The 121,189-nt window shown below is 31.8% G+C and overlaps 2 protein-coding genes and 1 pseudogene across 2 annotated transcripts; all 3 read right to left on the bottom strand.

Annotated features, from left to right (window-relative positions):
• Nucleotides 1-29,912: 29,912 nt before the first annotated feature.
• On the bottom strand, nucleotides 29,913-30,578 carry LOC123226731. The gene has a single exon (XM_044651263.1). It carries the CDS (start codon nucleotides 30,576-30,578, stop codon nucleotides 29,913-29,915), a length of 666 nt encoding a protein of 221 aa, XP_044507198.1.
• Nucleotides 30,579-35,677: 5,099 nt separating this feature from the next.
• Nucleotides 35,678-38,718, bottom strand: LOC123226730 (aarF domain-containing protein kinase 1-like). The gene is given in 12 exon segments (XM_044651262.1): nucleotides 35,678-35,969; nucleotides 36,054-36,129; nucleotides 36,208-36,265; nucleotides 36,355-36,461; nucleotides 36,464-36,592; nucleotides 36,803-36,937; nucleotides 37,091-37,244; nucleotides 37,331-37,420; nucleotides 37,505-37,591; nucleotides 38,144-38,371; nucleotides 38,452-38,535; nucleotides 38,641-38,718. Coding segments are annotated over 11 exon segments (1,314 nt in total). The 5' UTR covers nucleotides 38,641-38,718; the 3' UTR covers nucleotides 35,678-35,803.
• A 1,826-nt stretch (nucleotides 38,719-40,544) lies between these two features.
• LOC123226729 lies at nucleotides 40,545-101,271 on the bottom strand (annotated as a pseudogene).
• Nucleotides 101,272-121,189: the final 19,918 nt, after the last annotated feature.

Raw genomic sequence — 121,189 nt, 5'->3', positions numbered from 1 at the left:
AAATGAAAACAAGAAAAAAGATACCTATGAATTATGGTGACAGATATGTTATAATAAAGAGTATGGCCCATCATAACTATTAAATATTCCTTTTTCTCTAAAACTTTCTACAACTAAAACAAAATTCTTTTTAAGCATAGAAAAGAAATCCACAAATTCATTATTAATTGAATACTAAACGATTAAATAATATTTTTAATTTAATCCTATAAGTTATATCAAATTAAGTAATTTTACTGTTAACGTTTATTATGGTCAAATAATTGTTACCTGTCCAAGTAGCTTTCCAGCTAATCAAATCAGTTGATGCAGTGGGAATGCATTTAAATGCCTCTCATCTTGTACAATCAGCCTTTTAAAATTTAAAATATTGATTTATACCTCAAAAAATTAATTCTTTTTTTTTTGGAGACTATTCTTTTCAGCAATTCATTTCAATGCATTGTCAGATTTATTTTAATATTAGTTATTTTTTAATTATATTACTATTTTATGTGTATTATACAAATATAGATATCTCAATTATGATATTATCCTATTTGTATAATACAAACTGTGACTGTTTTAATTATTACTCTGTTTAAGTTTTTTATTATATTTATTTTTCCTTTTGTAAAAAGCAAACTATAGTTATATCAATTTTTATAATTGTTTCATATTTGTAAATATAAATTATAATTGTATCTCATTTACAATCTGAAGTTTGTAAACTTATGAATTTAGACCCAAAATCCCTAAAGTTTAGAAAATTATAAAAATATATATTTATATACATATGGGCTCAAAGTCCAAAATTTCATCCAAATATTTATTTGTTTTATAATAATTATATCTCTTTTGCAATATGAAGTTTGCATAAATTAAATATGGATTTGACGTCTAAAATATCATTAGAATTAAAATTTAAAATACTATAATATTTTGAATATTAATATTCTAAATATTAATTCTAAACCCTAAACCCTAAACTCTAAACTATAAATTTTGTAAATATGAGATAATATCTAAACCTGAAGTTTCAAAGATTAATCTCAATATATTATTTACAAAACTATAAGTTCTGTGAGTATGGACAATATTTGAACCTGAAGTTTCTAAAATTTGATAGATATAATTAAATTGACTTTTTTACATGACTCTTTACCTAGAATTTATGAACCTTGAAAAAGTGATTAAATAAAATGTCCCAAAATGACAAATCTAATGCCATTATATTATAGACATCACATTCTTGAATGATTGCAAAGTGAATATGTGGATATAATAATAGATATACTAAATCTATGGAGAAATTTGAAAGATAAATTTAAATATTAGATTTAATAATACTCCTAATAGCTTTGTAATTTAGTACAACTTTGCGATTTTTAGAATTTTTTTCCTAATTAAAGTAATGTGCTCCTGTAATAATAATATCGGAAAAAGAAATTTTAAATTAATGTTATATTTCTTGTTAATGAAAAGCCATCAAACTCGCCTCACAAACAATGCATCATTCATAAAGTGAATGCAACTAGTAGAATTAATTATCATGGGTGTGAGTAAGGTCTTGGATAAGGCAATTTTGACCCAAAGATGAGTATAATAGTAAATCTTACTCATACCATTAAAAGTGGAATAAGATTGAAATGAAATAAAAAATAATGCAAAGTAAACTATAAAATAATCAGTATGGTTGTAAATGTCATTGGTTGCATATATGTAGTATACACAAACATTTGGTTGATCTATATTAAACATCTATAAAAACATAATCGAATTTTTTGATGATTTAGATCATATTGATCTAATAAATCTTGATGTTTCATGACTTCTTTCAAAAATAAAAATATTTGTCACTTGACTAATGACGTGCATGCCCAAAAATTTTCATAATTAAAATCCATAATAAATCCTTATTTTGAAGTTATAAATATTATTTTGTGTTTTATTATCATGTTCTCTATTTCACTATTTTGTGTACGTTATAATTAACGTTATTTTTAAATGGAAGGATATGAACTCCAAAATTGAAACATAAAAACTTCAAAAACTGATGATGGAGATATATGTTTTGGTGGACAGTGCAACAACATACACAATTCTTAAAGAAAAAAAAATTTTCTTAACTTTAGCACTAATTGAAGCTAAAGTAAACATGATTTCAAGATCAATAAATCTTGTTGAAAGCTTCAGAAAAGCCACAATTTTATTGAAAAAAGAGACCAAATTAAGCATAAATAATGTATTATATTCAAGTAGATCCAATCAAAAATCTACTTAAGTTTAAAGATATAAGAAATAATGTTATCACATAGAAACCATGAGTGAAAATGGTGTAGAATTCCTTTGTATAATTGGTAATGCTTCCAAAAAAGACTTATACTAGAAAAATTGTCCATTTTATCATCAGATTGTATTATATAATTATAAAGGCAATTGAAAACTATGCAATATCGAACAAGAAGCTCTCTGATTCAAAATAATTTATGATTTGGCATCATTGTCTAGGCCACTCAGGATCTATAATAATGCGTAGAATTGTTGAAAATTCATATGAACATGCACTAAATAATTATAAGATTTTATTATCTGGTGCAAAATTCTGCATCGTTTATTCACAAGGCAAATTAGTAATCTAAAATTAGGGATGGACTCAAATTGAGTTAAGTTTGAGTTTTAACTTACTTGAGCTTAACTTAGCATAAGAAGAGTTGAACTTGAGCCTAGACATAATCAAGTTCAATGAGTTTTGAAGGATATACGCTCAAGTTAGAGTTCAATGTGTCGAGTGATGTTTACGCTCAACTTGTATGGACTCAATACTATAGATACAAGTTTAACCGTAATCGAGTTTGAGAATTAAAATGCAAATTTAATTAAAGTATCTTCAAATGGAATTCTTTTAATTAATTGAATAACAAATACAAATTGCTCATTACAAAAGCCAAAACATAAAAACATTAATCAATTCTACAATATTTTGGTTTGGAGAATCACAAATACAATGCAGGGAACAAATTAGGACAAAGCATAAGAACGAGCTGAGTGGCAAGCATCATTACAAGTAAACACTATTACCTATCAAATACAAAAGACAAGCTCAATCTCATTCTCCTATTTGCAGTCACAACAAAATTAGCAAAACTAACAAAATCTATTTGCAATCTCTCTAACTTCTATAAGTTTTCAATTCTTTTTATCCCTTTATTGCTTCATCAGAGATTGTATTTCATGCTAAGTGACCAAATTTCAAAGAAACACCTCATTTATTACCTATAGGTGGTTTATGTGTAATGGCTGGCCTAGAGGAGGGGTGACTACTTCCTTTTACAGGCAATGTAACCTCAATTTCACTATAAATCTGCATGAAAATATATGACATAGATAAATAAATAATAAAACTATGTATACATATTTTTTATATATAATTTGGATTCACAAATAATATATTATCATGCGATTAGATGATTTTGAATTAAAGATAAAGTAATACTCAATTAAATGATGACACATCATTTAATTACCCAAATTATGTAAAACATTATGTACATATAACATTGCTCATAAATAAATAAATTAGATTGCCAACCAAGGAAATGAATGATAAGAAGAAGGAATAGACATTTGTACAAAGTAACTGACTAACTTTTCATATTTTTTCATTCAATGCATGATTCTGAATTAACCACATTCATACATAAACATATTTATAGTTTTTATAACTAAAGATTTGCTATAGTACTCTAGAAGAAATACCGAATGTTCTTTCAAAGGCCACGATTTCAATTGCCTTAAGGGAAAGCATTTTGTCCTTGTTTGGATTGTCTTGCCAGTATGGAAGTGTATTAAAATATGACATGATTGAATGTTAGGTACTCTTTACACAACTTTCTTCTAAGTAGATTTCCAACTTTAACTAAACGATCGGTTCTTATTATATCCTCCTCATGTGCTTCTTTAAGCACTACCAAACTTCATTTCTAACTAATTTACCATGGGAAATTCAAGACTTGGATGTTTTGCCTACAAGGTTGACATCCAAATAAATACATAATATTTTAAATAAAGTTTTTAAACAAGTAGTTAATGAAAAATTAGGCTTGATTCAATAAACTGTGTTTGTGATTGTGCGATGCTTTGTTTTTTTGAGGAAACAATGTCCACACGTTCGTTGTATAATGATTATATTGTATTCTATTAACGATAAAAAATGGGAAAAGTCAACTTACCATATCAAACTTTATCATAGAAAAATCACAAAGATAAATAACAAAGTAGAAATAAGTAAATTAGTAATATGTCTAATGAGAACAAAATATGTAAAAATAAAAAAAGCGACAATTCATTTCAGGTTATTTACCTCAAATCCATAGTGCTTGGCAATAGCCATAGACACATTTACCTCTCTTAATACTTATCAAACTTAATCGTTATCCTAGTAATCATGCTTGCCACATATAGATCAAGATCAAATTCTTGTTCTGTAAAAATCTCCTTAATCCTGCTACTATATTGGTTACGTCATTGAAAATCTTCAAAAACTCACAATGACAACTACCTCACCTCACTTGTTTTGGCATTCTTAACACTCTCTTGGATGTTTTTAATAACTTGTTTAATCTCATCAACCTTATCTTCAACCAATAGATTGATAATGTGAGTTGTGAACCTAATGTGTTATGAGATTTCTATCACACAAGAATGTTGTTGGCGATGTGAAATAGAGTCCTCAAACATGGCAATGTATCCAATGGTGGGATATGTTTGCATCTTCGACATTTTTTAATACTAATTGAAGTTAACTTTGTAAGAGAAAAAAGCCAATCACATAGTTTAACACCCATGAATGATCTCACATTGATTTTCTTAAGATTTGGGTATGGCTTTAGACCTTATAACACCTCTACTTCATCTATTCCTTCATTTCCTAGAATCTCTCTATCGTCACTTCTTCACCAATCTAATGTCAGAGACCGAAGAAATTGCTTCCCTTCTAAGTTAGCTGATTTTCTACTTGCCTCAAATTTTAGGTTTTTAATCTTGAGTTTTCCTCTTAAGTTGTTTAGCCCATATAATTCCTTTGTCCCACTATGATTACTTTTTCTGTTGGCTCGTTTAGTTCTTTAGCTTACTATAAATAGTGGTAAAGTCTGAGGATTAGTTAAATGCCTCAGTCTATTTGGTATTCTAGTTAAAGAATTACACTTTTTATTTTAAGATGTCTAAAGTTCACCATTTTTTTTAAATATCCCTTGATAGTTCCATAAGCTTACTACAGTAAGGGAGGTCTAATGTTTCCAAATTTACTAGTTTCGACAATGAATTAAAGAGTAGTTTAATATCTATACTAGAAAAATTAAGATATCACAAATGTTTCAACTCATCAATTAAACTCAAAACTTCCCTATTTGAACTCAATGTTTTTTTTTTTTTTTTTGCTAAGTATATAAGTATTGAATAAAGCAAGGGAACCCGAAAGCCCGAAACAAAAGAAATGGTACAGTCGAAGACACACAACAACCCAAGAACACCAGTCTTTTACTTTCTATGCCGCCAAACAAAAACAAGATTGAAAACAATAGAGAGCACTGCACACAAAGACTAAAGAACAAACCAACCTAAAACACATTTACAACCATAAACAAAAATAACCATATACATCCATTTGCACATGTACAACAAGACAAGATGACAACACCAACCACAAACTCTAAGCCTTCTCAAAATGGAAAGAAAAGCAAAGAGCAACTCCAACAAGAAAATGAAGTTCTCCAACCAAAAAAAAAAGATTCCTATAAATTGAAACTAATAGAAGCAGTTTCCTTAAGGGCAAAATCTAGCAAACATCAATGCAGCTATCGAACTAGTAATAAAAGGGCAACATAGCTTTTGCCTTTAGAATTCTTAATGACAAGGATAACAAGGGGCCAACAAGAATCAGGGAACAAGCAAGAAAGGCTTTCAACATAGCCTTTATCTTAAACAAGACTATCAATAACTCGACCAAGCAAACAAGAGATGGACCAATAGGACGAAAACAAGGGCAAAGAAAGAACCAGCCATAAGAAGCAACAACAAAAAGTTCTTTCATCTTTTTGCTAGACTCTTGGGAAACACACTGCTATGAAACAAAACTAAAACCTAGGGCTCAGCCTTCTTAAACAACCTTGACCATCTCAACATATCTAATGTAAACATGCAAAATAACCCACAAGTTAGATAAACCAGCCACAAACAAGCAATCCAAAGCATTAACATTATAATTCTTCTTTAAAGATACAACTCGACAAACCTCATCTCTTAGCAACTTCTTCATTCCTTCTTGATCTTTTCATATTCTCAAACTCTGCTCCTTTATGGCCATAAACTCTCTTAATGTTGCCTATAATCTGTGCTTTGGAAGAAAATACATTTGAGAAACACCTTTAATTTCTTTCCATCTAAATTGCATACATCATGGTCGCAAGACTCATCTTGCACATCAAATTTGGCAAGTTGTTTTTCCTTTAGGAATGAGTGATCCTTTCCACATAAATGCTTCAAGGTTGACAAATATATCGTTTATGGCACAATTTCAGCAACCCACACCAAATGAATTGGCTAAAAGAGCATTAGAAGAGAATGTCGTTTAATTCTTCTTTCTTTTCATTACAAAGGACACACTTTGCCAAATTAATAACACCATACTGTGTAAGTTTAGATCTCGTGGGAAGTTTTCCCTTCATAGTTATCAAAGAATAAGAAAATGTCTAGGAATATATTTTTTATGCCATACCACCCCACTCCAATAAACCTATTGCCTTTTGGCTCTAATTTCATTCCAAGCTACGTTGATAAAGAACTTACCATCATAGTTAAGGAGCCGCACCAACTTGCCGCTTTCACCTGAAGGCAGAAAATCAATTAGGTTCTTATCCTCTATTAAATTCCAAGACAAAATAGTAGGCCATTCCCAAGCTTTTCCATTGATTATCATCTTCACTTTGCAATTTAAATTCAAACGAGCTTTATAGACAATTCTTTCTCCAAACTTATTAATAATAAAACCAAGGGGATGCCAACAATCCTTCTATAGAAGAGCAACCTTACCATTACGAATCTCCATCTTGATTCTATTATTCATAAACTCCCTAAGCTTCATTAATTTCTTCCAATTCCAAGGGTTAGAATTTTCAACATTTATCTCCCAAAAACTTCTATTCCCAATTCTATTAGTTTTAATCCAATCTACCCAAAGAGAAGTGCTTAAAGGGTTACAAAGGTCTCATATGTGTTTTGAAAAGGTAGCCTTGTTCCATTCCTTGCAGCTAAAAATTCCAAGACCTTCATCATTTTTTGGCTTATATACTTCATTCCAAGGTATTTTGACTTTCCTTTTATTTTGACCAACTTCATCCAAAAAAAAGCTCTCATCATGGATTCAATCTCCTTGATTATCTTAAAAGGAAGCATGAATATAAAGGCCTAATAAATTTGAATGCTAAACAACATGGAGTTGATAAGTACAAGTCTATCAGCATAAAAAAGAAACTTGCTTTTCCAAGAAAGAATTCTTTCTAGAATATGACTGAAAAGAGGTTTGTAATCATTAAAGGAGAGTTTGGAAGAGATCATAATGACACCAAGGTGAGAAAAAGGAAGAATCCCTTCCTCAAAATGTAAGTACCTAGTCATCTCAAGCTTTTTATCCTTAGTAACTCCAGAGAAAAAATATAACCTTTGTTCTCATTAGCCTTCAAACCTGACCACTTAAAAAATTCCTCCAGAGCTTTCTTGACTAAGTCAATAGTTGTAACATTAGCTTTACACAAAATAATGTGATCATCCGTAAAATAAAGGTGAGTGACACCATTCTGATGAAGGCATCATAGAAGCATCGAGCCATCAAGGAGATCTGTTACACATTTTGATTGGGCTAATTACGAGGAGCAGAGCTAAGAAGATACAACAGGCCTTAGTTAGGCTCGTGGAAGGCTTAGAGACTAAAACCAACTCACTCAAGGATGATTGGATGCTTGAAGAAGCCAACCGAGAGGTCATCTTGATTCAGGCTTGAGCTTATGTGCAAACAGAATTTAAATAGCCATAACGTTTGATCCGAAAGGAGTTACAAGGCCTGTAATATATCAATGCGAAGCTCGTTTTGATCTTTATAACAATAACAAGCTTTGCTGGTTGCACCCAATTTAGAGGCCTAATTAAATCTATTTCAAGCTGTATTACGCAGTTTTAGTTTACCCAAATTTAGGGTTTTTGGTTTTTTATGATTTTAATCTTGTTTGTGATCGAGCTCAACTTTATTGAGCCCAATTGACATATTTTCTTTTAAGTTAATTAGTGTTTGGGTAGTTATTTAGGAAATGGGCTTGGGAAGTTTGGAAGTCCATTGGGTTATAGGTAGGTTAGGGTTAAGTTGACATTGTACTATATAAACTCACATTTTTATGATGAATGGATCTTTTGGCCGACTTGAATAATTTTGCTTACTCTTGAACTATCAAACCTTTGAACTTATCAAGCTTTGATCTTATGGCGTTCACCATTATGATTCCAAGGTTCGTTCGATTCCATATCGATTCAGGTCAAGGGTCATTCAGTGACGAAACTGATTTTGTCCTAGGAAAAATATCTTCTTGGCATTGGGTCTTATGTCAAATCATCAAGGTTCATGTCAGTTGGTATCAGAGCCGAGTCAAATCAGGTTTCGTATCTATCTTTTCTTGTGTTTGTGATTTGGGGTTCCTTTTTCTTGAATAGTCGTGCATCTTAAAAATCTTTCAATGTGTTCTTGATTTTGTTTTCTTTGTGAGTCTTAGTTCTTTATTTCCTTGCTTTGTGGTCTAACATTTTGGTGCCCTTTTGTCTGTGAAATTCTTGATTTCTTGTTGAACCCTATTGTAGTCGAATTCTAGGTTGTGTGATTGTCTAATTTGTCTTCTTGATTAATCTAAAAAAAACCAAAAAAACAAATAAAAAACTTGTTTAAGGCCAAAATTAATTTAAATTAGGGGGTGGAGTGATCTTTTGATCTAGATTCAAACAAACCTGTAGGGAGTGAATTTTGGTTAGTTGTGTGGTTTTTCTTGAATTCTTGGGGAACATCTTGTTGTTGCCGAAATTAAAGGGTAGTTCTTGATTGAAATTATTGTTGAATTCATCAAACCCTTAAAAAATTCTTGTTAAAAAAACAAAAAAAAAAAAAAACCCTTTGAATTTGAGAATTTTGAAATTGGGGAGAATAATCTTGGATGAGGATTGCTTTTGTTTCCTATAACCTTAAGGGAAAAAAACTTTGTAATTGCCTAAATTGGGAGATTGAGTTCTTGATTTGTCCTAAAAATCTTAGATTTTCCTTGAAAATTTTGGTACTCCTAAATTGGGAGATTAGACCTTGATTATTTCCTTAATTGCTTTGAATTTCTTATAAGAGAATTTTGTAAGATCTAAGGAATTTAATTTTTTTTCTTTCTTTTCTTATTTGGGCCAAGTAAAAAAAAAAGCAAAAAAATATAAAAAGCAGTAAAAAAGAAGGAATAGAAAAAAAAGAAAAAATTTAAAAAAAAAAGGGAGAGATCAAAGAGATAGTTAGCACACTTACCTTCTTGAATTTTATTTCCTTTATTCTTGTTTTTTTTTTTGAATTTCCTTTCCTTTGATTATTCATTCTTGTAGTTGTGTTTATTTTTTTTTTCGATTCTGAAAATTTTCCTTATTCTTGAATCTTAGCCTTTTTTTTTTAAGTAGTAGGTAATCGTAATATAACTTAGAATGACTGGTAATCGTTTGTCATAAGTACAGTTTTGATTTCCTCTTATAAAAAATTAAGAGTTTCAGATTATAGAGTGTGTGAGAACATTTGAGTGCAAACACGAGCGTGCGAGGATTATTGTTTACAAACACACTTGTTTTCTGAAATTATAACATGATAGAATAAAAAACCCCCAGTGTTATAGAAGATTTGGGTAAAACCAAGGCTTTTACAATGCAAGCGATCCAACAATAGTTTGAGCAACTTTTTTATGTAATGGGGAGTGTTAATGATAGGTTGGATAGATTAGAGCAACAGTAGAGTGATAGAGGGGGAAGTAGTACAACAAAAGGTAGGAGAAAAGCATCGACGGTAAGGGATGAGGATAGGATAGTCACCGACAGTGAGGATGATGAAATAAGTGATAGGTTGAATAATATAAAGAGTAAGGGAGGACATCACAGTCATAGAAACAATATCTATAGAGAGAGTAAAAAGAGTGATAGTAACCTCAATAGCATTAAGATGAAAATTCCACCTTTTCAGGGTAGAAACGATCTAGAGGCATACCTAGATTGGGAGCGAAAGGTAGATTAGGTTTTTGACATACATATGTATTCTAAGGAGAAAAAGGTGAAGTTGGATCTGTAGAATTCACTGATTATGCTAGTATTTGGTGGGACTAGTTACTGAAAAATAGACATAAGAACTTGGGTAGACCTATAAATACTTAGGATGATATGAAGAGTGTAATGAGGTAGTGTTTTGTTCCTAGTCACTATCATAAGGATTTACTTCAGAAGTTACAAGGGCTTACGCAAAGAGACCAAGAGTGTGGAAGACTATCATAAGGAGATGAAGATAACTATGATTAGGGTTAATATAGGGGAAGATAGGGAAAACACTATGGCTAGGTTTTTAAATAGGTTGAATAGGGATATAACAAATATGGTAGAGCTCCAACACTATGTAGAGTTAGAGGATTTGGTCCATATGACAATAAAGGTACAGAGACAACTACAACGAAAAGGTAAAAGGGTGATATGCTTGATGAGTTGCATGGATTATGTATCTTTTCGAAAATTGATTTGAAAAGTGGGTACTATCATGTTAGGATGAAAGAGGATGATGAATCGAAAACTGCAGTTAAAACCAAGCATGAATTATATGAATGGTTGGTAATGTCATTTGGGCTTACTAACCCATCTAGTACATTTATAAGATTAATAGACCATGTTTTACGTGCATTTATAGGCAAGTTTGTAGTCGTCTATTTTTATGATATTCTCATTTATAATCGTAGTTTAGATGAGCATATAGGACTCGTGCATGATGTTTTGCTAGTGCTTAAAAAAGGGAGGTTATTTGATAATCTTAAGAAATGTTCCTTTTGCACTGACCAAGTTATGTTCCTAGGATTTGTGGTTTCATCTAAAGGTATTAAGGTAGATGAGGAGAAGGTTAAGACTATCCGAGATTAGCCAACGCCTACTTTTGTGACTTTTATGACTAAGGTTAGGAATTTTCATGGTTTAGCTAGTTTTCATAGGAGATTTGTATGAGACTTTAGTACACTAGCGGTAACACTAATTGAAGTTATTAAAAAGAATGTAGGATATAGGTGGGGTAAGGAATAAAAACGTGCATTTGCATTAATTAAGGATAAGTTAAGTTTTGCACCTTTACTTGTTTTATCTAATTTTTCTAAACTATTTGAGCTTGAGTGTGATGTTTTAGGTATAGGTATTAGAGTTGTTTTGATGCAGAAAAATAGGCCTATAACGTATTTCAGTAAGAAGCTCAAAGGACCCACTTTAAAGTACCCTACTTATGACAAAGAGTTGTACGCTTTAGTGAGAGCGTTGGAGACGTGGCAGTATTACCTTTGGCCATTGAGTTCATTATCAGGACAGATCATGATTTCCTAAAATATTTAAAGGGACAAGGTAAGTTAAACAAGAGACATGCAAGTTAGGTCGAATACATTGAAACTTTTCCTTATGTCATTCATTACAAAAAGGTAAGGAAAATATTGTGGCAGATGCGTTATCTCGCAGGTATACTCTAATCTCAACTTTAGATACTAAGTTACTTGGTTTTGAGTATATAAAGGATTTGTATGTGAATGGCTCTAACTTTTCCAGTATTTATGAAGCTTGTGAGAAAACTACATTTGGTAAGTTTTATAGGCATGATGGTTATTTATTTTGAGAAAATAGATTATGTGTGCCTATGAGTTCCTTGCGTGAATTACTTGTGAGGGAAACTCATGGGGGTGAATTAATAGGTCATTTTGGTATAGCTAAAACTTTAGATACATTACAAGAGCTTTTTTTTTTTGCCACATATGAAACGAGATATAAAGCGCATTTGTACTCGTTGCATTAAGTGTAAACAGACCAAGTCTAGAGTCTTACCCTATGGTTTATATACACCTTTACCTATTCCTACTACATCTTGGGAGGATATCTCTATAGACTTTGTTTTATGGTTACCTAGGTTTAGGAAAGGTAGTGATTTGGTTTTTGTCGTGGTTGATAGGTTTCCAAAGATGGCACATTTTATTCCATATCATAAAACTGATGATACAACTTACATTGCTAATTTGCTTTTCAAGGAGATCGTGTGTTTGCATGGACTTCCAAGGAGTATTGTATCTAATCGTGATGTAAAGTTCTAAAGCTACTTTTGGAAGGTATTATGGGGTAAGTTAGATACTAAACTACTATTTTCTACAACGTGTCACCCACAGAAGGATGCACAAACAGAGGTAGTCAATAAAATTTTATCTCAGTTATTACATATTGTATTAGAAAAGAACTTAAGAACTTAGAAGGATAGCTTGCCACATGTAGAATTTGCATATAATAGGGTTGTGCATACATCTACTGGTTATTCACCTTTTGAAGTTGTTTATGGTTTTAATCCATTCACACAATTTGATTTGTTACCTTTACCTGTTGAGGAACGTACCAGTTTAAATGGTAAAAGGAAGGCAGAGTTAGTTTAACAGCTTCATGAGAAAGTTAGGCAAAATATTGAGAGGAGAATTGAACAATATACCAAACAAGCTAACAAAGAAAGACACAAGGTGGTCTTCCAACCTGGTGATTGGGTTTGGGTGTACATGTGAAAAGAACAATTTCCATCCCAATGCAAATCAAAGTTACATCCGTGGAGTATTAGTCCATTTCAAGTACTTGAGCAGATCAACGATGATGCCTACAGATTAGATCTTCCAGGTGAGTATAATATAAGTACTACTTTTAATGTTTTTGACCTATCTCCTTTTGATGATGCAGATTTGAGGACAAATCCTTCTCAAAAGGAAGGGAATGATGAAGGCATCATAGAAGCATCGAGCCATCAAGGAGATCCGCTACACATTTTGATTGGGCCAATTACGAGGAGAAGAGCTAAGAAGATGTAACAAGCCTTAGTTGGGCTCATAGAGGGCTTAGAGACTAAAACCAGCTCACTCAAGGATAATTGGATGCTTGAAGGAGCCAACCAAGAGGTCAACTTGATTCAGGCCCGAGCTTATGCACAAATAGACTTTAAATAGCCATAACTTTTGATCCAGGAGTAGTTATGGAGCCTATAATATATCAACGTAAAGCTCATTTTGAGCTTTATAACAACAACCAGTTTATTGGTTGCATCTAATTTGGAGGCCTAATTAAATCTGTTTTAGTCTGTATTATGCAATTTTAGTTTACCCAAATTTAGGGTTTTTAGTTTTCTATGATTTCTTATTGAGCCCAATTGACATATATTCTTTTAAGTTAATTAGTGTTTTGGGTAGTTATTTAGGTAATAGGCTTGAGAAGTTTGGAAGTCCATTGGGTCATGGGTAGTTTAAGGTTAAGTTGGCATTGTAATATATAAACTCACATTTTTGTGATGAATGGATCTTTTGGTCGACTTGCATAATTTTGCTTACTCTTGAACTATCAAACCTTTGAACATATCAAACTTTTGAATCTGACTATCTTGCAAAACTAATTTGCATATGTCTATTCCTTTTACTACACCCCTAGTATTATTGCCTATATAAATCCATCTCATCTCTTTAAAATTCGATGAAATTCCATAAAAACCCCTTTATCATGGGCTACATGGTTTATGGTTCCTAAATCTAGAGTCCATGTAGAATTAGACTTAGTTAATTGTATAGTACTGGAAACTGACGTTTCATCACTTAAAGTAGAATGAGACAATATCTTTTTTGTCTTCGTGCACTCACGGGCGATATAACCTTTATTGCTACAATTGCAACATGTCATCTTGGTTTTGTCTCTTCTTCTAGCATGTTTATCACTCTATATCGTTTTAATTGCTTGTTCTTATAATTTGAGCCTTATGTGACTTTCTTCCTTTTCTTAGACTTGTACCACTTACATTTGAAGCCATAAATAAATCTTGGAACTCAATTTTGCAACGTATGCATGAGTACTTGATCCAGTTACCTCAAAACACTCGTCCTTTAGATTAATGTTATGAGAAATGTCAACAAAAGTCTTTATATTTTTATTATGGGTCATATGCACCTTCATATGTTCCTAACTAGCAAGAAAATATCATATTCCTACATGAACCTATATTTCATTTGTCAAGTTGTGTCTAGTTCACTTCAGCTCCATAACCATATTTGACATGTCTCTCAGATATTATTTCATTGACTTGTTGAGGACCTTTTTCTATATGTCAAATTTGACAATCAACTACCTTAGTTTGAGGATTGTAGTTCCTCCAAACTTTTCTTTCAAAACCATTCTTATAACATATACAGTGGGCATTACTAGTACTCTATACTAGATTATCATTCACAAAACAGGTCAAGATACCACATGTAATGAAATCTTTCTTTTTACATGCGTGACATATGTCATATCATGTTTGTGTAAGACACTATTCGGATATCTACCCCTTAATCAGCTATGGCTCTTCCATAACCTCATTTTACGGCCTTGAAGACATTTTGCCCATCTAGGATGTAATGTATCTTTAAATGTCATACGTTATAATTATCCCTATTCAGTCTCTTGGCCTTATTCAAGTCAATAATTTCTAGAATGGCTTGATTAATTAGATCATAAAGACATATCAAACACAACATTAATTATTGCAATTACATACACATCAATTATCATAATTGCACATTAAAATTTAAAATATTTCACATAAGATACAAAATCAAAAGTTCACCATATTCCTAATTATCTTTCATGACTCAAATGTTTGATATTTTAAAATTCAATCCAATTGCGTTAATATTAATTTTTAGATAAGAATTTCATTAAATCCTACAAATCTCAAAATTCCCACGTTTAACATTTATAATATGTGATACAACAAGTGCAACACAACTATAACTAGGACCATTCCATCATCTTGTACAATTCTTTGAGTTACTTTATTCATAATAAGGTCTCTATGATAGGCCAAATGTCTCACATTTCATTGATTTGGAAATAGCAATAAAGTAGTGGGTTTTTTTTTATATTTATTACTATGCGTCACTTTTTAGCAATTTGTAATGTATCCACATAATCCCAAAAGTTCTTCACATTATTGTCCTGAATAACATCATTTATTACGCGAGTCTAATGGTCCTGCATGAATATAATTAGGCTATATATCATCTCTTTTCCAATTAAGGAATGTGACTTTTTTTTAGTCTAAATCTTTATTATATATATATGTATATGTATATGTATGTATTAGATTGTTAGTTAATCATATCTTATATTATATGTAATGGTACTTAGTTAACAAGCTTGCATGAATTAGAAATATGTGTTTTGAAATACCAATACGTGTTTACATAAGCCGAAATGAGGTATTACTTGCTTTTACTCTTTGTAGGACCCATAGATTTTGTTCAATGCATCGATCTGAGCATAAAATAGTTGTCGCATATTAGAAGGAAGCATTCATACGCTTTGGCACACTTGAAACAATAATCCAGAAGTTATCACGCACCAAAACATGGCCCCACACACCTCCATAAGTTGAAATAGTCTAGTATTACTAGTACTCGTATAATACATTCTTATGACGTATGCAGTTAGGTAACTTGCAACATATTTTTCAACTCAAATTCCAATCTAGATTCATAACTCAAATGCATTATGTTCAAGAGCATGTGTGAGACTTGCATGGGTACCTTTTAGAAGTCATTGACATCTCTGATAAGTAAATTTTCTAGTCTGAATATGGCTTGTCATCTAGCCCAAATATGTATAATATATAGTATTACAATATAGCCTAAACAGGAATCCTAATCCTCTAAAATAAGAAAAATAATAAATAACCAAACTAAAATTCTAATCCTATGAAATAGGAAAATAATAAATAACTAAATTGGAATCCGAATCATATGATATAGGAATAATAATAAATAACAAGTCAAAATCAGACTGAATCATAATTAAATTAAATTAGAATTACATCTGATTAGAATTAGATTAAATAGGAATATGTTTAACACTCCCTTATAATTACAACAGGAGCTCTCAGAGCTACAATCGGAGACAAAAACTAAAAAGTCAATTGTTTTAGAAGAGAGAGAACACGTTAGAGGGAAAGGTTGGGCTTATGTTGGCTCAATCTCATGCGAGCGAAGATAGAAGAAAGATGTTTCCAAAAAGAGAATCACAAACCATTGAAGGCAATGGGGATTGAAAATAAAACCATAGTAGTAGAATTAATAATGATTGAAAAAAGGTTCGAATTAGCCATTAAAAGAAAAAAGAGACAAACAGTAAACAAAAAACTTGGTTCATTTCAAAAATAAAGAAATGATGGGACATCAATAGTATGGGTGAGAAAACGACCAATAATAGAAAGATAAAAGCAGGTGCTCAATAGTGTGAGAGATAAGAGCTGGTGTTTAATTATGTGAGAGATGAGAGTGATTACTCAATCGTGAGAGAGACTAAAGTGAAGGCTCAATTGTGAGAGAGACAAGAACAAAAGCTCAATCATGAAAAAGACGAGAGTAGGGGCTAGGGAAAAAGAAAAATCAGTTTTCAAAACTGAAGGCCAAAAATGGATATTAACCACTCTAATACCATGTAGAATTATGAATTGGGTTATAAATCAAATTAACATTATTGACGAAATATTGTATAATATATAGTATTACAATGTAGTATAAACGAGAATCCTAATCCTATAAAATAGGAAAATGTTGGAAAATAATACCAATTTTGTAAATTATGAAAATAATTAATTACGTACCCAAATTACATCAAATTAATTATTGGATGATCCAAAGCATTCAATAAATTTTTACTTTTATATCCACAACATAGTTTGCTCATTTACTTGCATTTTTTTGAAAAGAGGAACTTTTGTATTTTGGTGTTGGGAGGAGTAATAAACATTAAAAATAAATATGAAATAACAGTAAAGAGTCTAAGGGTATCAAAATAAGGTGAAACTCAAAGTCTCACACAGTGAATGAGCAGGGAGTCATCTTTTCACTATTTTAATTGGTCAACTCATTTATGCACCTATGGTATGAAACATGTGCTATAGTGTGTATTTTCTATAAATGTTATTACATCAACGCTGTAGAGATCTTATTTTAGTCACTACACCTAACACCTTACTTAAGTTCTTGATCATCTTCACACTTACAAATATTAATTAAGAACTCACATCTGATTGTTAAAAGTTATTTAGACAAGGGGAATCCAAAGTCATTATCAATTTTATCTATTCATGACCTCATATTGATTAATCATCAAAGCGACATTTCAATTAATAATTCATTTCTCGAGCAACTTGTCTCCTTTTTTTGCACTCTCTTAGCATTACTTTACTGAAGAAATATGTCCCATCTTTGCACACTTTCTCAACACCAAAGGTGACTACTCATGTGAGTGAGCCAATCTTAAACTTGTGTGACATTATAATTTTATTGAGCTTTCAAATAAAATGATGTGTATACAGTGAAAGAACATGAATTTTGGGATGCAAGTTCAAAAAAAAAAAAGATCTTAAATTCATGGTTTTTAACATTGTGTCACTAGTACAATATATAAGCTTAACAATTTATCAATCACAATTTATGCAATCAGAGATTTAACATATGTAAGATATACATCTCTTAGAGTAAGTTTAGTCAAAGGATCAGTGACCATATGATATGTAGTTTTATATTGTACGCTCACTTTCCTCTTGAAAATGATGTCAATCATAAAATTATGTATAGTGTCGATATGTTTGGTTCTTCTATAAAATTTAGTATCTTTTGTAAAGCTATCCCGACCTGATATGATAGTGAACAACTATTACTCTAACAATATTATTTTGTATACCTAAATTCAATAAGAATCTTCTTAACTAAATAGTTTCTTACGCAATCACTAAACAAGCTATATACTTGGTATTTATTATGGATAAGACTATGTTTCTCTATTTCTTACTGTTTTATGATATGGACCCTTTTATAGTAAGGAAGCATAACTAGAAATGGGTTTGTGTTGGTTTAAATTACCTCCCCAACTGGGGATTTAAAAAGTCAATTAAACACAAATTTGATCTTTGATAATATAAACAATAATCCACAGTACCTTTTAAATATCTTAATCATCTTAAATGGGTTTAGTGTTCTAGTGCTCTTTTTCAAGATTAAACTGATATCGACTAACTAATTCGATAACAAAAACAAATGTTTGAGCATGTACGCACCATAGCATACATAAAGTGTTTGTCGACATTTAAAATAGGGTACTATTGATATTTCTCTTCTTTCATCTTGAGTTCTGGGATATATCTCTTGACTGAATAGTTCACCTTTTGGCAAAGAAGTATCAATGGGTTTACAGTTTACCATGTTGAATCATTTTAGTTACCTTTTGAATATAATGCTCTTATGATAAAATCAAAAGTTTCTTTAAATGATCCCTTTTAATTTTAATTCTTGATATGTAATCTGGCACACTTGTATCCTTCATGTCAAAATTCATAGATAATTAACCTTTAATAGTCATCATACACTTCAAATCATTTTCAGCTATTAACACATTATTTATGTACAAAGATAAAATTACAATTCATCATCAGACTTCGGCACATAGACACAGTAGTCATGTTTAATCATCTTAATGTCATAAGATTTTATAGCCTTGTGAAATTTCAAGTACCACTATCTAGATAACTGTTTGAGGTCAAATATCGATCTTCAAAGTTTACACACTTTGCGTTTTTGACTTGTAATAACAAAATTTATAGATTTTTTTGCATAGGTATCTTTGTCAAGTTTTCTACTAAGAAAAGTTATCTTGACATTCATCTGATGCAACTCTAAATCAAACGTTTCACTATAGCTAGAATCAAACAGATTGAAATGAGTTTTACAACTTGCAAAAACATTTCTTAGTTATTTATACCTTCTTATTGAGTATAGCTTTTTATCACATGATGAAGTTGTATCTATCTATTAAGTTATCCACCTTATGTTTGATTTTGAGAATCCACTTGTTTCCAATAGGTTTTTGACCTAATAATAAATCAACTAAACTACAAATTTGGTTTTTTATCATCTTAGGGAGTGGTTATGAAAACCTCGTTTTCAATTTTAAAATGTCATTTAGGTACTTTTTGATGTCTACTCCTATGTTATGAAGGATCATCACTCTTACTATCTGAAATAGATTAGAACTTAATCTCACTGTTTTTACTAGGTTGAGTTGGATGAGGCAAGCAATTAAGAATTATTACTTCCAAAATAGGTTGAAGCTTAATCTCATCTGCTCCCACTATCTAGAACAAGTATAGATACTACCTTTTGAGACTCAACTAATAGTCGTCAAGATGTACTTATCCCTATTATTCTTCCATCTCATATAAATAAAGACTTATATCAATATCACACCAACTAGGAAAAACATCTTTAATGAATATAGCATCTCTTGATATGATTTAAATTAATATTCTAGTGGAATCCTTCCTAGTGAACACATACCCTTTGGAGTGTTCAACGTATCTTATAAAAATATGTTTCTTTCTCTTGGTCCCAATTTTTCAAACTTATGGGGAAGAGTCATGGATAAACACTGCTAACCTATGAAGTCATAATTAATTTAACTCAGGTTTTCTACTTGTCAATAACTCATAGGGAGTTAAAGTAACTGATTTAATAAACACTCGGTTAAATACCTAGGTAGTAGTTAACACATATCACCCTAAAGTGATGTTAAAGATTTGTCTACGCCACATTTAAATTAACTGTTTCCATTATAATTCAATTTCTCTACTCTGTTACACCATTTTGTTACAGAGTTCTAGGAATTATTAGTTTTATTACTACTCCTTTATCATTACATAATTCCTTGAAGTTTTTAGACAAATTCTCAAAACTTTAGTTACTTCTTAAAACTTTTATCCTTTTGCCTAATTGATTCTCAACCTAATTTATATTGTCTAAAACAATTTATTGCTTCTAACTTATAAGAGATAACGTAGATATGACCAAATCGAGTATACTCATACGTAAGAGGAATGAAATATAAGGCAACATGCCTTGCTTTAGCACTCATAGAACCACATATGACTAAGTATATGAATTACAAAGAATGTTAAGCTCTTTCAGCTTTGTCAAATGGATTTCTAGTAATTTTTCTAAAAGGCAATACTCATATATAGGCAGTTCAAGTTATATGATAGTTCCTAATAAACCTTCATAAGGCAATCTATTCATTCTATCTTGGCCAATGTGTCTTAATTATCATGTCATTTATTTGCATTCACATCCATACCTTTGGAGTAAAAAATAATGAAAAACTGGCATTATCATTATCATAATAAAGGTGTCTAAACCAATAAAAACCATTCAACAACAAACCAAATCCGTAGATGTCAATACTATTATATATATTTTTACCAAGTTCCTAAAGAAAATCCAATTATATTTTAGTTTAAGTAGAACAAGTACTAAGACCGAAAATTCGTCAAACATTTAGAGCTTATAGGACTTTATATAGGTAAAGGATTTGACCACCTTGTAAAACTAATTTACATATGTGTATTCCTCTTACTACATCCTTAGAATTGTTGCCTATATAAATCCATCTTGCCTATTTGAAATTTGATGAAATTCCATAAAAACCCCTTTATCATGGGCTACACAGTTTGTGGTTCCTAAATCTATAGTCCATGTAAAATGAGACTTAATTAATTGTATAGTACTGGAAACTAACGTTTCATCAGTTAAAGTAGAATAAGACAATATCTTTTTTGGCTTCGCGCATTCATAAGCGAAATAACACTTATTGTTATAATTGTGACATGTCATCTTGGTTTTGTCTCTTCTTCGAACATGTTTATCACTCTATATTGTTTTAATTGCTTGTTCTTATACTTTGAGCCTTATACAACCTCCTTCATTTTCTTAGAATTGTACCACTTACGTTTGAAGCCATAAATAACTCTTGGAACTCAACTCTGCAACGTATGTATGAGTACCTAGTCTAACTACCTCAAAGCACTCGTTCTTTAGCTTAATATGGTGAGAAATATCAACAAAAGTCTTTATATTCTTATTATGGGTCACATGCGCGCCTTCATATGTTCCTAAATATCGGAAAAATATCGTATTCCTACATGAATCAGTTGTTCATCTATCAAGTTATGTCTAATGGACGTCGACTTTGTAATCATATTTGACATGTCCCTCAGACATGGTTTTATCGAATTATTGAAGACCTTCTTATATATGTCAAATTTGATAATCAGCTACTTTAGTTTGGGGATTGCAATTTCTCCAAACGTTTCTTTCAAAACCATTCTTATTACATGTGCAGTTGGGTATTACTAGTATTAGTATACTAGATTGTCATTTGTAGAACTAGTTGAGATACCAGATGCAATGAAATCTTTCTTCTTACATGCGTGATTTATGTCTATATCATGTTTGTGTAAGACACTATTCGGGTTTTTACCCCTTAGTCAGCTACAGCTCTTTCATAACCTCGTTTACGAACTTGAAGACATTTTGCTCATCTAACATATAGTGTAACTTTAAATATCATACATTATAATTATCCCTATTCAGTTTCTTGGCCTTATTTAAATTAATAATTTCTAGAATAACTTGTTAATTAGATCATAAAGACATATCAAACACAACATTAATTATTACAATTACATACACATCAATTATCATAATTGTACATTAAAATTTAAAATATCTCACATGAGGCACAAAATCAAAAGTTCACCATGCTCCCAGTCATCTACCATGACTCAAATGTTTGACATTTTAAAATTCAATCTAATTGTGCCAATATTAATTTTGGATGAGAGTTTCATTAAATCTTACAAATCTCAGAATTCTCATATTTAACATTTATAATATGTGATACAACAAATGCAACACAACTATGACTAAGAGTATTTCATCATCTCATACAATTATTTGAGTAACTTTATTCACGATAAGGTCTTTATGATAGGCCAAATGGCTCACATTTCATTGATTTGGAAATAGTAATAAAGTAGTGGATTTTTTTTATATTTATTACTAGACGCAGCTCTTTAGCAAGTTATAATGTATCCACATAATCCCAAAAGTTCTTCACATTCTTGTCTTAACTAATATCATTTATTACGAGAGTCTAATGGTCATGCATGAATATAATTAGGTTATATATCATCTCTTTTCCAATTAAGAGAATTTCACTTACTTTTAAGTTTAAATCTTTATTTTATATATATTAGATTATCAGTTAATCACATCTTATATTATATGTAATGGTCTTTAATCAACAAGCTTGCATGAATTAGAAACATGTGTTTTGAAATACCAATACGTGTTTGTATAAGCCAAAATGAGGTATTACTTGCTTTTATGTTATGTAGGACCCATTGATTTTGTTCCACGCATTGATCTGAGTGTAAAATAGTTGTCACGCATATTGACACACCTGAAGTAGGACCCATTGATATGGAAGGGAGCATTCATGCACATTGACACACCTGAAGTAGGACCCATTGATATGGAAAGGAGCATTCATGCACATTGACACACCTGAAGTAATAATCCATAAGTTGTCACACACCAAAAGATGGTCCCAAGTGCTTTCATGTGTCAAAATAGTGCTCTGATATCAATGTTGGAAAATAAACTCATCAACCCTAGACTCTAATGCCAATGTTGGAAAATAATGCCACTTCTATAAATTATGAAAATAATTAATTATGTTCTCAAATTGCATCGAATTAATTGTTGGATGATCTACAACATATGATGCATTATTACTTTCATATCCATAACACAGTTTGCTTCATGTACTTGCATTTTTGTGAAGAGAGGAGCTCGTTTATTTTGGTGTTGGGAGGAAAGGAAGAACCAAAAAAAAAAGTGTGTAATTCTTTTGCATAGGGAAGGTTGTTTCTACAGTTTTGGGACGTTTAAATATTTCCTCAACTACCAACCATTTTCTCAACTTTGACTAACTACAACCTAGGCAGTTAATTATAAATGAGTCAGGTCATCCTATCATTGGTGGATCCAAATATAATAGAAAAATAATAAATAACTAGACTAAAATCTTAATCCTATGAAATAAAAAAATAACAAATAACTAAACTAGAATTCTAATCTTATGAAATAGGAAAAATAATAAATAGTAAATTAAAATCAGACTTAATCAAAATTAGATTAAATTAGAATCAAATTTGATTAGAATTAGATCAAATAGGAATATATTTAACAAAATTAAGCAAGCAACATACAACCATGTATTCATTCATAGGATTCTAGCCATCAAGAAGCCATCCAAGGGGCCATCATCAAACCAACAATTCATACAAAAAAAAAACACGTACACAACATATACAAGCACACACTATAAATGCATATTTCATCCATAAATATTTAGGATTCAAGCGTTTTTGTTCCAAGGTTTGCAACAAAAGTCCAATGCATAAAGCCAACAAGAATTAACCCCAAACATGCATAAAACAAGGCCAAGAGATTCATGAAATCTGAAAGAAGAAAGTGGCATCCCTATTCACCTAAAATTTGCTCCAACAAACTTGGCGATAGGTTGTCTCTTCAAGATTTTGGTTGTCAGAGAAAGTTCCCTACCTGTCAAATTTCTTCCCTTCAGTTCTCAGACGGTTGCTCTTTGATTTGCTACTTTAATGGGGAAGGAAAAGTGGCGGAATCCACCTTTAAACCTGGTGGTAAGTTGCTTAAATATGCAATACATCCCACCTTATTTAGGGTTTTATTTTTGTTTTTTGTTTTTTTATTTTTTGTCAATACATATTTGGGTGGCCAAATCCAAGCCCCTTTTTATTTTTGACCCAATCAGAATTCTATTTTTGATTTTGATCTAGATTTGACTCACTCAAAAATGAAAATTTAGGAAAATGACACTAGTGCCTTGAGCATAAATAAGGATATTACAAATTCTAATGCATTTATTTTGCGTTCTTTAGAAAAGAAAAGACGAAGAATATGTCTTATTTGTCTATGTAATACAAAGACTCATTCTTTACATTTATACACAAATCAATATTATTACTTCTATATGCAGTCAAACAAATTTAATTTATACTATATATTAAATCAACAATCTTTAATGGAAAAACATGAGTTTTTAAAACATGCTTTGATACCACATGTAAGTCATAATTACATTTATTATAAAGAAACAATTAAACATCAAACTATCATGTGTATGTAAATCACAATTTCATTCATGAAGATAAGTTAACCATCAAATCATTATATCCTGTAAATCTTAAACTTAATGTTTTTTCACATAGTTTAAAGATAGATAAATATATCTTGATCCATTGTATTTTGAAATGTATAAAACATAAAGAGAAATCATGAAGAATTCAAAAGATATTAATTTCTTTCACTTGACTCATTTATTTAATGATGGATAAAAATAACTTAAGTTTTTCTATTTGTAAGTTGTTGCTATTAATGTGTTGTAGTGTTAGTATAGTGTAAAGGGCAGAGAAGGGATCAACTTCTATTTATAAAGTAAATTATGACTTTTCATAAAAAATCACATACTTATAATCAGTTACATCTTTCATTAATCTGACCTATGTGGTTGAATGATCATACTTAGAATTGTGTGTATATTTTTTTAATTTCCTAATAATATGTGAATAATCATATTGAGCTATCAGATCACTTCGGTTTTTCTTCAATTGAGTGTGACATCAAAATGTCCAAACATATCTTTATATAATGTTCTTGAGATAGCATTATCTTATCATTCTTTCTTTTAATTTCACACCGAAAATAACACTCAAAGTTAGAAGCTATAAATCCTTTAATTTTATGTATTATCTAAAGACTAGTACCGAAAATGTGCATATCATCTACATGTATATAAACATATAATCACACATTCATCGTCAACTAGTTTAGAATAAACATATTTATGTATTTCAATAGAAGAAAAACCATCACATAGAAATGCATAATCAAACTTCTCATGCCACTATTTGGGTGTTTGATTTAGGCCATACAAAGAGACTTTTAAGTCCTCCATGACACCACAAAATTATTTTCAAAATTAACTTGTTCATTTTGTTCAATTTGGTACATTAGAGATATATTAATTAAGTTGGAAATTACATTATAATTTTTCTTGAGATTATGCAGTAAAAAATTAAGATTTAGGGGTAAGGGTGCAAAATTTGGTTTGATATTGTAATCGAACTAAAAATGACCAAAATGACATTGTTTTAATGAATTTATATCAAAATTTTTTATGTTCATATGCTTGACGATTCGAATACCCCGAAGCTTAAATTCAAACTCAAGCTAGATAATACAAAATTCTTAGATTCGAGTTTGAGCTCAAACTCGCTAAACTAAGTTTGTTTCAAACTTATTTAAATCGAGTCAATAATTGAATTCGAGTCAACTCGACTCAAATCTATCCTTAAGAAAAGGAATTGTAAATATAGGATATTTTCATATAAAATTTTATCAAATAACTATATTATTACTCAATAGAGTAACCATTTCTCTCTCACTCATTCTTCCTTTTTATAACAGTAGGTCATTACAAAATAAATTATTTTTTTCCATGTAAAACTTGACAAACCAAATAATTCCTTAAACATCCTTGAGCACATTGCATACTAATAGAAGATTTAGCATGCGAGCTAATAAAAAACTCTACAAAAACACTTCCGACAACAAATCGACAAGACAAACATTTCTCTAAGTTGAAACAAGCAAGTAAAACTTTTAACAATGCAATGAGATCAGTTTTATTAGTAAGGTTGCTTTGGCTATTATCACCCAACAATGCTTTGCTGATATATCAGTATATCACTAAATAATTAAACTTGTGAATTCAAACCACCAAACCCAGATGATAAAATAATGACAACTTTCTCTTATTCAATATCATAACTTGACTGAAATGTACACTTATTCAGCTTTTGTGGAAGCAATATAAGATGAGGATATAATTTATACAATGGGAATATGAGATACTCAATTTCAGCGAGTGAGAGGCTTGTCAAAGTCCTTGACTTTACTATACTCCACCGGCAGTGGGATATTGAGCTCTGAACAAACCAACTCCATGATTCTTGCAGTTGTAGCACCATATGACATTTTATTCAATGACACTGCTATAGCAAATCTGTTTTTTATGTCACAGAAACCTGTTGATCCACCCATGCCTGAGTGCCCGAAACCGATAATTGATCCATCAGCAGCTTTATTCCTCTTAAACCTCAGTCCAAATTGCCCATTTGGCAAGGCCAAATGCTCATATTCACCCACACCCAGGAACACATCATGGATTCTAGGGTTATTAAAAATCTTGCCACCCATATTTATGGGCCTAGTGCTATCATCACCACTTGCATCTTTAGCCTTATTATTTGTATTGTTCTCTGAAGTAGAAGGCACATCCTTGTTTTTCTTACCTTTTGGTTTTTTTGACTTCTCTTGTGCAGGAAATTTGGGGATGTGAGGGTGACTGCCAAGTGGTGGATTGGATAAAGGGGAATGTGAGGGTGGAATCTCTCCCCCATTAGCTAGAGTTGTATAGTAGCATGCGACTGCACGAGCTGAGTAATGTAAATTATGTTGGAACTAATTGGCCTAGACTATTTTAATTTCAAAATCAAGAACAAAGAGATAAGAACAGAAGTACTGTATCTTTTATTCTCTCTGCAATTAATAGAAAAATTACAAACTTTATAAAGTAAGAGCCAACACAAATTAAGGAATTAACCAGCCAACTCTTAACAAAAATAACTAATCAAATCAATTTATAATCAACTTATAAATAGCATCTTGCAGATCTCATGGCAATTTGTCTCCATTGCCTTATTTAGCAAGTTTAACAGCTAACAAACTCCCCCTTAAACTTGAAACTTAACCACGTTTGCCAATCATCACCATTTTATCAACCATGCTCAGTCTTCAAATCACATATTCCCAGCTTGCTTCGAAGAACTGAAAAACCTTCTACCTTCAGTGGCTTTGTCAATATGTCAGCTACTTGTTCCTTTGATTGTATGTACACCAATTCAATCTCCCCTGCCTTTATCTGTTCTCGAATGAAATGGAATCGAGTGTCAATGTGTTTAGACCTCTCGTGATGAATTGGATTTTTTGCTAAAGCAATAGCTGACTTGTTGTCTATGAAGAATTTTGTTGGACTACATTGCTGCAACCTCAGTTCTTTTAGAAGCTTTCTTAGCCATACAACATGGCAAGTCCCTGAAGCTGTAGCTATATACTCAGCTTCGCATGATGAAAGAGCAACTATAGGTTGCTTCTTTGAGGTCTAAGTGAATGTTGTATCTCCAAAATAGAATACAAATCCAGTTGTACTTTTCTTATCATCAGGATTACCAGCCCAATCACTGTCACTAAAGCCCCTTAACTCCTTATGACTTTGTTCTGAAGGATACATTAAACCAAATGTTGCAATCCCCTTAATGTAACGAAGAATTCTTTTGCAGCTAGCAAATGAGAACTTTTTGGTTCTTCCATGAATCGACTTACCAGACCAACTACAAACAGAATGTCAGGTCTTGTGCAAGTTAAATATCTAAGACTTCCTACCAAACTCTTAAAGTAAGTAGGATTTACATACCTTCCTTCATCCTCTCTAGTTAGTTTAGTCCCAAACTCTATAAGTGTGTCTATTGAACTACAATCCACCATTCCAAACTTCTCCAAATTTTTTTTAGCATAACCGGTTTGAGATACAGAGACTCCCTTCCTGTTTTGTTTTATTTCCAGTCCAAGAAAATGTGCCATGAGTCCAAGATCAGTCATCTCAAATTCCTTCTCCATTGAGGCTTTAAACTCTTGAATCATTTCAGCATTGTTTCCTGTAAATATTAGATCATCTACATACACACATATTATCAGTATGCCACCATTAGCATCCATTTTTGTGTACAAGGCATGCTCATGTGGGCATTTAGTGAATCCAACTTGTGTAAAGTAGGCATCAATCCTTGCATTCCAAGCCCTTGGAGCTTGTTTCAACCCGTACAATGCTTTTCTGAGCTTGCAGACTTTAATTTTTTCTTTTTTTGCCACAAATCCAGGAGGTTGATGAACATATACTTCTTCTTCGAGGTAGCCATTTAGAAAGGTTGATTTTACATCCATCTGAAATAGCTTCCATCTCTTTTGAGCTGCCACTGCTAACAATAGCCGAATTGTATCAAAGCGAGCCACTGGAGCAAATACCTCATTGTAGTCAATTCCTTGCTTCTGCTTGTATCCCTTCACATCTATGGCCTTTTGGTTCTTGGGTAGATCAACCAACTCCCAGGTTTGATTTCTATGAATGGCTTGAATTTCTTCCTCCATTGCTTTCATCCATTTCTCCTCTTGTGAAGTTTCCTCATACGTCAGAGGATCAAAAACTGCAAATAAACAAAACAGAGAAAAACTGTCATCTGTATCTAATCTCTGTGTATTGTTGTATATGTCCTGAATGCTTTTAGTTCTTCGTGCTAATGGGCTACCACCTTCTACTTCTTGAGCTTCTGTTTGATCACGTCTCCTATTTTGAGTGTTTGAGTCACCTGCTGCTCTTACTTTGGGATAATTGTTCCAAAAGTCTTGTTCTTTTTCTATTTCTATTACAGTTTGTTTTCCTTTCTTTTCTATTTGCTCATCCCAATTCTAGAAATTCTTTTCATCAAAGATAACATCTGCTGACCATATTATTTTCCTATTTACTGGCTCATATAGCTTGTACCCTTTAGCAGCTTCACTATATCAAAGAAATATACACCTCATGCTTTTATCTTCCAACTTCGTTCTCTTTACATCAAGTGTCTTGGCATATGCAGTACATCCAAAAACTCTCAGATGATTGACTTTTGGTTTTCTTTTACTCCATGCCTCCTCAGGTGTTACATCATCTAATCTTTTAGAGGGAAAACGATTTAACAGATAGACTGCACATACCACAGCATCTCCTCAGAACTCCTTCGGCATGTGGCTTTCTTTTAACATACATCGAACCATATTACGGATGGTTCTGTTCTTTCTTTCAGACACTCCATTCTGTTGGGGAGTGTAAGGCATAGTGTGCTAGTGCATTATCTCATACTGTGTACAGAACATCTCAAACTCATTTGAGGTGTATTCTCCTCCATTATCAATTCTCAGCTTCTTTATCTAGGTTCCACTTTACTTCTCAACCATAGTTTTAAACTCTCTGAATTTAGATAACACCTCTCCTTTTTCCTTTAATACATAAGCCCACGTTTTTCCATTATAATCATCTGTAAACGTCAAGATGTATCTATTTTCGCTCATAGAAACAGGGGCTATTGGTCCACAGAGATCTGAATGTACTAGCTTCAATTACTGGGCAGCTCTTCCTGATCCTTTACTTGGAAAGGTGCTTCTTTATTGTTTGCCCATGACACATACTTCACATAACTGTTTTGGTTTCTATATTTTTGGCATCCCAGCTACCATTCCTTTTAATAGATCTAAAGAGTCATAATTTAGATGTCCATATCTTGAGTGCCAAAGGGTTGAGTCGATCTCAATCGAAGCTTTAAGACACTTCAGATTGCATACACTCAAGGATAAAGGAAACATCCTGTTCTTCACCATCTTTACAAGGGCTACGAGATTCTGATTCTTGTCTCGTATTTGAAGTGTTGAATCTTTCATTTGAATCTCTTATCCCTTTTCAAGTAGCTGCCCCATACTTAAGATGTTGTTTTTCATGTCTGGTACGTAATACACTCCTCCAATATATTTGTGCTCTCCATTCTTCAGTTCCAACATAATTTGACCTTTTCCCTTTACTAGTCTTCTAGATAAATCTCCAAATACAATTTCACCTGAGTAGCTTTCATTAAGTTCAGCAAAGCACTCTTTAGATCCACAAATATGGTTCGAGGCGCCTATATCCAAGTACCAGGTGCTAGATTCACTTGCTTTTGAACTGTTGCAGGCCAGTAGCAGAATATCATCTTGCATTTTTTCTTCTTTTTCAACAAAATGTACCCTGTTTTCCTTTCGGTGCCAGCATTCGGATGCATAATGTCTAAATTTCTGACAATTATAACACTTTATCTCTGTTTTGTTACCTCTGCCTCTGCCACTACTTTGTCCTCGACCACATCCCCTTTGATTGTAGTTAGTTTCTACTTCATCTTCTTTGTCTTGTCCATAATTTTGTCTTCCACAACCTCTTCTTTTCCCTCGGCCTCTTCCTCTTCGCCAACTTCTATTACTACTTTCACTTTTGGAATCTCGCATCGTCAACTTAGTCTGCAATGTTTGTTCGACTGGTTGGTCATCTTCTTTAAACCTTTCTTCGTATGCTTGAAGAGAACCCATGAGCTACTCTACTGACATATTTTCCAGATCATTTGATTCCTCAATGGTTATTGCCACCATTTTGTATTTTGGAACCAGGGACCGCAGGACCTTTTCCATGACTCGAGTTTCTTAGATTGTTTCACCATTCTGTCTCATCTGATACACGATTCCAATGACTCACGAGAATTAATCAGCCACTGATTCTGAACCTTCTTGCTTTATTGTCTCAAACTGAGACCTCAGCGTTTGAAGACGAACTTTTTTTACCTTTTCTACGCCTCGAAATGATTTCTTTAGAAGATCCCAGACTTCCTTAAATGTCTCTGCCGAGGCAATGAGCTCAAACATGCTTTCATCTACACCCTGATAAATTGTAAACAGGGTCTTCTTATCCTTCTTCCTCATTCCTTTCATCTCTTTTTTTCTTCTTGAGACATCGTATCTTCAGCTTCAGCATCTGCAGGTTTATCGTATCCATCTTGGACTAACTCCCAGACATCCATTGATCCAAGGAGAGCTCTCATCTGGATGCACCAGATATCATAGTTTTGCTTTGTAAGCTTTGGGGTTTGAAATCCGTTCGTGGCCATCTCCTCCTTCTTTTTTTTTTTCATGGCTTTGATACCAAGTGTTGGAACTAATTGGCCTAGACTATTTTAATTTCAAAATCAAGAACAAGGAGATAAGAACATAAGTACTGTATCTTTTATTCTCTTTGCAATTAATAGAAAAATTACAAACTTTATAAAGTAAGAGCCAACACAAATTAAGGAATTAACCAGCCAACTCTTAACAAAAATAACTAATCAAATCAATTTATAATAAACTTACAAATAGCATCTTGCAGATCTCATGGCAATTTGTCTCCATTGCCTTATTTAGCATGTTTAACAGCTAACAAATTAGAAGAAGGAATGACAGCACGGCAAACGTACAAGATGTTGAAGAAAACTGGTAGGGAGGTGATGGTCTCTGTAACTTTGTCAAGCTGGAACTCAAGGAGTAGAGCAGAATAATAAGATGTGTCTGAGTACTTTATGTGATCATTAGCTGGAACACATGTACCTGTAAGCTTTGTACGAAGTAACATGAGAATATTAAGAAAGTGGAGTTTGACAAGTACCTAGTGGAATTCCAACATACATCTCCCCTTCTATATTTAGAGGTCGAACGAATATTTCTTCAAGAATCTCCTGAAATTTCTTGCCAGATGCTCGCTGTATTATTGAAATTTACTATTTACTATTTCGATTTGTAACTAAAATGAATAATCTGAGTATTTACTATTTCGATTTGTAAGTATGTATCGTTGAGCTTATTGGATTAAATATCAATGTTGATATCCAACTTAAGCTTTTAGGCAGAGTGGTAACTTAACACAATATCATTCCCAAAGGTTGCAAAGTTTAAATCCCAACATTTCAACTAGATTAGAAAAAAAGAAAAACAAAATCCATGTTCTATGAGAGAGAGTCTATTGGATAAATATCAATGTTACCAAGCCCCTCCCTACCTGCTAGCTTAAGATTTTAGATAAAGGGGTATCCTGACACCTAAAATAAAGATTTTTGTTATTTTGCTCATGATGAATGACATGAAATGCACTAGGAACTTAAAATCTTTTTTTTTTGTAATTAATTTTTTCACAAACATGGCAAAGACTCAAACCCAATGCTAAGGTCTATTGCTTGTTCTAGTGTCATAACTCCATTCGAAGCTCATTATTGGTTGGGGTATCCTTCTCTACCTGTGTTGAAGACTCTATGTCCACAGTTTCATCATGTATCTTCGTTAGATTGCGAGCCATGTCAATTTTCCAAACATCATCATCTGTCTTCAGGTTCTAGAGTCAATAAATAAGCTAACTCTCATTTTGAGTTAGTTCATTCAGATGTTTGGGGTCTTTGTCCTATTGTGTCCAAAACTGGATTTAAATATTTTATTACTTTCGTTGATGATTATTCTCGTATGACTTGGCTTTACTTAATGAAAAATCGTTCTAAAGTGTTTTCTCATTTCTGTGCCTTTTATACTGAAATAAAAACACAATTTAATGTTTCTATTCATACCTTACATAATGATAATGTTAAAGAATATTTCTCTGAATCTTTTCAGTCATATTTGATCCAAAATGGCATTCTTAGTCAATCCTTTTGTACTGCCAGACCATTTCAAAATGGAGTAGTTGAGAGGAAAAATAGACACCTGCTTGAAACAGCTCGAGCACGCTTGTTTCAAATACAAGTTCCCAAACAATTTTGGGTTATGCGGTTTCCACATCCTGTTTTTTAATTAACCGTATGCCATCATCAGTTCTCCAAGGTCAAATTCCTTACACTGTTCTTTTTCCAAATAAATCTTTATTTCTTGTTGAACCAAAAATATTTGGTAGTACGTGTTTTGTTCGAGATATTCATTCTATTATCACATAGTTAGATCCCAAGTCTTTAAAATGCGTGTTTCTTGGCTACTCTCGTCTTCAAAAAGGATATAGGTACTTTTGCCCTACCCTAAACAAATATTTAGTATCATCTGATATTACATTTTTGGAAAACATTCCTTTCTTCTCTACTTCTCCTACTTACAATATTCAAAGGAAGGATGATGATTTGTTGGTGTTTACTGGTACCTCATCTCGCCCTCTAGAGGATGTTCCTACATCAATTAGTTCTTCAGAAATTCCTCTACTTGAAGAGTCTACTCTTACCAGACCACCTTTTATGTAGGTGTACTCTAGATGAGAAAAACCTTCGGATACATATCCTGAACCATTCTCTTCATCATCTGATCCAGCTCCTAATGATATTGATCTACCAATTGCTCTTCAAAAAGGTAAAAGATAGTGTACTTATCCTATCTCTTCTTTTGTTTCTTATGGTCACTTATCCCCTATTTCTTGTTCCTTTATTGCATCACTTGATTCTATTTCTATTCCTAACACCACTCATGAAGCTCTATCTCATCCTGGTTAGCATGAGGCTATGATAGAGGAAATGAATGCCTTAGCTGATATTGGTACTTGGGACTTGGTCAATCTACCTGCAAGAAAGAAAGCCATTGGATGTAAATGGGCGTTCACAATTAAGGTTAATCCAGATGGATCAATGGCTCGCCTTAAGGCTCGATTGGTTGCTAAAAGATATGCACAGACTTATGGTGTGGATTATTCTAATACTTTCTCTTCTGTTACTAAGCTGACCTCTGTGCTACCTATAATTGGCCTTTACACCAGCTGGATATCAAGAATGCCTTCTTGCATGGTGACCTTCAAGAGGAAGTTTATATGGAGCAACCACGTAGTTTTGTTGCTCGGGGGAGTATGGAAAGGTTTGTCGGCTTCACAAATCTTTGTATGGTTTGAAACAAAGTCCTCGTGCTTGGTTTGGAAAATTTAGTCAGGCAATTCAAAAGTTCGGCATGATAAAGAGCAAATGTGTTCATTCAGTTTTCTATAGATAGTCTGAAATTGGTAGTATTCTTCTAGTTGTGTATGTTGATATTATTATCATTACTAGACGCAATACTGTGAGAATTTCCTCTCTTAAATCATTTATTCACACTCAGTTTCAAACAAAAGATTTAGGGGGGTTGAAATATTTCTTGGGTATCGAAGTAATAAGAAGCATGAAAGGTATCTTCCTATCTTAGAGGAAATATGTGCTTGACTTATTGACTGAGACAAGAAAATTGGGAGCCAAACCATGTAGCACTCCGATGGTTCCTAATCTACAGCTTACAAAAGATGGTGAATTGTTTGAAGAACTTGAGAAGTATAGAAGATTGGTGGGAAAGTTGAATTATCTTATAGTGACTCATTCTAACATTACATATTTTGTCAGTGTTGTAAGTCAATTCATGTCATCTCCAACAGTCAATCATTGGGTAGCTTTAGAGCAAATTTTATACTACTTGAAGGGTGCTCCTAGACGTGGTATATTGTATGAAAATCATGGTCACACTAATAGTAAATGTTTCTCAGATACAGATTGGACAGGTTCCAAGGTAGATGGAAGATCCACCACTGGTTATTGTGTATTTGTTGGAGGAAATTTGGTATCATGGAAGAGCAAGAAGCAAAGTGTTCTATCTCAATCTAATGCAAAATTAGAATATAGAGTTATGGCTCAGCCCGTGTGTGAAATAATGTGGGTATATCAACTCTTGACTGAAGTAGGTTTTCAAATGTCCTTACCAGCGCAATTATGGTGTGATAATCAAGCTGCTCTTCATATTGCCTCTAATCTTGTGTTTCATGAACGAACTAAACATATTGAGATTGACTGTCATTTCGTTCGAGAGAAGATTTAGCAGAACTTTATTTTTACAAGATATATGAAGACTAGAGAATAGTTAGGGGATATTTTCACTAAGGCTATAAATAGGGTTCGGATTGATTATATTTATAACAAGTTGGGCATGATTAACATCTATGCTCCAACTTAAGGGGGAGTGCTACAGAATCTGTAAATATGTGTATTAGTGTATATAGAGCTTAATTATAGGAATTAATTATGGTAGACGCTGATTATAGGATCTTAATTATAGGAATCAGATATTCCGTTTCCTAATCTAGAATATCTAATGTGTATATATAAACGTATCTTTGTAATAGTAGATATATGAATAAAAATATACTCTGAATTTCAGTTTCTACAGATTTCCAGGATTTAAAGATCTTAGAGATTAGCTTTACTAGCCATTCAACAGACATCTCCACTTTCAGTATTTTGGATGAGTCACATAAATTTCAGACTAAATAAGTGTTATTATTTATAAAGCAATACAGGTAATCAGGTTTGTTATATGCAAAGTCTTGCTTTTACATACAAATCTATTTCCAGCAACATATTAAATGTCACCATACCAAAAAAAAAGTAGCTCAACAACTTATATCATATCTATAACATTTGCAGATACTGGATCATCCAATGTTCTCCAGAGGATAGAGGCATTAATTAGTAATCATTGTTTATTGGTTGTATTTATCATTATTATTATTATTATTATTATTATTATTATTTTTCATCTAATAACTGGTTACACTTTAAATAATTGGAAAAAAAGAAGGCTTCTAAAAAGGTCAATGGGCTCAATCAACTTATTCTCGGTTAACTGAGAATAATACAACACCCCAAGCATGGAAAACTAACAGCCCTAAAGTAGAAGGGAAAGATATAGAAAGTAAACAAAAATAATATTACAAGCTTTGAAAATGAAATAATTGAAAGATACCATTCAGGTTATTAAGCTGTCATGCAAAAATTAAAATTGATGCAGACCTGAATTCCAAGTATTTTGTCCTCATTCCCCAACTGAACTAAGAATTCCCTCAACTTGGCCTCCACTTCAGAATGGGCTGGAGAATCATAAATCCACTGGGGATTTGTTGCTGGTCCCTTGTTCATGTTTCTAAGCAGTTAAATTACACTGTAGTCAGATATATGACAGTAGCAAATGCAATGAAATGACATATCATGTTTAGAATGAACTGACCCTTCTAAAACAGATTCAGCAAATGGTCTCATAATATCCAGATATACAATGCGAACATTCATCATAGATGAAAGACCTGAACAATGTTAGACAGTGAGGTAAAAATGCAAAGTTGGTTAAAAAAATGTAAGCAATTGAGGCCTCTATACCATACCTCTAAGAAGAGTAAGGACTTTTGAAAACATCACAAAATCACCAGGGAAGGCATCAAACTGGAACCGAAGTTGTAAAAATATAAACGTTTATTTTTAATGAATGTCTCAGACAAACATATTGAAAAAGGGAGATGGTATGGCCTTACAGGATCAAAGCGTTTAATTTCTTGTTTAAGACATAAAGGATAAAGAAAAGAAATCACGTGAGAACAAATACCAGGATGAGGATCACCACTGAAAAATCCATCAACAAAATTTGGTGGGCATATGCACGTGTAATTTCTTCCACAATTTTCCGCTTGTCAACACCAGAAGCTTCCAGAGATTCAGAGTCATTTAAACGTATCCCATCCATATACTCCAGCATGAGGACAGATTCAGTTGGCAGTGTTATTTGTTAAAAGAATTTCTTTGGGACAAAAGTTTTCTGCTTCATTAGATATTCTCTAAAATTTTTGTCATAACTTATGATAATAAAAGCATAAACAAACATTCCAGACTTTTCACTCTACAAATTTAAACATAACAGTGAGTCACCTAAACCCCAAAATGCAGACCCAGCACTTTAAATTTGAATCAGTAGAGAAATTCATGCCTGAATAACTTCGGGAACAAGAACATCCACTGTATTGGCAGACTTGTTATCTTCGCATCTGTTTTTGCAGCAAAGATTGGCATACACAGTTCTAGTATTTTCTACAAACACAAAACAAGCATCAATAAGAAAAATAAGTGAGCATGAACAAGAAAATTAATCCATACATTGTAAATGCAAGGACATTCCCTAATTATCTTATCAAAACTCATGCACGTATCACATATTGCAGGAACAAAAAACAGCCGCTTTTTGTTGAAAAAAGAAAAATAGAAAAAAAATCCTCTGCCCATTCAAGGAAAAAATAAGCATACCCTCTTCAAGTTTGAAGTCAAGTTCTTTTGGAGCTTCTCTGCACCACTCGTCTAAAACAGGATTGAAGTTATATACAGGGTCTGCCCAAGCTATCCAGTCGACAATGTATTTTACATCCTTCAGGTCCTATAAAATTAGGCCATACCTAAAAACCATTTATCACCGAAACTTTTACTTAGCATCAAAATTTTATAAACAAAAGCATATAAAACCTCCAAGATAATTGTCTTGATGCCCGGATGTTGAACTTTGACAACCACATCCCGCCCATCAATCAGCTTGGCACGGTGGACTTGTGCAATCTGCATAGCGTAAAACATAAAAATCCCATAATTCAGTGACTGATTCAATTGCTAAAAGGGCCAATTATAGTAGGAGGATCTTACTGATGCTGTTGCCAAAGGAGTTCTGACAAAATCCATGAAGACATCGTCGATGGATTTACTCAACTCTTTTTCTATGGTCTGACGAACCTGTGTAAACAACACTGACCACATTTAAACATTCCAAAAATGTAGGAATATGCACATACCCGACAGGAGTCTTGACAGCGGCCACATGAGGCCTTCAAGGCCACCATACACCCAATTTTCCTCTTTTTATTTTAATTTTAACCTTCTTAAAACCCGATAAATTTGATGATTCTGGTTGGAAAAGGAAAATGATATCGTTTGATATGGGGTGAATGGTGGCCATAGCTGATAAATTTTGAGACTATTTTGGTGAAATTTGGTTGGATCATGGAATGAAACCCTTCGAGGTTTTGGCAAAGCATGTCGTCAGCCCTCTAAAGTTTTTTGGACGAGAGTATTTTATTCATCAATGGCCAAAACACTTACCCCAGTATTCCCCGGCTAATTATTAAAAATTAAAACAAAGGTTTAAGAATTAGACCAAATAATAAACCGTTTTGAGGTTAGACCATTTTGAAGGTAAAGGGTTCTATAATTACTAAGTGCGAAAACAAACAGTTAGATTTCTATAGTATTGTAATACACAAAGTTGACAGGTAGAAGAAGAATCACCTCAAGTAAAGGGCGAGGAGGAAGCGAGTCCTGAAGCTTTTTGAGCTGAGAAATGTACTCCGCTGGAAGCACATCAGCACGTGCTGATAAGTACTGTCCAATTTTCACCCATAGGCCGCTCAACTCTACCATCATATTCACAACCCTCCGAGCATTTCGCTTATGAGCCTTCTCCCATAATTCAGCTCTTTCAGACTTTTTGGTCCATTTCTCTTTCACCTGAACACCCTTTAATAAAAATTAACACCATATTATAAGTCAGTCAAATTTCCATCGACTTGGCATCAAAACAATAAGCGGTAACGAACGAACTTTATCTTGTAGTCCAGGAAAATCTTCAAGGCCATCTTGAGTACTTTCATGCGTCTTCTGTAAATGTTTCCCCATGCCATCTGAAATAATAAAAATTACATACCCATTCAGCATTAAAAAAATTTACTTGAATGCATGTGTAAGAATATAACAAACACGCCCTTCAACACTACAAAGGAAATTACCTGAAGGTCTGATGTTATGTGACGTCGTTTTACAACAGGAGAACTTCTATTGACTTGGTTTGTTCAGTGCTCATCACCTGACCTCTATTATATATGTCATTAACAACCGGCTTCATTGCATTAAGAAAAACTGAGGGCCAATAGTCAGCAAACACATCATCAATTACTTTTTACAGAAAAGAAGTCAACTGATGAGCATATGTAGCGTGGAATGAAGGGGAGAGAATAAGGGTGTTTAATTAATTGGAAGGAGCGGCTTAAAGCTTCAAGCACACACTATAAGTGCATATTTCATCCATAAATATTTAGGATTCAAGCGTTTTTTTTCCAAGGTTTGCAACAAAAATCCAATGCATAAAGCCAACAAGAATTAACCCCAAACATGCATAAAACAAGGCCAAGATTCATGAAATCCGAGAGAAGAAAGTGACGTCCCTACTCACCTAAAATTTGCTCCAACAAAGTTGGCGACAGGTTGGTTCTTCAAGATTTTGGTTGTCAGAGAAAGTTCCCTGCCTGTCAAATTTCTTCCCTTCAGCTGTCAGAAGGTTGCTTTTGACTTGCTACTTTAATGGGGAAGGAAAAGTGGCGGAATCCAGCTTTAAACCTGGTGGGAAGTTGCTTAAATATGCAATACATCCCACCTCATTTAGGGTTTTATTCTTGTTTTTTGTTTTTTTATTTTTTATTTTTTGTCAATACATATTTGGGTGGCCAAATCCAAGCCCCCTCTTATTTTTGACCCAATCAGAATTTTATTTTTTATTTTGACCTAGTCAAAAATGAAAATTTAAGAAAATGACACTAGTGCCTCCAGAACATAACTAAGGATATTACAAATTCTAATGTATTTACATTTACATTTATTATATGCATGTAAATCACAATTTCATTTATGAAGATAAGTTAACCATCAAATCATTATACCCTTAAATTTTAAACCTCATGTTTCGTCACATAGTTTGAAGATAGATAAATATATCTTGATCTATTGTATTTTAAAATGTAAAAAACATAAAGAGAATTCATAATATGTTGATTTCTCTCACTTGACTAATTTATTTAATGATGGATAAAAATAACTTGAGTTTTTCTATTTATAAGTTGTTGCTATTAATGTGTTGTAGTGTTAGTATTGTGTTAAGGGTAGAGAAAGGATCGACTTCTATTTATAAAGTAAATTATGACTTTTTATAAAAAATCACATACTTATAATCAGTTATATTTTTCATTAGTCTAACTAATGGGGTTGAATGATCATACTTAGAATTGTGTATATATTTTCTTAATCTCCTAATAATATGTGAATAATCATATTGAGGTATCAAATAACTTGAGAAAAGAAATTGTAAATAAAGGATATTCTCATATAAAATTTTATCAAATAACTATCTTACTACTCAATAGCATAACCATTTCTCTCTCTCTCTCTCTTCCTTTTTATAACACTAGGTCATTACAAAATAAATTTTTTTTTTTGCCATCTAAAACTTGACAAACCAAATAATTCCTTAAACATCCTTGAGCACATTGCATACTAATAGAAGATTTAGCATGCGAGCTGATAAAAAACTCTACATAAACACTTTCGATAACAAATCAACATGACAAACATTTCTCTAAGTTAGAACATGTAGGTAAAACTTTCAACAATGCAATGAGATCAATTTTGTTAATAAGGTTACTTTGGCTATTATCACCCAATAATGCTTTGCTGATATACCAGTATATCACTAAATAATTAAACTTGTGAATTCCAACCACCAGACCTAGATGATAAAATAATGACAACTTTCTCTTATTCAATATCAAAACTTGACTGAAATGTATACTTATTCAGCTTTTGTGGAAGCAATATAAGATGAGGATATAATTTATACAATGGGAATATGAGATACTCAATTTCAGTGAGTGAGAGGCTTGTCAAAGTCCTTGACTTTACTATACTCCACCGGCAGTGGGCCATTGAGCTCTGAACAAACCAACTTCATGATTCTTGCAGTTGTAGCACCATATGAGATTTATTCAATGACACTGCTATAGCAAACCTGTTTTTTATGTCACAGAAACCTGTTGATCCACCCATGCCTGAGTGCCCGAAACCGATAACGATAATTGATCCATCAGCAGCTTTATTCCTCTTAAAACCCCAGTCCAAATTGCCCATTTGGCAAGGCCAAATGCTCATATTCACCCACACCCAGGAACGCATCATGGATTCTAGGGTTAATAAAAATCTTGCCACCCATATTTATGGGCCTTGTGCTATCATCACCACTAGCATCTTTAGCCTTATTATTTGTATTCTTCTCTGAAGCATAAGGCACATCCTTGTTTATCTTACCTTTTGGTTTTTTTGACTTCTCTTGTGAAGGAGATTTGGGGATGTGAGGGTGACTGCCAAGCGGTGGATTGGATAAAGAGGAATGTGGGGGTGGAATCTCTCCCCCATCTGCTAGAGTTGCATAATAGCGTGCGACTGCACAAGCTGAGCAATGTAAATTAGAAGAAGGAATGACAGCACGGCGAACGTACAAGATGTTGAAGAAAACTGGCAAGGAGGTGATGATCTCTGCAACTTTGCCGAGCTGGAACTCAGGGGGCAGAGTAGAATAATAAGATGTGTTCGAGTACTTTATGCGATCATATTCATCTATTGAAAGAGTTGGAAGTCGAGATTCCACACCTCAATTATTGCACCACACAGCCAACCGAAAGACAGATAGTGATAGACCTGCTTTTGGCCTGGTTTACTTGCAGGTTCTAATGCAGCAATTTTACTCAAACAAACATCCCAGTCAGTATATTGAATGGGATTTTCCTGTCCCATCTCATCTAAAGCATTGTGCAAACCACCAGTATGGTTAAGAACAAGATGGACCTAAAATCCAAAACCAAGTTATGTTCAGTTACCTTCATAAGAATGGCTAACCACAGGGCATGTTTAAAAAGATCATAGGATAAGATTTAAACCTTTATGAGATCTTTTCCATTTGATCCGAATTCAGGCCAAATGTCAGCAACATTATCCTCAAGCTTGAGTTTTCTGCAAGACAAAATGCCAAAATTTGTAAAATTGAAGAACAGCTAAACTAACATTGACAATTGAGATGGCACACTGGTCTCTCATGTACCAAAGTATACATCAATTTGTGAATCGTTATGGATCAATTTGCTGTTTGCAGATTTGTTCCCAGTACAAATCATTGACAAATTCACAGAATATTTTTGGAATTCTATAGGGTATGATAGAATAGTTCGTGAACTAAAGCCATATGATTCCAAACTCGGATTATTTAATTATCTCAAAATACACCAAGCGTGATATAATGGAAGAAGCTCTGAAGTCTACACTATTATTACATGTTTCACTAACTAAAATGATTAATCTGAGTATTTACTATTTCGCTTTGGTTAAGAAGTTCTCAAGTAAATCACCAAAATTTACTTGAGACCAATAAAAAAAGAGGAAAATCACCAAAATTTAAAAAAGGTCATGCAAGTAAATCTCTAACCATGTCAACATTTAACTCTACCGGATCATGTTGAACTAAGTGCTATGTATAACAAAGTCCTTTGACATGCAGTTTAAGTGGACCATCCAAAACATCAGAAAATCTTGCCTTGTAAAAAATAGAAACACTTCTCTAATATGTCTAGAGAGACCTCAACAACATAAATTAGAAACCTGATTATCTGTTGTATATGTGCAGGGAATAGATATTAATGGACATAAAATAACTAGCCAAATAGAATTTTAGCACACCAAAGCATACAGATTTACAAACATAAAGCATAGTACCCATCAGAACATTAATGCACCCTTTGTCAACCAGCCAGTGTAACAATCCTGCTGTAATGCCCTCTGTTACTGAAACAACATTAAAAAGACTATCAGGCTGAACAGGACGAGGATCATATAATGGGTGTCGAATCCACCAAAAATAAAATTTTCTACTCTCTCAATGAAAACTTGTAGATAAGGCAAGTAGATTTTGTTGTTTATCTGAAATCTAACAAAATAAAGCAAGAGGGATTTTGTTGTTTTGAATACTACGAATAAACAAAAATAAATTAATTCAGAATTAAATAATCAAAATAATCAGAAAACTAGATTGAAACAATAATAAGACGAGTTCTAGCCAAATAATTCATGTATGGTTCAATTCAATTGATCATCGATAAACCGGTTATGAAACATCGAAACGCTCGTTGTTCTGCTTTTCCTTAGATGTTGATAATTAAAAAACGTTTTTTAATTACTTCTCTTGTTTTTCAATTAGTTCTAAATACGATCTTAGAATTTAAATTGAAAACAGAATTAAAAATTAGAAAAGCCACCGATTCTAATCAACAAAACACAGACGTTGTTTTTGTTTAAATTAGATTAACCTATTCCACTAACATACAATAATTATTCTACTTTACCAAGCATGCTAGTCGGCCACTTATGATTAAACCATCAAACAATTACGGATTCAATAATTTAATCTAGCAAAGTTGTTTTTAATCCAAAATAAATAAGACGTCTCCTATTTAATTGAACAAGACAACAATAAATAAAATCAGGAATAAATTAAATTTTTAAAAGAAAAGAACGAGTAAAGAAGATCTGACAATCGTTGTAGAACCATGATCCTGATTACTCGACTAAAGAAAAGAGTTAGCCACTCATGCTTATGTTCATGGCTTCACAGAAAATTAAAATAAAAATCCTATCCTAATTGAAGAAGAACCAGCGAAGGGTTGCCGCTGTGTTTCTTTCTGAAAGAAAAAGATGCTAAAAAAAACAAAAAACCTTAAAATAGAGACCAAGTGTCCTTTTTATAGTATCAGGTCTGCTTCAGTCATTGAGAAATTTTTTTTGTGCCAAATATTATCCAAAGGACCTGAACTTCCTCCAATTGTTAATTAAGTCTCAAATTGTGAATTTCTCAATAAATAGCGAGATTCTCTCCTTTCCACAATCAGCCATCTACTATGTATTTTGCCATCATTCTGTCTTGATACGTGACAACTCTAAATTCCTTTTATTTTGCATCTTTTCTCAGAATAATGCAATTAATGCCCAATTTCTTAAAACAAGCAATTAATCGAATAATTAATGAATTAAATATCACAAATCAAGGAAATTAAATGCCGAAAAATATGGAATTTCACACACTAACAAATTCCCCCACACCATTCCTTTGCTTGTCCTCAAGCAAACATCAATCAGTCTCTTCTTCACCCTTTTCCCTCATTTCAGTACATCCTCAAATAACTCAAAGTTAAGATGCATTAGAAACCCAAGTCCAAAACAACAATCAAGAGCACAAGTCTTTATAGCATGAATTTTTGGAAAAACATAAGCATCTCATCAATCTCAACAATCTCATCAAAATCAAATGAAACAAGATTCAACATCCTCACATTGGTTTCACTCTATACTCTCAAAGTGTTTAGGGTTTCATTTAGCTCTCAGATCAAAACATAGCAAGTTATTACCATAAGTTTGCTCATATATCATATCTCCACCACTAATAAATATGAATATGATGCAAAAATCAAAGGGTCTTAAGTAAGGTTGTAATGGGGCTTAGGTGAAGGTAGGAAAAAGAATGGAAATGTAGGTGTAAAGATCAAGGTATGAGTGATTTATTTTGCATGATATTTAAAGAATAACGAAAATAACTCCTTCAACCACACTTTTCTCTTTTTTTTTTTCTTCATTTCAGTGAAACTCATCCCTTCTTCAAAGATTTTTTTTTTATTTATTTGCAAAATGTAAGAATAATTTCACTTCTTTCTATACAATTACGGATACTTCACTTGTCCTATTCAATACATAAGGATTAATATCTTACATCTCTTTCCCCTTTTTTAATTCCTTTTTTTTTTCATTTTTCAATTTTTTTTTTCACTCCTTATATCTACCCAGCAACCCATTTGGTTTTTTATCATGCAATTCACTCTCACAATATCTTGATACAAGGGTTAACAAGATAAAACAAAAGGCTTAAGGGTAAATATTTATGGGTTAAAACAAAGAAAAGGGATTCGGCTCAAAATTAGCTATCTACTAGAAAATATAGCTATGGATGGCTTTTTAAGAGTTTTGAAGTGGTTAATCCTAAATGCCTTTATCATGTTAATGCATGAATTCAAAAAAATATGTGGTCTCGAAATGTATAATAGAGCAAACTCTAGAATAACAAGCCATGTTTGATAAACACTCAACAAAGAAGATAATTAGAGCAAAGTGTAATGAAATGCTATGGGCTCAAAAGCTCACATTGGTGTTCAACTTGTAGCAAACCTTGCACATTTTCATTCAATTCAATCATTAAAATCATTGAGACACTTGAAACATTTGAAGCAAAATCACTAATCATACTTGCCTCTTTCATGCATTCAAACTCGAACCAATAATGCATACTAACTTAGAGCAAACTATAGGACAACTTTCAAGAGAGTCAAAGGTTCCAAAGAGATTGAAAATTATACATTTCCTCCCCCACACCTAATCTTTACATTGTCTTCAATGTAGAAAAATTGAAGCTCACATGTAAAAGAAAGAATGAAAGGAAAGTTAAGAGGACTTCCCTGAATAGGAGTGTTAGTGCAGTGGAGGAGTGATTGAAGTTGTCGGCGTTTGATTTGGGCCTATAGAGATGAAAAGAAATTGAACAGGGAAGAAAAGAGATTAGAAAAATAAAAGAGAAGACACAAAAATGAAATTTACTCTTTTTTTTTTTAAGTTTTTTTAATTATTTTCTTTTGTTTTTTGTTTTTTTGTTTTTAATTTAAATCTTAATTAAAGACACAAAATGAAAAATAAGATCAATTGGGTTGCCTCCCAATAAGTTCCTTTCTTTAACGTCTTTGGCTAGATGCAACCAATTCATCAATTCGGGGGAGCCAAAGATATTTCCTCTACATTGTAGGCCTGAAATCCTTCATAATAAGGTTTTAGACGATATCCATTAACCTTAAAAATTTTATTGGTAGAGGTACTTTGAATTTCAACTGCACCATGAGAAAAGACATTAGTGACAACAAAAGGACCAATCCAACGAGATTGTAATTTTCCCGGAAACAATTTAAGTTTAGAATGATATAGGAGTACTTTTTGTCCAACATGAAAGGTTTTCCTAGAAATCATTTTATCATGGAAAAGTTTAGTCTTTTCTTTATAAATCCGGGAATTTTCATAGGAATCATTTCTGATTTCCTCTAATTCTTGAAGTTGTAACTTCCTATAATTACATGCCTCGTTCAAGTCCGTATTACATTGCTTGATTACCCAATAGGCCTTATGTTCCAATTCAACTGGGAGATGACAAGATTTACCAAATATTAAGCGATAACGAGACATACCTATTGGAGTCTTGTATGCAGTTCTATAAGCCCATAAGGCATCATCCAAGCGGAGGCTTCAATCCTTTCTAATTGGATTTACCGTTTTCTCAAGTATAGACTTAATCTCCTTATTTGAAACTTCAGTTTGTCCACTAGTTTGCGGATGGTATGTGGTAGAGACTCGGTGAGTGACATTGTACTTCTTAAGTAATGCCTCCATGACCCGATTGCAAAAATAGGTTCCACGGTCACTTATAATGGCTCTTAGTATTCCATGCTTGGAAAAAATGCAAGTCTTGACAAATCCTACAACAGTTTTAGCATCATCAACTCTTGTTGCCTTAGTTTCAATCCATTTAGAAACATAATCAACAGTTAAAAGAATATAGGAATTACTAAAAGATAATGGAAAAGGACCCATAAAATCAATTCCCTAAATATCAAAAATTTCACAAACCAAAATTGGGGTTAGTGGCATTTGATCCCTATGCCCTAAATTCCCACTCCTTTGACAATTAGCACAAGACTTACATAACATGTATGCATCTCGAAACAGAGTAGGCCAATATAACCCACATTCTAGAACCTTTCGTGCTATTCTTTTCGGGCCAAAGTGACCCTAACATGCATAAGAGTGGCAAAACTCCAAGATAGATTAGATTTCACTATCATGTACACACCTGCAAATTAATTGGTGAGATCATTGCTTCCATAAACACGGATCATCCCATATATGGTACTTAGAATCACTTTTAATTTTTTCTTTTTGGGCTCTAGTAAGATCATTCGATAATGACTTAGTGACCACATAATTAATAATATCAGTATACCAAGGTGTAATACTATTTAAGTGAAAAAGATTCTCATCTAGAAAACATCTTGGAGAGGCATAAGGTCTTCGTCTATCACCAATCAACTTAGATGATTAGCCACAAAATTTTGGCTCCCTTTCTATCCCGAATCTCCAAATCGAATTCTTGCAACAATAGTATCCATCTAATTAGCCTCGACTTTGATTCCCTCTTAGAAAAAAAATACTTTAGAGTTGCATGATCAGAATAAACAATTGCTTTAGTGCCTAATAAATAAAAGCGAAATTTTTCTAAAACAAAAACTACTGCCAACAATTCTTTTTCAGTTATGGAATAATTTCTTTGAGTATTATCAAGAGTTCTTGAAGCATAATAAATCACACAAGAAATCTTTCCACTTTTCTGGCCTAAAATAGCCCCTATAGCATAATTGCTAGCATCACACATAATCTCAAAAGGTAATTCCCAATTGGGTGGTTGAACAATCAACGTAGAAATTAAGTGCTCCTTCAACTGATTAAAAGCTTTCTTGCACTCTTCATCAAACTTGAATTGGACATCCCTTTGTAGTAATCTTGAAAGCGGTTGGGCAATTTTTGAAAAATCCTTGATAAATCTCCTGTAAAAACCTATATGTCTAAGAAAAGAACGTACTTCCTGAACACAAGTTAGGTAAGGTAAGGATTTAATCAAATCAATTTTTGACTTATCTACCTCTATCCCTTTAGAAGACACTATATGCCCTAATATCAAACCTTGATCAACCATAAAGTGACATTTTTCATAATTTAGCACAAGGTTTGTTTCAATACACCTTTTCAGAATTTTAATCAGATTATTTAGACAAGATTCGAATAAATTACCGTAAACAGTAAAGTCATCCATAAATACCTTTATGATATTCTCCATATAATCTAAAAATATACTAACCATACATCTTTGAAAAGTGGCCGAGGCATTACAAAGTCCAAAAGGCATGCGACTATATGCAAAAGTACCAAAGAGACATGTGAATGTCGTCTTCTCTTAATCCTTAGGAGTAACTGGAATTTGGTTAAAACCTGAATATCTATCAAGACAACAATAGTGAGATTGACTAACTAATCTTTCTAACATTTGATCAATAAAAGGTATAGGGAAGTGATCTTTTCTAGTAAAAGCATTCAATTTTCTATAGTCAATACAAACCCTCCATCCATTTTGAACTCTAATAGGAACATACTCACCATTATCGTTTTTTTGAATAGTGAAACCAGTTTTCTTAGGTACTACCTATACTGAACTTACCCAATCACTATCTGAAATAGGATAGATCATACCGGCATTCAAGAGCTTTATTATTTCTTTTTTCACAACTTCCATCATTGGAGGATTCAACCTTCTTTGAGCTTCCCTCGAAGGCTTAGTGTTCTCCTCCAGCAAGATTCTATGCATACAAAATGATGGGCTCAAACCCTTGATGTCTGCGATGGTCCATCCGATGGCTTCCTATAATCTCTAAGGACTCTAATGAGTTTTTCTTCCTCAAGAAGAGTGAGTTTGTTAGAAATTATCATAGGAAGGGTTTTATTATCTCCCAAATATACATATTTGAGATGGCTTGGCAAAGGCTTAAGTTCCAATTCAAGTGCCTGCATAATTGATAGAAGTAATTTTGAGTTAGATACGGGTAATAAAATATAAGAAACATCATACCTGGTTATTTCGAATGGTTCCAGCTCGTAAACCATATCACTTAATCCGTCATCTACCACAAGCTTTTGCTCAATTCTCTGTAATGTTCTTATGTTAAGTCCTTTATTAAGGACAACCTTCAAATTATCAGAATCTTGCAACTCAAAAATTTGTTGAGTGAGGGAATCAATTACATCAACAACAAAAACTGAATTGACATCACTAGGGAATCTCATGGCTTCATAAATACTTCACCATCAAATTCCATAGTTAAAGTACCAACCGAAACATCGATTTTTGTTTTAGTTGTCTTAAGAAAATGTTTTCCTAGCAAAATTGGGACCGATTTAGATGAGTTATCATCTTCCATGGAAAGCACATAAAAGTCAGTAGGAAAAATCAATTCATTAGCTTGAACAAGAACATCTTCTAACACCCCTTTGGGATATGCATTGGACCTATAAGCTAATTGGATTATTACACCGGTGGGTTTTAAAGGTCCTACATTTAAAGAATGATAAATTGAGCTAGACATGACATTAATAGATGCTCCTAGATCTATCATAGCTTTCTCAACTTTAACATTACCAATCTTGCAAAGGATTGTGAACATACTTGGATCCTTACACTTTTGAGGCAATTTTCTTTGGAGAACAGCTGAAACATTCTCATTGACATGCACTTTTTCATCTCCTTTTAGTTTTCTTTTTGACGTGCATAATTCCTTAAGGAATTTAGCATATCTAGGAACTTGTTTAATAGCTTCTAAAAGGGGAATATTTACCTCAACCTTGCGGAAGACTTTAAAGGTCTCTTGTTCTTGTTGCTCCTTTTTGTTCTTTGTAAGTAGACTTGGGAAAGAAGGTGGAATGGCCACAAAAGGTGGTGTGTACTTCTCTACAGGATAGGACAATTTTTCGACTTCTTTTGGCTCAATTTTGCATTTGATCTCATTTTCTTTTGCGTATTTTGGGATCTTCTTTTCAGGGTCCTTCAACTCTCTACCACTCCACAGGGTGATTGCATTGATATTCTTAGTAAAATTTGTATCTTGCTTTGGATTCACCACAATCTGAGATGGCAATCTACCAGAATTCTGAGTTTCCAATCTTCCCACAACAATAGCCAATTGGCTTACTTGATTTTCTAGATTCTGAATGCTAGCCCTTGTCTCTTGTTGAAATAGTTGTGTATTATTAGTAAGTGCAGTAACAATTTGTTCAAGAGACATACCTTTTGGCTAAGGTAGAGGTGTTGGATTAAACGCTTGAGGAGGGGGTGGCCTATTTTGGTATCCAGGCTATTGGAAGTTATTGTTCTTTTGGCCATAACTGAAATTTGGGTGATCTCTCTATCCCGAATTATAGGTATTCGAGTACGAATCATACCTCTTTTGGTTCTGATAACCCCCTACGACTTTAACATCCTCATGTGTGTCTTCCTGAAGTGTAGGGCATGCATCTGTAGAGTGCTCTATGTTTGAACAGATCCCGTAAGCCTTCACTTGTTGGTGTTTCACTACAAATGTTTCTAACAAGGAGGTGAGTTTATCAAGTCTTTGCTCAAGAGGATTATTATTGTTTACCTCATTAACCCTTCTCACAATTGCATCCTGTCTAATGCCAAATTGCTGAGTATTGGTGGCAATTGTTGAGATCAATATTTTGCTTCTGTTATAGTTTTATTAACCAAACCTCCACCATTTGCTACATTGATCAAATTCCTGTCAGACAACAATAAACATTCATAAAAATATTGAATTAATAGTTGATCAGAAATTTGATGATAGGGACAACTGGCACAAAGTTGATTGAACCTCTCCCAATACTTATAAAGTGTCTCCCCATATATTGCCTAATCCCACATATTTCTTTTCTAATGGAGGTGGCCCTAGAAGTAAGAAAGAATTTTTCTAAGAATTGTCTTTTAAGCTCATCCCAACTATTGATAGAACCTGATGGCAAATAATATAGCCAATCCTTAGCGTTATCAGTTAAAGAGAAAGGGAAAACACGCAGTTTAATTTGCTATTCACTTACCCTTTGTGGTTTCATAGTGGAACAAACAACATGAAATTCTTTCAAGCGTTTATGAGGGTCTTCACCTGATAATCCTCGAAAAATAGGCAATAAATGGATCAAACTTGATTTGAGTTCAAAATTGGCATTGATGTTTCGATAGGTAATGCACAGAGGTTGTTGATTGATGACAGGTATAGCCATCTCCCTCAAAGTAAGCTCTCGTTCGACCATTGCTGCTACTCTCATATTTGTTAAATCCTCTCCTAAATTAATTCCAGAAGATGAAGCAGAAGAACCTTTACTTAATTTAGTTTCCTTACAGAGTTGTCTCGCAATCTTCTCGATTTTGGGATCAACCTGAAGTTCTCCTACAGGGTTCAAACGGGTCATAAAAAAATTAAACAAAATTTTTAAAAAATTTCAGACAAATTATCAACACCAATCCTAGGCAACGATGCCAAAATTTGATGGGTGTCGAATCCATCAGAAATAAAATTTTCTACTCTCTCAATGAAAACTTGTAGATAGGGCAAGTAGGGTCGTATCCACAGAGATTGGATTATTTATCTAAAATCTAACAAAATAAAGCAAGAGGGATTTTGTTGTTTCGAATCCTACGAATAAACAAAAATAAATTAATTCAGAATTAAATAATCAAAGTAATCAGAAAACTAGATTGAAACAATAATAAGATGAGTTCTAACCAAGTAATTTAGGTATGGTTCAATTCAATTGATCTTCAATAAAAAGTTTAATTTTTCCTTTTAAATAAACTGGTTATGAAACATTGAGACGTTCGTTGTTTTGCTTTTCCTTAGGTGTTGGTAATTAAGAAACATTCTTTAATTACTTCTCTTGTTTTTCAATCAATTCTAGATACGATCTTAAAATTTAAATTGAAAACAAAATTAAAAAATAGAAAAGCCACCGATTCTAATCAACAAAACACAGACGCTGTTTTTGTTTAAATTAGATTAACCTATTCCACTAGCATACAATAATTATTCTACTTCACCAAGCATGCTAGTCAGCCACTTATGATTAAACCATCAAACAATTATGGATTCAATAATTTAATCTAGCAAAGTTGTTTTTAATCCAAAATAAATAAGACGTCTCTTATTTAATTGAAAAAGACAACAATAAAATAAATCATAAATAAATTAAATATTTAAAAGAAAAGAACGGGTAAAGAAGATCTCACAATCGTCATAGAACCATGATCTTAATTACTCGACTAAAGAAAAGAGTTAGCCACTCATGCTTATGTTCATGGCTTCACAAAAAATTAAAATAAAAATCCTATCCTAATTGAAGAAGAACTAGTGAAGGGTTGCAGCTGTGTTTCTTTCTGAAAGAAAAGGATGCTAAAAAAAACAAAAAACCCTAAAACAGAGAGCAAGTGTCCTTTTTATAGTGTTAGGTCTGCTTTAGTCATTGAGAAATTTTTTTTGTGCCAAATATCATCCAAAGGACCTAAACTTCCTCCAATTGTTAATTAAGTGTCTAACTGTGAATTTCTCAATAAATAGCAAGATTCTCTCCTTTCCACAATCAGTCATCTCCTATGTATTTTGCTGTCATTCTGTCTTGATATGTGACAACTCTAAATTCCTTTTATTTTGCATCTTTTCTCAGAATAATGTAATTAATGCCCTATTTCCTAAAACAAGCAATTAATCGAATAATTAATGAATTAAATATCACAAATCAAGGAAATTAAATGCCGAAAAATATAGAATTTCACACACTAACATCATATCTACCAAACACTCCAGTAGTAGTATCTATAATCATTTTACCATCGTTGTACGCACAAACCTGAAGACATCATTAATGAAAATCTCATAAAAAATTAAGAATAATTGTGGCTTCAATTCTGCTTTTTCATATTTTGGCATCCAAAAATAGAGAAATAAGCTTATTAATAATCCAACAAACTTTACATATTTTTCTTCAATATTCACTATAAATGCCTATTTCTATTAAACTTTCTCTTGATATCAAAATAGTATAAACATATTATTTATAGCACTCTCCACTTTAATCTTAGAGAGGTAGATTAAGGTTTTGTTCATGTCTACAACAAAAGTAAGTCTCTTAAGGTAACCCATGTTACCAACCACCTAGAAATATAGTGATACAAACCTTATGAAAACCACATCTCAAAATCTAGCTATTGAGATAGGAGAACCTAAGACCATATAAACCCCACACTAGTTGCTTATACTTTCTAAGGTGAGATCTAAGTCTCATACCTTACACTTGTGATCTTAACATACCATCATGTTGTACAGCCTGATGCCCAAGCGGGCTGGCTATGCGTTGGCTCCTTGCTAGTCCTGAGAGAACACTGTAATGACAACATCACTACCTGCGCCACACAATTGCAATTGGAAAATATAGTGATAGCTCTAATACCAAATGATACAAATCTTAGAAGAACCACACTTTAAAATTAGCTATTGAGGTGGGAGAGCCCAAGGTCATATAAACCTCACAGTAGTTGCTCGTACTTTCCACTATGTGATCCAAGTCTTATACCTTGCACTTAGAATCCTAACACATAATTTTGCTTCCCTACTTTGTTTAGCAGCAATATAGGTGATTTTCATGATTTAAAGATCTTGGAGATTAGCTCTACTAGCCATTCAGCAGACATCTCCACTTCTAGTATTTTGGATGAGTCACATAAATTTCAGAGTAAATAAGTGTTATTATTTATAAAGCAATACAGGTAATCAGATTTGTTATATGCAAAGTCCTACATTTACTTACAAATCTATTTCTAGCAACATATTGAATGTCACCATACCAAAAAAAAAAGTAGCTCAACAACTTATATCATATCAACAATATTTGCAGATACCGGATCATCCAATGTTCTCTAGGGGATAGAGGCATTAATTGGTTACACTTTAAATAATTGGAAAAAAATGAAGGCTTCTAAAAAGGTCAATGGGCTCAATCAACTTATTCTCTGTTAACTAAGACTACTACAACACCCCAAGCATGGAAAACTAACAACCCTAGAAGTAGAAAGGAAAGATATAGAAAGTAAACAAAAAAAAATATAACAAGCTTTGAAAATGAAATAATTGGGAAGTGCCATTCAAATTATTAAGCTGTCACGGAAAAATTAAAATTGATGCCGACCTAAATTCCAAGTATTTTGTCCTGATTCCCCAACTGAACTAAAAATTCCTTCAACTTGGCCTCCACTTCAAAATGGGTTGGAGAATCATAAATCCATTGGGGATTTGTTGCTGGTCCCTTGTTCATGTTTCTAAGCAGTTAAATTACACTGTAGTCAGATATATGATAGTAGCAAATGTAATGAAATGACATCAAGTTTAGAATGAAATGACCCTTCTAAAACAGATTCAGAAAATGGTCTCATAATATCCAGATATACAATGTGAACATTCATCATAGATGAAGACCTGAACAATGTTAGACAGTGAGGTAAAAATGCAAAGTTGGTTAAAAAAAGGTAAGCAATTGAGGCCTCTATACCATACCTCTAAGAAGAGTAACGACTTTTGAAAACATCACAAAATCACTAGGGAAGGCATCAAACTGGAACCAAAGTGTTCAACTATGTTATAAAAATATAAACGTTTATTTTTAATGAATGCCTTAGACTAACATACTGAAAAAGAGAGATGGTATGGCCTTACAGGATCAAAGTGTTTAATTTCTTTTTGGGTAAACTGCATCTTTTCCTGTATATGTTTCATGCTTTTTACCTTTTCCTGAGCTATAGCTTCCCTGGTTTTCTGTACACAAGGAGATTAGCTTCATTTAATGTACACAAGGAGAATCCCAGTTGAGAAGAGAATCTCAGAGTAGTGTAAACATACATGAGATTCATCTGCTAGCGTGGACTCACGGAAGAATAGAGTTGTGACCTCCATAGCCTGCTCAGGCATGTCTAGACACAGCTTAAGTCCCATTTCTCTCATGGCAGACAAAAGAGCTACATGGTCTCCCTATGAAAAAGACAAAAATATTGATTTCTTAGTTTGCAAAGAGAAATAGTTTGAAGATATGTCTAAAGCAGAAAGACAAGCTTTAACAAAGGTTAGTCAATTCAAACTCTTAAGGACTCAGATTTAAAATTCTGATAAATAACAAAATTTAAAAAAAGTCATATACAAAGTTGATGAAAAATATTAAAAAAATATGGAAAAAATGATAAATACTTAACAAGCTAAGTACATAAACTAATGAAGGTCTAGCCTCAGGCATTTAATGAAAATAATGCATGTTGAGAGAAAGTAAAAGATTATTGCTAAGAAGAAACAGATAAGAGTCTTTCATGCAAGAGCAATTAACTCATAGACACTCACACAATCAACATATTGCATCATCAGATAATTTTTCAAATTTGTACGAGTTCTTTATAATATTATTTTTAAGAAGAAAAAAAAAACAAAAAATTTGACCCAAACAGCCAAACCTCTACACAAGCCAACAAAAATTTTGCAAGTGCTTGTTTCACAGAGTTTGGTAGTTTCTTCATGAGCCCAAAATCAAAATCAAGCAAAATTGGATGGTAGGGAGCCTCCATGCTAACAAGGAAATTTCCTGCATTAAAACACCCAGGAAAGCATTGAAGTATGTCAGAGGAATTGACTGTAGAACAAGTGCTACATTAGTTATCAGAAAAAACCAATTTTCATTGTAGTGCTAATATTAGAATTCATTCTGAAGGTGAAAAATATTGTTTAAGACATAAAGGATAAATAAAAGAAATCACGTGAGAACAAATACTCCAGCATGAGGACAGATTCAGTTGACTGAGAATTTAAAAAGAAAAAAAAAAAGATGAATATTAAGCATTTGAAATTGAAAAGGCAGTGTTATCTATTGTAAGAAGTCAACTTCCAAAGTAAACAGTAGATCAACCACCAATCCAAACTAAAAGCACAAAGGAAAAAAACTCCCTCCTTTCCATTGCATAACTACCATGCTACATGTTACATAATAGTTACAACAAAAAGTTGTGCCTATTTGTTAAAAGAATATGCCTGAAATATAACAATTTTATATTTGGTGATAAAACTTGAAATTATTTTCTTTGGGACAAAAGTTTTCTGCTTCATTAGATATTCTCTAAAATTTTTGTCCTAACTTATGATAATAAGAGCATAAACAAATATTCCAGACTTTTCCCTCTACAAATTTAAACATAACAGTGAGTCACCTAAACCCCAAAATGCAGACTCAGCACTTTAAATTTGAATCAGTAGAGAAATTCATGCCTGAATAACTTCAGGAACAAGAACATCCACTGTATTGACAGACTTGTTATCTTCGCATCTGTTTTTGCAGCAAAGATTGGCATACACAGTTCTAGTATTTTCTACAAACACAAAACAAGCATGAATAAGAAAAATAAGTGAGCATGAACAAGAAAATTAATCCATACATTGTAAATGCAAGGACATTCCCTAATTATCTTATCAAAACTCATGCACGTATCACATTTTGCAGGAACAAAAAACAGCCACTTTTTGTTGAAAAAAAAAAAAGAAAAAAATCCTCTGCCCATTCAAGGAAAAAATAAGCATACCCTCTTCAAGTTTGAAGTCAAGTTCTTTTGGAGCTTCTCTGCACCACTCGTCTAAAATAGGATTGAAGTTATATACAGGGTCTGCCCAAGCTATCTAGTCGACAATGTATTTTACATCCTTCAGGTCCTATAAAATTGGGCCATACCTAAAAACCATTTAATCACAGCAACTTTTACTTAGCATCAAAATTTTATAAACAAAAGCATATGAAACCTCCAAGATAATTGTCTTGATGTCGGGATGTTGAACTTTGACAACAACATCCTGCCCATCAATCAGCTCAGCACGGTGGACTTGTGCAATCTGCATAGCGTAAAACATAAAAAATCCCATAATGCAGTGACTGATTCAATCGCTAATATGGCCAATTATAGTAGAAGGATCTTACTGATGCTGTTGCCAAAGGAGCTCTGATACAAACTGAACGACAGAGGAAGAAAAAGCAGTGGAATGAAGAGAAGGAAGCAGTTGAATAAAGACTAAAAACGCAGAGGTTATTGTCATTGAGTAAGAATATAGTGTGCGACTTCATTTGGAGTATGACTTGTAATTAGTGTGCGACATCGTTTCATGTAACCAAAGAAGTGGGATGCTGCGTCTTGACCATTATAAATTGTAGAGAAGGAAAAGGGAAAAAACAGTTTTTTGGCAGATAATAAAATTGTTCTTCTTCTCTTATTCTTCTTTGTGTCTTGTGTTTCTTTCTATTGTTCTGTTATTGTTGTACTTCTGTGTGTGTGTTCTTGGATAAATTCTGTAGTAAGCTACATCATTGGTATCAGAGCTCCTATCCTTGCCATGGCAGAAACTCGTAATCAAGAATTTTGTAGGGAAATTACACAGATAATCTCCTAAGTGGTTATTGAAGCTGAGAGGCAACAGCAAGATAAATTACAGGAGGTTTAGATGCACATGCAGAAGTCCATGGAGGACCTCAAGAATCTGATTACTGGCCTTAGTTTACAACATACTGAGGCAGTGTCAACTACAGCTAATCGCTGAGATGGAGGGGGGTCACGAATTGGTAATGATCTGAGGCAACAATGGGAAAGACAGACGAGAATAGATTTTCCACAGTTCTATGGCGAGGACTTTGATGGATGGATCTTGAAGGTAGAGTATTTCTTTGAGGTCGATGCTACTCCTAATGACGACAGATTGAAATTAGTAGCTTTACACCTGGATGGTAAGGCAATTCAGTGGCATCAGAGTTTCATGAAAGCAAAGGGTGGAGCACCAGTGAGATGGGAGGAGTATGTCGCGGCAATGAGAGCCAGGTTTGGCAACCAGGGATATAATGACCCACTAGCAGACTTGAAGATTTTGAAATAGGTGAGTACTCTTCAACATTACCAAGATGCTTTTGAAGAGCTATATATAGGGACGGGAATTAGAGAAGACCAGGCCTTGAGTTTTTTCTTGGTAGGCTTAAAAGACTCTTTACAAATGCCTGTAAGAATGTTTAAGCCAAAAACGCTAGCAAGGCTTCAGGAAATTACATTGGCAATCGTGAATGACCAACCCAAACCTATATGTAAAACCCTCCAAATGCCAATGACTCTAAAGAGTGTAAATCCTAATTCTGTTGTAGGAACTGCACAAAGTAAGTCCTATAACTCTATGAGTTTACTACCAAACCCAAATGTTCCAAAACTACCACAACCTACAAATTCTAGGTCAATTACCAGTAGAACCTTTAACGAAAAAAACCAAAAAGCCTATGTTTTTAGTGTGATGAGAAGTATACTCACGACCATAAATATAGAAGGAAGTAAGCCTATGTGATACAATTGCATGTTGAGACTGAAGGTAATAAAGATATGGAAGCAATGAGTGAAGTCAGACCATAAATCAGTCCTAGAAGAGCATAGTTTGATGCAACTTTCCTTGCAAGCGTTATAAGGATCAATGGGAGCTAGAACTATGAGGCTTAATGGAATGCATGATAGGAAGAGGTGATATATTTTGGTGGATTCGAGTAGCACTCACAATTTTATCAATGAGTAGATTGCACAAAGGCTTGGCTATCCCATTCAGGAGGTGACTAGTGTGCATGTTACAATGGCTAACAGGCAGGAATTATAATGTAGAAGACTTTGCTAAGGGCTGCATGTTAGCGTGCAAGGGCAGTTGCTATCCATCATAACTTATACACTATCCTTGAAAAGTTATGACTTGATATTGGAACCCAATGGTTGGCTGGATTGGGAGATATCACATGAAATTTTGAAGCACTAATAATAAGGTTTGTTGTGGAAGGGCAACAATACCATTTGTAGAGAGAAAGAAAAGAAGAGTTGAGTGTTATAAGAGAACCTCAGTTATGTAAAATTCTTTGCAAACAATACCAGTTGGCTTCGATACAACTATTGTAGACTAGGAGTTAAGCAAACGAAGGACAATTGTATGAACTCTATGTGACAAAACCTTCAGGGGCAAAGAAATAGAAAGAATTAGAAGAATTGTTGGACACATATCAATGGATATTTAAGAAGCCAAAATGGCTGCCACCTTCTAGATTCCAAGACCACAAGATTATTTTGCAAGAATGAGCACAACTTACAAATCTTAAGCCCTATAGATATGAGGGAATGCAAAAGGATGTTATAGAAAAAATGGTTAAGGAGATGTTAGAGGCGAGGGTGATTAGAGATAACTTTAGTCCTTACGCAAGTCTAGTGGTGTTGGTAAAAAAGAACGATGGTGCATAGAGAATGTGTATAGACTATAGGGCATTGAATAAAGTGACTATCAAGGATAGATACCCTATTCCTTTGATAGAAGAGCTTCTTGATTAGTTGAGTGGGGTTGTCATCTTCTCAAAATTGGATCTTCATTTAGGATATTGGCAAATACATATACATTTATCTTCAATTGAGAAAACAACCTTTAAGACGCATGAAGGGCATTATGAGTTCTTGGTTATGTTATTTGGACTTAAAAATGCTCTTTCCACATTTCAAAACATCATGAACTATATCTTCAAACCATATTTGAGGAGATTTGTTTTGGTTTTCTTTGATGATATACTTATCTATAGCAAGAGTAAAACTAAGCATTTATAACACTTAGAAGAGGTGCTAAAGTTACTTCACAAGCATAAGCTTTTTACAAAAAAGCATAAGTACACCTTTGGGGTATCTAGTGTTGAGTATTTACGATATGTTATCAGCAAGGAAGGTGTCACTACTGATTCCAAAAAAGTGAAGGCAATAAAGGAATGGTCTATTCCAAAAATATAAAGTAGCTAAGAGGGTTTTTAGGCCTTTTAGGTTATTACAAAAGGTTTATTAAAAGTCATGGGCAGTTGGCTTAACCCTTGACTGATTTACTCAAGAAATACTGCTTTGGATAGTCTTCACAAGCTCAAGAATCCTTTGAGATGCTAAAAGATCGCATTTGCATAGCTCTAGTACTAGTGCTACCTGATCTGAAACAGCTATTTCAGATTGAAGTTGATGCATCGAATGGTGGCATTGGGGTTGTTCTTCTACAAAATAGATACCCTATAGCTTATATTAGTAAGGCACTTTCACCCAAGAATCAATTGCTATTGGTGTATGAAAGAGAGATGCTTGCAATTCTATTCACTTTGAATAAATGGGAACATTACTTTCGTAGCCAATGCTTTGTGATCAAGATTGACCATCAAAGTTTAAAGTATTTGTTGGAGCAAAAACTTACCACCCCATCCCAAAAAGCTTGGGTTGCAAAATTGATGGAGTATGACTATGAAATCTACTATAAAAAAGGTAAGGAGAATACAACAGCTGATGCACTTTCCAGAGTTTCAGAACCTGAGCTTCACTAACTAACCATCACAATATTACCTGAAGAGCTGATGCGACAGATTCAAGAAGGTTGGGCTAATGATGTTATATTACAGGCTATTATTACAAACAAGGAAAAGGATACTAATAGCCATGCCCAATATGAGTGGGTTAATCATCAATTAAGGAGGCATGAAAAGCTTGTGGTGATTGCTAACGTACAACTATAGACTCAGCTACTTCGATTATTCAATGATTTGCCAATAGGGGGAGTATTCCGAAGTCACTATAACATTGAAAAAATTAGCCTTGTTTGTGTAATGGAAGGGCATGTGAAAGGCTATTAGAAACTACATTAGAGGGTGCATAGTCTGTCAACAATTTAAGTTTAAGAATGTGCCTTCCTCTAGATTGCTATAACACATTCCTATACCATCAGGAGTTTTTAAGGATATTACCATGGACTTTGTAGAAGGGTTACCTAAATCCCAAGGGAAGTCAGTTCTTATGGTTGTTGTTGATCGTCTGACTAAATATAGTCATTTCTTGGGCCTTGCACATCTTTTTCCAGTTCATACAGTCGCTCAATTATTTTTAGATCATGTATATAAACTTCATGGTAATCCTGTCAGCATTATTAGTGATAGAAGGGCTCTATTCCTAAGCAAATTTTGGCAAGAATTATTCGGTTACAAGGTATGGCTCTCAAATACACTACTACTTACCACCCACAGTTAGATGGGCAGAATGAAGTAGTCAACATATGCTTAGAAAGGTACTTACATTGTATGGCTGAGGAAATGCCCTGTACGTGGTTCCATTGGTTGCCATTTGCTGAGTATTGGTATAACACAAACCATCACTCTAGCATTGATATGTCTCCATTCCAAGCACTTTATGGCTATTCCCCACCCCTGCATATTCCTTATTTCCTAGGGGATTCAGAAGTGACTGAAGTTGTACTATGTTATGAGCTAGAAAAGCTACCATTCGCATTATTTAGAATAACTTGAAAAAGGCACAACATCGTATGAAATTATTAGCTGATCGAAGGCGGTCTAAAAGGCAATTTAATGTAGGAGATATGGTTTACCTTAAGCTACAACCTTATCACCAAAATATTATGCATAGTGGCAATCAAAAGTTGCAACCAAAATTCTTTGGACTATCCCTGTTATAGAAACAATTAATAAGGTTGCCTATCATTTACAACTTCCTACTGAGGCTCTTATACATGATGTTTTTCATGTGTCATAGTTAAGACCTACTTATGCCCATGTGGCAACCTTTTCTACCTTACCACCATAATTCATGCCTCAGTGTTACCCTCATTACATTCTCGATAAGAAGTTTGTAAGGAAGGGTACAACCCCAGTAGTGAAATTGCTTATTTAGTGGCACAATGAAACCTCTACCACTACCATATGGGAATTTGCTGATACGTTATAAGCTCAGTTTCCTTCATTCTCCCTTGAGGACAAGGAAGTAAGGAAAGGGGGTAATTGATACAAACTGAAAGACAGAGGAAGAAGAAGCAGGGAATGAAGAGAAAGAAGCAATTGAATAAAAACTAAAAACGCAGAGGTTATTGTCATTGAGTAAGAATATAGTGTGCGACGTCGTTTGGAGTATGAATTGTAATTAGTGTGCGACATCGTTTCATGTAACAAAAGAAGTAGGATGTTGCGTCTTGACCATTATAAGCAATGCTTCTTTCTATTGTTCTGTTATTCTTGTGTTTCTGTGTGTGTGTTATTGGGTAAATTCTATAGTAAGTTGTATCAAGCTTTGACAAAATCCATGAAGACATCGTCGTTGGATTTACCAAACTCTTTCTCTATGGTCTGACAAACATGTGTAAACAACACTGACCACATTTAAACATTCCAACAATGTAGGAATATGCACATACCCTACAGGAGTCTTGTTAGCGGCCACATGAGGCCTCCGAGGCCACCGTACACTCAATTTTCCTCTTTTCATTTTAATTTTAACCTTCTTAAAACTTGATAAATTTGATGATTATGGATGGAAAAGGAAAATGATATCGTTTCATATGGGGTGAATGGTGACCATAACTGATAAATTTTGAGAATATTTTGGTGGAATTTGGTTGGATCATGGAATGAAACTCTTTGGGTGTGTTTGGTTGAGCGAGATTAAAGATTACTTATCTATCTTTTATTATTTATATTACTTTGTTTGATTTATAAGTAATAAAATATTCTAATAATTTTCTATTATCAATGGTGATGTGGTAGGTAATATAAGAGGTAATTTGATTACCACATCTAACTTAGGTATTAAAAGATTACCCAATAATCTTTAAAGTAATATATCTTTAAAATAGTTTTTCAATTTTAATAATAAAACATTCCCAGAATCAAACGCCCCGTTTGAGGTTTTAGCAAAGCATGTCATTAGCCTTTAAGTTTTTTGGACAATAACATTTTATTCATCAAAGGCCAAAAGACTATTTTCCACCTAGATTTGATGTAAACTCAATTATTCACTTGCTAATTATTGAAAATTTAAACAAAGATTTAAAAATCAAACCGAATAATAAACCATTTTGAGGTTTGATTTTGGATGAACTGATTAGACCATTTTGATCAACTGATCAAATCGAATTTTCAATTTTGTATAAGAATATGAACAATTCATAATTTATAATAGTAAAATATATTTATTTTAGTTTACAAATTTATAAATATGAAATATATAAATTTACAGTAGAGTCCACTTATTAGTTTATAAAATAAAGTTATAGACATACATAAAATATGCATTCAGATTACATAAAATAATAATTTTTTAATAATTAAATCAACAAAGTACTAGGTTTTAACTTTGATTTGATTTCTAATTAAATATGTGACCAAAAATGTATTATCTCATGATTAAAATAAGGGAAATTGAAATTTTTACCACTATTTTATTCCGTGTATACAAAAATGCCACCTATCCTAAAGCTTAAACAAATATACCACAACAGTAATCACCTTCCCTAAAATACCCCTCTTTAATCTTTCATGCATATATTCTCTTTCCTCTTCTCTGTAACTTTTTTCTCTCTTCTTCCTCTTCTTTCAAAGTGATAAAAAAATAAATCATGCAGAGAGATCCTTACTCTCTTCATCCTCACCTTCAAAAACAAAAAGAGAAAGGAAAAAACTGAATTCTTCAGATCAAAAATTCTTCAAAGTAAGGATATAAAAAAAAAAACAGCCCACAAAAAAACTCAACCACATCCACTTTATACCCTCGAAGAAATGACCATCGAAGAAGATCATTTAGTAGGATTTAACTGGAAAAAAAAAATTAGCATTTAAGGATTAAAACTGAAAAAAAAAATTTACGTTTAATTGAAAAAAAAAATATTGGCATGAAAGTTCTGGGTATTAAAGGTTGACGTTAATGCCAACCCTTAATATATGTACATATAAGGGTTGTTGGGACCTGCAATATAAAATAAGAAGGGAAAATTGGATTAAAAAAATGGTTGGCTTGTTAGCATTATTTTAGGGTGGGCCCACCCTTTATAAACTAAAATACTTGGTGTAAGAAAAGGTTGGCGTAAAAATTTAGGGTAGGCCCACCCTTTATAAACTAAAAGTTGGTGTAGGAAAGGGGCATTATTTTAGGGTGGGCCCACCCTTTATAAACTAAAACACTTGGTGTAGGAAAAGGTTGGCGTAAAAATTTAGGGTGGGCCCACCCTTTATAAACTAAAAGTTGGTGTAAGAAACGCCAACCCTTGTTTTATTTTATATATATATTATATTATATAATAAAATATATTATAATATATATAATATATAATATAATAATATAATATAATTATATTATAAAGGGTTGGCGTGGTTTGCCTTTTTAATATTTGGGAGGGTTGGTGTCACCACGCCAACCCTTTGCTTGTTTTAATGTTTTCGATCAAAAATTTAAAAAGAGTTAGCGTGTGGCCAACCCACGCCAACTCTTTTTAACTTTTTTTTCAGTTTTTTTTAAATTTAATACCTATCTTATTTTGAAATCTGAAATCTGAAATTTGAAATCTACAAAATAAGGTTCCATAAGTTCGCCAACCAATTTTTTTTCTAGTTTTTTTTTCTGTCAACCTTTTTAACTTTTTTTTTTCAGTAAAAAATTCTTAATCTAAAATTTATTTTTTTTTTCAGTTTTTTTCTTTCTTCTTTTGTTTTTGAAGCATTTATTCTATTTTCTATATGATTCTTTTATCACTTTGAAAGAAGAGGAAAAAGAGAGAAAAAAAGTTACAGAGAAGAAGAGAGAGAAGAGAGAGATTAAAGAGGGGTATTTTGGGAAAGTTGATTACTGTTATAGTATATTTGTTTAAGCTTTAGGATAGGTGACATTTTTGTATACACGCATTAAAATAGTGATAAAATTTTCAATTTCCCTTAAAATAATACGTAGATATGTGGCTAAATATTTGCTAAATGTCTTCAAATCTGATTGACTGGATAAGAGTCGTTGGATCACCAAAATAATAAAAGCAAACAACAAGAAGAGGGGCCAGGCAGGTCGAATGGGCAAAGGGATTTAGCCATTGAATATGGAGCCTTATCAGCAATGCCGCCAATCCTTTCACAAGAAGGGCACATGGTGAGTGTCCCCGCCAGTGATTGCACATAAAACTTTGAGATTTGAAAGCTCTTTCTGCAGGAAGAGTCAAAGTTGAAGAAGAAGCAACGCGTGAGAAGAACGTCGGCCATGCAAAAGAAAGGGTTGGAGGAGAGGTGTTTTTGGTTTTGATTTTTGTTTTTCAATTTATATTTTTTATTATGGAGGACCAAAGCAGGTTGAACCAGATTGGACCACGAACTAAAAACGAACCGCCAATCCAGTCGCTGTCTAGTCCATCAACATCCATTAAATGGGTTTTTTAACTTTACATACCGTTTGAACTATCGATTCACGATTTGATTGGTCCAATCCAATTTTGTAAACTATGAATCTAAGTATCTACCTATCTATTAAATTTCACTGTTATTGTCAGAAGTAAAATCGTTATTTAAAAATTTTAATTGAACTCATATTTTGAATTGTTCTCAAGTTTTGAAATTTTTATTTTTACCCATAAATCTTATATTTTTCAGGTTAAAAAACTAACTGTTCCCCTCCCCAAATTTAAGGTTGCAAACTCTCATCTTTTTGTCATAAAAGTTACCCCCCAGAGTTTTAAAAAATCTCAATTTAACCCTTATTCAATTTGGGTTTTCAAATCTTCATGTTTAGTGACCAACCTCCTGTCATGAACTATCGACTCTCTCCCTCCCACCTTTTCAATCAACGTCTTTGTAAATTAAATGGTCAAAAATTAATTCTTTTAATTTTAAAAATATTTTAAAATTTTTACGGGTCATTTCAAACTTGCCCTCTGGATCTTGACATGAGCCACCTTAAAAGTGGGGGCACATCCCATAACCCTCTAGGTTTTTAAATTGTTTTTTACGAGCTCAATAAGTGCAAAAGCTAAAAGCTTTGTGGTATGACCGACAACAATATTCGAAGGAAGAACCACAACACTTCACAATAATTTCACAAATGACAACCAACAATTTCACAAAATCATTCTTATTAAACAAATAAATAAGAAATCTTACCGAGTCAAAACTAAAAACTTATGGGAGAAATCGGTTAGCATTTGCAGAATACATAACGTCAACTATGATTACAGTGTAAATAACTAAGATTTGAGAGGTTTGGAGGACTGTCTGAGAAAGAGATTAGGGTGTAAAACTGTGAGAATTTATCACATTAAAAACGAAATAACTTTGATAAATTTTAAAAATGAAAACATTGCTTTGACTATAGTTATATAGCAAAAAGATATTATTTTGCTTCAATCTTATATTATGTAAGCAATGCAAAATGACATATTTTAAATTAGATAAAACGATATTATTTTATCTATGTATGCAAACTGTTTATAAACTTACTAATTGAACACTCTTATAGTTTGAGTTCAAAGTTGAACTTGATAGCATCACATACCCATGACTCAAGCTTGATTCATGATTGTTTATTTCAAGCTCGAATGAGCCAAGCTGACAATTGAGCTAGTGTCAATTTGGCTCGAACCCCTAGTTAAAATAATCCCAAATGCTCTATTTCAAGGTACACAACAGTTTACATTATCCAAATGATAAGGAAATAAGATTACGTTTTGTAATATAGCCAGAAAATATTATATTTAACGTATACACAGAGTTGTTTGAATTTTTTATTCACCCTAGTAAACACAAGAATTAGAAATATTAGCGGATAGTTGATGATTCTTGCATCTGCATATTTGTTGAGGCAGCATAACAATTGCAAATAGAATAACAAGGAACTGAATCAGAAAACATTAAAAGGACAAGTATTTACTCAAAAATAGGCATAGGGAAAAAAAAAAAAAGTACTAAGAATGATTGATCGAGAAGTATTGACCTGTTTAAGAAGAAGTCTCCTCTGGATTCAACCGAAATCGGGTATGAAACGAAGACCCATACGACGAATATCTTCCCATTCCGGCTCAGGTTCTTCATAGGATGTAATTTTCCAATTTTGTAAAGATTGGAGAAACTTTAATGCTTGATCCAGTTGACTAATTTTTGGACATGACAAAATTTTCAAATCCACAAGAGCAGTCAGATTTTGCAAGGCACCCACTGGAAGAGATTCTAGATCAGGAATTTTAAACATAAGCATTGACTTTAAATTGGAGAGAGGGGCAGAAAAGCAAGAGGAAGTTGAAGGTTCCCCTTTATTCTTCAACGTCATCGTCATCATCCGCTGCAGTGGTTTCGAGCTAGTCCTGAGCAATTTCAATTCTACCAAAGACGGATACAGTGGCATGAACATCAAATTGGGGCAGTTTTGGATATCTAATTTGGAAAGACAAGGAAATGAAGGCAACTCTGTATCATTATAATCATGCTTCTTCCACCATCCCTTTAATTTAGGACAATCGCAAAGGGTGAATTGCTCGAGGGATGGGAAGAATGTTGCTAATGTAGACCAACTCTTATTTGCTTCATCTGAAATATACTCCAGATCATCTAGATGGCTAAGACACAGAGTCTTCAAACATGGCAATTTATCCAATGGTGGGATATGTTCGCATCTTCTGCATTTTTTAATACTAACTGAAGTTAACTTTGTAAGAGACCCAAGCCAATCACACAGTTTAACACCCATGAATAATCTCACACTGATTTTCTTAAGATTAGAGTGTGGCTTTAGACCTTCTAACACCTCTACTTCATCTATTCCTTCATTTCCTTGAACCTCTCTATCATCACTTCTTCCCCAATCCAATGTCAGAGACCAGAGAAATTGCTTCCCTTCTAAGTTGGCCGACTTTCTACTTGCCTCAAATTTTAAGTTCTTAATCTTGAGTTTTCCTCTCAAGTTGTTCAGCCCATGTAATTCCTCTGTCCCTCTATGATTACCTTTTCTTTTGGACTGTTTGCTTACCACAAATAGTGGTAAAGTCTGAAGATTTGTTAAATGCCCCAGTCCATATGGCATTCCAGTTAAAGAATCACACTTTTTGTTTATAAGATGTCTAAGGTTCACCATTTTTTTAATATCTCTTGGTAGTTCCATAAGCTCACTACAGTAAGACAGATCTAATGTTTCCAGATTTATTAGTCTTGACAATGAATCAGAAAGTATTTTAATATCTACACCAGAAAAATTGAGATATCGCAAATGTTTCAATTCACCAATTAAACTCAAAAGTTGCCCATTTGAACTCAATAGTTTATGAAATTTTAACCCTCCAAAATCCAATGCTCGTAAGTATGAATAACTAGTTAAAATTTCATCACCATGATCCAAGTTGAAACCCCAATTTAATCTACAAAATAAAAGCAAAGTTCTAATATTTTTTCCACTATATAACTCAGTTGGAAATTTCCATGATGCTTTTACTTCACCACAATCTAGAGATAAATGGCGACATCTTACATTCACACTTTCAACCTTTCCAAATGTTTGCATGGTGCATTCAGTTCCTGCAACCAATTGTGCAAGGTCATGCATAAGATCATGCATCTTACAAGCGACTACATTCCCCCATCTATCATATTCTGGATCTTGGAAAAATGATCCTGAAAGTAGAGTCAAAAAATATTTATCACCAACATCTTCTGGACACTCTCTTTTTGACATTTGTTCGAGAATTAAAATGCAAATTTAATTAAAGTATCTTCAAATGGAATTCCTTTAATTAATTGAATAACAAATACAAATTGCTCATTACAAAAGCCAAAACGTAAAAACATTCATCAATTATATAATATTTTGGTTTAGAGAATCATAAATACAATACGAGGAACAAATTAGGACAAAGCATATGAATGAGCTGAATGGCAAGCATCATTACAAGTAAACACTATTACCTATCAAATACAAAAGACAAACTCAATCTCATTCTCCTATTTGCAGTCACAACAAAATTAGCAAAACTAACAAAATCTATTTGCAATCTCTCTAACTTCTATAAGTTTTCGATTCTATTTATCCCTTTATTGCTTCATTAGAGATTGTCTTTCATGCTAAGTGACCAAATTTTAAAGAAACACCTCGTTTATTACCTATAGGTGGCTTATGTGTAGTGGTTGGCCTAGAAGAGAGGTGACTACTTCTTCTTAGAGGCAATGTAACCTCAATTTCACTATAATTCTGCATGAAAATATATGACATAGATAAATAAATAATAAAACTATGTATACATATTTTTTATATATAATTTGGATACACAGATAATATATTATCATGCGATTAGATGATTTTGAATTAAAAATAAAGTAATACTCAATCAAATGATGACATATCATTTATATACCCAAATTATGTAAAAAAATATGTACATATAACATTGCTCATAAATAAATAAATTAGATTGCAAACCAAGGAAATGAATGATAAGCAAAAGGAATAGACATTTGCACAAAGTAACTGACTAACTTTTCATATTTTTTCATTCAATGAATGATTCTGACTTAACCACCTTCATACATAAACATATTTATAGTTTCTATAACTAAAGATTTGTTTTATTACTCTAGAAGAAATACCAAATGTTCTCTTAGAGGCCACGATTTCAGTTACCTTAAGGGAAAGCATTTTTTCCTTGTTTGGATTGTCTTGCCACCATGGAAGTGTATTAAAATCTGGCATGATTGAATGTTAGGCAGTCTTTACACAACTTTCTTCTAAGTAGATTTCCAACTTTAACTAAACTATTGGTTCTTATTATATCCTCCTCATGTGCTTCCTTAAGCACTGCCAAACTTCATTTCTCATTGATTTACCATGGGAAATTCGAGACTTGGATGTTTTACCTACAAGGTTGACATCCAAATAAATACATAATATTTTAAATAAAGTTTTTAAACAAGTAGTTAATGAAAAATTAGACTTGAATCAATAAACTGTGTTTGTGATTGTGCGATGCTTTGTTTTTTTTTAAGGAAACAATGTCCACACGTTCATTGTATAATGATTCTATTGTCTTCTATTAACGATATAAAATGGGAAAAGTCAACTTAACATATCAAACTTTACCATAGAAAAATCACAAAGATAAATAACAAATTAGAAATGAGTAAATTAGTAACATGTCTAATGAGAACAAAATATGTAAAAATAAAAAAAACCATAATTCATTTCAAGTTATTTACCTCAAATCCGTAGTGCTTGGCAATAGCCATAGACACATTTACCTTTCTTAATACTTTCAAACTTAATCGTTATCCTAGTAATCATGCTTGCCACATACAGATCAAGATCAAATTCCTGTTTTGTAAAAACCTCCTTAATCTTGTTACTATATTGGTTACGTCATTGAAAATCTTCAAAAACTCATAATGACAACTACCTCACTTGGCTTGTTTTGACATTCTTAACACTCTCTTGGATGTTTTTAATAATTTGTTTAATCTCATTAACCCTACTTCAACCAATAGATTGATAATGTGAGTTGTGCACCTAATGTGTTATAAGATTTATATCACACAAGAATGTTGCTGGCGATGTGAAACAGAGTCCTTAAACATGGAAATGTATCCAATGGTGGGATATGTTTGCATTTTCTACAATTTTTAACACTAATTGAAGTTAACTTTGTAAGAGAAAAAGCCTAATCACATAGTTTAACGCCCATGAAAAATCTCACACTGATTTTCTTAAGATTTGGGTGTGGCTTTAGACCTTTTAACACCTCTACTTCATTTCCTTGAACCTCTCTATCATCAATTCTTCACCAATCCAATGTTAGAGATCGAAGAAATTGCTTCCCTTCTAAGTTAGCCGACTTTCTACTTGCCTCAAATTTTAGGTTTTTAATCTTGAGTTTTCCTCTCAAGTTGTTCAACCCATATAATTCCTCTGTCCCACTATGATTACTTTTTCTGTTGGCTCGTTTAGTTGTTTGGCTTACTACAAATAATGGTAAAGTATGAAGATTAGTTAAATGCCTTAGTCCATTTGGTATTCCAGTTAAAGAATTACACTTTTTATTTATTAGATGTCTAAGGTTGACCCTTTTTTTTTAAATATCTCTTGGTAGTTCTATAAGCTTACTACAGTAAGGGAGGTCTAATGTTTCCAAATTTACTAGTCTTGACAGTGAATTGGAGAGTAGTTTAATATCTATACCAGAAAAATTAAGATATCGCAAATACTTCAACTTACCAATTAAACTTAAAACTTCCCTATTTGAACTCAACAGTTTTTTTTTTTTGCTAAGTATGTAAGTATTGAATAAAACAAGGGAACCCAAAAGCCTGAAACAAAGGAAATGGTAGAGTCAAAGACATACAACAACCCAAGAACACTACTCCCTTACTTTCTATCTCGCCAAACAAAAACAAGATTGCAAACAATAAAGAGCACTGCACACAAAGACTACAGAACAAACCAACCCAAAACACATTTACAACCATAAACAAAAATAACCATATACATCCATTTACACATGTACAACAAGACAAGATGACAACACCAACCACAAACTCTAAGCCTTCTCAAAATGGAAAGAAAAGCAAGGAGCAACTTCAGCAAGCAAAATGAAGTTGTCCAACCAAAAAAAAGATTCCTACAAATTGAAACTAATAGAAGCAACTTCCTTAAAGGGCAAAATCTAGCAAACATTAATGCAACTACCTAACTAGCAATAAAAGGGCAATATAGAATGGCAAGGAGAACAAGGAGCCAACAAGAATCAGGAAATAAGCAAGAAAGGCCTTCAACATAGCCTTTATCTTAAACAAGACTATCAATAACTCAACTAAGCAAACAAGAGATGGACCAATAGGACGAAAACAAGAGCAAAGAAAGAACCAGCCACAACAAGCAACAATATAATGGTCCTTCATCTTTTTGCTAGACCCTTGGGAAACACACTACTATGAAACAAAACTAAAACCTAGGGCTTAGTCTTCTTAAACAACCTTGACCATCTTAACATATCTAACGTAAACATGCAAAATAACCTATAAGTTAGATAAACCAGCCACAAACAAGTAATCCAAAGCATTAACATTGTAATTTTTCTTTGAAGATACAACTCGACAAACCCCATCTCTTAGCAACTTCTTTATTCCTTCTTGATCTTTTCATATTCTCAAACTCTGCTCCTTTATGGCCATAAACTCTCTTAATGTTACCTATAATCTACGCTTTAGAAGAAAATACATTCGAGAAACACCTTCAATTTCTTTCCATCTAAATTGCATACATCATGGTTGTAAGACTCATCTTGCAAATCAAATTTGGCAAGTTGTTTTTCCTTTAAGAATGAGTAATCCCTTCCACATAAATGTTCCAAGGTTGACAAATATATCTTTTATGGCACAACTTTAGCAACCCACACCAAATGAATTGGCTAAAAAAGGATTAGAAGAAAATGTCATTCAATTCTTCTTTCTTTTCATTACAAAAGACACACTTTGCCAAATTAATAACACTATACTTTGTAAGTTTAGCTCTCGTGGGAAGTTTTCCCTTCATAGCTATCAAAGAATAAGACGATGTCTAGGAATATATTTTATATGCCACACCACCCCACTCCAATAAACCTATTGCCTTTTGGCTCTAATTTCATTCCAAGCTATGTTGATAGAGAACTTACCATCATGGTTGGGGAGCCGCACCAACCTGCCCCTTTCACCTGAAGGTAGAAAATCAATTAAGTTCTTAACCTTCCTTAAATTCCAAGATAAAACAGTAGGCCATCTCTAAGCTTTTCTATTGACTATCATCTTCACTTTGCAATTTAAATTCAAATGAGCTTTATAGGCAATTCTTTCTTAAAACCTATCAATAATAGAACTAAGGGGATGCCAACAATCCTTCCAAAGAAGAGCAGCCTTAACATTATGAATCTCCATCTTGATTCTATTATTCATAAACTCCCTAAGCTTTATTAATTTCTTCCAATTCCAAGGGTTAGAATTTTCAACATTTATCTCCCATAAACTTTTATTCCCAATTCTATTAGTTTTAATCCAATCTACCCAAAAAGAGGTGCTTAAAGGGTTGCAAAGGTCCCATATGTGTTTTGAAAAGGCGACCTTCATTCCTTGCAGCTAAAAATTCTAAGACCTTTTTCATTTTTTGGCTTGCTTACTTCATTCTAAGGTACGACTTAAAAGAGGTTTACAATCATTAAAGGAGAGTTTGGAAGAGATCATAAGGACACCAAGGTGAGAAAAAGAAAGAATCCTTGCCTCAAAATGTAAGTGCCTAGTCATCTCAAGCTTCGTATCCTTAGTAACTTCAGAGAAAAAACATAACTTTTGTTCTCATTAGCCTTCAAACCTGACCACTTAAAAAATTCCTCAAAAGTCTTCTTGATTAAGTCAATAGCTGTAACACTAGCTTTACAAAAAATAATGAGATCATTTCTAAAACAAAGGTAAGTGACATAATTCTTTTTACACTTTCATGAAACTCAAACCTATCTTTAACTATCATCTTTTGGAGGATTTTAGAGAGAACCTCCATGGCAATAACAAAGAGATAAGGGGATATGGGGTCCTCTTGTCTCAATCCTCTAAAACTCTTGAAGAAACCTTTTAATTCCCCATTTATACAAATAGACTAGGAAGGAGTGGTAATGCACTCCTTAATCCATCCTATAAAAGTAGGGTGGACCCCAATCACGTAGAACACTTTCAATAAAAACTCTTATCTAATTATATCATAAGCCTTAAAAAGATCAACTTTTATGACATATCTTTTGCTGACCCCATTCTCCTTATGGTACTTATACATTAGCTTTTGGCAAAGGAGGATATTATCACCAATCTTTCTTCCTTCTACGAAGGCTATTTGGGCTTGATCAATAAAGTTAGAGAGGATACACTTGAGTCTATTTGCCATAATCTAAGTAATACATTTTAAAATTGTATTATAACAAGAAATAGGTCTAAAGTCTTTACAAAAAGTAGGATTAGGACATTTAGGAATAAGCGCAATAATGGTGCAATTTACCTCTTTAAGGAGAGCACCATTCTTGAAAAAATCCTTGATAGCTTCAGTCACATCTTGACTAACCACACTTCAAGCCTTCTTGTAAAAATAAGCTCTAAAGCCATCTAGACCTAGGGCCTTATTTTTACCCATGACAAAGATGACTTTTTTTATCTTTTCTCCTATGACCTTTCCAATCATGTGACTACTTTTCTCCATAGGAATTTTATAATCAAACACCTCCTCAATATTCCTCTCCTCCTCCACATGACTTTGTTCTTGAAGAAGCTTTCTAAAGAAATCAATGAACTTCATCTTCACCTTCTCTTTATCCATCACAAGTTTTCCATTCTCACGACAAATTTTTTCAATGGAATATCTATTAATTCTCCCTTTAGTGCACTTATGGAAATAACAAGTAATTTGATCATCCTCTTTTAACAAATTCACTCTAGATTTTTGCTTCATAAAAGACTCCTCTGTCTAACTTAATCTTCTAAACTCTTGAGCTTTCTCTTTTTCTTCTTCAATAAAACTACCATCATGAGGGGTTCTAGAAAGCTTAGTTTGAACTCTTTCTAAATCACTCCTAGCAAGCTTAACTCTGTCAGACAAACACTAATGTTTTTTCTTGTTTAACTCTAATTTAGCCTTGACTAATTTAAGCTTAGAATAAAGCCTAAACATAGGACTACTTTTTATATTTTTCTTCCAGACACTCTCCACAATTTGTATGAAGTTCCAATCCTCTGCCCAATAGTTGTAGAACTTGAAAGGAGGCCTTCTAGTTTGCATCTCTTTCATACCAATGAGGATACTCTAACAATGGTCTAAAATGATCTCGAGAAGGAACTAACCAAAAGATCTTGGAAATTTGTCCACCTATTTCTCATTTGCAATAATTCTATCAAGCTTGCAACTCACTTTCTTGTCTCCTTCACTTTGGTTGTTCCAAGTGTAGAAACTACCTATATATCTAAGATTATCCATTTGAATTCTTACAGCACTCATTTAACTCATCTTTATATCTTTCCCATGAATTAGAACCTTCATCTTTCTTTTGACTATTTCTTATGGCATCAAAGTCTCCAAGGATGATCCACAGGGATTGATTTAAGTAGCCATAAATCTTCTCAAGCTTTTCCCAAAGCTTTCTTCTATCAATATAGCAATTCATACTATAAACCATAGTCACAGACACTTATCTTTGTTGTATAAAATGGTAACCTCTATATGAATGCTTTGCTTATCTATATTGATAATCGACACATTCACAATTCTTTAGTTTCAAGCCACCCAAATACGACCTCTAGAATGAAGGTTATTGTTATTCACAAAATCCCAATCACCAAAAATATTTCTTCTAATCTTCTCTATGTTTTCCTTCCTCACCTTGGTGTCAAGAATAACACACAAGTCAATCTTATTCTTAGCTATAACAAGTTTTATTTCCTTTTGTTTTAGTGAGGAGTTTAATCCTCTAATATTCCAAGCTACAAGATTAATCATTAGAAGGTTTGGTGGAATTAGACTCCGTTCTCTTCTTAGTAATTTTCTTCTTTTGGTATTTGCTCATCGTGATACTTAAGGCCCTATTTATATTTTTTTCATCTACCTTTACTAATTTTTTGAATGTTATAACTAAAGGAGATTCCATTTCATCATAATCTAAATTAGGCTCTTCTTCCCCTTTCCCACCTTTATTGATTATAATGCCTGAAGGTTTCCTATTTTTTTTTATTTATCAACGACTCTTTTTCTTTTCTTTTCTTAGCTTGCTCCTTACTAATCTTAATCACCTTCTTTCCTTTTTTCGCTAATTTAGGCTCATAAGCCTTGGGAATTGACTCAATCCTTCCTTCTTTCTCATTGAATGTTACCTCTTTAACAAGGTGACAAATTGTTCTAGGAGCTTCTTAGTTTTATTACCAATAATATCTTGAGTTAGTAGCACCCTATTCTTACAAATTTTTTTTAACAAAAGCCTCTTTATCGTTGCTTCTTTCTCTGCTACCAAGACTCCTTTTAGGATTTAGGCCACTGCTTCAAAACTTCTTCTCAGTACTTATTCTACATTTTTCTTGAACATGGCCATAAATTTTACATTTACTACATTTCAACAGCCTCCAATTGTATGCAACTTTTAATTCCATATTACTTCCGTCTAGTAGCTTCATGTCAATGAAATTTGGAAAATTTTCTTCCACCTTCATTTCAATACAACTCTCATAAATTCAAACTATAATCTATCATCTATCATCGAGTCCAAATAAAGTGGCTTTCCAAGGTTACTCGTTAAGTGACTTAGCTATTTGGCACTCTAAAATTCCAATGGAATATCATAAATTTTCACCCAAACTGTCACAACCTTGATGTTCTTTGTTTCCATTAAAAATTCCTCTTTCACCTTTAAACAAAAAAAGGCTAGCCTCCCACAACCCAAGTTTTTTCCTCAATAACTCTCATGAGATCCTTTTCACTTTTGAACTTGAGAATAAACATTCCTCTTCATTAACAGTGATCTTCTGAAGGCCTAGACATATCTTTTTACCACGAGGAAATGAATCCTTCTACTAAGAAAGAAACTGATCGCACATAACTCCCACTTTTTAGCACCTTGGTCTACAACTTTAGCAAAGCTACAAGAGTTCTATTTGGAGACTTCCTTAGAGGAGGAGGGAAATACTCCAACTTCATTACAATTTTCTTACAGTCGAATAATTTACTTTAAGGCTTTAACATAGAGGGATTGCTCTTGCCATCACCACTCTCGATAGAGAGAGGCATATCTTCAGAGGAAAAATTAAGCTGAGGGACCCCAACCATCTGACGCTACTCATAAAGAATCACATACTTCTAACACCCCACTTTAAAAAGAAACAGCCTACATAGAAGAGGAAAAAACGTATAACAAGACCAAATAAAACACGTTGGCAAAAATAAACACTCTAACAGCCACATAGCAAATGAACCACATGGATAAAGTAAACTAATCCACAAAATTGAACCCAATAACATGCCACCCATAAGCAGGAACACCTTTTCTCCCAAAGATAAAAAGTAGCGAGCACCAGTTGGAGAGGAAGCATTAACACCACTTCTATTATACCACCATAAGGAAACCACTAGAAAGAGGAAACCCGGAGCCACCGTACATAAGCAAAAATAGAAAACCCAAGCCAAACACACCAACACCACCACTTAAATGTAAAACAACCAGGTACTGTAACAACACTAAAAGGAAAAATGGCATAACCATATATTCCACAACACATACAAAAAGGAAATGACAGAAGCAAATCACAAAAAAATGGCAAAAAAGAGAAAAAAAACAAGGGGAAAACTAGAGACTAAAAGGGTCCCCAATGGGAAAGCTAGCACCAAAAAGGCTACCAGCCAGACGAAAGAGACAAGAGAAAACCAACAATGGTTAAGTAATAAACAGGAAGGGATAAATGTTTAAGGTTTTAGAGAGAGGAGAGAACACATGATAGAAGAGAGAAAAATCAACCCAAAATATTATAAACCCTAATAACCTTGCCTATTTGAAATCAAAAATTTTTGAAATCTTATCCCTCCAAAATCTAATGCTTGTAAGTATTCATAACTTGTTAAAATTTCATCACCATCATCCAAGTTGAAACCCCAATTTAATCTACAAAACAAAAGCAAAGTTCTTATATTATTTCAACTATCTAACACAATTAGAAATGTCCATGATGTTTTTACATCACCACAATCAAGTGATAAATGGCGATATCTTACATTCACACTTTTAACCTTATCAAAAGTTTGCATTGTGCATTCAATTCCTACAACTAATTTTGTAAGGTCATGCATATGATCATGCATCTTACAAGCGAGTATATTGCCCATCTATCATGTTCTGGATTTTGGAAAAATGATCCTAAAAGTAAAGTCTTAAAATACTTATTACCAACATCTTTTGGACATTCATTATTTGACATTTGAAGAAACCCCTTTGCCATCCAAAGAAAAATAAATTTTTATTTCTTAATCTTATAATCCTTAGGAAACAATGCACAATACGCAGAACATTGTTTCAATTTTGAAGCTAGATGATCATAACTGAGCTTGAGTGATGGTAAAATATCACTTTCTTCTTTAATCACCTTTGGCATTTCATTATCCTTAAAATTTAACCAATCATCTACCTTAGTAGTACCAAACAATAATAGTGTTATTATCACTATGACAAGAGGTACTCCACCATACTTTGCTACAATCCTTTTTCCCATCTTTACTAATTTGAATCTGATGATTCCACCCCATGTTTAAAGGCAATTTGAGCAAACAAAAGCCAAGACTATTTTTCATCTAGTACTGCCAATGTATAAACATAAGATTTAAGTTTACTAGTAACTTTAGCAATTACTTTAGTACGTGTAGTAACCAATATCTTGCTTCCTTGTGAACCATTCATTAATAGATTAGTAAACTCATTCCATTTATTTTGCTTATTATTCCATATATCATCCAAAACTAGTAGATATTTTTTCCCATCAATTTATTTTCTAAGGAATTCTTGTAATTCATTTCTTTTTGAGTTACAAATTCTATTATCTTTTCAACAATTATCTTCATCGTAAACTCCTCGTAGACATACACCTACATCCTTAACTGAAAATAGTTTATGACATTCTCATTTGCCTATCTATTTCCATTCATCACCTCGCACCATCGAAGTTCAGTAGAGAAATTGTCTAACAAGTCATTTGTACCGTAAAATGCATTTTTAAGCCTTTGGAACCAATTGGTTACTTATTGGTTCATTTTGTTGTGCTATTCCTTAACATCAAGAAGAGTAGATTTGACAGTGTTGACAGTGTCGTTGAGTTTTTGAATCTCATCCTTAACACCCCATGCCAATTTGCCTTCTTAGAGAAGTGTTAAACACTTAAATGAAAAGAAAGAAAGTCTCACATCTAATAAAATTGAGTAAAGTGAGTGGTATATAAGTGTATGGGTTAGACCTTAACACAAACTAATTGATTTTGTATAATATGAGTTTGGATCTTTACACCTATAGGCCTAATATATTTTTGACATGGTATCAGAGCACAAGTCAAATAGTAAATCTAACAGTCTAGGTGTTCCTTAATATAAGTGACAATACACCCAATTGAAAATCGACTAAGTCAAATGGTGGGTCTAACAGTCTATAGTAGTTATACTTGAGCGAAGCTATTGGATACTCCAGTAAAAGAAAGAGAGTCTCACATCTAATTAAAGTGAGTGGAATATAAGTGTGTGGATTGGATTTCAACACAAGCCAATTAATTTTGTGTAATATGAGTTTCGATCTCCACACATATAGAATCAATATACATTTCCAACAAGACAACCCTTCCAAGATTTTCCAATGTCTTTAGCCATTTGTTGTCAAAATGATTTTTTTCAAGAGATAGCTGTAGAAATTAATTGTAAGACATGCAATGTTGGCGATGTTCATAGACAAAAGTAGTAATATTAGGACTCAAACAAAAAATATGAAGAAGATATCTTTGCATTCACATCCATCCCTTTGAGAGTAGCAAACAAATGAAAAACATTATCATTATCATTAAAAAGAGTGTCTAAACCTATCACTACAACAAATTTAATAAAAGGTGACAAAACTTTTTGTCTCAAAAAGTAAAAAATTTATCCTAAAAAATCATTCAAGACAAAAGATTAAATCATTAAAAAATATGTGTTAGCAATTGGTAATACCTACGAAAAAAGAAATCATCCCTAATAACTAGTTATTATGGATGAAATAGTGTTTCGTCATAAAAAGATACACATTTTGGGATGAAATTTTTTGTCCATAAATGAGGCAGATTTCATCCCAAATAACTTTATTTCGTCCCAAAAAAAAAAAACACATTTAGGGACAAAATTTTTCATTCCAAAAAAAACACATTTAAGGATAAAATTTTTTGTCCTCGATATTGTGGTGAATACGTGATGAATACGGGACAAAATTTTTTATCCTAAATTATATAGTGAATTAGTGACAAATTTTTTCGTCCTTATTATACAATGAATTTAAGACAAATTTTTTTGTCCTTTATTATGCAATAAATTAAAAACAATATTTTTTATCCTTGATTGTATAACAAATTATGAATAAAATTTTTCTTCCTTAATTGTATGTTGAATTGAGGACAATTTTTTTTTTTTATAATTGATTGTATAATGAAATTAGGGACAAATTTTGTTGTCCTCGATTATTTGATGAATTGAAGACAATTTTTTATGTCATTGATTGTATTGCGAATTGGAGATAAAAATTTTCATCCTTAATTATGTGGTGAATTAGAAACAAAAATTTCCGTTCTTGTTCATATGGTGAATTTAATATGGGACTTTCAATCATAAATTAAAATTAATAGTTATATAAATCCTCAAAATTAAACCATTCATACAAAACATCATTTCAACTAAGGTAAAAAATATTAATTATATTAAACTATTATTACTAAAATCAACTAATAACTAAGCATTAAATTGTTAGTACTACTACAAATCATATTAAAAGCTTTGACAGCAAGCACACATGGCAGCATGGCTACTAGAAAGTTGGACAAACCCAAACCTGTCTTCCTTGCATGAGTGCATAGTCAAAGAAGAAACTGCCCCCGTACACCAAGCACATAGCTGCATAAATTGGCCCAAGTCATTGAATTTGTTGATTTGTCATCATAATTCACATAAAACAAACTTAAAACATACCTAATCTTTAATGTTGGCTTATCTATAGCACAAAAGTTGCCTTGATGAAAAGTTTATTCCAAGAGTTTTGAATGATTGTACAAATAGTATCCTAAGAATCAAAACATAATAATATGAAGAAAAAAAAATCATTAACAGTAGCACAAGTCATCAACACCTATTCTTCACATACATTAGTATCTTTTCCAAAATGCAAACAAAGGCAATATAAAGATAACACATAAACAAAGATTAATGTAGACCACTTCTCAAGCTAATTGAACAGACAACCCTCTAATATTGTTAAACAATGCCTAACATCTCTCTGCATCACACAACAAATACTGACCATCTAATATGACAAAACACTTGAATCCATTATTATACAATTTTAATTTACTAATCAAAGATATTATTTTGTGGAACTCAAAAGCAACATATAGCCAAGACTTTATTTTTTTTCCTATTTTTTTCCAAGCATCAAAACAGAATAAACTTTTATTACTCATTTAAAAAAAGAAAAGAGTTTAAGAGGGGATAGAAGGGAACAAACTATTTTGTATTCTATCTCACCATAGAGTATTTTTCAAAGAAATGTCATATCATGACACAACCCATTTTGTACTTTGAAGCCATTAAAACATTACATCATAAGTTTAAAGTAATGGCACAGGACAAAGAGAAGATGATGTTTAATGCTAATAGTTTCTAAAAATGTGAAAGAAGAATCATGAAAGCCTTATGGCTTGTAATAATATATGATTAAGATCACACTATTTTGACTCATGTAGCATTGAAACAAGCTGCTTCCATGGAAAATACATGTCCATTGACAATGACCAGAACCCCTAACTCCTCTGTAATAAAGCAAGATTCTTTCAACTAAACTACCCAAACCAAATTCCATTTCCAATAAGGTTGAATCACCATTTTCCACCTAACAATCTCTTTTACCTTCCCTAGATCCACTATAGAAAATGACACATACGAGCAGTTTCACCTATTTGCCACATTAACTTGATTCAAAAGAAAGAATGAAAGCATAGAGACTAGAAAGATAACTACAGTAACAATGACATAGATCCTACAAACTTGCTCATGAAAAAATAATAGATAGTGTTGCACAAGATTTTTTAAAAAATCAAATTAAATAAGTTATCAACTGTCAGCATATACACATAAATATATTAAATTGGACCTATAAGATTAATCAACAACAATTTCTTTTACCTGGAATTGTCCACTGGCTCAGATGACATAATAGTCATGCTGTAAACACAAAAAAAAATGAGTCATATATAGTAGCCATGCTCTGTAATTAGCTTTAGCATAAAAGATAGAGCATAACAGACACATGATATACATAAGACGTTTTACATTTGTTAATTAGGTTTGACTAAAATTTTAAAAAATCAATTAATACCATAGACTCAAATAAACCTTGCCTAAAACTATGAACACATCAATTCGTGTTAACAATACAAAGCAAAGTCATATGCAACATAAATGATCGTCCAAAAATGAACATGAAACACGAAATCTAACCATATGGAAGGTCTGATAAAGGACAATAAAATAAAAGTTAAGAAGCCAAGAAACTAGTTAGGTCAAGCTTAACTAAGTTGACTTACGACTTTTTGCACTCATTCCGTAGATATCAAACTGGAGATGAATCATATATCAAAATGAAAAATTTTCTCTAACAAAATTAAATATGGAAAACAAATTCTACAAAAAAAATCACAAATGGAAACTAAAAAAAAAAAAACACTTCGAAATTCATAAGCTACCACAAATTATCACATAATATATAGGTTAAGTAATATGATTACTAGTGACTGCATATTTTTGTGGTTTCATCAGCCGCATTTGCCACCACCATAAAAGAATCGGCATTATGTCATTTCTAGATCAGAAAGAAAAACTGATAAAAAAATGAAATTACAGAAAGAATTCGCACGAGATTAGAATTAGTAAGTGAAGTAGTGATAATTCAGAAAAGGATTTACCTTCAAAGAGGAAGAAATGTGATTTGATTTTGGAGCCTTGTTTTTGTAAACGCTATTTTTTGGATTTCAAAGAAAATTAGTGAAATAAAAATAATATAATTAAAAAAAGGAACGAAGAAGGTTGCCATAAAACTACCTATTTGAATTATAAATTTGTATCTAACTTAGTTATGAATTTAAATTGAATCGAGATCTAAATTTGAATTATTGATCAAAAATCAGTCTGAAACAAACATCTTTTAACTCAAGGTTTATTTGATTTAAAATAATATTTTAGGATAAAATTAAAATTTTGCCCCCAAAGTAACATTTTTAGACGAAATTAAAATCATCCCTAAAAATAAATCCTACATTTTTGGAAATCCCCAAAATTATCTTTCAAGGAAAAAAATAAATTTGTATCCAAAAGTTACATTTTAGGACAAAAATAAAATCATTTGTAAAAATAAATCTTATGTTTTTTTAGATGAAATTAAAATTTTCCTTAAAAATAAGTCTTAAATCTTAAATTCATTCCTTAAAATAATCATTTTTAGGCAAAAATAAATCCTCTCTAAAATTGTTATCCTGTGACGTAATTAAAAATGCGCCAAAAAATAAACCAAATTTTTAGGTACGTAATTAAGATTTCGTCCCCTCAAATAATTGTTTTGGGACAAAAATAAAATTATCCCTAGAATTATCATTATTTATGGGCAACATTAAAAAATGTCCTTAAAAATAAATCTTAACTTATTAGGAACGAAATTAAAATTTCATCTCTAAAAGTAATATTTTAAACAAAATTAAAATCGCCTCTAAAAATAAATTTTATGTTTTTGGAGATAAAATTAAGATTTGTCCCTAAAAGTAACATTCTGAGATGAAATTAAAATCGTCTTTAAAAACAAATCTTATGTTTTTTAGATAAAATTAAGATTTCATCCCCTAAAGTTATTATTTTAGGACAAAAATAAAATCGTCCCCGAAGGTAACATTCTAAGACAAAATTAAATTAGACACTAAAAGTAAATCATACATTTTTTTAGGACAAAATTAAGATTTTGTCCCTAAAAGTAACATTCTAAGACAAAACTAAAATCGTCCTAAAAAATAAAACCTATATTTTTGCATTTTGGGACAAAAATAAAATCATCCCAAAAAGTGACATTCTAGAATGAAATCAAAATTATCCCTAAAAATAAATCTTAACTTTTTGGAGATGAAATTAAGATTTCGTCTCTAAAAGTAACATTCTAAGACGAAATTAAAATCACATTTAAAAATAAATTCTATGTTTTTTGGGACAATTAAAATTTCATCCCCTAAATTTATCATTCTAAGACAAAAATAAAATTGTCCCTAAAAGTAACATTGTAGAATGAAATTAAAATCGTCCCAAAAAATAAAACCTATGCTTTTGGGGATGAAATTTTAATTTCATCTCCTAAAATTATCATTCTTGGATAAAAATAAAAACATCCCTAAAAGTGACATTCTAGAATGAAATCAAAATCATTTCTAAAAATAAATCTTAACTTATTGGGGACAAAATCAAATTGTCCCTAAAAATAAATTCTATGTTTTTGTGGACAAAATTAAAATTTCATTCCCTACATTTATTATTCTAGGACAAAAATAAAATTGTCCCTAAAAGTAAAATTCTAGGACAAAATTAAAATCGTCTCTAAAAATAAATCATACGTTTTTTAGGACGAAATTAAGATTTCATCCCCTAAAATTATCATTTTGCGACTCTAATTAAATTGTCTGTAAAATTATCATTTTGGGACAACATTGAAAATGTCCTTAAAAGTAAATCTTAACTTATTGGGGATGAAATTAAGATTTCGTCCCCTAAAATAATTATTTTGGGATAAAATTAAAATTTTGTCTCTAAAAGTAACATTCTGGGATAAAATTATAATTGTCTCTAAATATTTTGTTCTTAAATTTAATATTTGTTGTAGTATAAAAACCATTCAACAATAAACCAAATCCATAGAAGTCAATACTATTATATGTATATTTTAACCAAGTTTCTAGAGGAATTCAAATTATATCTTAGTTTAAGTAGAACAAGCACTACGACCAAAAATTCATTGAATATCTAAAGCTTATAGGACTTTATATAGGTATAGGATCTGACAATCTTGCAAAACTAATTTACTTATGTTTATTCCTTTTACTACACCCCTAGTATTATTGCCTACATAAATCCATCTCATCTCTTTAAAATTTGATCAAAATTCCACAAAAACCCCTTTATCATGGGCTACACGATTTGTGGTTCCTAAATCTAGAGTCCATGTAGAATAAGACTCAGTTAATTGTATAGTACTAGAAACTAACGTTTCATCACTTAAAGTAGAATGAGACAATATCTTTTTTAGCTTCGTGCACTCACGGGCGATATAATCTTTATTGCTACAATTGCAACATGTCATCTTGGTTTTGCCTCTTCTTCTAGCATGTTTATCACTCTATATTGTTTTAATTGCTTGTTCTTACAATTTGAGCCTTATTTGACCTCCTTTCTTTTCTTAGACTTGTACCACTTACATTTGAAGCCATAAATAACTCTTGGAACTGGATTTTACAACGTATGCATGAGTACTTGATCCAAATACCTGAAAGCACTCGTCCTTTAGCTTAATGCGATGAGAAATGTCAATAAAAGTCTTTATATTCTCATTATGGGTCATACGCACCTTCATATGTTCCCAACTATCAGGAAAATATCGTGTTCCTACATGAACCTATATTTCATCTGTCAAGTTGTGTCTAGTTCACTTCGGCTCCATAACTATAATTGACATGTCGCTCAGATATTATTTCATTGACTTGTTGAGGACCTTTTTATATATGTCAAATTTGACAATAAACTACCTTCGTTTGGGGATTGTAGTTCCTCCAAACTTTTCTTTCAAAACCATTCTTATGACATATACAATTAGGCATTACTAGTACTCTATACCAAATTATCATTCACGAAACTGGTCAAGATACCACATGTAATGAAATCTTTCTTTTTACATGTGTGATATATGTCACATCATGTTTGTGTAAGACACTATTCGGGTATCTACTCTTTAATCAGCTATGGCTTTTCCATAACCTCATTTTACAGCCTTGAAGACATTTTGCCCATCTAGGATGTAGTGTATCTTTAAATGTCATATGTTATAATTATCCCTATTCAATCTCTTGGCCTTATTCAAGTCAATAATTTGTAGAATGGCTTGATTAATTAGATCATAAAGACATATCAAACACAACATTAATTATTGCAATTACATACACATCAATTATCATAATTGCACATTAAAATTTAAAATATTTCACATAAGACACAAAATCAAAAGTTCACCATATTTCTAATTATCTTTCATGACTCAAATGTTTGACATTTTAAAATTCAATCCAATTGCGTTAATATTAATTTCTGGATAAGAATTTCATTAAATCCTACAAATCTCAAAATTCCCACATTTAACATTTATAATATGTGATACAACAAATGCAACACAACTATAACTAGGACCATTTCATCATCTTGTACAATTCTTTGAGTTACTTTATTCACAATAAGGTCTCTATGATAGGCCAAATGTCTCATATTTCATTGATTAAGAAATAGCAATAAAGTAGTGGGTTTTTTTTTTATATTTATTACTATGCACCACTTTTTAGCAATTTGTAATGTATCCACATAATCCCAAAAGTTCTTCACATTATTGTCCTGAATAACATCATTTATTACATGAGTCTAATGGTCATGCATGAATATAATTAGGCTATATATCATCTCTTTTCGAATTAAGAGAATGTGACTTACTTTTTAGTCTAAATCTTTATTTTATATATATATATATATATATATATATATATATATATATATATATATATATATATATATATGTATATGTATATGTATATATTAGATTGTCAGTTAATCATACCTTATATTATATGTAATGGTCCTTAGTTAACAAGCTTGTGTGAATTAGAAATATGTGTTTTGAAATACCGATATGTGTTTACATAAGCTGAAATGAGGTATTACTTGCTTTTACTCTTTGTATGACCTATAGATTTTGTTCAATGCATCGATCTGAGCATAAAATAGTTGTTGCATATTGGAAGCAAGCATTCATGCACTTTGGCACACTTGAAGCAATAATCCACAACCTGTCACACACCAAAACATGGTCCCACACACCTCCACAAGTTGAAATAGTCCAGTATTACTAGTACTCGTATAATGCATTCTTATGACGTATGCAATTGGGCAACTTGCAACATATTTTTCAACTCAAATTCCAATCTGGATTCATAACTCAAATGCATTATGTTCAAGAGCGTGTGTGAGACTTTCATGGGTACCTTTTAGAAGTCATTAACATCCCCGATAAGCAGATTTTCCAGTCTAAATATGGCTTGTCATCTAGCCCAAATATGTATAATATATAGTATTACAATGTAGTCTAAACAGGAATCCTAATCCTCTGAAATAAGAAAAATAATAAATAAATAAACTAAAATTCTAATCCTATGAAATATGAAAATAATAAATAACTAAATTGGAATCCTAATCATATGATGTAGGAAAAATAATAAATAACAAGTCAAAATCAAACTGAATCAAAATTAAATTAAATTAGAATCAAATCTGATTAGAATTAGATTAAATAGGAAGATGTTTAACACTCCCCTATAATTACAGCGAGAGCTCTCAAAGCTACAATTGGAGACAGAAGCTGAAAAGTCAATTGCTTTAGGAGAGAGAGAGAACACGTTAGAGAGAAAGGTTGGGCTTATGTTGGCTCAATTTCATGCAACCAAAGATAGAAGAAAGATGTTTCCAAAAAGAGAATCACAAACCATTGAAGACAATGGGGATTGAAAGTAATACCATAGTAGTAGAATTAATAGTGATTGAAAAAAGGTTCGAATTAGCTATTAAAAGAAAAAAAAGACAAACAGTAAACAAAAAACTTGGTTCATTTCAAAAATAGAGAAATGATGGGACATCAATAGTATGGGTGATAAAACAACCAATAATAGAGAGATGAAAACAGGTGCTCAATAGTGTGAGATAAGAGCTGGTATTTAATTATGTGAGAGACTAGAGTGATGACTCAATTGTGAGAGAGACTAGAGTGAAGGCTCAATTGTGAGAGAGACAAGAATAAAGGCTCAATCATGAAAGAGACGAGAGTAAACGCTAGGGAAAAAGAAAATTCAGTTTTCAAAATTGAAGGCCAAAAATGGATATTAACCACTCTAATACCATGTAGAATTATGAATTGAGTTATAAATCAAATTAATATTATTGACAAAATATTGTATAATATATAGTATTACAATGTAGTCTAAACAAGAATCCTAATCCTATAAAATAGGAAAATGTTGGAAAATAATACCAATTTTGTAAATTATGAAAATAATTAATTACGTGCCCAAATTACATTAAATTAATCATTGGGTGATCCATAGCATTCGATACATTATTACTTTTATATCCACAACATAGTTTGCTCATGTACTTGCATTTTTTTGAAAAGAGGAACTTTTGTATTTTGGTGTTGGGAGGAGTAATAAACATTAAGAGTAAATATTAAATAATAGTAAAGAATCTAAGAGTATCAAAATAGGGTGAAACTCATAAAGTCTTACACAGTGAATGAGCAGGGATTCATCCTCTCACTATTTCAATTGGTCAACTCATTTATGCACCCATGGTATCAAACATGTGTTACAGTATGTATTTTCTATAAATGTAATTACATCAACGTTGTACAGATCTTAGTTTAGTCACTACACCTAGCACCTTACTTAAATTCTTGATCATCTTCATACTCATAACTATTAATTAAGAACTCACATCTGATTGTCAAAAGTTATTTGGACAAGGGGAATCCAAAGTCATTATCAATTTTGTCTATTCATGACCTCATATTGATTAATCATCAAGGCAACATTTCAACTAATAATTCATTTCTTGAGCAACTTGTCTCCTCTTTTTGCCCTCTCTCAGCGTTATTTTTCTCAAGAAATATGTCTTACCTTTACACACTCTCTTAACACCAAAAGTGACTATTCATATGAGTGAGCCAATCTTAAACTTGTGTGCCATTATAATTTTATTGAGCTTTCAAATAAAATGATGTGTATATAGTGAAATAACATGAATTTCAGGATGCAAGTTCAAAAACAAAAATGATCTTGAATTCATGGTTTTTAACATTATGTTACTAATACAATATATAAGATTAACAATTTATCAATCACAATTTATGCAATCAGAGATTTAACATGTGCAAAATATACATCTCTTAGAATAAGTTTAGTTAAAGGATCAGTGACCATATGATATGTAGTTTTATATTGTACACTCACTTTCCTCTTGGAAATGATGTCAATCATAAAATTATGTATAATGTCGATATGTTTGATTCTATAAAATTTAGAATCTTTTGTAAAGCTATCCCGACTTGATTTGATAGTGAACAACTGTTACTCCAACAATATTATTTTGTATACCCAAATTCAGTAAGAATCTTCTTAACTGAATAGTTTCTTGCATAATCACTAAACAAGCTATATACTTGGTATTTATTATTGATATGACTATGCTTGTTTATTTCTCACTATTTTATGATATAGACCCTTTTTATAGTAAGAAAGCATAGCTAAAAATGTGTTTGTGTTGGTCTAAATTACCTCCCCAACTGGCATTTAAAAAGCCAATCAAATACAAATTTGATCATTGATAACATAAACAATAATCCACAGTATCTTTTAAATATCTTAATTATCTTAAATGGGTTTAGTGTTCTAGTGCTCTTTTTCAAGATTCAACTGATATCAACTAACCAACTTGATAACAAAAACAAATTTCTAAGCATGTACGCACCATAACATATATAAGGCATCTGACGACATTTAAAATAGGATACTATTGATATTTCTCTTCTTTCATCTTGAGTTTTGGGACATATCTCTTGATTGAATAGTTTGCCTTTTGGCATAGAAGTATCAATGGGTTTACAGTTTACCATGTTGAATCATTTTAGTTACTTTTTAAATATAATGCTTTTATGATAAAATCAAAAGTTTTTTTAAATGATCCCTTTTGATTTTAATTCTTGATCTGTAATCTACCACACCTATATCCTTCATGTCAAAATTCATAGATAATCAACCTTTAATAGTTATCATATACTTCAAATCGTTTTCAGCTATTAACACATTATTTATGTACAAAGATAAAATTACAAATTTATCATTAGACTTCGACATATAGACACAGTAGTCATGTTTAATCATCTTAATGTCATAAGATTTTATAGCCTTGTGAAATTTCAAGTACCAATGTCTAGATAACTGTTTCAAGTCAAATGTTGATCTTTAAAGTTTGCACATTTTGCGTTTCTGACCTGTAATAACAAAATCTATAGATTTTTTTGCATAGATTTCTTTGTCAAGCTTTTCACTAAGGAAAATTGCCTTGGCATTCATTTGATGCAACTCTAAATCAAACATTTCACTATAGTTAGAATCAAACAGATTGAAGTGAATTTTATAACTTGCAAAAACATTTCTTAGTTATTTATACCTTTTTATTGAGTATAACTTTTTATCACAAGATGAAGTTGTATCTATTTATTGAGTTGTCTACCTTACGTTTGATTTTGAGAATCCACTTTTTCCCAATAGGTTTTTGACCCAATAGTAAATCAACCAAACTCTAAATTTAGTTTTTCATCATCTTGGGGAGTGGTTATGAAAACCTCATTTTTAATTTTAAAATGTCATTCAGGTACTTTTGGATGTCTACTCCTATGTTATGGAAGATCATAACTTCTACTATCTAAAATATATCAGAATTTAATCTCACTATTTTTATTAGGTTGAGATGGATGAGACAAGCAATTAAAAATTATTGCTTCCAAAATAGGTTGGAGCTCAATCTCATTTGCTCCCATTATCTAGAACAAGTATAGATACTACCTTTTGAGACTCAACTAATGGTCAACGAGATGTACTTATCCCCATTATTCTTCCATCTCATATAAATGAAGACTTATATCAGTATCACACCAATTAGAAAAAACATCTTTTATAAATATAACATCTTTTGATATGATTTCAATTAATATTCCAATAGAATCCTTCCTAGTGAACACATACCTTTGGAGTGTTTAACGTATCTTATAAAAATATGTTTTTTTCTCTTGGTCCCAATTTTTCAAACTTATGGGAAAGAGTCATGGATAAACACTGCTAACCTATGAAGTCATAATTAATTTAACTCAGGTTTCCTACTTGTCAATAACTCAAAGGGAGTTAAAGTAACTGATTTAATAAACACTCGGGTAAGTACATAGGTAGCAGTTAACACACATCACCCTAAAGTGATATTGAAGATTTGTCTACGCCATCGTTAAATTAACTATTTCCATTAGAGTTCAATTTCTCTACTCTACTACACCATTTTGTTATGAAGTTCTAGGAATTATTAGTTATATTACTATTCCTTTTTCATTACACAGTTCCTTGAAGTTTTCAAACAAATTCTCAAAACTTCAGTTAGTTCTTAGAGCTTTTATCCTTTTGCCTAATTGATTCTCAACCTAATATATATTGTCTAAAGAAGTTTATTGCTTCTGACTTATAGGAGATAAAGTAGATATGACCAAATCGAGTATACTCATATGTAAAAGTAATGAAATATGAGGCAACATGCCTTGCTTTAGCATTCATAGGACCACATATGACTAAGTATATGAATTACAAAGAAAGTTAAGCTCTTTCAGCTTTGTCAAATGGGTTTCTAGTAATTTTTCTAACAAGGCAATACTCACATATAAGCAGTTCAAGTTATATGATAGTTTCTAATAATCCTTCATAAGGCAATCTATTCATTTTATCTTGGCGAATGTGTCTTAATCTATCATGTCATTTGTTTGCATTCACATCCATACCTTTGGAGTAAAAAATAATGAAAAACTAACATTATCATTATCATAATAAGGGTGTCTAAACCTATAAAAACCATTCAACAACAAACCAAATCTATAGACGTCAATACTATTATATATATTTTGAGCAGGTTCCTAAAGAAAATCCAATTATATCTTAGTTTAAGTAGAACAAGTACTAAGACCGAAAATTCATTGAATATCTAAAGCTTATAAGACTTTATGTAGGTATAGGATCTGACCACCTTGCAAAACTAATTTACATATGTCTATTCCTCTTACTACATCCTTAGAATTATTGCCTATATAAATTCATCTTGTCTCTTTGAAATTCAATGAAATTCCATAAAAACTCTTTTATCATAGGCTATACAGTTTGTGGTTCCTAAATCTATAGTCCATGTAGAATAAGACTCAATTAATTGTATAGTACTAGAAACTAACTTTTCATCACTTAAAGTAGAATGAGACAATATCTTTTTTAGCTTCATGCATTCACAAGCGAAATAACCCTTATTGCTATAATTGCGACATGTCATCTTGGTTTTGTCTCTTCTTCGAACATGTTTATCACTCTATATCATTTTAATTGCTTGTTCTTGTACTTTGATCCTTATGCAACCTCTTTCATTTTCTTAGACTTGTACCACTTACATTTGAAGCCATAAATAACTCTTGGAACTCTACTTTGCAACGTATGTATGAATACCTAGTCTAACTACCTCAAGGCACTCGTCCTTTAGCTCAATGGGGTGAGAAATATCAACAAAAGTCTTTATATTCTTATTATGGGTCATATACGCCTTCATATTCCCAACTATCAGAAAAATATCGTATTCTTACATGAATCTGTTGTTCATCTAGCAAGTTGTGCCTAGTTGACGTCAACTTTGTAATCATATTTGACATGTCCCTCAGACATTGTTTCATCGAATTATTGAAGAACTTCTTATATATGTCAAATTTGACAATCAACTACTTTAGTTTGGGGATTGCAATTCCTCCAAACTTTTCTTTCAAAACCATTCTTGTTACATGTGCAATTGGGTCTTACTAGTATTAGTATACTAGATTGTCATTCATAGAACTGGTCGAGATACCACACGCAATGAAATCTTTCTTCTTACATGCGTGATTTGTGTCTACATCGTGTTTATGTAAGACACTATTTGGGTTTCTAACCCTTAGTCAGCTATAGCTCTTTCATAACCTCATTTACGACCTTGAAGACATTTTGCTTATCTAAGATATAGTGTATCTTTAACTATCATACGTTATAATTATCCCTATTCAGTTTCTTGGCCTTATTCAAATCAATAATTTCTAGAGTGACTTGTTAATTAGATCATAAAGACATATCAAACACAACATTAATTATTGCAATTACATACACATCAATTATTGTAATTGCACATTAAAATTTAAAATACCTCACATAAAACACAAAATCAAAAGTTCACCATGTTCCCAGTCATCTTCCATGACTTAAATGTTTGACATTTTAAAATTCAATCTAATTGCGCCAATATTAATTCTAGATGAGAATTTCATTAAATCCAATAAATCTTGGAATTCCTATATTTAACATTTATAATATGTAATACAAAAAATGCAATACAACTATGACTAGGACTATTTCATTGTCTCATACAATTCTTTAAGTTACTTTATTCACGATAAGGTCTTTATGATAGACCAAATGTCTCACATTTCATTGATTTGGAGATAGTAATAAAGTAGTGGATTTTTTTTATATTTATTACTAGATACAGCTCTTTAGCAAGTTTTAATGTATCCACATAATCCCAAAAGTTCTTCACATTCTTGTCTCAACTAATATAATTTATTATAAGAGTCTAATGGTCATGCATGAATATAATTAGACTATATATCATATTTTTTCCAATTAAGAGAATATGACTTACTTTTAAGTTTAAATCTTTATTTTATATATATTAGATTATCAGTTAATCATATCTTATATTATATGTAATGGTCCTTAGTCAACAAGCTTGCATGAATAAGAAACATGTGTTTTGAAATACCAATACATGTTTGTATAAGCCGAAATGAGGTATTACTTGCTTTTAAGTTCTGTAGGACCCACTGATTTTGTTCCACGCATTGATCTGAGTATTAAATAGTTGTCGCACATTGGAAGGGACCATTCATGCGCATTAACACACCTGAAGTAATAATCCATGAGTTGTCACACACCAAAAGATGGTCCCAAACGCTTTCATGTGTCAAAATAGTGCTCTGATATCAATGTTGGAAAATAAACTTATCAACCCTAGACTCTAATACCAATGTTGGAAAATAATGCCAATTCTATAAATTATGAAAACAATTAATTGTGATCTCAAATTGCATCAAATTAATTGTTGGATGATCTACAACATACGATGCATTATTACTTTCATATCCATAACATAGTTTGCTTCATGTACTTGCATTTCTGTGAAGAGAGGAGCTTATGTATTTTGGTGTTGGGAGGAGAGGAAGAACCAAAAAAATCAGACTTAATCAAAATCATATTAAAGTAGAATCAAATCTGATTAGAATTAGATCAAATATGAATATGTTTGACAAAATTAAGCAAGCAACATACAACCATGTATTCATTCATGGGATTCTAGCCATTAAGAAACCATCTAAGGGGCCATCATCAAACCAACAATTCATACAAAAAAAAAAACACGTACATAACATATACAAGCACACACTATAAATGCATATTTCATCCATAAATATTCAGGATTCAAGTGTTTTTTTTCCAAGGTTTGCAACAAAAGTCCAATGCATAAAGCCAACAAGAATTAACCCCAAACATCCATAAAACAAGGGCAAGATTCATGAAATCCGAGAGAAGAAAGTGATGTCCCTGCTCACCTAAAATTTGCTCCAACAAAGTTAGAACAAGTTGGTTCTTCTTCAAGATTTTGGTTGTCCGAGAAAGTTCCCTACCTGTCAAATGTCTCCCCTTCAGTTATCAGAAGGTTGCTCTTTGATTTGCTACTTTAATGGGGAAGGAAAAGTGGTAGAATCCACCTTTAAACCTGGTGGGAAGTTGCTTAACTATGCAATACATCCCACCTCATTTAGGGTTTTATTTTTGTTTTTTGTTCTTTTATTTTTTATTTTTTGTCAATACATATTTGGGTGCTCAAATCCAAGACCCCTTTTATTTTTGACCTAATCAGAATTCTATTTCTGATTTTGACCTAGATTTGACCCAGTTAAAAATGAAAATTTAGGAAAATGGCATTAGTGCCTCTAGAGCATAACTAAGGATATTACAAATTCTAATGCATTTATTATGCGTTCTTTAGAAAAGAAAAGACTAAGAATATGTCATATTTGTCTATGTAATACAAAGACTCATTCTTTACATTTATACACAAATCAATATTATTACTTTTATATGCAGTCAAACAAATTTAATTTATACTATATATTAAATCAACAATCTTTAATGGAAAAACATGAGTTTTTAAAACGTGCTTTGATACCACATATAAGTCATAATTACATTTATTATAAATAAACAATTAAACATCAAACTGTCATATGCATGTAAATCACAATTTCATTCATGAAGATAAGTTAACCATCAAATCATTATACCCGTAAATCTTAAACTTCATGTTTCTTCACATAGTTTGAAGATAGATAAATTTATCTTGATCCATTGTATTTTAAAATGTATAAAACATAAAGAGAATTCATGAAAAATTCAAAAGATATTAATTTCTCTCAGTTGACTCATTTATTTAATGATGGATAAAAATAATTTAAGTTTTTCTATTTGTAAGTTGTTGCTATTAATATGTTGTAGTGTTAGTATGGTGTTAAGGGTAAAGAAGGGATCAACTTTTATTTATAAAGTAAATTATGACTTTTCATCAAAAATCATATACTTATAATTAATTACATCTTTCATTAGTCTGACCAATGTGGTTAAATGATCATACTTAGAATTGTGTGTATATTTTTTTAATCTCCTAATAATATGTGAATAATATTGAGCCAATAGATCACTTTGGTTTTTCTTCAATTGAGTGTGACATCTTTCATTATTTTATTATTCTTTCTTTTAATTTCACACCGAAAATAACACTCAAAGTTAGAAGCTATAAATCCTTTAATTTTATATATTATCTAAAGACTAGTACCGAAAATGTGCATATCATCTACATATATATAAACATATAATCACACATTTATCCTCAACTAGTTTAGAATAAACATATTTATGTATTTCAATAGAAGAAAAACCATCACATAGAAATGCATAATCAAACTTCTCATGCCACTATTTGGGTGTTTGATTTAGGCCATACAAAAAGACTTTTAAGTCCTCCCTGACACCACAAAATTATTTTCAAAATTAACTTGTTCATTTTGTGCAATTTGGTACATTAGAGATATATTAATTAAGTTGGAAATTACATTATAATATTTCTTGAGATTATGCAGTAAAAAATTAAAGGTTTAGGGGCGAGGGTGCAAAATTTGGTTTGATATTGCAGTCAAACTAAAAATGACCAAAATGACATTATTTTAATGAATTTATATCAAAATGTTTTATGTTCATATGCTTGACGATTCGAATACCCCATAAACTCAAATTCAAACTCAAGCTAGATAATACAAAATTCTTAGGTTCGAGTTTGAACTCAAACTCGCTAAACTAAATTCGTTTCAAACTTATTTAAATCGAGTCAACTCGACTCAAATCCATTCTTAAGAAAATGAATTGTAAATATATTATATTCTCATATGAAATTTTATCAAATAACTATCTTACTATTCAATAGCGTAGTCATTTCTCTCTCTCTCTCTTCCTTTCTATAACACTAAGTCATTACAAAATAAATTATTTTTTTCCATCTAAAACTTGACAAACCAAATAATTCCTTAAACATCCTTGAGCACTGGATTTACCAAACTCTTTCTCTATGGTCTGACGAACCTGTGTAAACAACACTGACCACATTTAAACATTCCAAAAATGTAGGAATATCCCTACGGGAGTCTTGGCAGCGGCCACATGAGGCCTCCAAGGCCACCGTACACCCAATTTTCCTCTTTTCATTTTAATTTTAACCTTCTTAAAACCCGATAAATTTGATGATTCTGGTTGGAAAAGGAAAATGATGTTGTTTGATATGGGGTGACTGGTGGCCATAGCTGCTAAATTTTGAGAATATTTTGGTGGAATTTGGTTGGATCATGGAATGAAACCCTTTCAGGTTTTGGTAAAGCCCTAACATTTTATTCATCAAAGGCCGAAAGACTATTTTTTCCATGCAGGGTTGATTCAAACTCAAATATTCACTTATTAATTATTAAAAATTTAAATAAAATTTTAAAAATTATAACAAATAATAAACCATTTTAAAGCTTGATTTTGGATAAACTAATTAAACTATTAATTATCAAATTTTCAATTTTATTTAAGAATTTGGACAACTTATAAGATATAATAATAAAATATATTGATTTTAGTTTACAAATTTATAAATCAAAAATATATAAATTTATAGTAGAGTCCACTTATTAGTTTACAAAATAAAAGTTATAGAATATGCATAAAATATGCTATCTCATGATTAAAGCAACAAAGTCAATATGTGACCAAAAATATATTATCTGATGATTAAAATAAAACATAGACACATGGTTAAATATTTGCTAAATGCCTTCAAATCTGATTGATTGGATAGGAGTTGTTGGATCACCAAAATCATAAAAGCAAACAACAACAAGAGGGGCTAGGCAGGTCGAATAGGCAAAGGGTTTTTAGCCATTGAATATGGAGCCTTATCAACAATGCCACCAATCCTTCCGCAAGAAGGGCATATGGTGAGTGTCCTCGCCGGCGATTGCACTAGTTTCAACACTTTGAGATTTGAAAGCTCTTTCTGCAGGAAAAGTCCAAGTTGAAGAAGAAGCAATGCCCGAGAAGAACATCGGCAATGCAAAAGAAAGGGTTGGAGAAGAGGTGGTTTTGGTTTTTATTTTTCAATTTATATTTTTTATCATGGAGGACCAAAGCAGGTTGAACCGGATTGGATTTTAGAAAACATCCATTAAATGGGGTTTTTAACTTTAGAAACTATTTAAACTATCGGTTCATGATTCAATTAATTTGATCCAGTTCTATAAATCATGAATTCAAGTATCCACTTTTCTGTTAAATTTCACTGTTACTGTCAAGAATAAAATTGTCATTTGAAATTTTATTTAAATTCATATTTTAAATTACCCTTAAGTTTTGAAATTTTATTTAAAAATTCACTGTTACTCTCAAGTTCTATAAATCTCATATTTTCTAAGTTAAAAAACTAACTCTTCCCCTCCCCAAATTTAGAGTTGCAAACTCTCATCTTTTTGTCATAAACAGTCACCCCCTTAGAGTTTTAAAGTTTAACCCTTATTCAACTTGGGTTTCCAAATCTTCATCTCTGGTGACTAACCTCCCATCACTGATTGTCGACTCTCTCCCTCCTACCTTTCTGATCGACTGGTCTTCCCTCTTCGACTGTCTTTGTCGAAGGGTCTTTGTTTAAGATAAAGACAATTTCGTCTTCCTCCTTGACGAAAATAGTCTGATAGCAAAGAATGGTGACCAAGAGGGAGAGGGAAGGGAGGTGGAAGAGATTTGACTGTTGTCTCCTAGAAATCATCATGGGAGAGAAGGGGAAAGAAAGCTGGTTCAATTGTAACTTTCTAAAATGTTAAAGAAAGCTGGTTCAACTGTAACTTTCTAAAATGTTAGGGGGCAACATATATGGAAAAAATTTTCAACCTTGGACTTGGAGGGGTGGAGTGGGTTTTTAAACTTAGAAAATATGAGTTTAGGGGATAAAAATAAAAAATTAAAAACTTAGGGGTAATAAAAAATATAAATTTAAATAAAATTTCTAAATGATAATTTTACCCTTGACAATAACAATGAAATTTAACAATTAAGCGCATGAGAAGTTAGGTTTGCATCAAACCTTGGGTGAGAAATAGTCATTTGGCCTTCATTAAATTGCAAAGACAAATATAGTATATAAGTTGAATGTAAGTAATATTATGTGTACACATTTTTTGTGTATAAAAATGTATTATCATTATGTGATTGAGTGTTACTTTATCTTTAATTCAAAATCACATATCATTTGTGTGTATAAATTATGTATAAAAAATATATATGCATAATTTTATTGTGAATGTAATTATCTCTTTTTTTAATCTTTAATTAAAAATTTCAAACAACACTCCCATACACATGTCAGCTGGATCAGATATACACACGACATGGTTAGACTATGTTTTTTTTTTTTCCCACTGTTCATAAATATGTTGAATGTGCTAACCTTACAGGTCATATGAACCATGTTAGGGGTTTTGGGGTATGGTTTGTGGATCAATTTGACACATTTTGTTAAAAAAATAAATTATTAAAATTATTAAAAACATATAATATGACAGATCGATTAGCAAAAACACACAAACTGATATACTATAAGACTATAAAGACATAACCTAAGAGCTTTGACATGACATGATACAACTCATAGGTACAATTGGCTGCATCAAATTTACTCTAATATAGCCTACTATTATGTTTGCACCTGCACAACATTTATGTCATATTTACATACATATAATATTATTTTTTTAATAATAATAAATAAAAATAATATAACATTTAGATTTTTTCAATTATCAATCTTATAATGAATATTTCGCTAGGATGATGGTGATATTTCTTATTAGATTTAATGTTTTCAAATTAACATTAAAATAATATAATTGATATTCACATTTGCACTATTATAAGTACATATAGACTTGTCTTCTTAAAAACATACTTCATGGAATTTGACATAATATGGTTATAAATTGTCAAATCATTATTTTTCACCCAAAGTTTGATGAAATGACATATTTATACATATTAAATTTGAAAAAACTAATTTTCTATCCACCTATTAAATTTTTTAACAAATCTTGTTAATTTTTTTAATAAAATTTCTGAAAGAAGGAAAAGCCCTCATGCTAAAAAAACATTTTATTTCCAAAATTTTATTAAATAATTTTATACTCTAATTTATATCAAATTCAATTAAAAATAATAAAAAATTATTGATACAAATATAGATAAGATGTTAATAGTATATAATCATATGTTCAAGGTCAGTTATAATTTTTAAATTATAAGAGGTGTAAAAAAATTTTTAAGTGGGGTTTTGAACATTTAAAATTTTTAATATATCTCTTAATAGTTTCAAAATTGACAATTATACCCTTTAAAATACACAATAAATAAGAAATATAAATGTCATATTACAAAATATTGAAATCATATTATATTTTCAAAATATATATGAAGTAAATATAATAATTTCTTAAATAAAATAGGAAAAATATATATTACCCCTTAATAAGTATTTAAAAAATAACATTAACACATTACAGGAGACCTTTATTATAATACATATAAAAATGAGATAAATATCTTTTTCATTGATAAGTTTACTTTAACAAATGAGTAAAAAATTGAGTTCTTTAAACTTAATAGGTGATAATTTGCCATTTATTGGAAATAGTCATTTGCCCATTAAGAATTATGCTAATTATATATTGGAGCCAATTAATTTATTATAAATTTATAGTATTTTAAATAAAAAAGATAAAATGACAGATAAAAATAAAAAAATTTCTTTAATAGCACGAAGTCTTAACCTTAAATTAAAAAGAGCTAAATTTTCAAAGATTTTGAAAACTTAATAGCACTTTTAAAAAATACTTAAAAAAAACTAAAATCTATAAAATATTTTCCATAGATTTAGTGCTATTAATCCTTTCAAGAGTTCTCCATACAATAGTTGGATTGCAAGGTATGGGGTGTAATCTAATTTAGTAATACTTTATGTATTAATGTATGAGTATTAATAGAGTAATATATTATTATGTAATTTAATAATTTTAAATAATAATTAGATTATTTAATCACATAATCATATATTATTTGTTAATATTTTTAGATTAATACTTTTATATTTGATTCTAACAAAAATAACTATAGTTAATTTAGAGTTTTGAAGGTAAAAGGTTCAAAGTAGAGTTGAACCTTTTAATTTAGTTTCAAAAGTCAGTTTAACTTGATTCAACTCAATTTCAATTATTTCAGTTTGAATTCAAGTTCAGTTTAAGTCGAAAGGGTTGAATCATTTTTAAAATTGAATCAAACCGAATTAGAGATAATTCAATTTGGTTTGATTTGTGAGCCAAAGAATAGTTCAACTCAGTTTAAACTTAACTCTTGACTTAATTCAAATTATGTCAAAATGATTTTGTTTTGTCCATTATTAGGTAAAACGATATTGTTTTATCGACAAGCTATGAACTCCAACTACAAATCTAAACAACGAATCTAAATCATAGATTTGAACTATAAACTTGAGTTAAATTTGAATCGAATATTTTTTTTAAGTAAAATTACTTTTATTTATATCAAACTTAAGTTGAAGAGTGTGTGCACGTGATCAATATAAAAAAATAATATATCTAATCTAATAAAATCTATAATTACTAAGTGCGAAAACAAACAGTTAGATTTTCATAGTATTTAATACACAAAGTTGACAGGTAGAAGAAGAATCACCTCAAGTAAAGGGCGAGGAGGAAGCGAGTCCTGAAGCATTTTGAGCTGAGAAATGTACTCCGCTGGAAGCACATCAGCACGTGCTGATAAGTACTGTCCAATTTTCACCCATAGGCCGCTCAACTCTACCATCAAATTCACAACCCTCTGAGCATTTCGCTTATGAGCCTTCTCCCATAATTCAGCTCTTTCAGACTTTTTGGTCCATTTCTCTTTCACCTGAACACCCTTTAATAAAAATTAACACCATATTATAAGTCAGTCAAATTTCCATCCACTTGGCATCAAGACAATAAGCAGTAACGAACGAACTTTACCTTGTAGTCCAGGAAAATCTTCAAGGCCATCCTGAGTACTTTCATGCGTCTTCTGTAAATGTTTCCCCATGCCATCTGAAATAATAACAATTACATACCCATTCAGCCTTAAGAAAATTTACTTCAATGCATTTGTATGAATATAACAAACACGCCCTTCAACACTAAAAAGGAAATTACCTGAAGGTCTGATGTTATGTGACTCGTTTTACAACAGGAGAACTTCTATTGACTTGGTTTGTTCAGTGCTCATCACCTGACCTCTATTATATATGTCATTAACAACCGGCTTCATTGCATTAAAAAAAACTGAGGGCCAATAGTCAGCAAACACATCATCAATTACTTTTTACAGAAAAGAAGTTAATTGATGAGCATATGTAGCGTGGAATGAAGGGGAGAGAATAAGGGTGTTTAATTAATTGGAAGGAGCGGCTTAAAGCTTCAATTATACAATTGATTTAAGTTAAAATATAGAAAAGATTATGATTAACTAAGATAATTTGTTCTTGATCTAGCGTGAAATCTTATCTTTAGATATTCTTACCTTGCCAATGTAGTTCCATCAGGAGTATTTAAATATATTACCATTGGCATAGCACAGTGCATCATTTAATTAAGCTAAGATAAAGTGTAAAGTTTTAATTCCTTCTGGCTAATTGCTTGCCTTGATTGTCCTCAGCATTCTGAATAGTGAAGCTCATTGAGCTTTTCAAGCACCTTGACTAAACTATATGTGTATCCTTTTCTTCTAAACGAATCCAACGATATTTGAACACCCTTGAGATATTGTTGTTAGGTGTTTTAGCAAACTATGAAAAATTATGTTTACAATTGGTTTTTATGTGTTCATATATAAATGTGAGCACATGGTTGCATTTATCAGTAGGTATTTGAACTAGGATATACATATAAGGATCCCTGTCAACTTATTTTGTTTTTTATTAGAATTAGTTATGAGTTCTTCAAGTGTACTGTTGACATTTTTGACATGTGTTATCATTTGCTTTACTCTTACTAGAAATTTATATCGGGGGATATTAAAAAGAATACCACTTTTTGGGTTTGTCTATACATATTTACCACACATTTTTTTCATTAAATAATTATACTGCTTTGGTAGTTAAATACAAAAACTGTCTATCTCTTTATCTTTATAAACACAAGCAACAAATATTGTTTTTAACACTGAAAAAACAAAATATATTTTCAGAGATATTGTAGATAATTCATCCTAATCAAGGTTAGTGTTGATCTATATCCCTTTCTTCTGTATTTGTTAATGTAATAGTTGCAAAACAAAGATTGTATACTAAATTAGTTGATTTACCATAAAATTTAGTAAGTAATGTAGTTAGAGAATTTGTAAAAACGGTAACATTTATTCCATATTTTGTTGGTTGAATGTTGTTATATGTGTATATTAAAAGGAGTTAGAGTACTGATATGCATAGTCAAATGGGACGTGGATGTTTATTGAAAACGGTGTTTGTAGTTTGCTTTTCTATATGCTGGAAAGAACAAAAATAATGATGGGATCCATACTATAGGCGAGATCCTGTCATTATTTCAAGATCATTTACTAGGTGACACTGGAAAGAACAAAAATAATGATGGGATCTAGGCTGTAGGCAAGATCCCGTCATTATTTCGAGATTGTCTACTAGTCAATATCGCCTAGTAGGGGATCTCGCCTTATTTTTTTAGCAGAAACTATGAATGTTTGCTTGACAATGTAGATAGGTAAAAAAGGAAAAAGCTAGATTTATTGTTCATTTCAAAGGGAATTGGATTACAGGTAATGATAATGTAGTGAAATATGTTGGTAGGAAGGAGAGACCGATCTATATTGATACAAATATTGATTTCAAAGGTTTATGGGCAAAATATGCAATTGTCGAGATTTGATCATAATCAAGCAAATGTCCACATATTTATCATGGGTGATGCATCAATGGTCCTATTGAGATTGAAGATGATGATGATCTTGACTATGCGATGATGAAAGCAAGACGTTTACGAGGATTGATAAAACTTTATATTACCTGGACTCCTATTGAAGAAAGAGACAATCAACTAGATGAAGAGGTCCATATGGCAGAAAGAGAGGATCATCGCATATGATTAGGCAGAACCACAAATTTTCCAAGAGTATGGTGTGAATCATGGTAATGGAGATAATGATAACAATGTGGATAAGGATTATAATCCTAAGGATAATGACAATAATGATGACGAATTTTCAAGATTATATGCTGATGACAACATGGATTACGAACCGAGCAAAGACATTGTGAGAAGTCAAATCAATGAAGGGGTTGAGTTTAGTGCGAGCTGTCATGACTCTATAGATATGAAAGCATATACAAGTTATATTTATAATCCTAATCCGTTCTAGTGGCTTCCTAAGTCAACAATAAATGTTGAGAATGATGGTATTAATAATCAGGAAACACAAAAAGACAATAGTTTAAGAGTAATGTGCTTTTATGATTCAAAAGCCCAAATAATAACTTTAATTGAAAGATACGCTTTAGAGACAAGCTTCCAACGGAAAGTTGTTTACTCTGATACAAAATGTTATCAAATTAGGTGTGTAGATCATCATTGCAACTAGCTAGCATGAGCCATAAGGGAGGAGGATGGAGACTACTGGGTGTTATGCACATAGATGATGCACACAATTGTCCAAAGGATCAAATATCGCCATATCATAGATAGACAGGTGCTAGATCATTGGGAACTATCCTTAAATCAATGTTTGTGGTTGATCGTATCTATTGACCAAAGGAAATTATCTCTAAATGGCAGATAGGTACAAGATCGACATTTCATACACATAGACATGACATGCAAAGACATACACTATGAATGCATTATGAGGATCTCCTAAGGAGTTTTTCATGCTTTTACTTGAATATTGTCATAATTTAAAACTAATGAACCTAGAAACTTCTACACATATTAATGTTGACGGGGAGAATAAGTTCCAATTTTTCTTCATGGCTTTATGTTGTTCGATAAGGGGATTCTAACAATACTGTTATCTTGTTATTTGTATTGACATTTTATATTTAAAAGGAAGTACCTTGGGTCTCTTTTCATTGCCATTGTAAAAGATGAAAACAACAAAATTTATCCACTTGTATTCGGTATTAGTCACAAGGAGGGAATTGATACATGGACCCTATTCTTGAGGTACCACAAATGTACATCAGGGATATTTTAGACTTGGTCATTGTTTCAGATATGCATCATTCAATAATTGCATTAGTAGCAACAGTATTTCCGCATGCCTATCATGACTTTTGTAACTATCATTTAAAAGGTAACATATGTATGCAGTTCAAAAGCAAAAAACATATTGAAAGATTATTTTGGTGAGCTACAAAGGCTTATCGCCTCAAGGACTTCCAATCTATCAAGACTAAGATAAACTGGGTGAATCTCACAGTAGCTTTGTATTTGAGCAATATTGGTTATGAAAAATGGGTTTGTGCCTACTTTGGAGGATAGCGATATAATATAATGATAACCAATAGTCCTGAGTTGTTAAATGCTTTGACAAGAACTGTGCGAGCTTTGCCTATCACCATTTTGGTAGAGTTTATTAGGAACAAAATGCAATTTTGATTTTACAATCAACAAAACTTAGTAGGTATAAGAACAAAATTTTGTTGAATTTTATTTAGCCATTATTACATTAGGTTTGATTTTTTGCATTTAATTAGGTGATCAATCTCACCCGTTGACATTGTAGGTAGAGAATATGATTGTTAGACATATACGCAAGTTTGCAAATATGGTAGTCAAACCGATCAACGTCCATAGGTATGAAATTCATGATACATGACATCATGTGTTCCTGGTTAATGCTTTTTACCAGACGTGTGACTATGGAAAATTTCAACTTTCACAGATTTTGTGTATGCACATCATGGTTGTTGCTTAACTTTGCAACCTATCAGACTACTTTAGATGGGCAAATGTATAGTATTCAACGGATTACTTGCAGGCATTGTATCGCGAAGATGTTAATCTGGTTGGTGATTAATCAACATGGACACCTTTGAATATGCTGCCTATTTATCTACCGCAAATACAATGAAGCCAATCTGATCGTCCATCAAGCCATGCAAGGAGACCATCATAGGGGGAGGAAGTGCAACCACAAAACAATAGTTAATGTCATCAACTGAACCACCCTCGAAATAATTGCCCGAGTCTAGCTTTCATCCTATTGTGGGGTTATCCCATGCATCATGTCGCGATAGAGGTCATTATACCAATGGGGCATCCAATCTGACGAATTAGAATATTATAGAATTAGACTGGTTGATTTCTTATAATTGTTTGTTCTTTTTTTTTGAATTTCATACAACTGTATGTCATTATGGATTATTTTTTCAATGTATAACAATCACGTTTATGTATTTTCTTACTTGTTTGTTTGACATTGTTGCTAGTATGGAAGTATTATTTAGTTATGTAGAGGAAACCATTATTGTTTTATTAATGTTTTTTATTAGTTGTAGTTAAGACACTCATGAAATTAAGTAAATGAAGTAAAATACCATAACATTGTATTTGGTAGGAAATGAAATAACAAAACATTGACTTTGCATGGTAATTAAGCCATTAATGAAAACTAGTTAATTAAGTCCATAAACTTTGCATGCGAACCCTTTATTAAGGGAATTCCTCCAAGTTTGCATAAACAACCAAAAGTTTAAATTAATTAACAACTATGAAAAAAGAAACAACATAAACGTGAAACAAATGAGATATTGTTTCTTACCGAATGTCTTCCTATGATATATCAACGTGGGTATATGCCCCCTTAATAATTACAAGTGTGTGGACATGAAGTTGAAATATGATTATGTGTGAGGTACTCTATAAACATATGCATAAAAATGCTATAGTTCCCTGAACCCGGATCCTGTTTTGGCACATCTCTTGCACACCTAAATTTAATCATTGGGATACTCAATCTTGTTTAATAATAACTGCTAGCTGATATAATATGAGTCAAACACTTATGTGGTCCCATTAACCTCTTGAAAGTTGCTTTACTCGTGGTAAATGATACAAAGTCATATACATACAAAATCCACAAGATCAAATCAAATAAACCACATACCCAATATTGGTTTTCAAAGTTAACTAGAATGAATACCTGAGATGTAGTCATATAATGAAATTAAATTAAATAAGTGAATGTACTAAAAATTAATTTTAACCAATATTCTATAACCACCTTATCAACTCTACTCCATGGTTGAAAACTTCATTGGGTGAAGTAAAAGAGATGCCCTAGATTTGATTAATGAAAAATGATGAACACTTTATAGCTGATCTTATACGGTCAAAATTTTGTACATATACTGGTAGATTTGTGACAAATTAGGTTAGCAGTGTTATCCAATTGCTATCTAGAAAATTTTTATGAAGGACTCTAAGGAATGCTTTTACATGCTATGTTATTACAGAAAATAGTTAGTTAAACAATTGTAGAAATAATTAAAAAAAATAAATGAAAACTTTCTTTACCTTGTCTTTAAAACAGTGCCCCACCATCAGCAATAGGGTCTACCATTCACCTTTAGAGACAAACTCAGTTATACTAACAAGGACTATGAACATGACACATCTGTAAAAATCATCAGATGTTGTCTTGTACCAATTATTGAATGATATATATGTTTGGACCAATGTTTGGTTCAAATGGTAGGGATTTACTAGTGGCACATTCTTTCATGTCTTAGTAAGGTTTGTGAAAGGACTAATCAATTATCTACCTTTTCTTAAAACATGACCAAATGTTGACTACTTTGGGCATGTCGGAGCTTTACCTATGTTTCTCTATGGGGGTTCATCATCATGTGACATATCAGGCTCTTGGGTAACAACTTTATTTGAGACACTAGCTCTAACAAGACCTCTACTTCCTCATTCACATCAACCTAAGCAAATGAACATGTATATGTCATTGTATATTAACATATATAGAAAGAACACATCTTATTGGAGAAAAAAACCACAAACCTGCACTAATAACTCCCTCTGAGTATATGACTCCTCAAATACTAGGATAGGTCAATCAAACATCAAAATTTAAATATATGTGTTACTCTATTTAAGTATACTAAATTGAACATCAAAATTTAAGTATACTAGGATATATACCAAGGGGGAGTATCATACAAATTTTGCAACGAGAACATCATATATAATCAAACATCAAAATTAAACCACTCCTAATCCAAAATATGAATGGAATGATACTTTTACTTATAGATATGACAATGATGGTTACTAAATACACCAAAAATTAATTACTCTATTTGAACTTGTTATAGGACAGTGGTTAGGGCAAATAGAGGTCAATCCCATAGATAAGTATAGTCAATTTTAATGCTATTGTTAACTTCTAAATTGACAAAAAATAGAGTATTAAAACAGGGGGCTTGAATTCCAAATTGATCTAATAAAAACTCTAAATACTAAAATTAAATTAAAATGAAATCAATATATTAAAATTTAGCTCTTGGTTCAATCTCGCCTTCACAACTCATAGATTAAATCAATAGCAATATTATTTCACCTCTCTTAGAAAATTGTCAATTCTTGGCAATAACAAGCTCTATTACCCTAATTTCTCCTTAATTCCTTTTCTAATGAACAAACTCTTATTAGAATCTAAAAATTGGACAATCTAAAACAAGATCTTTAGATTTAATAAAATGGCAGCAATAACAACTAGGGAATTGGATTGATTTAAGCAACAATCTCGCAAGTTTAGATGTTTAACCTAAATCATATTATTCATAGCAACAAAAAGAATGCTTGTCCACAATCTTGTATCACTATTTGCTTTCTAATGATTAGGGGGAAAAAACAATTATGTAACCCCTTTCCTAATTCTAGCAATTGATGTTAATATAACTGATTAAACAGGCCTTATTCAAAACAAACAAACCAAACATTAAATATCGTTAAAACATAATAACATGAATTAATTTCTTAAGAAGATTAAAGAAATAATGTTATTGAATTGACTGCACTATCAACTTGTGTTTTGGGTTTGAAATCCCCTTGAGTTAAAGAGAAAAACTTAGCCAGACATGCTAACCCTAAAAAAAAAAAAACTAATTCTTTTTCTTGTCTCTAACTAATTCTTTTTCTTGTCTCTTCTCTCGTGCACAACTCAACTTCTTTATTTGTAGGCATTCAAATCTTTTCTTTTTCAGGGTGACAAATTTTCTTCTAGAATTTATGAGCAAATTTTAGATCTAATAGAAAATGAGTTTGAGTTTGGGCACTTTATAAAAGTAGTACCTTAGATGTGAACTTTTCAATGTATCATGAATTATCCCAATCAAACTTTTACAACTTAAGATGTGGCTTGATTACTGAACCATGCCCAAATAGTAATGGGATTGGATCTTCTAACTCTGATCCAAAGTTTGATAACCCAAATAAACTTGGATTTGACGTGTAAGCTTGATTTAGAAAGCTTAGGAGATTTACTTTAAATGCCAAGAGGCCTCTTTCTTATTCCAGAACTCTAAGGGCATCAAAACCTCTACTGAACCTCCAAAGGTTAAATGTGCCAGAGGTTGTTATTTTTTGAGAGTATTCGTGTTGTTTGGCTATGAGATTAAAAATTTCCTTGATAGAGATTATCTTGGTTGGCTCTTGTTTGGCTGTGAGCATAAGAATTTAGTTGTTTGGTTGTAAGTATAAGATTTGGATTGATTTTGTTTGGTTATAAGATTAATCTTATTCCAGTTATAAGTTTGTTTGAGTTTTAATTGAGTTATACCATTAAGTTGATTTCTTATAATTGGATTGCATACTATTTGGAGATTTTTTTTGGCAATTGGTTATGGAGAATATTGATGTTTCACACCCTATTAGTATTATTTTTAATGGTATCAATTATATTGTTTGGGCTTAAGAGATGTCTAGATTTCTTAAAGGTAAAAAATTATGGCACTATATTACTGGTGATATATCTCACCCAATCAAAAGTCAGGATATAGAGATATCCAAATATGTTGAGATACTTAAAGAATGGGATAGTAAAAATTATTAGATTATTAATAGGTTTCGTAACACATATGCCCTATCCATTAAACTACAATTTGGATGTCTTGACACTGTAAAGGAAGTTTGAGATTTGCTTTCGAAAAACTACTCTACTACTAATGTCGTCCATCAGTTTCAACTTTACAGTGATCTTAGTTGTATGCATAAAAAACCTGGTCAATCTATTAATGAATTCTTATCTGAAATGTCTGTTTTATAGGATCAATTACCAATGTTTGAACCCAAATGGCATGATGCTCATGACGTTGTACTTTATGCAAAAGAACGAGATGAATTTCAGGTTTATCAATTTACAATCGTCCTGAATGATGAATTTAAACCCGTTAGGTCTTTTTTACTGTATAGAGATACTTTTCCTAATCATGATATAAGTGTGCATAAGAGACTAGACTTGTAACTTTGATATGTTGGTATTGTCACAAACTAGGATATGTTATTTCTGAATGTTTCAAGTTATAAGCTAAACAAGGAACTGGGCAAACCAATCAAATTAAGTCTAAGTCTAGTAAGGGCTCTATTTACAACACTACTGCTATTATTACCAAAGATTTGTCTTCTAGCAAGTCTTATATTTTAAGTGAGCTTTTTAGTCAAGTCAATATTAACACTTTGAAATAAGTTTTAGCCTAATCAATTTCTGGTACCTTTACTTCTTCGCCCTTGTTTATCACACTAGGTATTTCTTCATCTTGGTATTTTGACTTTGCGTGTTGTAATCATATAACTGCTAATCCTTATTATTTTGAATCTAAAAACACTATGTCTTTCCTTCTTGTCATTCATACTACTAATAGCTCTTGTTTATCGATTAGTCACATTAGTAATATCTTAACATCTACCTTATCTTTATCAAGCGTCTTTCTTGTTCCTAAACTTTCACTAAATCTTATTTCTATTAGACAGTTATGTGTTCTTGGTCTTGATGTACACTGTTCTAGTAATGGTTGTTATCCATTGACGAGACAAATCTTTGGGACTAACCATAAAGTTGATTGTCTGTTTGAGCTAACATCTTTTCAATATTAATTAAACTACTCGCTTTGTGGTGATGTTTCATATCCTTTGATACATAAAGAACGCTTTGTTCCATGGTCTTTATTTCTTTGCTCATTCATCATTAGTATTATGTGTATATTTTGATGCTGATTGGCTAGGTGATCCTATAGATAGACATTCTAGCACTGGTTATTATTTCTTTCTAAGATATTCTCTTAATGCAATAAGAAACAAATAGTAATTTCTTGATCGAGTATAGAAACAAAATTTAGAGTACTTGCAAATACTACTTTTGAACTTATCTGGTATGTGGTTGTTACAGGACATGAGGATTTTTAAATCCAAAGCTTTGAACATCTATTATGACAATCAAAGTGCCATTTTTATTGCCCACAATAATGTTTTTCATGAACGCACTAAACACATTGAAATTGACTGTCATTTCATTTGTCATCATCTTGATAATGGCATCCTTCATTTCACTTCCATACCTTCTATTGATTAGATAACAAATGTCTTCACCAAGGCCTATCCTTCTAAACGATTTCATAACTTGCATTACAAACTCAATGTAGAAAATTTTTTGCTTACTTGAGTTTGTGAAGGGATGTTAGAATGTATTCCTAAATATATTCTTTCCTATGTTGGCATGTATATTTTCCTGTTATAAAATATTGTATACCTTTTATGTTGATTTATGTTTCCTTATATAGGATTTAGAACATGTATATATTTATGTAACAATAAAATATTGTGAGATTGAAACTTGTTAGGAATATATTAAGACTAAACTATTGACTTATTTGTTACAATAGTTATTAGGTCATTCATTTATCTTGACACTAAAGATGGTATGTTACTATGTTATTTCATTTTTAATTTAAAATTATTAATACATCATAATTAATATCCAAATTCATACTTATTATAAATGTATATAATTTTATTTGATATTTTAGGGTTAAAAAATGCTTTGAGGAGTAAAAAATACTTTTTTGCTTCGTTATGCACAAAGAAATAATTTTCAAATTTAAGTTTTAAAAATCAAAGGTAATTCTAAGATTTTGACTTGCTGAACATACTTCAAATTATTTTGAAAATTGGAAAATAAATATGATTAAATTTAAAGTTAAAATTAGAGGTAATTCAAGTTGAGTTTGAGCTTGATGACGAGTTTTGAAGGATATAAGCTCAAGCTAAAACTTGATATGATGATTGATGCTCAAATTTGGCTTGTATGGACTCAATATTGTAGATGCAAGGCAAAGCCTAGTTGAGCTTGAGAATTGAAAATGCAAATTCAATTAAAGTATTATGAAATGAAATTCCTTTAGTTGACTGAATAAAAATTACAAAAGCCAAAACATATGAACATTCCTTATCTCAATATTATCCGAGGAATTTCAAATACTATACAAGTAACAAATTGGAGCAAAGAATTCGAGTGGTGAATATCATTACTTATAAACGTTTTTTTGGAGAAATTGAAAGATTTATAGAAAAAAGGAATATAGTACAAAATACGAGGGGCATACCCAAAGTGATGTCATAAAAGTCTCAAAACAAAACATAAAGAGCACACATGCTCATAGTAAAATTTAAACAATATAGAGAAATTCATAAAAAGGACAACAAGAGCAAAAATGCTTGAAGAAAAGAAAACTAGCTAGGTAAGTGCAAGATAGCCTGATATTATGGTAGGATCTTGTATCTATGCCCCATGGAAGTGATCTTAGCATGAACAACATCATGATATCCAAAATAATCTCCTTGCGATGCCTACAAGCCTAATAAAATATTTAATTATTCCTCTTATACTATAGAAAGTAGACAGTGGTAGACAAGGATAACCGAAAAAGAAGATACCCAAAGACATTCCTTTACTAGAGGTGTAAAAATGCTCAGTGTACAAGAGAGGACCAAGAGAAACGTGACCATGCTAGAAGGGTCTTAGCTTTGATTTCCTCTAAATAGCAGTAGAGAAATTGTAGCTGAAGTATAGATGGTCGTAAGTCTCTATAATTGACTCATACAGAATATATACTGTAAAATGATAGAGGCAATCCATGGTACAGAGATGACCCATAGTGGCAAGCCAAAGAATAAAGAAATGTTGTAGAATATACCCTAAGAACCATAGCAAATGGTGCCCAAAAGTAATATCTCTCTAGTGTCATAACATATCCTATGCAGACTCTACAAAAGAGCTACCAGAAGAGTGGCCTTTCCAAACAAGGTGATTAGATGCCCTAACACATAGGTAAGTATAGATAGAATTTTAGATCTACTGAAGCTCCAAACTACTGGGTGGGAAAATGCATAGACCATCATGGATGATATTAGAAACCTTGGCATCCCAAAGGAGTCTAATAGCCGATAAGACTTGAAAAGATAAAAGATCACATAGACAACCCTACAGAAGCCAATAATCAAGCCATAGTGAAGTGTCTCAACCATCACCAATGTAGTTGACAAAGAGACCTTTACATTAACCCTTTCTCATAAGAATCGTCCTTCAAGCCAACAAAGCTCCTAAGGTAACTTTAATATGCCAGAACAAGCAACCTCTAAGAATGACCTTGTGTACCTAAGATGACCAGATGGAGGTGCGATCTATAAGAAGCCTCTATATATGTTTCAAAACTATTGCCTTATTCTAATCCTTACACCTCTTTATCCCCAAATCCCCTTTCCTTAAGAAGTAACAGATAGATGCCCAAGCCACCTTTGCTCCCAAATGCAAGAGAGACATGCGTTTCCACAAAAACTTGTAAAATACCCTTAATCTTCCTCATGGTAGTTATAGGAAGAATAAACATGGATGACCAATATACGTGTACAAAAAACAAGACTCATACACACCATTACCTACTATTCAATCTCATTCTCTTATTCAAAACCTAGAATCATATCAAATAATAATTCAAACAACATCATTACCACCAATAATACACTATAAATACAATAAGAGTAATACCAAACATACACCATAAACACAATCATTAAAACTTGGCAATGTTAGAAATTTTCTTATGTAAGTAAACATTAATTATGGTTTTGATTTAATAAAATCAAATAATTGAATAATCTAATATCAGTTTATAGATGAGTTTAAGTGATCCATAAAAAAAAGCCTAATACACTTAAAGATTATGATATGAGTGGACAATATAAATGAAGGCCTTGAGGTTTATTTGACCTTGATAGGAGTCAATTAACCTACTATATACTGGCTAGGTCTTTGCTCTAAAATATAATACATTATACTTGCAGTATAGTTTACCTATTCAAAGTTGTCATTCAAGAATGTTTTTGGAGTAGAAAATCAAGTTGCTTGGAGAGGTGATCTCGATAAGTAATTTCATATGTTTTATGAATTCAGGTTGCATGGTAATTAAGGTATTCCTATAATCCTAAAGTTTAGTTTAGTATTTTATAATGTCCAAAAGACTTATTCCCACCTGAAGTATCTTTTTTATCCCAAGTTTCCACCCATTAACTTTAAAAATTTCAATCATCTACCTATGAGTGGTTAAAATTAACGATTTTAGGGATAAATCATTATTTTATCTGTAAAATTAAAAATAAACTAAAATTTAATCTCTTTTTCCTCCCCTAAAATTTAAAAACTAAAAGTTTTCCCTTAACCCAAGTTTTTAAAAATGACAGTTCCCCCCTAAGGCTTAGTTTCTAGATCTCTAGCACCAAATCCAATTTCATCACTAGTGATGAATATCTCTCTATATCTCTTCTCCCTCCGCAACCAATCTTCTTTCATTTGAAAGCTAGATAGTGTTGATTGACATCAAAAATAAATCTTAGTTTCATCGGGAAGGAGAAAATGAGATCCAATGAAGACGAGATCTGTTGTCTTCATTAAGAGAGATGAAAGATCTTGTCTTGTTAAGGAAGACAAAATTGTCTTTCCCTACGAAGATGGTGAAGAAGTGACCGAAGAAAGAAGAGAAATGAGATGTTGTCAGAGATGGTGTCGAAGTTTGAAATCTAAACCCTAGGGGGGAATGTCAATTTTTAAAACTTGGCCTATAGGGGAAATTGTTAGTTTTCAGGGTTTTATTAACTTTAACCACTCATGGGTGGGTAAATGAGATTTTCAAAGTTAAAGGGTGGAAACTTGAGATAAGAAGATACTTTGGATAGGAAATAGTCCTTTGGCCTTTTATAATCTATACGTAGATCTTAGGATTATAGTTGATCATTTATTTTATGTAAATAAATCTTACATGTGGTATTAGAGCGGTGTGCATTAGGTTATAAAATCTTTAATTTTTGGAATTGAAATTAGGATTGAAAATTTAGAAATTAGGGTTTGTTAAAATCCAATTCAGATTTATTTTAGTTTGGTTTTAAAATTAGAAATTCAGTATTAATCCATCAATGATTGAGATTGGTGTTATAAATTTTCTGTTATTGGTAATTTAAGATTGGTTTTAAATCTGGATTTTACAAATTTTGAATCGAAAATAGTTTCTTAGCCAAAATTAGAAGTGAAAAGCCTCTTCTTGAGGCAACCTTTTTGATGCAATTTGAGGCAAAATTAGTGGCATTTAGACTAACGTCGATGTGAACCATTTGGTCATGTCTATTCCTCACTAGCTAAAACTATCATAGATAACAAAATTAGACCAAAAACAAATCATCAAGTCGATCGAATTTCCTTCTTCTTCCATATTTCTTCAATGTGATTTCAAGGTGGAATAATCGAAAAGACTAACATCAGCACGCTATCATGATTTATTGTCGGTCAAAATAACTAATAATTAAGGATATAGACGAAATCATGGTTGGAGCAACTAATTTCGGTAGTTAGGGTTTTTGAAAGTTTTGGGTCAAACAGGTTAGGATAACTTGTAAACTTAACCTTATAGCTTAAATAGGTAGAGTCTAACCCAGCCAAAGTTAATAGGTTGGATAACAACCATGAACCTAGCCCAATTGAAGAGGATATGTTTGTGTCACACATGTCTAATTAAAGATGAGCATGTGTAAAGGTGTGTAAAGTGACTGACACGCTGTGAGTGCATGATACACTTCAAGACGCTTATGGAATCACATGCAATCATCTAGGAGTGTGTGGTGACACATGAGTAGGTTTTGGTGGCATGTGCAGCTTGTGACTGCTCTTTTAGTAGTACATGTAAACATTTGATGGGCTTGTCTTGGTATGTTGGAAGGTGCCTGAAGGTGCTTTGATGAATGTTTTGGGTCTTTGCTCTCATATTAGAGAAATCCCTATCACATGAATGATCTAAAGTAGCACATGAAGTACTATAAGAGCATATGAAAACCTAAGACACGTAAGAGACTATGAATGCCCTTTGAAAACATGTCATAAGGTTGTAAGGTTTTTCTAAGGAATATAAGCACATATGAAAAGGTATTTTATTGTGCATGAAGGACTTATGGTAGCATGTGAATGGCTTATGGTGGTATTTATAGGTAAATTGAATTTTAGTTTAAATATTATGGCATAAAGTACTCTCCTATTATTAGGATTGATAAATTTAAGTATCAACTCCATCATGCTTGATTAAGTTACCACATTAAGTTAAGATTATTGTTCAATGGGTTATATGCAATAGTTTTAAAGAAAATTGTTAGAGACAATAAGGTATCATGTCTCATGAAATCTTAATTAAGACAATAATATCTAGTATCAAAGGAATATTTTGTAACTTTTTATGATGTTAATCACCAAAGTGATACATTGTTGAGGCTTACAAATTTTTCTTTTCGATAATGATGCATTTTTAAGTTTTTAATGCATAAGGTTAATTTTGGAAATGCACTAGTAATGAAAAATTTAATACACCCAAAGGTTGTTGGGCTTAATCAATTTACATATGTTTTCCTATTAAATATAAAAGGAACAATGATTTAGAAAGTTTTATCTACCCAAAGGTCATATTTCTTTCGAAAACCATATATTTTAAAGGTCCTCATAAAGGGATATAACCTTTTGTTTGGGATCCTAATAAAATCTCATTTTTTCTATCCAAAGGTGATTTAAAGATGATGCACCGGGAATCCCTATAAGATGTGACTTATATGGTTTTAAAACTACTTTGATTATTGTTTAATACGGTTTTGTTGCAATGCTTAAGTAAGATTGTCAAAGATAATTTGGTATTATATCTTATGAAATCTTAATTTTGACAATATTATTTAGTCTCAGTAAAAGTTATTGTATGTTGTGAAAATTTTTAATCGTCAAAGTGGTGCATTTATTAAAGCTTAGGAAATTTCTATATTCGATGAAATAGACATTCTTCAATTTAATACATATAATTTCATGCCCAAAAGTGGTTATTATTTTTATAAAAATTGATGGTTGCATAAGGTGTTTGTGGAATTACATTAACCATGAAAATTTCAACTCACCCAAGGTGTTTATGATTTTTCAATTGACATATGTCTTTCCTACTAGTGTGAAAGAGAACAGTAACCTATGGAGTTTATCTGCCCAAAGGTGATAACTTTCCAAAAGTTAATTGTTCTCCCTATTTGTAACCTTATGCTCTATGGCCCTAATTACATGTTGTATTCTCTGCCCAAAGGTGATTATATGATGATGCGCTTGAAACCCTCGTGGATAATAGCGTATAAGGTTTTCAAGCTATTTATTACCCATAATATTACCCATAATATTGCTTATTACATCCTATGTTTTTATAAAATCTATTATTGTGAACAATAATGATAATTCCACAATAGAGGTCTTGATTGATTCTAACTTTAAAGAGTTGTAAATAGGACATTGAATTTGCATTGCTAATTAAGGATACAGTTTTGGCCCAATAAGTTTGTGAACCATCCAAGCCTAAAAATAACAGTTGAATTGAATAAAAGGATTTTTATATTGAGTGGGAGAAATCCATTAAGTTAAATTGTTTGCCATAAAGGGTCTATTATTAATGATCATATTAGAGGTTTATCTTAAACCATAAGTGTTAAAAAGTGTGTCACTAAGGTTATTCAAACATCTTACAAATTGGAGATAATGGTTTAGTGAGTTATATAACTTGGACAAGGTATGATAGTTATATAGGAGTCAAAGATTAATAAGTATATGTTAGGTTGAAAAAGTCACCAAAGGACTCACATTTGACTTCTGTCAAATCAAGACTAGTATGTGGTTTAGAATTAGATATAAACGATTATTAATCTAGTTTTTAAATATTATAAATAAGAGAAGTAAGAAAGTGATAAATCTCTTATAATAAGATTCAATTGCTTAATTAAAACCCAATTATAAAGGAAAAGTAACAATAATAAGTACTAGTCTTATTGCTTGATTAAGGTTAAAGTTTTGGGAAGTGAAGTTGGTCATAGATAAAAAGCTAAGTAGGAGTCCACATTTATGTTTGGAATTATGTGGACATTAAGGTTATCAATATGGACATAATAGGTATTTGCTAAATTTCAAGATTTTGGGCCTTTAAATTATGTAGCTGAAAAAATTCATTCAAACCTTTAAGTTATGATGAAAAACAAATGTGACTGAATATATATGGTGTAAAACAGTCAAGATGACATAGTATTTTCTTAAGAATTTCTTTGTAAACCTATGCCAAAGATTTCTTTTAGGCCTTTGGACATGAAGAGACTTAGTTAACACCTTCCTTAAGTTTATAGATGCTCCATCTAAGTAAAAATTCATAGTCATGTTAAGAAAAGACTAGATCCAGGAATGGATTGTTGCCAAGACATTTGTCATAGAAAGTATTCCAAATGACATAATAAGTATTGCCTAATCAAGGTACTAAAGTGATTGATATCCATTTCTTGAAATGTCCATAATGTTGGATAGTGTTATGGTTAAATCAATAGTGGGAGTCAATAAAGCTTACAAAAACCTATGAAGTCTGAGATTACTTTAGAGGATATTCCCACTAAAGGACTAATAGATAATCACATAGTAGAGGAGCTAAATTCGATTTATGTAAATGTGCAAACCTAGATGACGAAGTCTACTATAAAAGGATAATCTATTGTCATTAAGAATTTTGATGTGTATCTCAATAGAGGAGATTATATTATTAAAAGTTCATTTGGATTAAAGCTATGAAAGTGGATGTCAAAGTGGTCTTTCTGAATGAAAGTCTTGGTGTGAAAGCTTATATGGTGCAATAAAGTTTATCAAAAGTTAAGGAATGAAGCTTTGATATGTAATCATAAGAAGTCAATCTATGGTTGAAATGAATTTCATGACAGTGGTGTCTCAAATTTAATAAAGTGTAGTTGCTAATGACTTCATATATAATGAATTGGACCAATATAAGAATATGAAAATCAGTGGAAACATATTTGTCCTTCATGGTATGGTTCAATATGTTGGTAGCAATGATGACAACTTGTTTCATGAGATAAGGTAAACTTTATCCAAGACTTTTGATGTAAAGGATCCCAAAGAAACACTATTTGTTCTTGGTATTAAGATCCATTGTGAAAGGACTTGTGGATTTAGTGACTTATCTTAAATATACAATTAAAGGTGTATTTAAGAAACCTAACATGCAAAATTGCAGGGCAAGTGGTGGGCATGTTGTTAAAAGGAGATAAGTTTGACATCAAGCATTGAGTAAAAGATGAGGTTGAAAGGGAATTAATGTGAAATGTCCCCTGTAATGGTACTATTAGTAGCTTGATGAATGCATAAGTATACACAAGTCTAATATGTAACTTTTGCATTTAAGGATTTTTAATCCTTACCTTTTAAACCTAAGTTTTTATTGTTAAGTTGTGGTTTAAGAGGTAATTAGGTACTTGCAAAAGATTAAGCTTTTGGTGGTTGTAACAATGATATTAAGATTATTCTTGGATGCATTATTATACTTGCTGAATGGGCCACATTTTGGAAAGCGTTAAGTTGTTGTTAGTAGTTGCCTTACCTATGAACATTGAATTTGTAGCTTGTTATGGGGCAGCTTCTTAGATGTGTGGTTGCAGGATTACTTAGTTAAACTACTTGATATCGACTTTAGCTACCATAATAGTAATGCAATTAGGTAAAAAACCATTGGTAGATTGAAACATTCAAAATTAAATATTTTACAGTTAGAAACCTCATAGAGAAAGGAAACATTAAGCTAAAGCACAAAAATATAGAGTTGATATAAATTTAAGCCCCTGACCAATTGAATAAAACTTGTAGCTCATAAAGTTATGTTAAAATATGAGGGTATTTAACATCTTTAATATTTAGGGTTAGTGGAAGTTTTTATTATTATTATTGTTTGTTGATATATATAGTTTTGATTACAATCGTATTGACATATTTATTTGTCTATGGATGTATGCGCATATATATGATTAAGGTATAATATATGTCTCAAGATAAAGTTTCTCTTGAGTATGACAATTATATATGTTTGTTTTATGAGTCTTGAGTAAGGATGAAACATACAAGCTTCGTTGGAAGCAAAATGATTTCTCTTGTTTCTTTTAAAATATAAATGTTAAATAGAAATAATAAAGATGACTAATAGAGATATAACACATGTTTATGATCACTTTGTTAGATGTTATTTCTACCATACTCCCAAATTTGATACGTATTGATTTGATTATTAGTAATTGTAGTGAAGGACAATCTTACGTTGATAGAAAACATAAGCAATGCTTTGGTTTGTTATTGATAATCATATTAACTAGATTGTTTATTAAAGTATAATTTATCTTTAGACTATTTTTTTTCTAAAATAGTCGTCATTTAAAGTTAAAAATGTTGATTACCTAAGAGTAAAAAATTGTTTTCTTTTTCTTAAAATAAAATAAAAATAATTAATGCTGCCCAAGTGGGAGAATGTTAAAATTTTCTAATGTAGGCTAATATTAATTATGGTATTAATTTAATAAAATCGAGCAATTGAATGGTTCAATATTAGTTTACAAATGGGCTTAAATGATTCATAAAAATAATCCCAATACACTTAAAAATTAAGACTTGGATGGATAACATAAGTGTGGGCCTTGAGATTTAATTTAGAATTTTATAATTTGTGATAGATCTTGGGATCATAGTTGATCGATTTATTTTATTCAATCTATTCAAAATAAATCTTACATATAATTTAAGCGGTATGTATTAGGTAGACACGTCAATTGGGCTGGGTTGAATGGAGGCACGACACGAAGCACAGAAAAAAAGCACGGCACGAGAAAGCCCGGCCCGGTACTTAGCGTGCCGGGCTACGCCCATGGGCCAACTGGGTCGGGTCTCGGGCTTTAATATTAAGCCCGTGGGCTGCCTCGGCCTGGCCCGATACTGTTTAGATTTTTTTTTTTAAATTTTAGCTGGCAAAATTTCTACCTTTTGCCTTGTGTTTCTGCCTTCTGCCTTGTAGCAGAAGCCTTGGCCTTTATTTTTTTTAAATTTTTTAATTAATTTATTTTTTTATATAAACCTATTTAATTTTTCTTCATTTTCACTTTCATTTACAAATCTCTAATCTAAATTATTTTATTATATTTTCAATCTAATTTTCTCTCATTAATTATCTTTTAGAAGATATCTAAATTCATAAATAATAATTCTTTGTGTTTATAATTTTATTTTTATTTTAATTTTATTATTACAAAATATTACAAATAGATCAAGTATCAAATGAATTCAATCCATTTGAATATTATTATAATATATATTTATTTATATTTTATAATTTGAAAAATAATTTGTTTAAAAATTTTAAATAATTTTTTAAAAAAATATTCAAAGCCCGGCCCGGCTTGGCCCATTTATATATAAGCCGGGCCTTGGGCCCTCATATATTAATGGGCCGGCCCGGCCCGTTAGCCCGATGGACCGAGCCTGAGCCAGCCTGGCCCATCGACACCTTTGGTATTAGGTTATAAAATTTGAAACTTTTGGAATGAAAATCAGGATTAAAAGTTCTAAAATTAGGGTTTGTTAAAATCCAATTAGGATTTATTTTGGTTTGGTTTTAAAATTAGGAATTCAAAATTAATCCATTAATGATTGAGATTAGTGTTATAAATATTCTGATTTTGGTAATTTAAGATTGGTTTTAAATCTAGATTATACAAATTTTGAATT

This window comes from Mangifera indica, chromosome 10, assembly GCF_011075055.1.
Source record: "Mangifera indica cultivar Alphonso chromosome 10, CATAS_Mindica_2.1, whole genome shotgun sequence".
Classification (NCBI taxonomy): Eukaryota; Viridiplantae; Streptophyta; class Magnoliopsida; order Sapindales; family Anacardiaceae; genus Mangifera; species Mangifera indica.
This window is presented reverse-complemented; position numbering and strand designations above follow the sequence as displayed.

Coding starts and splice junctions, on each gene's coding strand:
- LOC123226731 (XM_044651263.1), bottom strand. CDS start 30,578: ATGGGTTCTCTTCAAGCATACGAAGAAAGGTTTAAAGAAGATGACCAA.